Below are 141,566 nucleotides of genomic sequence, written 5' to 3'. Positions count from 1 at the left end.
TTTTTGAAATCTGGTGGCCCGACTTTCATTTTTGGTGGCCCCGGGCCACCGGGCCACCGTTAGTGTCGAGCCCTGGTATAAGTAAGCTGATATCATGGCGAACGACATGAACAGCAATGATATATATATATATATATATACTTGCCTCCTCCCTTTCTCCCCTTATAGATCGAATCAATAAATAAAGGAAGGAAAAAGTGAAAATTCGTGAAATTTTTCCGTCGAGATGTTTTCATTGCAACTGGTTGACTTGCCCTATATATCGACGTAAATAAGCTCTGAATTGATCAGTGTGTTAGTATAGTTGCCATGATAAGAAATTATGATCTCCAGACAGGCCGGCGTCATCTCCACTCCAGATATTAAAATTAAATGTCCAGAAATTCGTTGCATGTACATTAGTTGTTGAGGCCTTCAGCAAAATATATCCTCTCGAGCCGTCTTTCGCAAGGACATTACGTATACACTGATCATTGTTGCAGCGTTTCAAACATGCGAAGATAATACTCTCTTAATTTCTAGGACTTAAATTTTAAATCTTTCTTACGACTTAAAATATTTTAAGTCTTTAAGACTTATTTTAGGTGGCTTCGATTAAAAGTTGAGTGTCGAAGCTGTTCGCAATCTAAATCTAACAAGGACTTAAACTTTCAGCCAATCAGATGACTTGTAAATGACGTCATGCGCTATCTTGAACCGCCTAAAACCGGAATTGGCGCTGGCCGTCACTTTGCTTCATGCGCTGCGATGCTCATGCTAGATAGCGTAGTCATACACACACATTCAGTGCACAATATGCACATTGTACATGTACTATAGTACTTGTACCTACCATCGACCATTTGCAAACAAACGCTATTGACTCGAACAGTTGAGTTGGTTCTTGAAGGCAGAATTCATGCAGGCCGGAGTTTTTTGAGGGCATGATCTGACGGAAGCTTGACCAAGTTGCTTAAAGGTGAGCATATTACTTTATGAATGCTTAAGAATGTGTTTGATAACTCTGGGACTCAGTAACCAAAGATAAAAGATGTTAAGATGTGCACTAACCGCCCTACATTTTTTTTTTGGCGAGTTTGAGCCTTGCCACTGTATTATACAGCGCTGTCCATCCCTGAAGCGCCAGTGCTAACGTTAGCTGTTCATGGCTAAATGTGTCTATCCAAACATTGTAACAAGTTACATGACATTGTAGGCTAACGTTATACTAGTATTCCGTGGGGGCTCTATTTCGGTGAAACTGCAAGTACAAGTGTAATAATACAGGGACTCTTATAAAGCGCCCATTCTACCTAATGATTTACGATGTTGGTGTCTTGACTGAAAGGTAAAGCTATGGGCATAGGCTACTGTAGCGTAGGCCTAACTGTCGTCTAACACTGAGTAACAGTAACAAGTTAGTGTCAGTTCACCCCTTCCTACACTCTTGTAAGGTTTAATTTATCAATTTCTACGTAGAAAGGCACAGTTATAGGCCTTATCATGCCCCACTATGCTGTGATAAAATGTAGGGCATATGCTGTTAGATGGGTTTTATTTTTAACGTTGTGTTTAGGCCACCAATAGTACGTAGACCCTATGGGCGCTGCAATTGAATTGCGACCAGCCCAAACACGAAGCCCCCTGTGTGATGAGCACCCCAGGGTTTAGGGCGCCAATGTTGCAATGCCAGTGCAGTGGCGTCAAGCTCTGAACTGTAAAAACTTCTATCGCATGGGCCATATTGGCTGACATCACCAATTTCCATTGACTCCCATATTAAAATAGGGGGTCTACAATTAATAAACAGTTTCTGTTCCATTGCATGACTAGGTCTACTGAGTCTGATGTCACAATAAACAATTACCTTTGGCGTGTGCACTCAACACTCTTACTATCAAGCGTGCATCATGTCACTCATTTTACTGGAATAATCAACTTCAATGCTACTTGCACTCGGCTGCGTACATGTGTATGTAATGTGAATGTGCTACTGATTTGCATTCCATGAAAATACTTCTATTATTATTACTACCACTCAGTAGTAGGCCTGGACACCTAGGCCTTATGGTTGCCATTTCTGCACTGAATTCAAGACTCTTTCTTGAACTAGTAAGTCTGTTTATTAGTGTTATTGTTGAAGGCGTTGTATGAAACAAATAATGTATGGGATTAACTCGTGCAGTGGAACAAGATTTCGCACCTGGATAAAGGTATTCTACTCCAGTTTTTCTCTTTATAGCATAATCAATGTGGTGATCTGTGTTTGAGTAGAAGGATCTAGACTTAAAAATTCTACAGATCTACACTTCTGGCTGAGATGTATGCATTAAGCATCACATACACCAATGAGAGAATGTAGTGAAGTTTTACAATATATGAGGCCTTTTTTTATTTTTTACTTTTAATATTTTTTAAGATAAAGGGAATGCAAATTACCTGTTATTTGTATAATTTGTACTCCAAGGAGTACTCTGTCAAGACTATCCCTTCTTGGTGTTTAGCTATGCAAGACATCCCTGGTATTTCTAAAAATTGATTTTAACGATAACATCTGAAACAAAAATCAGAGACATCGGTCTCATTTTTTCCTCCAGCATGAAATACAACCCTCGAGACCAATAAGAAATAATTAATTACATAAAAATCTAGAAATGTGGCTATGGCGACCGTTTATACCCCCGAAGCATATTTGTTTTCTTCTTTTTTTTTTTGTCAAGCGTTTCTGTTTTTCATTTTCCACTTCCTTATCACTGATATTTCACAGTTTTTGTGTTTATTTTCAGATCAATGTGGACTTTGCCCAGTTGTACCGAGAAAAGTGCAGGAGATGGTGAACAGATGGGGGCCATTTTACGTCAATAGAATCTTGCACTTGCCAAGCGAAACCACCCTTAGTTGCAAGATATCGTAAGAAGATGTGAAGACATGGATGGAGACAGTAAGTCCTTCCCCCAATCCTCATAGATCTTGTGGCATTGATTATAATTACTGGAACAATTTCTGTCCAAAGTGTAAGAGTAAAACTTACTCATTTGTTTATGCTTCATTGCTACATGTATTACACTTTTCAGGAAAGTGAATGTGTACGAGTTTGCTCTTCATAGACTGATATTGATAATAAGTCGAAAACTGAATGTTAGGGATTGTCAGAGCTGATACAATACATCATATCTAATATGTTAAAGAGAATGGGTGAAATACGTAAAGTTGAAAAAAAAAATTGTATTGTGTTCCATTCTATAGGAATTTTGTGGAATGTCACTACTTGCAGCGATGCTTCACAGACCCAACATCCCCATGTAGAAGAAAGGGAGAGGACCTCTCATGCTCCCGAGGGATGCCCAGCAGTACCTGGTGCAGAATGACTATGTGCCTGTAAGTACAGTATATGCTTAATGTTTATAGACTTGAAATCAGTTTATGATCAAATCATTGAGCTTCCAATTTTGAGAATTATCAATACATATGCATGTTTCATTGGGCTTTTAAGTACCAGCTCATGTTTAGAGAAGAATATTTGAGCTTCGTATCTTACAAAGCAAGACTCGTGTAGAATCTGCATGTACTCAGTAACAGGTGGAATTTAAAAATCTGAATTTCTCATGTTGTCGTGAGAAATGCAAAGTTTTCTTCTCTGATATATCAGTGTTTTTGAAGCGATTCTTCTCAAACAAACTTTAGAACATTCAGCAATGAGTATTGTGTAGGGGTACTGTATCTACCGTGTTTTGACAGTTTTCTTTTAAATTCATTAAATTACGGATTAAAAATGCATGCTGACTTCTATTGATTTGTAATAATATGTACATCAAATATCTTATGAGTCTGGAACATGTAAATATCAAGTAGGCCCCACCCCGATGATGGCAAAAAGTAATCTGATTTCTGGGAATTTTTTTCAAGGCTTTGAGGTTTACCAGATGAGACAAAATGTTCTAAAATAATATGTTCCGAAATATATCAGAAATATTTACTTGTACATCACAAACTAATAGTTATGTGATGAATATGTTATTAGTACATTGTATTTAAGATCAATATGTAAAATTATAATTTTAATATTTTTTCCCTCCAGAGTGCCCTCTCACTGAGAACTTAACTTCCCTCTATGTGATGCAAAGTTTATTTGATAATAATTGTAGCCTTTGTCATTTGCTCAAACGATTCAAGTGAAATTTAGTTCGAAATATCAGTAGTGCTATACATGTTTAATCTCTTTTCAGGTAGGAACCAATGTTCATGGCATTGCTGATGCAGAGACTCCAACCCCAGCCCCAAGCATCTTCTGATCTGGAGATTCTCCCACCTGAAAGCCCTAGCAAACGGGAAACGCCAAGTTGATCCGCGCGAAACGTATACATCACGAGCGAGAAGCGCGAAGTTCAGTGATGCTAAAGATGCCACCTTCAGCCAGCCCTGCTTAGTCAGATAAGGGAGTGACTAGACGTACATCCAGTATTTTTTCATCCTGGACAAGACCATACTAAATCCAGGCTGGAGATGACCGGAAGCAAGAATTTGACAGACTCTTTAAAGCCCACTGTGTCTTCATCGTCAAATATGCTTGGGTGCTTGAAGCATTCTTTGATTTTGTGGCGGCATATTCATGTACTGCTACAATCCCAAGTGAGGGCTTCGTTCTGGGCATTAGCCACGAACTTCAAGAACACGTCAGTGTATGATGCTAGTAAGATTTTCCGACATTGTGCCACAAACCCATACACACAAGAAGCATATCTGACTTGCCCTGATGTGCAGCAAAGTTTTCTTAATTTTCGGTGAATTCTTAAATCAAAGTAACACGGGTAAAATGCTGCAATGTTTCCTTTGAAGATACTATCATGCATAATGTTTGACTCATGGATATTGAGTTATGTTATGTGTGCCTCACTTTTCCATTCATATTGAGCTACAAATCCATGCGCACAAGAAGCATGTCTGTCATGCCCTGGTTGTAGTAAAGTTTCCTTGTAATTTTTTTTTGTGTGCATTTTTAAATGAAAATAACACAATAAGGAAAGTTAATGGCGCAATGTTTCCTTTAGAGGTGCTATCATGTATGTGTGTGCCTCACTTTTGCATTTGCATTGCTACGTGAACATTTAAACAATATTTCAAGTTTTTATACATGTCCAGTTTCAATTTATTTATTGTTCATCTTTGGCTTGTTTTCTGTATATTATGTCTGGTTGATGATGAAAAAAAAAAAAAGTAATGCCAGATCCGCATTGATTTAAATTGAAAGAAGAAAGTTTAAGTTCCCCTGAACACTTTTGTAATTATTCAACGATTACCTAATTTTCATCACTCCCACAGTGTTGTTGAGCCATTGTCCATCACATTTATTGAGCGCTGATTTGTTGCTATTTTCATTATGACGTTGTGGCTAAACACTTTAATATGAAACTCTCTATTTATAAAGAAATAAACTTTGGTTTTCCAGCCAAAGTATGTGCTTGAACCCACGAGGAAGGATAGATTCAGCGCAGATGGGCACCTTAAACAAATTTAGAGCATTTGACTTGAAATTTGGCACACATGACCACTATGGTATATAGATATGGAAACAATGTGGTGAGCAATGCGTTGCCATGGTAACAGCTTTTTTTAAACCAAAAAACATACAAAAATATTGTGGATTCAGCTAACTTAGAATAGTCTTCGAGAATTTAGCTAGAAATTTGGCACAAAAGACCACTGTGGTATATAGATGTGTAAATGTATTCTTTCGTAAGTGTCGATCAATGTGTTGCCATGGTAACGGCATATTTTGAATGAAAATCATACAAAAATATTGTGGATTCAGTTAACTCCCTCACTCTTTGAGTAATTGGCTTGACATTTGGCACATGCAACAACTTTAGCATATAGATGTGCAAACTTAATCTTTCATCAATGGTGAACAATGCGTTGCCATGGTAACAGCATCTTTTCACTAAAATGCATACAAAGATATTGTGGATTCATGTAACAACCTCAGTCTTTGAGCATTTAGCTTGAAATTTGGCACACCTGACCACTATGGTATGTACATGTGCAAACTTAACCTTTCGTCATTGTTGATCATTGTGTTGCCATGGTAACAACATAGTTTGAATGAAAATCATACAAAAATATTTTGGATTCAGGTAACTCCCTCAGTCTTTGAGCATTTGGCTTGAAATTTGGCACATGCAACCATTGTAGTTCAGAAATATGCAAACTTCATATTTCATCATTGTTAAACAATGTGTTGCCATGGTAACGGTGCATTTTCAATGAAAATCATACAAACATTTCGATTATCCTGTCTCTGTTTAGAGCATTTTGGCTTCAAATTTGGCACATGTTACCTCTACATTACCTAGATGTGCAAAAAATCTTTTGTCACTGTGGAAAATGTGTTGCCATGGTAACAGTATATTTTGCATGAAAATGATACACTAATGTGAATTCAACTAAACCCCTCACCCTTTTAGCATTTAGCTTGAAATTTGGCACATATGACGGCTATGATATAGGGCCTATAGTTGTGCAAACTTCATTTTTTTCTTGATGTCCAACATTGTGTTACCATGGTTACACAATTTTTAGTAAAAACCATAGAAATCGTCAGTTTATTTATCTTGCTCACTCAGTTTTTGAGCACTTGATTTGAGAGGTGGAACAGTGCATTGCCATGGTAATTTTTTTCTTTATTAAAAAGTAAGAAAAAATAATCCTGGTTGAGCTAATTCCCTCAATTGTGGGTGGGGGTATATTAATCACAATGAGTGATAATTCTAGTTAAAAATTCAGATTGCATCACTTCAACATAGTGCTTTGTCACAAGATATGACATCAAAGTAATTAAGAAACTAGTGGTCCATCTCACTTGAACAGTCTCTTGAGATGGTTCCCTGTCATCAGTTGAGATGGATTCTTAAATATCAATAGATTAAGCAGGAATTTGTATATTCTTTTGTCAAACATTTTGTCTACCAAAATGCAGTATGGAAATGTACTTATGTAAATCCATTTCAGACAATCGATATTCAAGGAATTTTAGAAGTAAGTTTAGAATGTTAATTGTTATTTGAGCTTCTTAATGTTTTAAGGTGAATTTACTTCAGAGTTTACATAGATCTTGCTCCCTACTGTTGTATGTAATACAGTTTGGATTCAATTGTAAATTTTCCCTACGGAATAGTGGAAAAATTAGGGAAGTCTGGTAAGAAATAAGGAAATGTAACACGTTTTCAGAAAACATTTCTTGACTAGTCCGTATGAATATGCAAATACATGCAGGTGAAAAGTGTAAAAATATTTTGAAGGAATGACATCATCAATTCCCTCATTTGGACGTTCATAAAGACTGGACAAGATCAGTTTTCTGGAAATGTGTGAAATTGAAAAGAGGCATATCTTCCTTATTTTGTAGCTGATTTTCATAGTCTTTACACCATTCTGTGTAGGGAAATTTCTTCTCTTTTCTAATTTGATTACACTAATTTTGGCCTTTACTTCCCTCTTGATTAAATTTATACTATGCATCATTCCAAAAAATCAAATAATTCTTTAAATTGCATGCATGGGACGTACAAAGCGTGTAAATCTAAATGTCAACTTAATGGAGGCTGTATTGTTTATTACACAGCATCATTTCTAAAATTTAAGTTATTAGAATTCATATATAATCTTATATTTGTTCATAGTTTCCATCTTACGACTTAACGATGCTCACCAGGGAAAGAAATACATAAAATGAAAGTGAATCGAGTTGTATGGAGTCATCTTGCAAGATTTTTAAAAAAAGTGAAAAAAGTAATCTATTTGGCAATGAAGGTTCCAATCGTCTAGTAACTTGTTTACAGAACACAGTGAAAGAAGCATCAGTATACACATGAATGTGAAGATGTGACCATCTGAGACTATTGCAAAATATGCTCTGTTTTCATCATGTCGTATTTCATTTTTTCTGGAGCCTACATGTGTATGACAATCATCTGTATATTTTGTAACTTATCAATGTTTGTGAAAAATGCATCAGTTTGATTTTGTTAAAATAAATAGACCTTTACATGTGAAGAAAGTGCATCAATTGGCTGTCATTTTCAGTAGTCTGAGTTTAAATCCATGATGGATTTATTTGAAATAAATCCAAGGAAGGCTTAAAATAAGTCTTTCGTCGTTTAAATCCAAGCTGGATTTATTCTAAAAACAAGTCTAAGAAAGATTTAAATGTAATCTAATAAGACTTAAAAAATAAATCCTATAGACTTGAAATTTAAGTCGAACATAGACTTAAATTTTTAAATCCTAGCTAAGACTTACTTTTAAGTCCTAAGGTTTTGTCTGTATTTACAGTCCGCTAGGACTTAAAGCAATAAATCCTTAGGACTTAAAAATAAATCCTAGAAATTAAGAGAGTACAGGTCACGTGACAAAAGCGAAAGCATAAATGAGCCAATCTATATACCTACAGCTTCAGTGAGAGATGACGTGCATTATCGAAAACTCTTTTATTTCCACCCTATATAGTGAAGACTTTCATTGAGTTTTGTTTTCGTAAATATCAGATTTACCTTTTTGATATTTTGTGCATTTGTGTTTGGCAACTGCATACAAATTGCATAATACAAATTGCATGATAGCTATATGTAACAGTTTTTGTGGTTTTTTTGTTCTTTTTTATCCAGCAAAAGAGAAAAAGATAATAAATGTATTCAATTCTTTTATTGTTTATCATTGCATGCCTGCTTTGCCTCAAATATGCAATCACGTGGTTACACTACATTATCCATGGCGGCATGGGAATGCACAGTAGTATAGTTACGCTATTTATAGTCGCCGATATAGTTACTGTAAGTTGTTAGACTGACTTACATGAGTTCGTCGAGGGGGGGGGGGGGGGATATATACCCTATACTTTATGAACCAATCTTATGTCTACAAGTTCATCAAATCCTATAGGATAATGATAATTATCGTGTCGTCATCAAATGAATAAGCAACTCTGAATTTTCATCGTATATCCAATAGAAGGACTGGATGGATCAGCTAGGCCACCGCACACTGTACGACTTTTGGTCGCACAACTGACCAACTTTGGATCTGAAATAAACAAGTGTTTTCATTCCTTGGCCAATATGATTTATTTCGGATCCAAAGTCGGTCAGCCGTGCGACCGAAAGTCGTATATTGTGTGGTGGCCTGTAGTCTCACTGCAACTCACAAAATCTAACAGAAAACAACAAATATTTGGGAAATTTTTGCCAAGAGAAAAATATCAACTTTGAGCTTAGAAAATGTGTTGTCAATGTAAGAATCAATTGTAAATGTAGAGATTCACAGAATCCCTTCATAAAAAGTACAAGTGATACAAACAATATATCGCCAAACTGCAGAAAATATGGCATTAGACGTTATACAATGTTATAGGTCAATGTTAAAGGGACCGTACAGTTATGGTTGAGACCTAATTTCAGGTTTCTGACATTTTTGGTGAGTTAATGAGAACCCTCTTATCAAATAACAAGAAAGAGCATGTAATTATATGGGGAATTCAATGTTTATTTGATGAAAATTGGTATTGGCTGAGATATCAAAAAAAGAGCAATTCTAATAAAGTGTGGGACCCACACTTTACTACGAGCGCTTTGTTTTAGCTTTGTTTTTGAATATTTCAGTCATTCCAAACCCAATTTTCGTCAAATAAACTTTGAATTCCTCTTAAAATGGTATTTTCTCTACTATCATAAGTGTTTTCTTGGCATCTTGCAAAAAGTTAAAAGCCCAATTCTCATCTCCACCAAAACTGTACCATCCCTTTAATGTTGTTCGCCCAGATGACGCTGAAGGTGAGTTAATATCCTCATTTGGATGTGTATTTTTGTCTATTCGTCTTTAAATTTAATTAGATATATCCTTCGTTCTCGCTTTGGTAAAGTCCTCTATTACGTTTGCAATCCTTTTCATCAAGTTCCACAAACAATATTTCAGTGAGGCTGATGTTGTGCTCTTTATGACTCCGCCCGCAGGGTGCCGGAGGCATTATGTTTTCGTGTTGTCCGTCCGTCCGTCCGTTCGTCCCCATTAACGATCGCCCCGTCACAGTACAGGCATGCTAACCTGGAAACATTAAACTGCACATTACTTGAAACCATTCTGAAGCAAATAATTTTTACACAACAATGTACTCTTAAATGAATCCCACAAGGATTGGAACAATCATCCCCCAGCATTCCCACTGATTCCCACTGATCAGTTACTAGCCATCCCCTTTAAACTTGGCAATAATCGTATACTAGTACTGTAGTTGGATATGATCTTAATTTGTTCCAATGTGCATCATTCCCCCCCCCTCCCCTCAAGGAGTTTTAAAAAATCGTCTTCTCAAGAACCAGAGGTATAACAGAGCTATTAAAGTTAATGCTTATAACATGACAAAGTACACTGACGGATTTAGGGTGCCCTCTTAATTGGGGTGGGGGGGGGGGGGGGGGGGGAGGTCGAAAGAGGGGCCCAAATTTTACATTCTTATTTTCTTAAAAACTCACGGTCAAATTTTCACCAAACTTAGCAGGTATTTTTGTTGCAATGATATAAATGCAAGAGAATATCAAGTAGAGGGGTGAAAGTTGAGGTTTGAATTTTGTCTCACTCTAACAAATAAAGTAGGCCTATAGATCGCAACTGTTGAACTGTAATCTAACAAACATGTCGAAAAAAAGGAATCACGGGACTCGAATCTGTCATCTACTGCTTTCCGGGCAGCGACACTATACCACCAGGCTATCCCTGGTTTCCGGCAGTGACATGATGAACTTTGAACAAATTAATATACCCAAGTAAAGTTCCTGATCCTTTCTCAACTTAGCAAATGTTTGTAGGCCAATATTTCTTTCTGAAACGTGCAAGTCTCTTTAGCCAGTTCAATATAATAGCTTTTGCAACTGATTGACAAATTGCCCTACATCGACGTACATAAGCACTGATTGATCAATGTTTAGTAATAGCCATGATAAAAAATCATGGGCGTACGTACTCGAGCAGGATTCGAACTTACGACCTCCTGATCTCCGGACAGGCGTCATCTCCACTAGACCACCGAGCTTTCGCCCGACAGCAAACTTGGTTCTAATCCTTATAGCATGCAGCGGGTACTGCATGCGAAATTACGTTGATGTAAGGCAATTTGTCAATCAGTTGCAATTAAACCATCTCGACGAAAAAAAATTCATGAATTTGGATAGTAGTTTTTTTTGCTTTTTTCCTTCTCCCCCCCCCCCCCACCCCAAAGCAGTTAGATTTGGAAGTGCTAATTTAGTATGGCAAGATGATAACACCTGCATTGATGTACCAACTTCGTGACCTTAACGGGTAACGGGAAAACACCCCCCCCCCCCCCCCTCTTCACCCTTCTGGTTTCATTGTTCTTGGTGCCTCTCCTGCATGGGCAGCGGCCGTTTCACGGAAGATGACAACCCTGACAAGTTGTCAGTTTCTGACAATCACCGTGGTAACGATCAGACACCAAAGCTTCTTAGCCAATCAAAACTACAGATTTTACTGAAATTGTATACTGACAACTTGTCACGGCTGAACACTTTGGGAAACGGAGCCCTGGATCTATTATAACATAATTATATCGCAAACATGCACGCTTGCCGCTCATACTTTGATAATCACATCATTATTGTACTATTATTATAAAAAAAAAATGCCATTTCAAAATGATGCGGCTTTCCTCTGCCCCCTGTCATTTTGGAATGCACTCTGTCAGTATAAAACACTTTTTTTTGGGGGGGGGGCATAATACGTATAGATTAATACATCTCCACGTAACCACTTGGGCCCCCTCCCAATTTTTTTTTTTTTTTTTTTTTTTTTTTTTTTTTTTTTTACTCTGGAAGTGGCACAAGAGAAATGCGGTTAAGCCGGGTTTTTTTTTTTTTTGGTATTATTATTATTCCGGGAAGTGGTACCCGAAAAAATGCGATTAAGGCCTTTTTTTTTTGTCAGCTGATTAAACCCGGAAGTGGTACCCGAAAAAAATGCGCTTTAAGGTTTTTTTTTTTGTCAGCTGATTAAACCCGGAAGTGGCACCAGAAATATATACCAGCCTCCCCCCCCCCCAACCGTGAAAATGACAGGTTATTATGTATAATAAGCGGGTTGAAATAGACAATGACACTGACATCCCCCTCCATTAAACCAAAACGGCGAAGGGGGTATTTTTTCACTTCGACCCCGTGAGCAGTCTTGATCTAGCCCTATGATGACAGAGACTCGGCTTGTATCACTTGCATGATTATTTGCCACCTTGTTGCGTGGGTGTATAGCCCTAACAAGATGGAAAGAAAGCAGCCAAGAATGACATTCATGGGGGATTGGTTGCCACATGAAGTAGCAAATAAATCAGGTGAAGATTGGAAAGTATAGATACACAATGTATACACCACAGATCAGGCAAGATTATAGTCCAGTGTTGTACCGTATGTCCCAAAAAATTACAACGGGACCCTCCGCAATGATATCTTTAAAGATAGTGGCTCATTCTAAATACAAATTCAGCGTATATGAAACTATATAACTCATTGCCCACATCTTGCAGAAACCGCCATTCGATTTGCTTCAGTGGTCAACGAGAAATGAGGAATTTTGTAGAGGATGTCAGGAATCTCTTTCAAGTTCTGTCTGTTGTACTCACACACAAGAGTATCGAAGTGCTAAACTTGGAAGAATCAGACTCATGACATGCTTTATACAACAATCCACATTTCTCTGATGTGACCGCTTAATCAAATTGAATGGGGTTTTCTGCAAAATAGACCTAAGGTCTTATATTTTAAGGCCCTGAAGTTGCAGTTAGACAGTTTAATCATATTGGTGTTATCAATGCAAAAATCTGATTGTACAGTATTTTTTATTTTATTATTATTATTATTATTATTATTATCATTATTATTATTATTTTTTTTTTTTTTTTGGGGGGGGGGGACATTCTGTATAACGAATATACGGTTAGTGAAATGAAAAGAAAAGTGCAGTCCGGGTACTTGTACCTTTTGGCGTTCGTGTCCGTGGAGGTAATTACTGCTTGTGATCGCATCCGTGAATATCTTTCCTCATCGAATGTTTGACCAAGTGTTTTGTGTGTAGGCCTAACATTCAATTTCACGCAAAACCAGATTTTAAATCATGATTAGGCCTACTCAAAGCTCTAACCCTATAAAGCCCAAGCTATTTTGACCCTTCCCAGGCCCAAGGGGGGGGGGGGGGCACATTGTGCCCCCTCTATAACTTTGTTATTGTTTGATGTTTCATCGTCATATTTGGCACATGGGTAGAACTACTTATACTTTACATGACCGCACATTTGCCTTTTCTCAAGGTCACCCATAGAAGGAGCTATTTACCAAAATATAAAGAAATACATAGGAAATATCCTTTAAAAGGATGATGTTTCTGTATTACTTCTTTATCCCAGGTATAATTATGTTTGAATGTAGATCAATCATTTTCATATTTGCCACAAATCATGTGCAAAACGAAGCTCATTATTTGCTTTGGTTAGAATTTCTCAAGGTCACCACATGGGGATGCTATTCATTACAAAGAAATACATTATGAGACCTGTGATGTATTGTTTTGGATAGGTACATGCATTATAGTTATCACATTTCATATTTCCATAATATTGGAATTTTAAGTTTGCAAATTGATTATGTGATAAACAAAATACAGTTACAGCTTGGGTGAAGTATAAGCCTAATCAAAATGATACAAAATAGAACGGCAATCTTTGGAAAATACTTCCAATTATCTCCATTATATCTATTGTCTTATGCAGTTGTCACATAAAAACAAAGGAAATAATAGAATAGTTGTTACTTATATAGCGAACAGGTCCACCTTTCAGTGCTCACGGCGCTTCAAAAACGAAATAATAGATATATATATATATCATATAGTAAGTCTACTACTCATCGACCACCTATTTATAGATCGACCACCCTCGCGTAATGGCTTACTTTCTCCCGTATAAAATTGAAATCACGCGTGGGACGGGGCGCAATACGCTGGAACATTCGAACATGAATACACATCAAGAAAAATTAGGGGGATACAGGTAAATAACCTGAGGAAACAGGAGGAAAAAGAATTGAAGAAAATACTCATTGATAATACGCGCAATTATTGTTAACACGTATTTGCAATCACTGGATTAACGTGTTTTTCAATGGAAAAACGGGCGGTCGGTTTAAAAAAATGAGCTACCGCTACCGCTGGCGCACGGAAAAAAAACAACAAAACTCCCATGTGTTTATCGCCAAGATATACGTTCGTATGGTAGGGCCTACGGAGCGACAATCTGAGCATGGGGAAAGGATATACGGTATTTTCTCCCAAAGTGAGATGAAATTGAGGTAAATCTGTTGAATATTTTCGGTGAAATAGTGGTTACAAATAAAGGCGGTCGATGAGTAGTAGGTCCAACCTGACCATACATGTTCAAACATGACAACAGAGAAGAAAATGGCACAAACAAACACATCAAGGCCTACTATAAAATAACGAATACAATATTAATCCGGACATCATACTGTAGTCAGCAACAATACTACTCATGCTAGCGCTTTCATACGGTCATGTTTAAACATTTGGTGCAGAAAGAGGGAAAAAATGATAATCATCCATAGATTCATACTGTGTGTTTTTTTCTTTATTACATTTCTTTTTCTGTTTTTTTTTTTGTACATAACTCACCCTTGCTTGAGAAAAAGGGGGTCATTCTGTAACCTCTGAAGCTCTCAGTGACACGACCCACTTTATGATACTGAGTAAGGTAAAGTATGCCGCTGGCTGAGCAGCATTGCTGTCTGTATCCAAGGAAATGCCCTGCTCCATATAAGTGCGCGCATCTACCTTGGACACGACGCGCTCGCGCGACGCATGTTTTCACAACACGTGCGTGCGTGTGATGATCCCATTTACTTACTGAGTATTCTATGCATTTTAGCACCCGGTGCGGCCGTCTTCTTGATCTTCCTATCCTCACAACTGCCAAGTTTGACTGAGGGGGAAAGACGCGACCTAGAACTTCTGAGTGGAAGAATCATTTTGCGGTACCGACTACTAGTAGACTAGCCTCGAATTTCTCTTAAGATCACCGCGAAAGATGGCTAGAATTAGGAACATCGCTGTACCCTTCCTCCTCGTGACCGTCATCGCTTCGTTCTTCACCGGTGTGTACTCTTGCGCAAGAGGATGCAGGTGCATCGGCCGCAACAGGTTCAGGGCCGTCTGCAGCAAGTCGTACAGGTTCTCGCACGACCGTCCGGTTTTTGTAGAGGAGACAATCAATTCATTGTAAGTAAACCTAACTGCTAGGGGCCGGATCAGAGAGTAAAAACGTAGGCCCTATTATCATCAATGTTTTTCAGAATTCGACTCCTGTGGTGTGGGCATTTCATGAAGCGTTTTTGTCGGATATTTTTCTGACAAACTAACCCGTTGAGTGTTACTGTTACGTGGGAGATAGACTCTCGTCTCTACGATCTGGGCCCCGTTTCATAAAAGACGTTAGGATGTCAACTCTTGCTGGAATGACAACTTCCTACAGTAACAGCAAATCAGGAAGCGGGTAAATTACAGAATACCGGCAGCCAATCACGGAGAGCGCAAATCGCTCTGAAAAGAGCGTAATTACGCTTGCCGATAGCAACCATCTGAAATATTAATCCGATCTGCGATACGGTCCGTGATTCGGCTGTCGACGATTGCATTTGTTTACGTGTGTTTTCTTTGATCTGTGCGGTGAGAAGTGTGGTATCTTACGTTGTTCTCGGGGGTTTCGGGGGTGTCCCCCGAATAATGTAGTTCTAGATCCTGACGATGTAGTCTAGGGGAGACTAACCGTTAAAATTTAGCCGAATTTACGATGAATACTCACGTTTTTAGGAGTTGAGGATAGTCCGTATCCTAGAAATCGATAGCAATTTAGGTGAGACTAGAAAACAATCACTTATCTAATTGCTGGTGCTAGCTTACAGTAGAGCTTACGCACTGTGTGGGTGCTCTTGACAGCCCACCATGTTGACTCTATGCAGTCGTACAATTATACACACAACAGCTTATGATGCGTACGTGTGCAGTGGTAGCGCGTATTGAGTCTGCAGAACGCGCGCATGTTTACTAGTACAGTGTACAATACGTGTAGCAGTTGAGTGCGCACATGTCTCTTGACAATACGCGTATACGCGCTGCCTTGCCAAACTAGTGTGTAGTGTGATTGATCGTGAATGACTTGTGTCGAAAAGAGATGAAGGAAGGAGGATGTCAGCTGTGATGACGTCATCAAGTTTAAAGTAGTTCCGCCAAAATCGGCTCGATTTTCTTTATCGACGATTTACTCGAGTTATCTTGATTTAGAGCAGTTTTCCTCTGAAACCACTCAATTTTCATAAAAATTGTGTGGTCAACCTACTTTTTGACGGCCATTCCGTTCCCGGGCTTTTTGGGGGCCCCAGACGACGGGAAAGACGAATTTCAGCCCTTCGGGCTGAAATTCATCTCTAAGGGAGAGCCGCCGGAGGCGGGGCCGAAGGCCCCGCCTCCGGCGGCTCTTATACGCACCAATATGCTAATTTATATGACGCAAAACCGGTATTCTGTAATTTCCCCCAGGAAGCTGCATTCATGTCGTTACCATGACAATTGACATTCCAGCAAGAGTTGTTATCATATCAACTTTTTATGAAACGGGGCCCTGGGGGGCATTTCATGAAGCTTTTTGTCCGACAAAGTTTCAGACAAATTTGCTCTCAGCCAATCAGATGCAAGGATTTCCGTAGCTTGTAACAGTTTGTCAGAAAGATATCCGACCAAACTGCTTCATGAAATGCCCCCCTGATTGGCTGAGAGCAAATTTCCCGAAAACTTTGTCAGACAAAATGCCGCCCCTCTGCCACTGGGGTGGATAAGGATCTGTACGACTGTGTAAAGCCAAAAGGATCCCTCTTGCTCCTATTACGCGATTGGTAGGCCTCCATTCTGTAATTCAACGAGGAGGCCTCAGGAGGAGAAATAGGAAAATGACGTCAGAGTGTAGAAGTCTAACGTTAAAGTTCGTAGGGGCCTAGATAGAGATCCCCAGCTTAGGATGGGGGCATAAATCAAATCAGAAATCAAATGAGATCCTCCCCTAATATTAAGTGGTAGAATAGAATAGTGAGGTGCCCGCACCTTGTCAGAGGCCCGAATACCGTCACCCTATTCAAAATTGTTACGAGCGCACTAAACAATAATTTATGCCTGGGACTGTGTTCAGAATGCTTGAAACTTGGCAACCAAGCAAATTGTTGTGAAAACCGAAGAGTTTTTCGCGGAAATCTGACATTTATATTTGGAATAGACAGTCCTATAAAAGGGTTGTTGTTACATGTTTTATATACTAATGGATTCTAGATATAAGTACAATGTATCATTACGGTCACCCGCACACGCCTTTTACGTGCTTTGTCTATGCCTAATGGGAGCGCGCGCGGGTGATGAGTTGCGGGCCCCTTCCTTTACTTTAGCGCACAAAGTTCTACTTCCGCATCGTTCGCGTTTGACGACCATAGCTGCAAATTTCCGGTTTTGATCAGTGAACTTGTGATTCTATTGAGATCTTTAGCATTTTTCCTGTGTGCGAGTGATAGAATTCTAGTGACGAAATTTGATTCAAACATGCATCAATATTACTATTATTACTGTAACTGTGACGAGGTGCCGGTCACTCAACTCTAAATCTGAGGTAAAATGTGAATTTCTTCGTGTTTTTACCATTTTTACCAGCGCCATGAGCACTGAAAAGTGGACCTGTGCGCTATACAAGTAGCCACTATTATTATTATTATGTCGCGTTTTTTTTTTTGCGATTTCAGTTCGCACAACGTTCTGTGAGGCTTATCTACGAAGTCTCGCGCGTATTGAATGTCATTATTATGCAAAAATGTGCGTGTTCGGAATTACCATGCTGTCCGGTGATATCATAAAATTGTATATCGACAGTGTTGTAGGGTTGGACCTACTACTCATCGACCGCCTAATGTTTATTTGCTTGATAAGAATATTTAACACTGAAATTCACGTAAAAACTTGACCTACGTGATTGAGAAAATCCAGCTCTATCAAATGCCGTTGTTCCCTTTTCGATTCGAAGTTTCAGTGCAAAAATATCGCCGACGAACTTGCGTGGCCTCGTTTCAGCTCCCCGCGGTAAATCGCGTTATTAGGATCGACCGCTGTTTTTGCAGTGACAATGCACGCAAACCGAGTTGTATTGAACACCATGGGTAAATTACAGAATACCGGCAGCCAATCACGGAGAGCGCAAATCGCTCTGAAAAGAGCGTAATTACGCTTGCCGATAGCAACCATCTGAAATATTAATCCGATCTGCGATACGGTCCGTGATTCGGCTGTCGACGATTGCATTTGTTTACGTGTGTTTTCTTTGCTCTGTGCGATGAGAAGTGTGGTATCTTACGTTGTTCTCGGGGGTTTCGGGGGTGTCCCCCGAATAATGTAGTTCTAGATCCTGACGATGCTAGTCTAGACTAGCCGTTAAAATTTACCCGAATTTACGATGAATACTCACGTTTTTAGGAGTTGAGGATAGTCCGTATACTAGAAATCGATAGCAATTAAAGTGAGACTAGTTTCTAGAAAACAATCACTTATCTAATTGCTGGTGCTAGCTTACAGTAGAGCTTACGCACTGTGTGGGTGCTCTTGACAGCCCACCATGTTGACTCTATGCAGTCGTACAACAGTACCTACACACAACAGCTTATGATGCGTACGTGTGCAGTGATAGCGCGTATTGAGTCTGCAGAACGCGCGCATGTTTACTAGTACAGTGTACAATACGTATAGCAGTTGAGTGCGCACATGTCTCTTGACAATACGCGTATACGCGCTGTCTTGCCAAACTAGTGTGTAGTGTGATTGATCGTGAATGACTTGTGTCGAAAAGAGTAAAAGGAAGAAGAGCTGCCAGCTGTGATGACGTCATCACGTTTAAAATAGTTCCGTCAAAATCGGCTCAATTTTCTTTATCGACGATTTACTCGAAATATCTTGATTTAGAGCAGTTTTCCTCCGAAACCACTCAATTTTCATAAAAATTGTGTGGTCAACCTACTTTTTGACGGCCGTTCCGTTCCCGGGCTTTTTTGGGGCCCCAAACGACGGGAAAGACGAATTTCAGCCCTTCGGGCTGAAATTCATCTCTAAGGGAGAGCCGCCGGAGGCGGGGCCTTCGGCCCCGCCTCCGGCGGCTCTTATACGCACCAATATGCTAATTTATATGATGCAAAACCGGTATTCTGTAATTTCCCCAACACCATGTTGTACGAAGGTTTTTAGAAGCCTTTTAGAAACTTCCATAGACATATACATTGTGCTGTCATTACGATTCGGTGAAAATATTCATTCGAAATTTTGTCCTTGATTAAAACCATTAATAAAGCCCAAACAAAGTTCTGGTACGCCTGCAAAAGTTATCCAATTTCGCTCCCAAATGTGAACGTATGCTTAGAAAATGTGCAGGATAACGATGTTATTACAAGATATTCGATGGGTAACGACGAAAATACGAAATATTAACCAAAAAGGTTCAGTCTCAGAACTTACCCGAACGGGGTCAGACTAAACTCGGACTCGGGGATAACTCGGCTTCGCTTTGACGGCGGGGGATGAGTTGTAATGGTTGTCCCTCTGATTGTACAGTGTTGTCCAATGGGAGCGGCCTGTATAAACTAGCGCTTCGTGTTCTGGCTACTCGCAGTAATGGTCCGAGTTGTTACAACACGCGCATCAAAAACCTCTTTTGCGCGCATGCAAAATTAGTGTGCGCCTATCAAGCACCTCTAAAACAATCAAAGGCGCTTGATAAACAGCAACAAAAACTCCAAAGACCGCGCGTCTCAGCAACTGAGGACCGCGCGCTGTCATTTTTGTTTTGTTTTGTACAGGATTACGTTAGCACGCACTTTCCTGTCCATTCAGTTAGGCCTCATTTGGTATTATGCAGTGGTCAGTAGAATGTGGCGATCACTTACTGCGTGTGAATTGTCTGAAGTAGGGTCGAATTTTTCCCGAGACCGAGTTAGTCTGGAGCCTTCTGGAATAAAAGTCGGTTTTCCTACTATTATTATTTTTCTCAAAATACTCCAAACCGACTCATCATTCCGGCAAACCGCGTCAGCCAGGTAAGTTTCTTAGTGGACTCTTTCGATATATTGCAAGCAAAAATGAAATGGCGCTAGACGGGTTCTCAAGCACTTACCGAAACTTAGTTTTCACTTTAATGAACAGTGAATTATCGCGTTTTCCCACACCATCCTCGTCTACATTCATACATTTTTATGTGCTTTGCGCGCAGAGAAGTGCGTGTACTAAGTGTTCAGTGCGCGAATTATACGCGGTCGGTTTAAAAGAAGGTGGTCGATATGTAGTAGGGCTACCATACTATGGGAACGCTTCGCGTTTTGGCTGGTCGCAGTTATGGGCCGAGTTGATACAACGTCCTTATCAAAAGACGTCTTTCCTAGAGGGAGGCAAGCGCCTACAAAAGGAACGTGCGCCATGAATAGAATATGGCGATCACGAACTGCGTATAAATTGTCTGAAATAGGGCAGAGTTGTCCCTCAGGCCGAGTTAATCTGGATCCTTCTGGAATAAAAGTCGGTACACGTGTATCTCAAAATACTCCGAAACGACTCATCGTCCCGGCAAATCGCGTCAGCCAGGTATAAAGTTTCTTGGTAGACTCTTTCGATTTGTACATACTTTTGTACATTGGTAGGCCTAATGTACTCTTTCTCCCACATTGGACCAAAAGTTTGGAAGATATCCCTGTCACTGATCGCCAGTCATCCTCGATGCCAGGGACGATGGAATCATTTAAAATATTTGTTTAACATGTTGAAGGAAAAAAAAGTGAAGATGTCATGCTTTTCTTCTTCTTTCTATTCCTAACTTTAAAGACTTAAAGCGCCATGAACATCTTTTTGATTGATTGTTGCGCTATAGAAGTATTCACTATTATTACTACATGCATTATTAGTATTATTATCATTATTATCATTACTACTACTACTATACTACTACTACTATCATTATTATATTTCAACAAATACATGTATGAAATGGTGCAAGACGGGTTCTCAAACTCTCACTAGAACTATGTTTTTCACTTTAAACCTGGTTAAAACCATGGTGATAGTCAAACCAATATTTTACCATCCCGCTGGACCTCTCTCTCTCACTCTCTTTCTCCTATCATGTTTTTCTCTTGCAGGGAAACTCATCGGCTTATGTTCAGGGACGTTGAACCGTATTTTGATGCACTGGGGGATAGATTGACGGAGGTGATGTGAGTATTATATTCAGATTAGGTCGAATGCTTGGGTGCTTTACATACTTAATTTGAATACATGGTCAATTAGCTCTCTTTTCCTATAGAAATGGCTTTCAGTCTACTCTTGAAAAAAGCCACAGAAGATACAGATACAAACAGCTCAACTAGACTTGGAATTTGTCAACACTGACAAATTTGGTGATCCGACGTACTCAGAAATGACCTTTGACCCTAATTTACCTAGAAAAGACAGTGTCTGATGAAGTATATAGTTGTTTTATTATGAAAATATGTACTTGACATGGACTAAACATGTGCAAAATGTGGGGGTGAAAGGGCGTGTTTTTCTTGAGCTATTGCAAAGAAAGTCACTGAAGGAAAGACATAATATCTCCCGACATTGAAGCTAAGCCTCAATTTCAACCTGGTCTTTGGACGTAATCTCGACTTCCAAGAAGAATATGGATCACCTGAACAATAGCCCAAAGTTTCATCTACAATATACTAAAATCTGGGAGAAATTCACAGAAGGATAAATTAGCTAGTGCTCGATAAAGACAGTCATGTCATTTTTCATTTCCAGAAAAAATGTACTCCCACAGATTTGCACAGCCAAAATGGCGTCTGACCAAAGCGTCGTTATTTTACAAAATGATCCATCTATCGAGGTCCATGTGTGTGCAAACTATGACGGTGATTATACACTCATGAGATTACAGAATGAAGTATATTTGACCTTTTACCCCACTTTACACAGCAAAGATGGCATCTGAGCAAAAAGTTGTTATTTTGTGAAATGATTCTTGCAACATCTTCCTTCCGTGTGCAAAATTATGAAGGGTTTTCTAGGCGTTGACAAATTGTGTGACATTCCCACTGCTGCCGCCAAAGGAAACAAATCAGGGTCTCATTTCACAAAAAAAGTTGCTATGATAGCAACTCTTGCTAGAATAGTGATTTTATGGTAATGACGCGAATCCAGCTTCCTGATTAGCTGTTGCTACACTAAAAGTTGCTTTTCTAGCAAGAGATGTTAGCCCAACATCTGTTATGAACTCGGACCCGTTAATGTCACAATTTGTACCATTAAAAGAGCCCGTGCAATTATACTCGTAATCTACAGAGTCTTAGCAGATCACAAAATACTGAGGTACTCTGAGTAGGTCCAAAAGTGGTAATAATTAGACAAGCTTGAGTTTCTTTTTAGATAGAGCTTTACAAAGTGGAGCTTCATAGTAGGTCATCTGTGCTATAGTTGCGTATTGCAATTTCAATAGAAATCAGACTAAACGATATTTATTGTTTATTGCAAACCTTAAGAGCCATACCTGATTTTAAAAGTGTACCGTTGTGTTCAAATGAATATCTGGTGCCCTCTAAATATTTTGTAATCGTGGCAATTATCATAATTTTGTTGTTGTCGCCTTGTGCTTGTCGTGCAGAATCTTCCCTGGCCCTGCCCATAGACGGGAAGACAAAATGAGGGAACATCTCTTTCATGGTCTGGATCGCGTCGAGAAATTGTGAGTTCTGCAGCCCAGTGTGTCTTTTGACATGAAAAAAAAAAAAAACAAAACAAAACAAGTGACGGGGCATTAATCTGCATATTACTTGAATATGAGACCGTTCCGAAGCAAACAATTTTCACACGACAGTAGATAATGTACTCTTAAATGAATCCCAAAAGGATTGGAACAATCATCCCTCAGCATTCCCACTGATTCCCACTGATCGGTTACTAGCCATGCCCTTTAAGTAGAGGAAAGGCGTTTAGCTCCGAGACCATAGACAAAATTTGACATTGAGTTTTGTTTGTCTATACGTTACTTGACAAATTCAGCTTTGATAACTCTCGTCGAAATATCAACAGTTTTCGTCCGGAGTCAAATTGGATCAATTAAAGGACAAGTTCACTTTCATAGACATGTGGATTGAGTGAAGGCAACAATATTAGTAGAACACATCAGTGAAAGTTTGGGGAAAATCCGACAATCCGTTCAAAAGTTATGAATTTTTAAAATTATCTGTGCAATCACTACTGGAGGAGAAGACTACTACAGTGTATGATGTCACATGTGTGCAACGTTATAAAGAAAATAAAAAGAGAATTTCACAAAACTTGACTTTTTGAATAAAGTGCACATTTTTTCAACTTCTTACTGACTTATGTTAGGATTAATGTTATTCCCCCTGACTTCTGAAAGAGAGAAGTTGAGTGTTCTTTTGTTATGTGAAAAAAGTGAGAATATCTTGAATTTTCTTTACACTTTCCTTATATAGTTGTACTCATATGACATCACAAGCTATAGTAGTCTTCTCATCCAGCCGTGACTGAGCAGAAACTTCAAAAATTCATAACTTTTGAACGGATTGTCCGATTTTCCTCAAACTCTCATTGATGTGTTCTACTAATATTGCTGCATTCACTCAACCCACATGTCTAGAACTTGTCCTTTAAGGTCAAAATCAGAAAATTCCTTTGGTTGCTCAAAATGTGTATCAATCAAACAAGACTTTTTGTGATTCAAAGTAAAATTGTCCTGGCTGTTGTATCATTGGCCTTTCTTCAAGTCACCATGATCACATGATACATGTATGTCTGAATGTCACCCAATTTCTGCAAGTTTTTTTGTGTTTGTTTTATTAACGACTAAATAAAGAACAACAAACACAAACTCTCTTTCTCTTATTCATTTTTTTCTTTTTTCTTTTTTGCATGACAGCGACTTGTTGTTGGCTTAGTAGTCCAGGGCCCCGTTGCAAGAAAGTTGCAATCAATTGCAAATAATTACTAATTTTGAAACAACCATTCTGATTGGCTCAGGGTCTGCCCTATTAAGAAGACATGCATGCAACAATGATTTTGATTGGCCAGTGGCAATCAGTTGCAAGTTGCGTTTAAACGCAAAGTTTCTAGCAACGGGGCCCAGGGTGTTTATTTTGGGGTAGTAAAGTTTCAATAGTTCGTGTAATTCAGGTTTGTTATTCTGCTTTTTATGTATAATGGTAATTCTCATGCGTATAAGAAGATCGTATGTAATTTGGACTACCCTATCAAGTTGGAATGCACCGTTCAATTGTTGCCTTTTTGGTACTCCCTCCCATTTCCAGCATTTACATAATATACTAAAAAATAATGTTTTTTGCAAACTTTTAAATTTCGACTGCGGCTCATTGAAATTTTGATTTATGCACTTATTTTCAGAAAAAAAAAATTGTATTCGTATGTTTATGTAGGAAAACGAAGTGTCAATGTATGAGTGAACACGAATGAATGAATGAAGGAAGGAAGGAAGGAAGGAATGAATGATTGATTGAATGAATGAAGACTCTCAAGTCGATATACCTAATGGACGCTGTACATCTATATGTCATCAGATTTATCCGCCAAACCAGGGATCGACTGACGCCATTTGGCTTGGAGGAAGCGCTCGCGGATCTGCCAGCCTTGAAATCTATGTGAGTACCGACACAACGATAGCGATTATGAAGACCTGTGAAAAGTGATAGCAACAATGGCAATGACCTACATTAGCATGAATAGGGCGGTCGGTCCATTGCAAAATCTTGTGGCTCGAACTCCTCTCTCATTTTTTGAGCAATTATCCCAAATTTGGCATCTGTGACTGTTATCAAAGGTAGATGTGCAAGACACCATTTTTTGTGAGTATCACATAATGCGTTGCCATGGCAATGGCATATTTTCACAAAAAACTTATGGATCGAACTACTCTCTCATCTTTTGAGCAATTAACCCCAAATTGAGCATGTGTGACTGCTTTCAAAGGAAGATGTGCAAGACACCTTTTTCGTTAGTGTTGGGTTATAAGTTGCCATGGCAACGGCAAATTTTTTTTTAAAATCTTACAAAATGTTGTAGATCGAACTACTCTCTCATTATTTTTCGTAATCTCCGTTGTTCGTTAATATGAGATCCCACTCGTACGCATGCGCAGTCAATTCATTCGTAGCGTGTGTTTCTTAGCGGTCAAGTCGCCATTTTGAGCTCTAAATTTCGCCGATTTTCTTTCACTTTGCGATCTTTCGCGTTCTAGTTTTCGGGGTTTAATAGGTTATTTTACCTCCCCGATCGTTGGTAGTATTTTTGGAGAGTGATGGAAGCGAATTCGGGTTCTTCCACGAAGCCGAATTTCCCGCACGAGAAGCTGGTTCGCGATGCGGGTTCCACCAGCATCGCCAGCGGACCGCGAGCGGGATCGATTGACCAATTGACCCCACATTTGGCATGTGTGACCGCTATCAAAGATAGATGTGCAAGACGCCTTTTTCGTTAATGCGTTTCCATGACAACAGCAAATTTTCGTAAAAAATTATGGATCGAACTACTTTCTCATTTTTGAGCAACTAACTTCAAATTTGACATGTGTGACCACCATCACATCCAGATGAGCAAGACACCTTCTTCATGAGTATTTGACAATGCGTTGCCATGGGAACGGCAGATTTTCATAAAAAACTTCCAAATTGTTGTGGATTAAACTACTCCCTCAGTTTTGTAGCAATTCAGTTTGAATTTGGGATATGCGACCAATGTAATGTGTAGTTGTGCAAAACACCTTTGATATGTGCGTCGATAAATCTGTTGCCATGGCAACAGCAGGCATTTTTTACCAATCAAACAAAAATGTGTGGATTAATCTGACTCCTTCAGTTTTTAAGCATTCGACTCGAAAACTGGCACATGTGACCACGATAGAACGTAGATGTGCATACATTGTATTTACTTTTTCGTCATTGTTGATCAATGCGTTGCAATGGTAACGGCATATTTTGAATGAAAATCATACAAAAATATTGTGGATTCAGTTAACTGCCTCAATCTTAGAGCATTTGACTTGAGATTTGGCACACGTGACCACTGTAGTAAATGTGCAAACTTAATATTTCATCAGTGCTGGACAATGCTTTGCCGTGGTAACAGCTTTTTTTACTAAAAAGCATACAAAATATTGTGGATTCAGCTAACTCCCTTAGTCTTTGAGCATTTAGCTTGGAATTTGGCACTCATGACCACTGTGGTACGAAGATGAGTAAACATAATCTAAATACAGTGTATTCGAAACATTCCATGCGAAACTTTGCGCTCCATGGGTTTTATGCCTCCGCCACGTTGTGTCGCCGGAGGCATTATGTTTTCGGGTTGTCTGTCCGTCCGTCCTTCCGTCCGTAATCAATTTTGTGGACAGCGTATCTCAAAACCTGTTAGAGGTATCCTTATGAAACTTGTCGTGTATATGTATGTGGGCGAAGTTGTGCCTATCAATTTTTGGGCGCACACGCTCAAGGTCAAAGGTCAAAAGGTCAAGGTCAATACTCAAAATTTCACTATTTTTCCCTATATCTATGCAATGTCTGGAGTTATTTTCTTGAAACTTGGTGAATACATGAACTACCAAATAAATATTCTCCAGAGAGAGCTTTGGGTCACGAGGTCGAAGTTCAAGGGTCAAAGGTCAAGTGAAAATGTTAAATTTCACCTTTTTTTCTCCATATCTAACAAATACTTCAAGGTACAAATTTGTACATCTTCATGGAACTGCATTTACTGACTGGAGGTGATCATGAATTTAAGGGGTCATGGGTCAAAGGTCAAGGTCAACTCATCCAAATTTCATTATTTCTTTCTAATCTATTCAATGCCTGCAGGATTTTTTCTTGAAACTTAGTGTATGTCGTATGCCTGCATTACCAAATACAGATTCTCTTGGAAGTTTCTTGCCAAAAGGTCAAAGGTCAAGTGAAAGTGCTAAATTTCACTTCTTCTTTAAACTTATAAAGGGTCAAAAGTTGGGTGCAAATCCTCAAGTCCCCAAATACCTGTACTCTTAGACAGTATAGCCATTCATCCAAATAAACCTAGTTCAAGGAAAGTGAACACTCAATGCCTTTGTGACAAACCTACCATTTTAGTATTTTGCCAGTTATGTGAAACTGTCATCACACATTGTCAAGACATTGTGCTATAGACCTATTCGGAGAACCATGCATTGTGACGGAGGCATACCAGTCGCAATATCGACATTTCTAGTTGTCAATGGTTTAAAACATGGATTCATTTGTACCACCTTCGTGAATTTGGGTTGACTCCTTCATTTTAAGGAGGGGGTATCAAACATGTTGAGCGACGGGTAGATAGTTTGGGGGGGATTTCTTCTTTTATACTCGGAATCCCATTATAACGAAGTCCAGGATTGATCCTTGGGATCATCAGCTTTCTTTCGCTGTATCGAAATTTCGTTATAACCGAAGAAATAAAGTTTATGAAGATAGAATTAGATATTTCTTGGACCTGCATTTTTGTTTCGTTATAACGGGAATTTCGTTAGAAGCTTATTCGTTATAACGGGAGTTCTCTGTCAATGTGTCTGTAGCTCTATTTTCCCAGATTGTATGTGAAACAACAACAACAAAGACGTTCGATAATTCCCTTTTTGATTCCCGCCTAACTCTTCTGCAGAGAGCTACGGGGAAACTCCATGCCCTGTGACTGCACACTTCCCGACATCCTTGCGGAAAGGCGACTCTTTATCACGGAAAAGTCCGGGATTCTTCCCATAAAGGGCTGCGACTTAGATTATTTTTCGAGCAGCATGTTTTCTTTCGAAGACTTCCAGGACGAGTGCGGTAAGGCAGAGCCCCAGAAACGTGTATCAACCTTTGCATGCGGGAAGATTTCTTGTTATGTACTTGCTGCAGGAAGGAATGCATTCACTGGAGATTTTACTGTGAATTGAGATGAAATGATAAGAAGGTTACTACAGTGTAGGATCTATATAGGGGAAAAGGAACAATGTAAGATGAAGATATTCAATTCAATTCAAAACTACATCGTCTTTCCTAAATTGATCAAATACACTGATATCACTATATACGTAAATCCCCCAAATCAAAGAACGAAAGAAAGAAACAAAACAAACACGCCCTATTCATGAAAAATCAGTGTTGCAATTGCACGATATTTTCTACGACGTCATTCATACACTGTAGTAGGGAGCTTCAGATTTGCGACGCGGGCGTCTCATGGTGTAGACGATGATTCACATTGGCTGTTTTCCTCTCTCCATGCATGTCATGCGTAGTGTTGCAAAGTAGCTTTAGATTACGCGAAGACGCAACCAATGAAAAGTAAAATGGCGCCCCGTATGGTCAGTGCATCTAATACTCGTAGCTCTCTGCGTCGTGAATTGAGTGAATGCAAACATGGCCCAGAACGAGTAGTGAAAACTCAGACGTCGCGAGATCGATTTTGATCAGCGATTTTGCTCGTGCACAAAAACATTTTTTTTCTTCCAGTCTGAATGTCTGCGTCGCGAAAATCTAAAGCTCCATAGTGCCTATATCATGCATATCAGCACGGTAGAGCACAGTTTTCTCCATCGGCGTTTTCTTTTCAGCGTCATATAGTGTGGTTTTTTAATATTTTAGTCACATGACGCTTAATGGAGACCAATAGCCGAATTTTAACAGGATTCAATTAGTTAGGGGTGTAGATACAACAATGTAGATATTGATATCTAGATATACTGGTTGTGTAATACCAGGCCGGATTATATCAGTAAATCAGACAGATACTAACGTTGTACTTTTTCCTCCCCTGTCTTTTTCCCGAGCAGCAAGAAAAGGGGAATACACGCTTCCAGACTTCTCGGATACAGAGTTTGGGAATTATAAAGAAAAAGAAAAGTGGGGAACACGTGTAAAGACTGCAGAAGAACATGGTTATACTAAAGGGAAGATACCTGACAGTTACTACGAGGACAAGGAAAAGAAGGAACAAGAAATCGCGAAGAGACTCAATTCTGAGCCGAAATCGGTATCGCGTAAGAAGCAAAGGCAGAATTTTCGAGATCGTTATACGCATAAAAAGTGGAGAAAGCTTCGTAGAGGCCGTAGCGTAGGTGCAGACATCCCGGAAGAACTGGGCGTCGACGAACAGCCGGTAAACTCTGAAAGGAATGGACCCATCGCGGAGCAGGGCGGTAAGTTTTCGTTCAGGAATCTCGGAACAGGATGCTGATTCCGAGCACAATGTTCCGGTCGTAATAGAATCTTTAGTAGGAGGATAGTATGCAATATACGAACTGCCTTCATTATCATAACGAACATCCCAACGAGCTATGTCAAATTAGAATGTGTAGGACTTGTATTTTCTAGCATTGTCTTCATTGTTATACTTTTATCACCACCATCATCATCATCATCACTACTATCATCATCATTATCATCATCTTCTTGTCTCGTATCAATCGAATACCGTGATGATATACAATGAACCATAATGTTACGCATATTGCGATACGAAGCTTCCAAGGAAATCATTAATCCTATCATTCACCGAGCAGATTGCACGAGTTTTACAAACAACATAAAATTATACTACTTTTCTTGTGTGCATATGGTAATGTATGTGCGGCTTTGATATTACAATCTTCTCAATGTCACACATCTAGACACTCTCTTCACATTTGGTGTTGCGGTACCTTCAATTATAATGAAATCGCGCAGGTACGACCGACATTGAAGGGATGGTCCAGCCGCCTGTCGACCCACAATCGAATGCTGTACCAGAAGTGATCGACGCGCTGGATGTACCCGATGAGTTCCAAGATCTTGATCTCCCGGAGCGCTTCCTGGGGGATGACAACGTCCAGAATCTTGATGACGACCTCGTTCCTACTGACAACGGTCCAGAGAACAGCCGGCCGCATGGAGGGCATCACTCGGGCAACCGCGATCACACTCAAGGAGCTGGTAAAAAAACCCTCATTTTCCTTAATTTCGACAACAACGCTTTGACAATCTTTACCCCACCTATACATGGCTGTATCATTTCGTTGTATCTTTTTTTTTTTTGAGGGACTGCTGCGTTGACACACAAGAATTTACCACACTCATTTTTTTTTATACTTAACTGTTATCATGGTTATCATGATTTTGATGATGATGTACTAGAATCAATGAATATCACAACAGTGTAGTAAAATACACCGGTGATAAAATCAGAATGTGCATGTTTTGCGTTGATTAGCTTCGACTCATTTCCAAGGAAACGACAAGCTAGTAAACACACACACACACACACACACACACACGCAAACAAAACCACCTACCTTCATCGCAATTATTTCATTTCATTTTACCCTAAAGGTTTAGAATGAACATGTATACTTGGCAGTGTTTGGGATAATGATCCTGATAGGGCCTTTCGGAAGGGCATACATGGCATCCCCGAAGAGGTTATCCCTATGGTGATTAAACCATAGTAACAATGCTGGTGTCGTCATCACCATGATCATGATCATGATCATGATCAACACCACTACCACCATCAACATCACCACCACCACCACGATGCACCATCATCACCATCACGACTGCTAGCACCACCATCATAACCACCACCACCACCACCACTACCACCATCATCACCACCACTACCATCACCATCCCCACTGCCACCACTACCTTCATCACCACCAACAACACCGCCATCATCACCATCACCACACCACCACCGCCACCACCACCATCATCACCACCACCATGATCACCATCCTCATCACCACACCACCATCACCACCACCACCACCACCACCATCATTACCACCACCACCACCCCCAACACCACCATCACCACCACCATCATCACCATCACCACTGACACCACCACCATCATCCTTCTCTTTCTTATACCTACTCCTCCCTACAGGCCACGGTGCGGCTCAACTTGCGCTTCTGCAGCTGCCGGTGAACGACCTGACGATCAGGCTGAATCCGTATGACCCGTTCGAGGTCGATCTCTTCTTCAAATACGTCCTCCACAAAAACTACCCTGTGTAAATCCGTCCTACAGAACGATGTCGACGCATGGACAAGGTCGTGATGACCAATACGTAATCAAATGTTTGTTAAATATGGACTCACAATTCTACGGGACAAGCAAAGTTTAATGCTCATTTCTATCTTTTGTGTGTCCTTTAAAGACTCTTCAACCAACAACGATTCTGAGACTTGTAGGAAAATCTACATGATTGTGGACTCATGTCATAACAATCTTCTTCGTCAAAATAGACATGAAATTCTTCCAAAACCTGGTGCGCGATGATCCCACACCACAGAGAGCGAGTGACGACTCACAGCTACGGACAACTTCAAGATACAGGGTCGGATCAAAGTTCATGGAGTCTAGTGTTTGCGCAATAACGTGGGGAAACATCTCTACTTCGCAGTCTCTGCCTGACTGTATTATGGCAAGGTCTACGGCCAGTTTTATATTTAACGAATGTTAGTAATTGCAAGTTCATACCAGAGTAATTACATTTACGATAGAAACAAGCAAAATACCGGCAGGAAATCACCTAAAACTCGTATGCCACCTAGAATTGGTAAATGTAACTTGCAGCATGGACCTGCGTTGTAGGTCTATGCTTGCTGTAACGCACAACTCTTCGTGAACGTAGTAAAGTGGGTCCATGGTGCCGTTCAGAAGGTAAGACATAGGTTGAGTTGAAAACAACAACAAAAAGAGGGGGCAAAATAGGTGTTTGACTTCAAGACATTGTGAAAGTCCTTGAAAATGAAGTGAGAGCACAGAAAACAACTCTATCGAATACTCGGGGTCAAGAGTGCCATGGAGGAAGTATTGCTGTGATAGGATGTCACTGTTTTCGTTAATAAATTCTTCAGTAGAATTTTAATCATAATGATGTGAAATCGTCAGTCTTTGTGTGTCGATGATGTCCTATCGGCAGGTTGATGGGATCGTGATATTGGAAGATATACTTTGAAGGCATGCGGACCAGTCCACTTGTAAAGGACAAGTTCACCCTTCATAGACATGTGGGTTGAGTGAATGCAGCAATATTAGTTGAACACATCGGTGAGAGTTGGGGGGAAATCGGACAATCCGTTCAAAATTTATGAATTTTTTGAAGCTTCTGCTCAGTCACGGCTGGATGAGAAGACTACTATAGCTAATGATGTCACATGTGTACAACGATAATTATAAAGAAAATATAAAGAAAATTCAACATATTTTCACTTTTCCATCATAACAGAAGAACACTCGACTTCTCTCTTTCAGAAAGCAGGGCAAATAATGTCGCCCTTATACATCAGTAACAAGTTGAAGAAATGTGCACTTTTTTTTCCATTTTCTCTTTTTGTTTTCTTTATATCGTTGCACGCATGTAACATCATACACTGTAGTAGTCTTCTCATCCAGCAGTGACTGCGCAGATACTTTGAACATTCATAGCCTTGGAAAGGATTGACGGATTTTCCCTAAACTTTCACTGATGTGTTCTACTAGTGTTGTTGCATTTCACTCAATCCACATGTATATGAAGGTGGACTTGTCCTTTAAGTTTGTTGATATCTGAAGAATTTACCTGCAAGATACCTCTGATCTAAACAGAAGCATAATTGTATAAAAACAAAGCTCTTGATGAAATCCGATATCTGTACCAACTTTTTTTTTCTTTTTAAAATTCATTGAACTGAATTGCATATATTTTTCCCCCACATATTTCACACACACAAAAATACACTTTTCCAATACTATTCGAAACATAGAAACAAAGCAAATTGAAGAAACAAAAGAAAGAAAAGAAAGTAAACACTTTTCAAAATGCCATTCGAAACATAGAAACAAAGCAAGTAAATAACACATATTAAAGGGCCAGTTTCCCTTTGGGAGCAGTGATTTTAATAATGTTCAAGATATCACATTTGATGCATATGTGTAGGTCTGTTGTATCACAAAACATCCTACCATATAAAATTTAAGCAATAAAGCCTAAAATATAAAATATAAGGTGATATCAGTATTTTTCTCACTAAACCGTAACTGTAGACGGTTTAATCTGGAAGCATTCTTATTATAACCATTGTTCACATTTTGTGTATTTAACATATACTTAACATTGATTATACGGATTCAAATTTTTACAATGGTTGTTTCTATGCCTATCTCACATTTTAGAACTATTTTAAAGTACTAATGATGGGTTTTTGTCTCATCTGCAAATGGTAAATTATGCCTTTAAACGCGTACATTGAAATGTATGACAGAATCATGTTCAGTCCATGACGAATAAGAGTCCACTATGAGGGAACCGACTAAAAGCAATGCTTGTGAGTCCTTGTCGGTTCCTTCGATAGAATGCGTCCTTACATTATACAGTATGTCACCCCCCCCCCCCCCCCAAAAAAAAAAAAAATATATATATATATACAATCAGATACATTTATTTGCATTGATAACCCCCAATATGATTAAACTGTATAAATGCTTCTTCAGGGTCTTAAAATATAAAGTCTTAGCTCTATACAGAAAACCTTATTCAATTTGGTTAAGTGGTCACGGAGTAATGTGGATTATTGTCCAGCATGTCGTTGGTGTGATTCTTCCAAGTTCAGCACTTAGATACTCATTTATGTACACAGTGGACAGAACTTGGAGGGAGGGGACTCCTTTATGCTCTACAAAACTCCTCATTTCTCTTTGACCACTGAATAAAACAGGATGTGTGTGTGTGTGTGTTTTTTTTTTTTTGGTTGTTGTTGTTGTAAGATGTGGGCAATGAGTTAAACAATAGTTTCATACCCTGAAATTGTATTTGGATCGATTCACTATTTTCAAAGTTATCATTGCGGAGGGTCCCGTTGTATTTTTTTTTTTGACATAGTATTATGGTATAATAGAGAACAACATTCTTCAAACATGATATCCACAAGAATAATTTGAAGGCTTTTGTCATGATGATGATCATCAAAGAGTGTGCGTTGGCGTTAATGGAGTGCTGGTGAGAAAGATCGGTTGCGTGAGGAAAAGGGTGTGGTCAGTTGGTGCTTTTAAAGTGATTCAAACATCACATAAAAAATTATTAACCCATTTATGTACAGATATCTAGTGAATGCAGAAATATTAGAACACATCGGGGAAGTTTGAGAGAAATCGAACCTTTCGTTCAAAAGCTATGAATTTCAAAGGTTCATGTTTTGCCATCGTTAGACAAGAGGGCTACAATTCGTAGAGTCACAAACAAAATGATACAAGAATAATTACACCTATACATTTTCGTTATGAAATTGCATTGGGCTGTATAATCTCTAGAAGGCCGGGAAATGTTATTACCTCTGTTACATTGTGTCAGTAATAAACCAGGGCAGTGTGCACTTTTCATTAAGAATAAATAGAGGATAAGACGTTTCGTCACCCCTGAACATATTATTATAATCATCATTTTACTAATCACTGGTATCCAGCAGTAGTTTCTGGTTTTGACACGGCAAGTGAGTGATATTGCCCGCTATTTGGTTCTGGAAAACACACGCATATACACACGCACATTATATTTTTTAATGATATTTTTTATTTGATTTTGATTCAAATAGAATTTCCTTCAAATTAAAATTCGCACACACACACACACACACACACACAGACACACGCACGCACACACACGAACACATACGCACACAGAAACTTTGATTTTATCCACGCAAATTCTTTTCTTTTTTTCCTTGCTTTTTGGGGGACATTTCGCAGAAAAAAAAAGAAACTTTATAGTGTCTGTAGGTTAAATGGGAAATCCCGTCCAAACATAAGTTAGTCTGATAAGAAAAAGAGAAAAATCTTACGATTTCATCGGAAAAATTTGACTGAAATCGGATGAAAAATAAGAAAGTTATGACATTTTGAAGTTTTGCTCATTTCTGCAAAACAGTTCTTGTACAGTCGATTTATATGAATATGTAAATGAGTGAGCTAACCATGTCATACCTTCACAGATCCATTGATCGTGTACAAAAAAAAAAAAAATGACGAAAATTCAATGTTTCTGTCATTGAAGTCTGAAACATTTTATTCCTAGTTGAATAACTTCAGAATAGTGATCAGTTAGATATACGAGGATATGAGCCTTGGGCATAATTGCGTTTGAATGAAAAACTGGAAATTTCAAAATTTTATGTACAAACTATATGGTAAGTTGTGAGGGAATGACATACTCACTTTGCCATTTGCATATTCATATTGACTGTTCAAGAACTGTTTCCCCCAAAATAGCAAAACTTCAAAATGTCATAACTTCCTTATTTTTCATCCAATTTCGATCAAGAATATACCGTTGAACTCGTAATATTTTGCTCTTTCTTATCAGACTAACTTATGTTTGGATTTGACTTCCCCCTTTAACAAACCCAACGATTAACCTCATCGGAATCTCGTTGTATACAAACTATAACAGGATTCCCCTGTATGCTCTCAGAATATGAACATGCAAAGATAAACAAAAACCAAAAAGAAAGAAGCAGTACCATGATATACTTTGCAAACCCGAAGAAAGGAGAAAGAAAATAAGAATGAAGAAAAAAGAGGTTAAATTATGGCACTCCATTGTATCAATAAGAGCAGTTGGACAACTACCAATAGCAGTTAGCATTTTGTGGTTAATCCTAGTATAATGTATACAGAGTAGGACCAATGTATTAATTAACAAGGAGCAACTTGTTTTCTATCGGTTATGATAAAATTTCTTGAAAAAGGGAGAGAGAGAGAAAAAAAAAAGGGGGGGAGGGGGGGAGGGCGGGAGGATCCTCAGACGTTTTGCTCAAGGCCTATGAATAACGGACAGCATGCATCCTTCAAAGCAACATCAGTGTAAAAAATCGTGTAGACTACTCCATACAACAGTGCCATGGCCGGCGCAAGAAGGAAATAGATGGAGACCTTGAAGTGTGAGCTCGGTAAAGTTATGTTTTTGCGCTGAAGACCCCTCTTTTTTTTTTTTTGGCTTGTCAACTGAAGAAACCCGGAAGTGGAAGGAGAAAGATGTGCTGAAGACCTTTTCTTTTTGCTTGTCAGCTGAAGAAACACGGAAGTGGCACCAGAAGTTGCGCTGAAGACCTTTTTCTTTTTTTTTCTTTTCTTTTTTTGCTTGTTAGCTCATGAAACCCGGGAATGTCCCCCCCCCCCCCCCCACACACACACACACTTTTGAAAACGCTCCGCCGGCCCTGATTACAATGTCTAAAAAGCAAGGAATTATACAGAAATGCATTTAATGAGAGAAGATGCATTCCAATAATCATGAAATAAAAAATATGCTACCTCTCGTGCAATATATTACAACCTACCAGAAGTCAGAGAATGCTATAGTCTAAATTCAAGATTATAAATAACATTCGGATTAAATTATATTCTATCATTAAGTTATCATTAGTCACATTTATCATCGTTATCCCAGTGAAATATGACAAAATAACATGTTATATACATGTATTTGCCTGTCATGTATGCACACTCTCACACAAACACACACACACGCACACACACACACACACACACACACACACACACACTCACACACACAATCATTTCACTAACACCAGTCTGTATAAATAGGGACCTATAGTATCAGAATTAGATAGATAGTCTTTAATAACAATAACGAAATAATGATAATTCTTATTACATGTATAACGAAAACTACACTTTGTAAAGATCGATAAATCAGAATAGGGGCCTACTAGTAAAGTTATTTTAATGTTAGGAAAGGAAAAAAGAAAATGATTTGCACATTTCCCTGCAATATTGAACTAGTGCACTTTTCCTGCGTTTTTGCACATTTCCCCGGCTCCTCAAGGACCATTATATAGCATTACAAACGTAATACGTACCTGAATGTACGTACTACTGTGCATATGCGCTGTAATAGCGCGTCATAAGTTGCGTAGCAACAGTTCATCTACCTGTACGAGATGGCTGCGGACATCAGTGTTGAAGACGCAAAGACTGTAGCAAATTTGCAGGTGAGCGGAATAGGGGGAAAATATTTGATACATTGTGGCATTAATATATTTAGTTCTTATTACTGAACATGTTCCTTCTTTGACCAAGCTCAATCTAGTAGCAGACTTATAGATTCTAGTGCAAGACCGAACTACTTCCTTTCGGTGTCAGTCCCACATGTGCAATATAATGTCGGTTTGATCGAAACGCACTGAATTTCGTTTTAAAGCCCCTATTTATAAATATGAGACGACGGTATTATTTTAGAAACCTATTTCTCACCTAAATCTAGTCTGTTTCCTATATAGGCTCTAAAGTTACTTGCTGTGCAAATTCTACACTTTTTTAAAACATTTAATTTATCATGCATTTTCAACCACTGTTGCGTTGTCGTCAGTGGACATTGTTGCAAATGTTGGGAATATCATTGTTCTTCTCGTTCTAAGTTAAATCTGAATTCTAAGTAATAAGTCAGCTACTCAAAAACAATTTCAATTCGAAATCTATTTTCATGCACCAGTTTTTATTCCTAAGAAAACAACAACAACAACAGCAAAAATAAATGTTTATCTAGAAGTCTAGCTCTTTTATTAGACCTACATGTAGATTTGCTCTATACACAACAAATGTGATTTTTTTTTTCATTCATTAGGACCCTATTTTTTTTTTTAAGAATAGAAAATGTGTACAAACTGTATGTCTAGTTATGCAACTTTATTCCATAGGGATTCACACTTTGTTGAAGGCCATCTAGAGTTGTTGTAGATCTTCCCAGGCTATTCTCTGACAATGTTGGTATGGTGCGTTGACTGTTACAGAGAGCTGATGGACGGTCCAAGCTGGGAGAGCTCCTGGGCTGGGAGATGATTGGCTTTGATGAAGATGCCCAGATGAGGGAATCCATCTTGCTAGACTTCCTCTACGAGAGTCTGATGTATGGGGTGCAAAAGGGGTTTCCCTGGTCCCAGGTTTGCAGTGTGCTGAGGATGGCTGCGGAGTTCCATCAAGGAACGGTTGGTAAGTTAAACCTGACAAAATGTTCCAGTCAGCAATTTTACTAATCTTAGGGGGCGCTGTGGCATAGTGGATAAGACTCCCGACTCCCGATAGGAGGACCCGAGTTCGATTCCTGCCCAGTGCTTATGTCCTTGGACAAGATGTTTTTACCCACAATGTCCCTCTCGACCCAGGTGTAAATGGGTACCTGGCAACGCTGGGGTAATAATAATGGCAGGGCCCTCTGGTAGAGCATTGGCAATACTGAAGAGGCTACCCTTGATAAATAAGACAATATTGTTATTATTATATGTTATTATCATCATGATTTACAGGTGAATAAGACGCAAATGTATAGCGGATTGAGTGAATGCAGCAATATTATTAGAACATGCCAGTGAAAGTTTGAGAAAAATTGGGCAATCCATTCCAAAGTTATGAAATCTAAAAATTTTGGTGCGGCCATTGCTGGGTGAGAAGACTACTGTAGCACATGACATCACATAATGGAAAACAATATGAAGAAACTCCAAGGAAAAATCAACATGTTTTCACTTTTCTAGAACAATGAAAGAGCACCTGACTTGCCCCTCTTGGAAAGCGGAGGAAATAATATTGACCCTCATCATATTACTTCAAATGCAGAAATTTCCGTGGTACATTAATTTTCGCCCATTTTTCACTACTTCTGGCTAGCGCAATTTTCTAAAACCCGCAAAAATATCTTCACAATTTTCTTTGCACATTGTGAATGGGTCGAAAATTGAGCAGCACGAATTCAACAACCCATGAATATGTTTTTGAGCTGCTCAGTGCAAAAAAGAAATCATGCGAAAATATCAACATTTACAGTATGTTAGTAACAAGCGGAGGGATTGCACACGTTTCATAAAAAGTGAAATTCTGTTTTATTTTCTTTATAATTTTCTGTATATCGCTTTCCATCATGTGGCATCATGATCTGTAGTAGTCTTCTCATCCAGTGATGGTGGCACCAAAACTTTGAAGATTCTGAGCAGATTATCTGACTTCCTAAAACGTTCACCGATGTATTCTAATAATATTGCTGCATATATTTGGGTTTCATTCCCCCATGAATTTACAAATAATCATTTATTTTCAAGTTTGATGTTCATTTTCCTGTCTCAATATCTCTCCTTCCTATGCAGGGCAGCCACTGTCATCCGCAGTTAGGATTTACCGAGAACTTTCACAGAAGTTTCTCTCAGATGGGCAGATGAGTGAGAGCAACCTTAGACTCTTCACCAGCCACTTATTTGAGACATATCTAGCCCACTACCATTTGTACCAGGTTGTCTTTACCACGGAGCGGGAGCCCCTGACTGTACGCCAGCATCTTGTCGTGATGCAACCGCCAGTGCCCTTCCCGTTAGATGTGAGTTTTGTGTTTGCAGTGATTATATAACATGAGACCATAATAAGTTTTGGCTGTTGCTGCATCTATGGCTGCGTTTATCAACTTTCCCCTGTTTAAACGGCTTTCAAAAGCCGTTTCCAAAGCCCTTTCCAAAGCCATTTCCAAAGCCCTTTAGAATCGGCTTCCAAAATAGTTGCCTTTATCAACTCTTCGCGAACACGATAACTGGCCTGTCACTGCACAGCTGCATTGCGCAATTCGACCCAAGGAGAAGAGGTCATATAAGGCGTGCATTGTTCGTAACTGCAGTACAATACTTCAAAGCTGTTTCAAAACAGCTTTGCGTTTATCAACTTCAAAAGGCTTTTACAAACAGGTTTCTGAAAACCTGTTTAGGAAACCTCTTTGGAAAGCCACAAATATGCGGCTTTCGAAAAGGCTTTCCGAAAGGGCTTTCAAAACAGCTTTGCGTTTATCAACTCGTAAAAATTCCTAGAAAGCTGTTTGGAAAACCTGTTTCTGCCGAAAAAAAGAGTTGATAAACGCACCCTATGTTTCTTCGGAGTAGGGCAAGTCCAAGATAAGGTCCCCTCAGAAGGCAAAATTTCATCTTTGCTCAATATTGACATGTTTGGTATCATTTTAAAGCTTATGAGTTGAAGTTTTGATTTCCATGGAGGAAAAAATTATATTACGTAAATTTATGCAAATTTCAAGGGCTTCATTTGCATAAATGTGAAACACAGCGTTACGTATGGGACATTTATAAAAATTCATATTAATTCAAAGGAAAGCAAATGATATTTGATTAATATGTGGACATAAGAAGTTCATCAAATAGTTTAACTTGGTATGAAAATTTAGGGATTATGCAAATGATTATGCAAATTAGCTCGTGTCCTATCATGAGATGTCCCATACGTAACAAATTGAGGTCATTTTTTTAGGTTTTTTCTGAAATTGCTAAGGTTATATTAATGCCCTTTTGGAAAGTTCTAATTTATTGTTTAGAGAAATTAAATACCACAGAAAAAAGAAAAAACAGTAAAAGGAATACTTTTTATAAGGCATTGAAATAATGTTACGTATGGGACAAATGCGTTACGTATGGGACATCCTCATACATAATGCATGTGAATGCATGTAGCTAGCTGGGAAGGTCTCTCAGTACACAAATGGTCAATCATCCTGAAGAAAGCATCCCAACATTGTCGCTACTTTTTGAGTTATAGACACTTTAAACAATACATGTACTTGACTGAACAATTTTCAGAAAGGGGGAGGGGAAAATGGCAAAATACACAATGAAAAAACAGCATTAAAGGGATGGTATAGTTTTTTTGTAGAAATGGGGATTCAGTTTTCAACATTTAATGAGATGATTGGAAATCAATTATATGAATTACTAAAGAGCATACAATCCTAAGACTAGAGGAATTCAAAGTTTAGTGATGGAGATCCAATTTGAAATGGTTGTGATATAAATATTCAAAAAGAATATAAAGTAAAATGATTTCTTTTTATTGCAAGTGATACACAAATTGTCCTTATTCAGGTTTCAATAATAGCCACGACAAAATTCATGGGTATACATACTGAGGTGTGACTCGAATCAATGACCTGACTGCTAGACAGACATCATATATCTACTCGATCACTGGGGTTCCACGCAGCAGGTATTGCTTATTTATAAAAATTAATATTTCTTGTGTCAAGTTGTTTTTTATTGAAACGAAATGGCAAACTGCCCTTCATCAATGGAAGTAAACACTTTAAACTATTCAATTTTTCAGTAGTAACTATCCTGATAAAAATAGGGCATACCCCATACTCAGGTTGGTCATGAAAATATAGAATATGATTAAATGTGATTATGATGGTAAATATTTGGGGAATATTGTTCCCTTGTCAATCTGGATCAGTATTTGAGTAGTTTCAACTGATTCCATTTCAATAATTATGCAAAAATTTGTTTATGGGTATTTTACAAAATTATTTTGCAAAATACCCATAAATGTGTCTCTCCACACACTAAACGAATGGGGGACAAAGGGCATGCATACTCAGGTTGGTCATAAAAATATAAAAATATGATTGAATATGATTAGGATGGTGAATATTTCGGGAATATTGTTTCCTTGACAATCTGGATCAGTATTTGAGTAGTTTCAACTGATTTTACTTCAATAATTATGCAAAATACCCATAAACATGGTTCTTCACACACTAAATGAATGGGGGACAAACTGTCCCATACGTAACTGTCCCATACGTAACACGTCATGTCTGTCTTTAATTAGAACCTGTAATTAGAGCTTTTTACCTAATGACACGAAACTTACCTATGATAATCTTGAGTGTTGTGACTTTCATCACAGTGAGTTACAAGTTGTAGAATGAAATACTTTCAGAGAGTTTTGAGGTTGAAAAAAATGTTCAAAAAAACAAAATTTTTCTGGTCCCATACGTAACGGCACATATTTTCTCTTCTAGAATATAATTGTGAAGGTCATTTTTCTCCATTTTTTGCATGATTATACTTCTCCTAGATATCAATCACCATGATAAAGTTTGATATGATCAAAAGCCATTAACACTATTTTTCAGGTCATAAAAGTCTCTGAATGTCCCATACGTAACGCGCGTGTTATCTTGGACTTGCCCAGTACCACTATCAAGTCAATGATCATGTAGGGATGTGTGCAGATCATGCATGTAATGCAGAACATGTAAATTGAATAATGGTTACTGACGTGTCGAAAATGTGATTAGGCAAAAGTCCACATTGGACTGTCAAGATATATTCTCATTTGCAATTCTGCAGAAGTGGGGAGGAAGACCAGCTGAAAAAAAAAAAAAAACACCAAAAAAAAACCAAAACACCTTTCAGAATAGATCCAAACATCACCAGTAACTTCAGGGCTATCAAGACCAATTTGTGCACTCTGAACCTAGACCAGAATTAACTCTTGCTCATGATGTTTGGAAATTACATTTTAGAACTATTCAATTTGTTTCTTTGAAAAATTGATGTTTGTTTTGTTGTTGTTTTTTGAGGGGGGGGGATGGGGAAGGGGAGGGTTTGTTGGGTTGGTACCTTCTGTCTTTAAATACTCCAAACCAATATTTAGCCTAGACATTTTTATTTTTCTTCCACAGCCACTGTTGATTATTTATAACTATCCATGCTTGTTTCCATGGTAACAATTTTTGCCATCTGCAGGAGGGGAAGCCGTTCAACACCTGGGAGTACCAGCGCCGCCTGGAGGAGATTGAAGGGGAGGAGACGAGTAGAAAGGAGACCCTCAAGTCTCAGGAAGAAGGCATCCTCAAGGAGCTGGAGGGGGGCAGCTTGCCCTTCAGTGAGCTCAAGGAGCAGGCACTGCTTCTTAACAGGGAGGTAATAATAATAACAATAATAATAATATGAAATATTCATAATTATAACGCTTAAAGGTATTAGCCCACATTTGTAAACCTGCAGCAATTGGTCTCATAGTTAGCATGGAGTTTGGGTATGATTGCAGTAACACCTGTGCAAAATTTCGTTCCAATTAGTCTATTACTTTCATAAAAATAAATGAAAATGCACCATATGCATGTGTATAAAAACGCTCGCTAGCTCCGGTCCACGCACGTACTACATGCATGCGATACATGTGTAAGTTAATGTACGTAGCTAGCCCGCGCTCGTAATTCGATTTTGGGTCGGGTTGACCCGGTTTGAAAATTGATTTTAAAACGATGATTTTCTCTCTTTCATTGAATGGTATAGACAAAGAGCAACAGGTGAGGTATGTTACTGTTATAACTTGTACTTGTAGTCATATTGGACCTGTTTTATGCAGTTTTGATTTTTGTGGGTTTGCAAATGTGGGCTAGTACCTTTAATACAACATGTTTCAAAGCGCTTTACAATTATCAAAACAAACAAATAAACATATAAATCATCTTCGAATACAAATAATCAACTATACATAATCATCAGTTCTGTTCTAGAAATAAATAGGTTTTAAGTTTCTTTTTGAAAATGTCAATGGAGGGGGAGGACTGAATATGAGTAGGGAGGTTGTTCCAAGGAAGGGGGGCACAAACGGAGAAAGCGCGGTCACCATAACGGTTGTGGGTGCGAGGGTCAAGTTTGAGCTGAGTTGTAGATGATGATCTGAGGTCAATGCGTGTGGCCGGTCTGGGTTGTGATGAGATTAGGTCACTGACCTAATCTCATCACAACCCAGACCGGCTACACGCATTGTTAGATATAAGGGTGAATGGGTGTGGATGATGTAGGTAATGAGAAGGATCTCGAACCTATTTTGTTGTGGGATTAATGGCCAGTGTAGATTGCGGATGACAGGGGTGATGTGATCATATAATTATGTAATAAATAATGATATATAAGTATGCTGTCTCATTGCCATCTGGTTTTCTTAAGAACATGCCATGATTGTTATCAATTTCACATGAAAGTTCATATGAAAGCAGTGTGAAGAATGTTATTATGAACACACAATAAAAATCAGTTCATGACATCCAGCTCTCCATCATTCTGTAGGTTTGCCTCATTTGACCATTTTGCATAAAAATACGTGCAAATTTGTCTTGGACAAACTTTACATTAATACATTACATTGCAAACTTTTTTTCTACCAACTTCAAAGGTGGGGGATTATGTGTTTTGTCGCCATTGGTTTGTTTGTTATCTGTTTGTCTTTGGGCAAAATAACTAGTTGTGAATGGATTTGGATGGCATTTGCAGGAAAAGTTGATAATGACATGAGGAACAGATGATCAATTTTGTAGTGATCTGGGAATTTTTATGAGTTTTTGAAGATTTTTATTTGTTTCTTTTGGCAGATAGGGTCAATGAACTTTGGAGTTCAAACTGCGTGTATTTGAGCTTTGCATAGGCGCATTAAAGCGCATGCTCTGCTTGGGTGAGGCACCGTGCAGCTGGAAGCTGATGACTTAATAGATAAAAGTCTTCTTTATCTTGGGAAATTGGGCGATTTTCAGGATGTGTGTATGGGTGGAAATGAGCTGCTTGGCCGAGGTTTACCCTCTCCATGTGCTTTTCTAGTTTATATTTCATGTAATTCATAAGAAGATGCAAATATGAAGAAAGCATACAGTGTCAAATGCTCCACTCAACCTAACCTTAGAAGACCACCTCGCTATGCCAGTCTCGATATCACAATGTCAATAACTTTGTAAGTCCCTGTGTGACATCCCCCTGCAGCAAATTTCCCAGCTGATTGAGGATGCCAGCCGTAACCACGCCAACCAGACGGAGAAACTCCTTCAGACCAGGGTGGAGGAGCGTCACGAGGACCTGGCCTTCTACCTGGAGAAGACCGCCCTGCCCCGCCCGGAGCACCTGGGCCCCCCTCCCAGGACCAAGTCGCCCCCGAGGATGTCCGCCAAGAGCCGGGCCAGCGGCAAAGTGGGGTCTGATGCTAAGGGGGCATCCTCTGCCCGGTCAAAGAAGTCCAAGAAGTCGGCCAAAGGGGACTAGATTGGTCACTTTACACCGGATGTCCAGCAATTTGCGGTCCAGTTCAAAGATGTACAAAAAGCTACGTGTTTGCTTTATGTAAGCATGGTACTTTTGAGGGGCTTATTACTGCGTGATTCTATTAATGGTTAATGAATAAGAGAATATACTTGGCAGATATCCTCTATGCAAGAACATTTTTGTAGCAAACTGCTTGTCACGGAACACCTAATGTTTGGATTGCAATCAATTTTAGCAACTTCATATGTGTGCTTCTACAGATGTGTCACTGTCTGTAACATGAATGATGTTCATCAATGCCTATGCACCATACCTTGCTTGCTTTCACATAGCAAAGTAGTGTCTCACTGAAGCTGACAAGCAATAATCCAACCTCATACACATGAACTTATTTCATATTCTATTTTTGTCTTATGAGTTCGCATGTTTGACAAAAAAGTGTATTGTAGTAACATACTTGTACATGTACTATCATATATGGGAGAAAGAATGCGTGAAAGGGCATTTCAATGGACCTGGTATGAGACAAGTACTAGTATTACTTGAACTTGAACTTGAACTTTGTGTTTGTGAGCAAGAATTCAGAACTGTGCCTCACCCTTACATGTACACACACACACACACACACACACACACACACACACACACACACACACACATGTGCACAACAGTGATTACAAAGCTACACTATACATAAGATGACAGGATTGATGGTGTTATATTACAAAATATATATGGCACAGACCCATCTGACAAAGTATCATTTGAACTTTGAAGTATGATATTTTATTCTGAGCTTGTTGGTAAACTAACAATTATTTCTAAGATGTGCTAGAGTGTGCAATATTACATGGGATGTTTACTCTGGAAAAAAGGAATATGCACATTACAATTTTTTGAATGTACAGTACATATTTTTTATTATTTTGTTTATTCTGTGTAGCTATAGTCAAATGATCTCTTGATTTGTATGAAGGAGATGGCATGTACTTCCATGCATTAGTGTGAATTCACACATAGTTGTGTAATCTCTGCATATTACCTACCATTGATATGCTTCTGAGACTACGAAACAATTTGTATATATTCTGGAAGCCGCATTATTTGACAGTGGCATTTATTACAGGCAAGAATTGAAAGAGTCTTCTTCTAGAACTGTTATTTTGCAAAAGTTCCTCCTGGCTCTGTCATCTTACTGGAGATTATAAACCAAAGGACACTTTTGACAAGTGTCATACATGTAATACAGTGCACTCCCGTTACAACGAACACAGTTATAACGAAATTTCGTTATAACGAAGTAAAACTTCTGGTCCCAAACTTAACGCCATTATAAGTCTATGGTACAAAATTCGCCTATAACGAACACGGTTATAGCGAAATTTTCGTTATAACGAAGTCTTTTCTGAGCACCACTGACAAAGAAAAACAAAAGAAATGTGCTCCGTTATAACGAAATGCAAATTGCTTTCGAAAATACGTAGAGGAACAAGCATTTGTAGCGTCTCTGCATATGGGCGAACGCTTAACGTCACTGTGTGTTCGCCCCTTGTGTCATGCACAGTTTCTGAGGGGAACTTGCGTTTAATATTGTAAAGCAATAATCCCATCCCATTTCACATAGCTTTCCAGTGTATGATGAGTATTCAGCAAACAGAATATGATATATATCCGTGATTTCCTTGTTTACGTTATATATTGTATTTGTTCGGTTATAACGAAATTTCGTTATAACGAAAGAAAACTGCCGGTCCCGAGCATTTCGTTATAACGGGAGTGCATTGTATAAGCATCGTGTCCTCGCATTTGCATCACACTAAGCATGGTGATCACTCAAACAGTAATTATGTGTCCTGTTTTACACACACACACACACACACACACACACACACACACACACACACACACACACACACACACACACACACAAAGCAAGACAGAGTGTATGATTGAAGAGAGAGAGAGGGAGAGAGAAGCGTCTTGCATGAAAGATCTTCATATCTATAATCTGAAGATCTTCCGTCAAAGCGCTAACGTATAATTATATGAATATATATATGTCAATTAGTGAAAACTTTGAGCAAAGAAAATGTGTTTTCATCAGGATTATGTCAGGTTAATGTGTGTGTGTGTGTGTGTGTGGCACACATACACGCACTATAGACTCTGACCACACGAGCAAAGAGGATTAAGGGTTTGGGAAGAACACCAAACTAGGGCTTTCAATAGCTCAGTCGGTAGAGCACCGGTCTAGTAATCCGGAGGTCTTGGGTTTGAATCCTGATGAAAACCCATTTTCTTTGCTCAAAGTTTTCACTATTTATTATTTGTTTCTGGTCAGTTTTCCCTTTCTTTGTTTCAATATATATATATATATATATATATATATATATATATATATATATATATATATATATATTCATAGGTTACTATTTCACAAAGAAATTGAAAAAAAAGGGTTGTGCATTTTTGGCTAATAAATTATATGTTTATTTGACTCAAATTTCCAGCGTATCATAATTTATTCAGGAGTCCATTTGACAAAAACGGTATTGAAATGAAGCAAAAATTGAACATCTCAGGAACACTGAGAATTTTAGTTTATAAAAAAACAAACATTGGTCCAAATAACGATGCATTTTTTAATGATATATCATCAATTCATTAAATGACAGACATTTTGAGGCAGGTATTTTGGGATTAAAGGTGAGTGGGAGTAGGGTATTTATCTACTTACATACTTATTGGGAGTGTTTGTGTGCATATGAATTGTGTAGGTGTGTGTATGTGAATGTGTGTGTGTTTAATTGTGTGCTAATTATGCGAATAACTTGTTACTTCATAGAGAAGTACTTAGTTTAGATTACTGACCCTTTATTGAGTGAATGGAAATTAACAAAATAACATGAAAAAATTACATTGTTTGATTTGATCATGCTATTACAAATAATAAATAGATCTTACAATTGAGCATATAGGTCGTGAAATGTTCCATATAGCTTTTCTGTCATTAGGTTTCTACTTCGAATCTTGCTGAAACTTTCAATTCATAAATGTTAAATCAATCAATTCTCATGTTTGTCCGAAATAGTAATGGCTATATCTTTTATCTCCCTATCTCAATTAGTTTTTAACTTTATCCAAACTTAATTCATCTAATTTCATATACGTTATTTTCTGCATTCTTCACAGAGAAAACAATAATGTCGTATTCTTCATGCACTTGATTTGATTTGATTTGATTTGATTTATTTATTCTATGGATGGCATCATTTACAGTTTTTTAAAAAAATTAATATAATCACACATAATATATTATACAAATATGATACTCATAGCTATTTTCTACAATTTTCATTACACATACATCTGTGACATGATTACAGTACTTGTGTTATGAACCCGGGGTTATGAATTACCATACAGATTACAGAACGATCGCCAATTATAAGCTATAAGCTTGACCCTTTGGCAACCGATATACTTGTTGGAACGTATGAAATGACAAATAAATTCAATGTACCCACCATTTAATACATTCATTGTCGGGTTTAGAATTCATGAACAAGGAAACATATTTACCCAGAATATAAGGAAACGAGAAGAAAGAACTATAAGATCATACTTGTCACTGCTTGTATAACAGAGTCCCATTTTTTTTTTTTTTTTGGGGGGGGGGAGAGGAGGGGGTGGGGGGCTGCCAAAACAAAACAAGAAGTCTTTCTTCGAAAAGATGTTAGTGGGGGAAAAGACCCCATTTCAAAGAAAAAGAATTAAATACTGTTCTACTGCTGTAAAGTCAAAAACTCTCTACCCGTGAGTACACAAAAGCTGAGATCAAGGACTCGAATACTAGTAACTATTGTTGTAGACGGTTTAGACTGTAATGTTTTTGTCGTAGGTGGCGTTAATTCTTTACCCATCTCTTGCGCCCGACCCTCGGACTGTTTACGGTAACTGGGAAATAATTCGGGAGCAAATTATTATCAAAACTGCGAATTATGAATAACAGATTCATGGATTAAACCTTCCGATAATGGAGAATAATATCACCCATACATTATGGTAAAAGTGATAGTGATAGTACTTTTTAGTTACATATTAAAAACTATACAAGTAACCATGAGTTGGTTGTGTCTGTATCATCACACGAGACGAATTCATTCATTTCTCGCGAAATTCATGAGCATAAGCCTATCCACTCATAAGTTCGTCTTTACAGGTCTCAAAATTCAATTTTATGAAATGAAAGCTGGCTGGAATAACAAACTATTGTAGTCGGTCAAATACAGTATTTTTGTTATTATCTTTACTTGGTATTTATTTCGTCTCCTAAGCAGTTCTCTTTCTTTTGTCGTATTTACCTAGTTTGATTCAACTCGCGTTTTAATGCAATTCGATTTTCCCCTGCATTTTCTCCCTTGGAAAAAAAGGGCAAACAAACATAATATAATGAAACTCATCACCTATGTGAGAAGACAAGTAGCGTGTGCACTGCATATCACAATGTGATGCGTTCTAATTAAATCGACCATTGTTTACAGGTAATTTATGCGATGTATATGAAACTTACATAAGCTAAAAGCATCAGATTTATATAGGGTGATTGAGTAGTTAGTTTTAAATACATGGTCACTTTTAAATGTTCTAGAATTAGATTAAAAAAAAATATTCTATAATTCTATAACCGTGGAAACACGGTTGGACCATATATACTGCAACTTCCCATTCCTGACAAAAACACATCATTTTTTAGTTTTAGCAACGAGTTCGATAGTATTTTCGTTTTGGCCTATAACCAAACATTGGATAAGCCAGCTTGATTAATAGTGTGTCTTCAATCATTGGAATCATGAGGAGGTAAAGTCTAAATGCTCGTCATCATGAATGAGGATATGAATAAACAAACAAACAAACAAACAAAAAAACAGACAAATATACAAACAAACATGCATTATGAATATGGTTCGGTGTAATAATGTCAGAGGTAAAAACGTCAGAGGTAAAAATGTCAGAAGTAAAAATGTCAGAGGTAAAAATGTCAGAGGTAATAATGTCAGAGGTAAAAATGTGAGAGGTAAAAATGTCAGAAGTAAAAATGAGGTAAAAATGTCAGAGGTGAAACATTTTTATATACTTCTGACATTTTTACCTCTTATACATTTTTACCTCTGACATTTTTATTTCTGACATTTTTACCTCTGACATTTTTACCTCTGACATTTTACTTCTTACATTTTTATTTTGTCAGCCGAAAAACAAAATGGAAATGGAAAGGGAGAGATGAGCTGAGAACCATTTTTTTTTTTTTTTTTTTTTTTTTTTTTTTTTTTTTTTTTTTTTTGCTTGCCAGCTGAAGAAACCCGGAAATGGAAAGGGAGGGCCCCACACTTTTGAAAACGCTCCGCCGGCCCTGTGAAAGACAAATCAGAGGATGAAATTCGTCTCCTGATCAATGCAGCAGCCGGTAAACTTCTTGGACAAGACAGCTGATGTTGGGGAAATTTTCTAGTTTATATAATTATGTCGGTCTTCCTCGTTCTCCAATGGAATGTTCAGGGAATGAGTGGACACGGACAAGAATTGATACAATTTTTAAGCACAAATAAATTTGATATTGTACATTTGATATGTGTACAGGAGACATGGTTTAATAATGATAATGTTTTGCAGATTCCAAATTATACTTGTTTGTTTAAAAATAGAACAACACAAATTAGAGGAGGGTGTTGTTTCTATGTACATGACAGGGCCGGCGTACTGTTTTCAAAAGTGTGGGGGCCCACTTCCGGGTTTCATGAGCTAACAAGCAAAAAAAAAAAAAAAAAAAAAAAAAAAAAAAAAAAAAAAAGAGAGGTCCTCAGCTCATCTCTCCCCGTCCCCGTCCACTTCCGGGTTTCTTCAGCTGACAAGCAAAAACAAAAAACAAAAAACAAAAAACAACAACCTCCCATTGTAGTGCCTCTTACGTACTCCCGGGTTGAAAAAAGTGTGGGGGTCCAAAGTGATGACACCTTATGTATTCCTTTGTATGGTGCACACGGCCCCCACGGCTGCGCCGCCCTGCATGATTCTGTATATTACGATTATAAAGGCTGCGAGTCTGAATTTGAATTGCAAGTGATTGATATTTTTTGGGTAAGTTTTTCCTCACAGTAGTTAATTATTATAACCCTTGCAGAGAGATACGTTAAGCTAAAGATCCTGCAAAATTATTGATTGTAGGTGATTTTGATTCTCATAACCCCCTTTGGGGTAGTGATAAATTGGATAGAAATGGTAAATTGATTGAGGAATTTGTTTTACAAAATGATCTAGTCATATTAAATGACGGATCTGGCGCGAGACTTGACCCCCATTCAGGAAAAATATCTTGTTTGGATCTGTCTCTGATTTCATCTCAGTTAGCAAGTAAGTGCACTTGAAATGTTATAAGCCAGACAAACTAGGCAGTGATCATTTTCCTGTATGTATTGAGTTGTGTGTGGGAGGAAAGTCTTTCCTCCGAGAAATTAGTAATGGAAGCAATAGTTGGAATTTAAAAAATAAGGATTGGCAAAAATTTGCTCAATATTGTGTGAGAATGTTATGAATATAGATTATATCAGCGTGGATACTAAAATGTTTTATGAGATGTTTATGTTACACATTACAGAGGTACTTGAAGATACAGTTAGAGTTAAAAGAAGAAAAAATAGACACCAAAAGTCACAGCCTTGGTGGACAAAAGAATGTTCTTTGAAAATTAAAGAAAGGAATAGATTGAAAAATAGACTCTCTAGGTGTTGGTCTGAGGAAAACTTGTACAGGTACAAAAAGAAGAAAGTAGAAACGCAGCGAACGATACGGCAGGCAAGAACCAGATTTTGGCAAGCCTTTTGTCAAAAAGGCTTGCCAAAAAACATCTCATAAAACATTTTAGTATCCTTTTGTGCAAGTCTGAATCGATCCACCTTTGTTTCGGCGATGTGGAAATTTATTAGTATGAACGGTATTCCTCGGAATAAAACCCATAGCATGTCTGTGTTATATGTGGGTGAAAGTATTATTGTTGATGATAAAGACAAAGCAAATGAATTGCTAGATATTTGAATTATACAGGGAAAGGGAATACAGAAAGTAAAATCTATAAAGAGATAGAGGAAGAATTTGATGTGATCCAGGTCCAGGATAAGGAAGGCTTGCAACTGGCCTTAAAGACGAGCCTTTTGTGATGAGTGAATTGGAAAGAGTTCTGCAAGATAAAATGGCTTCAGCACCGGGAGAAGATAAGATATATTATATTGTATAACCAAATATGGGATACTGGAGATATTCCAAAATCATGCAAACATTCAATTTTGATTCCTCTACTCAAGCAGGGCAAGGACCCACACCATTAATATGTGCTCTTACCGTCCAATAGCGTTGACATCATGTTTCATGAAAATGGAAACGCTGGTGAAAAACAGATTGCAATATTTTATAGAAAAACACGATCTGCTCGCAAATTTTCAACATGGTTTTAGAAAAGGCCGTTGCACTCTTGTTAATATTGTACATTTGGAAAATGAAATAATGAAGAATTCAGAAACTGGTGTGAAGTCCCTAGCAGTGTTCATTGACCTGGAGAAGGCGTATGATACACTCTGGACAAAAGGACTCATAGTAAAACTCAGTCATTTGGGTTTAAGAGGAAATCTTTTACAGTTTATAAAGAACTTTCTATCATATCGTACTTGCCAGGTCAAAATAGGAAATGAGAAATCTGATATTTTTCATATGGAAAATGGTCTCCCGCAGGGCAGTATTTTGAGCCCAATATTGTTTAATCTATTGATTTGTGATGTACATAGGTCTACCTGTAAGCAGAACGAATAATGTTCATAATTTGTTATATATGCAGATATAGGACTACACATGTCAGAAACACTCAAAATTTCTGACCACTTGTTTCCTGGTGTCAAGGATCACGCCGGATGACTGGAGTCAAAAACGACGATCCGTGATAATCCATGATGCGATCCGTGAAAGTGACTGGGAGAGGGGCTTTATAGACGCAGGGGTTTGGGGGTTCCCCTGTATTGCGCAAAATTCACATCATAACTTTACAAAAGAATTTTCAAAATATTTTGCCCATTGTCTGCGACGAGCCGGTAAAAAGTTTCTCTGCTCTGAATGTTTATAAGTTGCCACATAACATAACTGTACATAACTATATCCCTCCGCCTATAGTCTTTTACTTACACGTCAGCTGTATCACTTAAATTTTCTCATAAATTGATGTCTATATTGAATAATACATATTATTCTAGTATTTTAGGATCTGTTGAGGTAAACATCCTGTTTAATAACGGCTAATGGAATGACTTATTTATTTCGGCGTATGCATGGAAAGACTGTGTGCTTAGGCCAATTACCAATAGCGTGTATTTTTAGTGAGAGGGAACACCCATTGTGCATGCCTTTGAATGTACGTATTTGCTTGTACGTAAGTCAACGTTGTCGCTAGCCGAGCCGAAACCATTCAATGATGTATTATGATGCTGTGAGTAATCGGGTGATCATGATAACTGGACAAATGGATACATCGACGTGATTTATTGCTGAAGTTTCCATGATATCTGGATTTTGAATTTTGGAATAGAGCAAACACCAAGATGGGAAATTGTCTCCGCGGATTAGGACTCGCAAAGAGCGAAAAACACTACACTCCATCGTCGACCGTGCCTGGTACTGGAGCGAACGATGTCGGAATGCAAGTCACTACGCCGGCCGTGGCTCCGGGGTCGCATATTGTGGTTGGTCCCACACACTCGTCGCACCAGCCGTACGTCGGCGGTGCATCTGCTATTGTTCCATCTTCTGGTTCGAGCCGAAATGAACCGACAAATTTTAAGAGATATGTTGCCCTATTTGACTATGAAGCGAGAACACAAGACGATTTAGGGTTTAAAAAGGGAGAGGAGCTAGAAGTTCAAAACGACTCGGGAGACTGGTGGCTAGCTCGTTCGCGTGTGACCGGCAGAGAAGGTTATATTCCGTGCAACTACGTGGCCAAAGTGCAATCTTTAGAATCGGAACCGTAAGTATTTTTGTGATCCTACGTGGTACATGTACCATTAGCAGTAGGATCCATTCTGTTAGTGTTACCCAATATTCTTGTCATAAACTCATAGACACACAAGACAGTCTAGATACTATATGTCCTGTAAGTTCCATGCGCAATAAATATGATGGATGTATCTCTTGAGTTAGATTTTGCATTGTCCAGTTTACGTTGGTTGTAAGTTTATTTGTAATCAATCAAAGGGGGGGGGGGATGTTTATGAAACATAGACAAGTATACATGAAAATCATCAAGATGACTATCTACTGACCTGAGAACACCTGGAATCACCGAACATTGATAAAACAAGCAAACACTTGAATGTGAACTGTTGTCGTTTTAATTTTAATTGGCGTATCATTCATGGGTGAATATTTTGTGAATATGTGAAACATATCGTTTCTATACTACACTGTGTATATCACATTTCTTTGGAAATATCTGTACATGTAGATCATCTATTTAGAGTTGAATATAGTTAATTGAAAGATCGGTCTGTATCTTTTCGTCGGGGATATGTTCCACTGAGACATGTCTGGCCTCACAGAATTTCCTGAGCTGAGGATAGTCGTGAAAGCCTAACGAGATTAAAAATAAACTTCTTATGGACAGATTTTTCTGGTCTATAGAGTGAATGAAGTTGATCTCCACGACAGTGCGCTTCATCACACTGAGTATGTTTCTACTGAAGAGGGATCTACTTTAATGGGAGAAGAAGAAGATTATGGTTCTTATACTGTCGCACATTGGGACTTTTCTTTGTATATGTTTTTGTTTCTTGGCATAAAAGACCTTGCCTTTCAAAATCTAATTCTGAAATTGGACTTTTGCAAAATCTGGAATATATTTCAACACTCAATGAGAGTAATTATGCCCTATAGGCTATAGCTCTATAACACTCTATAATATTTGACCTTCCTTCTACCATTCAAAGATTAATTCAACCCTGCAGTGCTATGTATATAGTTATATTACTAGACATTGGGATTCATGTATCAAGATTTAAGTACTAGGGTATCAAGTATTTTCTCCATTGATTAACCCTTTCCGTGCCAGTGACTTTGGACAGTGTGTACAATGGGAGTTTTTGTGCCAATCTGCACTCGTAGCATACAAAGGGTTAAGTGTTCTCTCAGTGGAAAACAAACACAGTTTACAACCAAACAATGCTTATTCATGCAGCTCCTGTCAGTCTGCTCGACAGTCAAGATGTCAGGAATTTAGGAATCGACATTGACCAAAAGATCCTTCTGCATCGTGTGATGGATATGTTCCTTGGGGGTGCGTCTTGCTTCACTTAATCCCCTCCTATACGTAGGAGAGCCATAAAAGTAAAAGAAAATATGATCAAAAACTCCTCCAAACAGACAGATTTTTCTGTCCAGAATCAACAGTGTCATGTACTGTTGCCAAACACTTGTCTTTCAACCAATGCGTGCAATTTAGTTTGTGCACTAACCTACGAATAGTGCAGCTTTGACACATTATAGTCCAAACAGCAGGATAGCCTTACATTGTATTTGCAGGACTTTTCTCTGTTTATTCATTTTTTTGGCAAATTTAGCCTGTTGAGGACGGACTGAATTTGCTGTAACCAGGCTGTAACACACATTTCCCATTGAATGTTATACACATGATTGTGAAGAAGTATTCATTCAGAATTACAACTGTAAGCATCGACAGTTGACCTTATCAAAACAACAGACCACCCAAGGTTGGAATCTGCACTGCCACAAGGACATTCCAACCCTGGACAGCTGTTTGACCAGGTTTGTGGACACCATCATGATCAGACCAGAGATTCCAGAGCACCAAAGTGGACAGTGTGATTCGGTCCCATGCATATCCGCCATTCAGCACATCAAGCATTTTTAGATTATGATAGGATAATCATTTATAATGGCCCACAAAGTACTGAAGAGCTACATGTAACCCAAAGTATTACAGCTTGAATAGGGTACCAGAAATAATCTTCAGTTATCTCTTTTATAAACTTAGGACTTGCTTTCAAGGAACTTTGCTGTTTGACAGTGCTCATTGGTGTATATTGTAGTATAGATTCAAGGTGATTCTCAAAGGAACTTGGCCAGGTGGTACCTGCATGATGACATACATTTTGTATAGGTACTGTACATGTGATATCTGAAATGATTGAGGTCGGAGAGTGCCTACAATGTAAGGAGTCATGAGGACATACCTCCTTTTGCTACGATTGTGTTATCAATACAGAATAATTCCATTGGAACAACTTTTCTATGGAAGAAGTTAAAGTACTGCACTACTGTATTACATACAATGTACATTAGACTTTCTATTACAGCCTGTACTTCTTGCAGCAAGTGCCACAGCAGCAAACTGCAACAACTACAAGTTGTACACGTTGTACTACTCCTACCACTACTGTTACTTCTAATACTTAATACTCTCATGACTATTGCCGACTCCTACCACTATATACTTTGTATTTACATCTGTTTCAAGTACTGCTATAAAGCAATTATGGCAAACTTGTTCTTCTACTGTATTTCTCTTACAGTATCTGTACTTTAAATTTATGATCATGTACATAATGTACATGTATCTATCATACTGTATAACTGCTTCACTATAAATAGCAGTCATCCTGTGATTATTGTGTTTTTCAATTCTATTGTGAGTATAAATCCTACACAACAACGTTTTCAATGACAAAAATAGAGAACTAGAAGGCATATTTGACAGACAAACAAGGAAATGGCATTGGGGTACTGTATTTATACCATTATATTTATTATTATCTTTATTATCGTTATAATTCATTATCTATTTATTTATTATTATTATCATTATTAATTATTATTATTATTATTTTTTTTTTTTTTTTTTGGGGGGGGGAAGAATGGTTACCTGGCAAGTCTTCATACAGTAAACAATGAGTAAGTTGTGGTTTATGATTGATTAAAGCTCCCTGTGTGCAAGCCATTTGGCATCAAAGGCTTTACATAGGATGATACCAATTGTTTAAAGGTACCGCAGGGAATCCCATTTGCACGCCTTAAATGAAGAGTTATATAAATACAGTGGTATGTTGAAGAGAATATCATTTTAGAAACTCCCATGAAGTATTGAAAGTGGAAGGTAACATTTAGTACATTTTTTTTGACGGTTAGATTTGGAATTGAATTGTTTTCGGGGCTCACCGTAAATTCCAGTACATTACTAGGCTACCTTCGCAGACCCATGTACTGCATGTGTGTCCATCATGTAGGGCCTATATTTTGTGAAGAAAGTTCGTCAACACTTACAAACATTTCTATAACATTCTTACCACACACTCTATATGTTATTACATCAACTCTAGTACTTTTAGATTTGTGTTTATAGATCACAAATACAGAAGAATGCAACAAAAAGGCTTAAGTGTGGCTGACACACAGAACTACTGAGTAGTTGAGTTTTGTGCATTATTCAAATTTTAGATAACGGTTGACTTCCAAATTTCTAAGCTGTGGCCTAAGCAAGTCCCCTGAGGTTCATATTTAATGTTTTGCTGCATTTTGGGAGGTCTGTAAAAGGTATCCCCTACCTTTAACTCCTGCTTCATGTTGCCACCTGGTTTTAGCCACACTGTGTTTGTTGTCATCTCCAACCAAGTCTCTCTTGTGGTCAGGATACGAACACAGATGTTCGCATGCTATAATCCGTAGGTTAGCATCAACATCATTCACAGCCATGGAGGCGGTTTAATGCCAGGATTATAGAGATTTAGACCACATAGGATGATAACATGATGGAGGCTTTGTTGAGTACTTTGTAACCTGCATAGAGAGTGAGATAGACAAGTAGACAGATTATACAGAGAGGAGAGAGAGGGGAGAGAGAGATAGGTAGAGGGAAAGATAGACAGAGAGATAGATAGATTCATAGATAAAAAGATAAACAGATCAGAGAGAGGGAGAGAGAGAGAGGTAGATACTACAATGGACTAGGTACATGTAGATAGGTACATTGTACTAGAGGAGAGAAATGGCTGTAGATTCATAAATAAAAATGTAGATCAACAGACAGAGAGGGTAGAGAAATATATGGATAGATAGATAGATAGGTAGATAGAGAGGAGAGAGAAAGCTAGGCAGATAGATAGACAATAGAAGACAGATAGCGAGAAGAGATGAAGAAAGAAGGGTGGGGAACATTACCCTCCCTTTAGAAAATGTGTGTGACTGTGTGCCCCTGTAAGCTGATTGGACATCCAAACTGCACACTAAATAGTAAGGTAGTATCCTGTATTATGGTTTATCAGTGGGCTAATAGATTATACATGGGCAATGACCTTTTCATGAAATAAACAAGCAAACAAACAGACAATAAACTAGACAGGATTCAAAAAATTTGGTTTACCCTCACGATTATCTTCCAGAGTGTTTTGGCACATCATAAGAAGAGATAGAATAAAAGACATAGATTAGTCAGAAAAATTTGTAAATTACATGGCTGGAATGATATTTATTATATCTTTTTCTTTCTTGCAAGACAGTAGGGCCTACTAGTAGGTCTACATATCCCCCCCCCCCCCAAAAAAAAAGAGAGAAAATACTAGGTGCTCAATGTATAACACCAACTGAGACAAAAGAAATTATTACTTCCATGGTTTGCATGCGTCTATGAAAACAGACTAGAGGTACAACGTACTGTTGTGTACATGATGACACCATGCATTGAAAAGGGGATAATCTGTGCGAGGCCCAGCGATTGTTTCGAAGGTAAACATATTATATGTTGTATTATGATGGATTACATTGTACATCTCAAGGAAAGAGCCGTCACTCGCTGATATGGATACCTCTTTGTCTCTGCCGCACTTGACTGATTATTTTCCCACTTAAGTTATCACTGAATGCAGTTCTACAAGATGCTATATTGATGAGATTTTCAGGTGTGTGTCATTTGGACAATCTCAGTCAGCTGTGCAGGAAATGTGTCACATTTGTCGTCATAGAGACATCATAGAAGTACATTGTACATAGTGGATTATGGCATGAACTCATCAAAATCATGATGAAAAAGTTTCCAAGTTCGAGACTGATAATGTACAAAATGTAAAGCCACAACTATACACACAGTATACTGTGTCATTATTTGGCTAGGTTAGAAAAGTTGACTGGGGTGAAAAAAAAAGTCATGAAACTGTGGAATTCAGTTCTGTTAAAGGAATCATATTCTTCGGTCCAAATGGTCCAAATCTTTTCAATCTTGCACACTCATTCCACGAACTGTACTTGAGACGTAATTGGCACTATTCATGGTTTATCTGACTGGTAGTGCCCTGTGTGGGTTGAAAGACTTAATGCAGCGTAGAGAGCTGAAGTTCATGTTTGAGTGAATCGATTGATCCCAAACTATTCAATTGTAACACTCCATTCCAGGAACTGTACAAGATACATACAGTTGTACTTGTATCGTCAGTATGCGGGTACAGTATATACAGTAAGTACGATAAGGTTCATTTGACTGGCAAATAGACTCAAGTGGGTTAAGAAGGTTCCTCCGACATTGTGAGCTGAAATTTACGTTTGAGTGAATCAATGCCATTAATGGCCGGCAATATACTGGTAAACTTGTACAAATTGTAGGATTGGGTTACCACAAACAAGGATTAGTCATCAAGGGGAGTAATACACAATAGAGCTTGCTTTGTGCCCTTATTGAATTGCGGTCAGTCGTACAGATGTAAATCTGATCAAATTAAATGGGGATGAAGCCAAATGAACAGATCTATGTCTTGTAATTCTTTTCCCTCATTCTTTCTTCAGGACACTGGCATTCATACATTTTAGTACCGGTATATAAAATGCAGAAAAAAGATTGATCTTTTGTACAAAAATTGTAAGTCAGCCATATCTAAACAGATAAAGTCTTGTTGAATAATTATATTCAGCTGTAAGCAGATAACATGCAGGGAGGAAGGGTGCACGCTTGGTGCTAGAAATTCTCTTTTGTGTATTAACATTTCTATAGCTCCCCATCACAAAGTTGTAATTCTATTTCCCCCAAATTTTGGAGAAAAGTCAAAATTATGACAAACATGCCCCTTTTTACGCCTCTCTCTTCTGAGAAAAAGCCACTTTTTACAAAGGTGGTATTACAGTGTTGACAAATATTATGAAGTGTGAAATCGCTTAGAGAACTCAATTGATACTGTAGGTGTAGCAAGTAGTGGAACAACATTAATAATTGTGTGATACCCAGAAAAGGGGTAAGATTCCAAACAATTTCATCAGCTTATAGATCAAAACCATAAAGGTGATGGAAGACGGAACATTTTTTTTTTCCCTTGAGGCTACAAGTGTAGGTACATGTATACAATGTATGTTTCTTTTTGTAATGTGCACATTTTGCTTTTCTGACAATGGTTGAAACTTAATTAAAAAAAAGAACAAACAAACAAACAATGAGAACCTGAATATGCCAAGTCATGGTACCAGTGGGGAATCTGCGAAATATAAAAAATCAGGGAGAAAGCTGTATCCTAGGTTTGCTCAGGAAGGTGTACCCCAAGTCAGGCAATTCTGATAAACTACTGTAGCACCCTCCCTCCCCCCCCCCCCCCCCAAGAAAAAGAGAAGGGAGGAAAAAAAAAATGATCATGACGTCGAGTCAAAATGGAGCCCACTGAACTTGCATTGTTGCTGCTTTGTGATCACTGCGTTTTTATTCAACAGCTCGGGGCAGAGCACTGTTTACACGAGGGCCCCACACTCGTGCTAAAACTCGTGCCAGACTCTGAACCGTATGTACAAGGTTGTATACATGCAGAGGGAGAGTTGTATGTAGGTTCAACATGTAAAAGGGGGGGAAAATCTCAGTCTCCAACTCTTCTTTGTTTACGTACACTTGTACCATTCATTGTATGTGTGTTTGTTACACTTGGAAAATGTAAATCAAACTACATTGTATCTCATGGCCCGGTAGACATGTGTAGTTTTTCTTTTTCGATATAATCTTATTCATTTTGTCTCACTATGAGATGAAGAGTTTGGCCACTCTATGACTTTAGGGAAGGGATATTTATTCTCACTAGCGTTCTACCGCAGGAGGACGCATGGAACGCTCGAGGACGATTTTACGCGTATATTGGCGCATCTGACATGATGTGCGCGCTGGTGATTTTTTTCTGTAAGAGAGAAATCGTCCTACCGCGGTAGGACGACTGGCGTCCCTCCGCGTTCTACCGCCACATACTAGTATTGGTCACGTCTCATGCTTTGTGCGTGTGTGTGGGAGCCCGGTTTGGTCGTACGCCGTGTGATCCCAATCAACAGAAGAGAGAATTCGAGCAGCACACGCAACCAACGAGAGCCAGAAGCTGGGTGTACATGTACTACGATGCGTATGGCGATTTTTATAACGTAAAGACTAGAATTACACGGCTTGAAATCGTTTGTGGCCGTGTGGATGCCAGTTTAATCACAAATGAGGTGGAAAAATATCGTCGAGCAACCTTCAAGCTGAGACACTATTCTATCGGGATCACTCAAAAAATAAAGTGTAGGCCCTAATTTACATTCAAGGATGAAGTGATTATGATTAAGTAGGTCTACTAGTAGTACCTGAATCCTGATTTAACGACAGTGAAATGAGCTATATAATGTGACATGACAATTCGCGAGTCTTGTGTTGATATAAATGAACGAAATCACTGAAAAAAAATATCTACACGTGACTCCTAGTATCCTTTGTCAGGCAATTGAATAGCGATCTCGAGTGCAACGTTTGACATGTTAAAATGCCAATGGGAAAAGTGAGCTTCAAATATCGAAGCTACTTTGTTAAGAAAAAAACAAACAAAAAAACCGACAAAACAAAACACAAGTCACAAAAAGGACATCGTGAAGCTGCATTTTGACAACTGTTATGATTATTTACATACGGCATGTGCCACGGTCACACACCTTGCTTAGACTCGCCTTTAGACGTAAATTTTGGTGGATGAATTTCACTTCTGATGAACGAATGTAATATGTCTTTCTTTTAGTTTGTAGATTGTATTTTGTACATTGTTATTACAGCTTGATCGTCACATTGACATTATTTTACCGACACGGCAGTTCTTTTCACTGTCGGGATACTGTTTTACGGAAATTAGTTCTTAATCTGGTATATAATGGTACATACACCTACAGAATATTTACCACGCCTCGACGGGCAACTCATTCCGTGTGTAAGTAAGGACGCCCAAGGTTGTATTAAACGATGTGCAATTTCGTTCCTGATCTCCCTATCATTACAGTACAGGAGTATTGGCTGGTGCTAAAATACCGTTGCAATCCCAAGAAAACCGCTGGATTTTCCGTTAAATTGGTTAGGCTTTTCGGGGAGATTGCCTGTACATACCACTTTGGAAGACAGGAAAGCAAATTCTTCTCAAATCAGTAGTAACCTGCGATATATTCCCAACAATTCCATTTCAAACACGCTGTTGTTTTCCCTGCAGGCTATTAACAGCATAATATAACAATATGAAGAGAAACGCGTACACTACACTAGTTGATGAGAACAACTGTAATCAAGTCAGTCTGCAAGAATCTGTGAACAGTCTATTGCAGAAGATGTCTACTCAGTATGTGTCCAATGCGAGGTGCGCAATAACCACGTGCTGTCATTCAACATGTGCGTGAGTGGTGCCTGGGGAAGAACGCAACTTTCATGTTCAGCTCCCACGGTGTCAGATGTTCTTTGAGTGGTGGGAGACCGACGTGCAATCAACACGTTACGACGCGAAATGTACAGTTGTTTTCTTCTCTATTTATTATTATTATTATTTTTTTTTTGAGAAGCACAGCGGTGTTTTCACACACACTATGTTAGGTTGGTTTTCGAGGGGTGGGGGTGGTGGAGGGGGAGGCGTAGTGCAAGACTTTGAGCAAGGAGATGCTACATCTTTCAGTTTTTTTTTTTTTCTCGGGATGCGCAGATTGCTGTAATTATAATTATGGGATATTACACGATGAGAGTTGAATTAAAACACGCAAGTAAACATATTATGCCCACATACACGCACTGGCATAAACACAAAAACACGATATAGTTTTGACGAAATGAAATATACTGGTGATCTGTAATTTTCTTAAAATTCAATGATAAAAAAAAAATCCTTCCATCTGCCACGTTTCCCTCTCTTCTACATCGCCATTAGGATCAAATTTCAGGATCAAATTTGATAATTTCTTTCACTGTTGTAATTGTCAAATACTAGTACGTATTGCTCTTTATGATAAACTAACTTACAACTTGGATGGAATTGCCGAATAACCAACCGTTTGACCTTTTTTATTTTCGGTTGAATTACGAATGCTATTACCAGCAAAGAATAAGGGGAAAAACATTGACAGTAAAATAAAAGCGAAGAGCTGATTGTGCGTATGCAGTCTCTTCGGATAGAAGAAACTTGACACCCCCCCCCCCCCCCAAAAAAACACACACACACACACACACACACACACACTTGTGGACATTTCCACAAAAACAGTTGCCAGACTCCAGGTGCTAGACGAAAGAATGCGCGCACTTCTGGTAATAAACAGCGTATTACATAGCCTGGAAATATCGATCGAACAACGATCAGCTTATGAGTAGCTTAGTCATAGTAAATGAATTTTAAACCAATTTGGTCTCGTTGTTATATCCCTCTACTTCTGAATCGAGACCAACCGCTATACAAAGAAGAGCACTGTCTTCTGTATATTCACAGGTGTTCTGTTGTAAACGCGGTGCGCTTAGTCTTTATTCAAGGCAGCGAAGGGAATATCCAAGGGTTATGATGTCCACGGCGCTTAGTCTAATATTCAAGACGGCGAAGGGAATATCCAAAGCTTATAATACAGTGTATATCCCTTTATCTATAAAAACAACAACAACAACAAAGCAATTTCTCGTGAATTTTAGCGTATTTTTCAATTATTTATCATTTTCCGCTGAAAACGCTACGGTGAAAACGCTAATACCATGCCAATGTCGCTTTATTTCCATTCAACAATGAAAGATTATGCAAAAACAATGTACCGGTACACTACAATACATTATAATTAATAATGCTGTAAATGAACAGAGTGATTTTTGTTTATAACTGTAATTGGCAAAGATCATGATTCTAACACATCATGATTGTGTATAGCCTTTCTTTTGGCCCATACTAGACAACATCGAACAGTCGATTATATATACTTGAATACCAGTATTTTTAATGCTCACTGAACTATAAAAGGGATTGATTAATCACTCAATCAAAAATGGAATTACAGAAATATTACTAGTATGAAGGGTCTCGTATGCCGAGACAAATTCACTACGAGAATGTTATGCAGCCGCATGCTTATTGAGAGCTACATGTACCCGATTAGACAGCAAAATCATGACAATTTCATGCCCCTCAAAACTGCGTATCCTTATTCAAAGTTCGAAGGAACTTCACCTGTGAAAAAAATATATATATACAATTATATATATATAGTGTATACTGTAAATGTCCACTAAATTTTACTTAGATATTTTGGCTAGCAACTTTCGTTCGGGGTTTTCCTTTTCTTCATTCTTATTTCTATTTCTTTGCTCGTAAAAGACTTCTTGATTTCTTCAACTAAGTCATGAGGGGCATTCGATCCATCGAACTTGCAATAACCTCATTCCTTTGAATTGAGTGAAACCACGTGTTTCGTACGGGTACTGTTCGTTATTCCGAAGGTTCGTTATTCCGAAGGTTCGTTAATCCGAAACACGCAAATTCCCTATACCTAGAGGCTCGTTAATCTGAAAATGAAAAAGGGTTCGTTAATCCGAACATTTTGTGGCGTTATTCCGAAGATTCGTTAATCCGAAAATGAAATTCGGAGCAACGAACCTTCGGAATAACGAATCTTCGGACTAAAGAGCTTTCGGAATAACGAACCTTCGGAATAACGAGCTGTAACCGTTTCGTACTTCTGCATATCCACGCAAAGCGTGGCGTTTAGCGATCATGCATGTGGCAGACTTTCAGATTATAGTTAGGGGAAAAGAAACTGGAATAATATACTTCGGAAATGGTGATGTTTAAAGTTAAAGCTTGACACGCATGTCTATGTTTTATAGTAAACGATAATTAAAAATACCCAACAAAGTTTTGCATTCGCTCTCACAAAAGCTCGCTTGAGAAAATCAAAGTATCCCCCTCCCCTGAAAGGCAGTTGGAGTTTCCGCACCTCCCCCCCCCCCCCCCCCCCCTTCCGAAGCTTTTGGAGATCAGTATATTGCGTCCTTGGTATAACATAAAGCAATCAATGAACGCTGAACATAGGAATCTTTATTCTTTAGGGCAAAATACGAATTTTGGAGCTGCTGAGTACGTCCCTACTAATTTCTGCTTACGAGCACATAATTCTGTGAGGAATTCAAAGTTGTATTTGATGAAAATTTGTTTTGAATTACGAACCTTCGGAATAACGAACATCATCCCATTTTGACTGGAAGGGACTGGCATTTGTTTTTACCGTTTGGAATTGCAGATCGGTCTGTAAAAAAAGAGTAAAATATGGCCACCACGTACTAGTATTTTGCGGAATTCTATCCGGACTCTTTGTGGAGTTTTCCGACAGTTCATTATTCCACAGGGAAAGGTTCGATAAAGGGATGGTACAGTTTTGTTTGAGATGGGACTAGATGTTTTTTTTTTTTCTTTTAGATGAGACATCTCTAATGAAATAATAGAGAACATATAATTCTATGAGGAATTCAAAGTTTATTGATGAAAATTGTTTTCTAAATGGCTGAGATATCAGGGAGGTGGAATAAAGCAGTTCAATAAAAGTTAGACCCACTTTGACGATCGTTTGTTTTACACTGTTTTTATATCAGCCATTTCAAAACAGATTTTTCTCACATGAATGTTCAATTCCTCTTACTCTCTAAAAAAAAATCGAGTGAAAATATTCACTCCTAAAAGAGTGAATACAAAAAAGAGTGAATTTAGAGTGAAAATGTTCATTTTCACTCGTTTTAGAGTGACGTCAGGGATCACTCCAAAATCTTCGAGTGATCCCTGAGGTCACTCCAAAATGAGTGAAAATGAACATTTTCATTCAAAATTCACTCTTTTTTTTATTCACTCTTTTAGGAGTGAATATTTTCACTCTATTTTTTTTTAGAGAGTAGAATTGTATTATGTTCTTCAACATTTCATAAAGGTTGTTTGTGAGTATATTGCTATGAAAAAAAAATCACCCAATATATTACACCACTCATTTAATCAAATTAAAATAAACTTATACAGCAGTGAATAACCTGCGGCGAAGACGGGGAGGGGGGGGGGGGGGGGGGGGGGGGTCATCGTTATATGATGATGAGAAGGGGCTGATATGACAAGGGGAACACGCAGCCCATTATTTCAAAGAGGATGATCAGGATCAGCAGGCCTGTAGCGGGGGTGGAAGTAGGGTGCGTATACATTATACGCCACCCCCAAAAAATAAATACGTTGTAAATAAATAAATACATAAATATGAAATAAAAGTCTGGAAGGTCCACTTTTTCAAAAAATACCGTAAGACATATTTATAAGCCTCATCTGTATGCACTACTCCAATGTCCAATGTCTCGTTGGATGACCCCGACACTTGACCACTCGGTACCCCTCACCTTACCTTCGCACCCAAGTGTGGAATAATAAAGTAACCTATATACAAGAAGCAGAAAAAATGAAAATAATGATAAAATCAATTCCACATATTCAGATTACGATTATATTCCAGTTCGTCTCTTGGTGTATATTGTGTATTCGTGTGTGAATTTACGCCTGCCGACTGTAGTTCGTTATTCCGAAGGTTCGTTATTCCGAAGGTTCTTTAGTCCGAAGGTTCGTTATTCCGAAGGTTCGATAATCCGAAAAAGTGATAAGGTTTGTTATTCCGAAGGTTCATTAATCCGAAAATGAAATAAGGTTCGTTAATCAGAAAATAAAACAAAGCTCGTTATCCCGAAGGAATTTCATTTTCGGATAAACGGACATTCAGAACAACGAACCCTATTTCATTTTCGGATTAACGAACCTTCGGAATAACGAACCTTCGTAATACCGCCACAAATGTTCGGATTAACGAACCCTTTTTCATTTTCATCAATTCCACAAATAGAGATTACGATTGTATTCCAGTTTGTGAATCGTGTGTTCTTGTGTTTGTAATTATGTGTTTACATGCGCCTCAACATAACACCATTTTTTCAACATAAAGATTATGGTTACAATTCGTTTTCCGAAGGTTCTTTAGTCCGAAGATTCGTTGTTCCGAAGATTCGTTATTCCAAAGGTTCGTTCTTCCGAAGGTTCATTAATCCGAAAATGAAATAAGGTTCGTTAATCCGAAAATGAAATAAAAGCTCGTTATTCCGAAGGTTCGTTACGGACCCTATTTCATTTTCGGATCAACGGACCTTCGGAATAACGAACCCTATTTCATTTTTGGATTACCGAACCTTCGAAATAACGCCACAAATGTTCGAATTAACGAACCTTCGGAATAACGAACAGTACCCTTATATATATATATATATATATATATATATATATATATTATTATGAACTACCAAACGAACCATCAGAAAATCGAACCTTCATTTCGGATTGACAAACCTTCGGAGAATTTAATAGGCCATATCATTCATCATTTTCGGATTCACGAACCTTTGGAATAAAGCACTTTCAGAGCAACACGCTCTAAAACAACTCTTTTTATTCGGGCATTGGGAGAAAGTTCAGAAAAGAATAATCTTTGAAGTATAAGAAATCAGTTTCATTCTTAATCGACACTATCGATGATTTCTAGGCGTGGTGTTCATTTTCCGACAAAAAAAAAAGAAGAAGAAGAAGGAGGTTCGTTATGCCGATGGTTCGTTATTGCAAATCCGATACACGCAGATTCCCACTGCCGACTATAGAAGTTTGTCAATCCGAAAATAATCAGCAAGGTTCGTTTATCCGACTAGTGGCATTATTCCGAAGTTTCGTTTCTCTGGAAATGAAATAAGATTTGTTGATCAGAGAATGAATCACGTCGTACGAAACTTTTTCTGATAAACGAACTTGCAGTAAAGGCGAATCAATTTTCGTTATCAAATGAACGAACCTTCGATCCTTTCTTCCTCTCATTTTTTAATATATTTATTTCTTTTTTTATTATCATATTTTATTTTCTGATGTTTCGTTATTTCGGGTGCATGTACGTCACGATACCGACACCCATGCACGAGTCATATTTACATAATATACAGTCCATTACAGGAGTCATACACCTCACGAGTCATACAGCCCTGAGTTCGACATAGATGATGTCCACTGGCGGGGGAGGGAAAATACCGAATGTTCCATCCGAAGGGTTTGAAATGCCATTGAGGGAGGTTATAAGTGCCGAGACGAAGTCGAGGAACTTACAGCAAAAAAGGCCTACGAGACCGACACATTAAATCCCGTGTTGTATATCCATCGAACTCGTGGGCTGTTTTTATTTATGTCGAACTCGTGAGCCGTTTTTACCGAGTGTCGAACTCATGAACTTCATTTGCCTAGCGTCGAACTCGTGGGCTCTATGACTCGTGACCTGTATGACTCATAGACCTGTTTTCAATGTCGAACTCGTGGGCTGTATGAGTCGTGGGTGTCGGTCTCGTAGGATGACCCCGTTATTTCGAATCTGAAACACGCAAAATCTCCAGATGTTTGTTAAAGAACGTGTAAGGATTCGTTAATACGAATATTAATGTGACATTATCCCCAGGGTTTGTAAATCTGAGAAAAAGTTTGTTAATCTTAGAACGAACTCTCATGTATATAGGTCTGCGTGGTACGAAACTTATGGCCTATTAGTTTCGGGAATGCGGAATCTTCAGAATTACACATTGTGTTTCGCTTTCGAATCAACAAACCTTCAAAATTACTTAACTTTTCTTCTTCTTTTTTCATATTTGGTAAAGCGAACCTTCGGATACCGAAACTTTTTTTCTCTCTTTCATTTTTTTCTTTATAATAAAACAAAACAAAAACAAAACAAAAAACTTCGGATTGTGAACTGTGAGAAACGAACAGTTACTGTTGTTTTCCCCCGATCAGTGGTGATAATTCAGGTAAGATATACAAGTAATTTAGTAGAAAAGAAAATAAGGCACACAAAAAAACAAGTTATTTGAATCCTGACATCAATTACTGTTTTTCTTTTTACCGATAAATGAAAGATCATACAGATAAGAAATGACAGGAAAAAGAAAAAAATACTAGTAGCCTGTGATAACGAATCGTATTAAATGTTTGACATCCTTGGTCTTCGCCCTCGGTCTTCGACTTGCTTTCCTTACCTGTCCATCCCGGGTCCCCCAGGCTCCAGACTGTTTATAACCTCCAGGAATGCACCAGTGCGCGCGGTTTCCTTTGTTGAATGCTCTCTATTCTACCGCCCCACCCTTCCCCAAGTCTGGCACCTTGCCATCGTGGGATTTTTCATGTTTTCCTTCTCGGTCAAGTTGGTGTTCACAACTTTGTCTACGTGACTGCGTTCTGTTTTGTTTCTCCGACTTCGCTGCGTGCTCTACAGACACGTGGTGCACAAACAGTTACTGTATGGCTGTTTACGAGGGGGGTCACCTATACTCACCTGCAAACAACTTACGGCGAGCAGAAAACGCCAGTCCTCTGCTGGTGGTTACTTTTACTGCCAAAATATTGGGCTTTGTCACTACGGAATACTATTCACAAACAAATTACAATGGAATATTCAAGTACATTGTATAACTACTCGTACTTCCGATCATAGCGTTCTCTCGAGTGTTCGTGTTTCATCGAAAAGTAAGTGTTAGAAAGTTGTTGAAACTGCGTAGCAGCGCTAGACAGTCGTTAGTTTAGGGCTTCCGTATGCTCGATTTTTATAGGTTTATTGATATTGGAGCTCAGGGAAAATGTGGGGGAAAAGGATGACCTCAAAATAATTTGCTTGCCCGATTCGGTCAAGCATTTTTTTTCCTTGTTCCAAAACGCTTGCCCAACTTTACTACTAGTATGAGAAAGTGTGTGATAGATTGCTTCACATGTCATGATCGTACCGTACAAACTCAAAGAAAAAAGATTTACTCGCAATTTTCCTGAAAGTGAGATCGAACAAAAACTTAAAAAAGATAAAATTAGACAAAAAAACGTCATGATCGTGCTGGAGAGAGCCCAAAGAATTTGCTAGATTGTATATTTGTAGACATATCACACGCAGTTTTGCTGAGCATGATTTCGAAAGAATTTGACAAAAATTTGTCATGATCGTGCTGTGACAGAGCTCAAAGAATTCGTAAAGTGCAAACAAGTCAAACGCAGTTTTGCTGATGTTGAGATCGAAAGAAAGTGTATAATGTTTATTAATACGATCGTGAGAACTCAAAAATTGAAACGCACCGTTACTAACCCCGCGTGAAACACACGAGCCGCCCAAATACAGTACAACATGATACATGTAACGAGTGTATCGTGCATGCATCAAACGTTAGAAAGGTTGTGCCACAGAGATATGATCCGATCGACGGGGAAAGGATGTGCGTGCACCACTTCAGTATCTGCCCGTAGTTGCGTGCACACGAAGAATGAATCATGCCCGTCCTACCGCGGCAGGACGATCAGCGTCCTACCGCGTTCCTCCGCACGATTTTTTTCCCCTGCCGCTGCGCGTAGAAAAAAACGTTCAGCGCGTATTACGCGTTCGGCAAATCGTCCTACCGCAAATTTGCGGGATCCCGCGGTAGAACGCTAGTGAGAATAAATATCCCTTCCCTTATACATTATACAGAACTGATACTGCAATTATAAACAATTAATTGAACACTCTTTTAAAATGGAAAAGCCTGATTGAGTGTTTATGTGAAAATAATTCTAGTTTTAAAATACTAGTAATGTTAGTTGTCGTTTTCCACGCATCATCATGATAAAATATGTTGTGGAAGGAAACCTCGTAATATGTGAAAGGTCAAAGGCATACTGAAACACAAGGTTCAGGGAGATGTTGAGGTTTGTGTTGATTTTTAGTCAACTAGTCAATGAACCACCATAACTTTAGCCTTTTCAGATAGTTTGTTGTTCTGACTCAAATGTTGAACGCTTCTAAAATATTAAAGTTTTATTAAGATTTCTTGATGCGGTGGTATTAATGCTTGTATTGTAAATATAACCGCTTCTCCCCCCCCCCCCCCCCCCAAAAAAAAAAAAACAAAAACAAAAACCCAAACAAACAAACAAACAAACAACAACAACAACAGGAGAAAATACTACACACAAAAAAGAAAAGAAAAGAAGAGAGAGAGCCAATTGTCAATCCTCTCGCCTCATTTGGGATCTCATCATGTACAGTAGTGCTTGTGTCATGATTACTCAGATAACCTTGGTACAGTGTAGGCCTACTCAAAGGTGGAAGAAACAAGAGGGGAAATCCTACATGTATGAAGTTGCTGTGGCCTTGGTCTAGTAGTAGTACTTCACAAGCCAGGGTTACAGAGATGTGTAGCTCAGTAGCTAAAGGGAAGGTCATCCCATACTCAAGTTGAATTCACAAGGATTTTGCTCTACTAAACAGAACAGTGAAAGTTCAGCTGCACTCAGTTTCCCCTTCCCCAGAAAAACTAGATCTCTCCAGGTTTTCTGTTTTTCCACAAAACACTGCTTTTTCATCATGTAAAACATTGCAGGATCTAGGCCTACATACAATTATGTACGTATGTGTACTACCACATGATATTGAAGGCTATGATGTTTTCACCTCGCATATCTCGCTTTTTTGTGTGTGTGTGTGTGTGTAGTTATCTTGAAACAGTCATTCCAGCAATAAGGTTTTGTCAATTAATCATGACATACAAATTGTAGGCTCTACATTGTATGTGACAAACCCCCATCACTAGGAAAATCATTGCACCTGTACAGAATGTGATGTGAAGAATCATACTGCCGTATGTTTTCTTGCTAAATTCACTGTAAGAAGGATTACAGCTATTAAAAGTGGAGAGTTATGAGTAGGCCCTCTATAGTTCAAGCAATATGGAGAATTGTGAGCTAATGGCGTCACTGCACATCTAATTTTCTTGGTGTGGTATTATGTCAGGTATTGTGTATCTCCATGTAAGCGTACAAAGGTAATTAATGATTCCACGTTGTCATATTTCAGTGAAACTTATTGTTTTATATGTAAGTAATAAGCAATGGCACAAGTGTTCAAATGGCATATTGCATTGAATTAGGATTTTTTTTTTTTTTTTAATTAGTCGGAATTCAGTGAATCTTTTCTTGGAATGCCATATTCCCTCAGGAGTTGAAGTGTTTGTATAATGGCGTTGAGTGTCTAGTACAAAGTGTAGGTGTAAATGGAATCATACATGGTTTGTGTAATGCCTGCCTGTGCCTGCTGATGTGAGTGCTTTCTTGGAATGATATGAAAAGCCTATCTTCATATTCTTTCATCTATTTTCTGATATGGTTGAAATGTGACTCACTGATCTTTGTTGAGTTACAGTACTCTGTAAATATCCCCACTGTATACAATGGTACCAGCACTACACATAGTACAATGGGATGACCTTGGTGATGATTGAAGATAAAAATAACAAGAGAGCTTGAGAAGGAGAGGGAGACAGAAAGGGGTAGCAAGATATAAAATAAAGAGGGACCTACAATGTACGTGTAGTTGTGCTAAAAAGGCGGGTGAGAGGGAAAGAGAAAAAGTGAGGGTTCGAAAGCATAGAGTCACAAGTCATATTATACAGTCATCCTTGCCTACAAATTCAATGTTAATAGTTGAAAATGGCTTTAGAATGTAAGTTGAAGAAAAATTTAACCCAATCAATTTTGAATATTTTTTTTTTTGAAATTATAAACCTTAACTGTGGTCATGAATGAATTGATCTGAGCTAGAATTAGTTTAATTGAATCTGAAAATTTTTTTATGTGCATTGTATGTTTAGTATAAGTATGCCCCAGTATGCAAGATTGAATCTTTTCAAAAATGTTCATTTTCAACATTTAACTTTCATGATAACTTGATGCAGCTCCTTTTGTTGAAAAAAAAATGTATTTTATTTTTCACAAAATAAAAACTTGTAGAGACATGGTTGTTGCCTTTTGGGTACATTGTACCTCAAGCTTGTTACAAAGGATAGATTTTTTTATTTTTTTTTATGTACGGATGGAGGAGAAGGTGAATAAACCACTCACGTTCCTTGAATTGAGACTCCCATGAATGACTCTCTAGAATAATGCTTGTCACGCACTGTCAGATACGCGCTTTCAAAATTAATCTTCATGCATTCCAGTATATGAGCAAGACGACTGTCTAGTGTATACGTACTTTCACAACTTCTATTGTCTTTGGTCTGCTTCCTTCCTCAGAAACATTTTTCATTTTTTTCTTAAACCTCAAATCTACATTTAGTGGGGGGGGGGGGGGGGTGGTGGTGTTACTGTATGATATCCTCAGTTGTTGAGAGCATTTTTCTGTCATCCTTTTCTGCACTTTATTCGCTTGTACACTTGTAGGCATAAGATACTTGTACATTACATTGTACATTGTATCAGTCTACTTTCATTCTCAGCCCTTCAGCATGGGCGTTCCTGATACTGCCAGTGAACCAGGATCATTTTATCTCTCTTATCGCTCAGAATCACCATGGTGATCGTTAGGGACCGTTGTTGCGCCCGAGTGGGTCGTCTGACTTGGCGTGAAAGTCAAATTTTGAGAGGAGTAATATTCCACGCCAATGGAACAGACCGGCAACTTCAATAAAACTTGTTGCCGTTTAATCTGTTGAGGACGGGCTGATTTTGCTACAACACACATTTTCCATAGACACTTGCCTGAGTAAACTCTGGACTTGCCCTCAATGGCTTAATATCACATAAAGGATTACAGCGTATGTTCTTCAAGAATATTTTGTGGCAGGGATGTGTCTGGACATAACAAAATTGAATTTGAATTGAAATAAAATTGTGCTGAATAAGTACCAGCATGTATCCAATGTATGTTTGAAAGAATATAATCACAGTCATCTAGGGTTACTGTGATTTTTTTCTTTTTTTTTTTAAGGAAAAAAATTATGTTAGTAATTTTTTCCTTTTTCAAAATTTGATCTCGAGGCAAATTGTCTTAACTTGTTTGCATAACTTACATTGTTTATGATAAATGTCTGCATTCCTTTTATAATTAAATAAGAAAAGTGAGTTATCTTCTTGTTTTTTTATTTTTTTTTGCATATTTCCACACTCGACACAGTTTATCTTTAGACTTGTTTTGAATCACGCATTTAGATTGGAATACCGTGTGAAAACATGGCATGACCTCCAGAGCCTGTGCTGTGCCATGCAAGACTCTACATGGGGTACTGTCAAACCAACAATTTTCATGAGCATGAAACTGTGTGAATTTGGCAAAGACCTAAGATTTGCGGACGTAAAATGCACACAAAATGTTTTGTCTACACAATGCATTGAACACAAGTGCTGATTCGCAAAAGTTTCATGCTGCGGAAAAGGCCATTGACTCCAATTTGAAAACATTTCATGTACAGTGAATGTTTCTGGTTTTTATATAGTAAAAGATGAGGAGCTCTTGTGGTTCCGTGGATAGGACCACTGACTCTCAATCAAGGGGTCATCAGTTCAAGTCCTCAGTCAGTGATGATTTTGTCCCAAGGCAAGGCACGCCATCCTCATTGCCTCGTCCTATGAAGGGGACATAAAAGCCATCGATATCGTGTCTGCTTGATCAATAGCATTTCATGTTCCTCCTGTACTTTGATATGACAAATGAGCGCTGACTTTTATCGTTTGCTAATGATTAATTTTTTTCATAATTCTTGAAAAGAGATATTGCCATTTGTTTGCTGATTACCTTGTACACTAACGATAGCCTTTGAACCTGACATCTAGACTGTGTGTACACAGCTTTCTTTGACTATTATCTCTTGTAAGGACATGCCACTGTGTGCTCTTAAAATGGATGATAAAATGTACAGTGTGGCAGTTTACGGACTGTAACCTCATTGAGCATTTGAAGCATAAGGGAATTTCCTGACAAGTTTCCATTGAGACAATTTACACAATAGCATTCTATTGTAAAGATAATTTTCTTATCTACAATTAAAAAAAAAAAAAAAAAAAAAAGGGTGATACAGATAGCCATGCTTGCTATTGTGCGGGATTACCCTGTATCATGTGACAAAGTTTGAGACATAATCAACCCAACGGCAGTAGATTATTTTGAGGGTGACTTTGTATTGTATGAACAGAGAAAGGAGAGTAATGCCAGAGCAAGTGCTGTGTATAGCACAAGCTATTTAAAGTACAGGTTCTACAAAAGAGATGTTGTTACATTCGATTCAGCTTCTATACTGCACAACCTAATCGGGTTGAAGTTCAAACCCGTTAAAAAAAACCAAAATGTCAGCAGCCATCCTTGTAAAAAAGGCCATAAATAGAGCCATTACTAAAGGCAAAGGCAGAAGACATTGCGCATTGTCTGCCAGCTGCCACTGCTGTATTAAAGACAGAGATGATGGGAAGAGTGCCTAGTGTACTAGCATCTCTCTTCGGCTGGAATAAGTGATGTTGGCTAGCTTGCGGGCGGGCGGGCTGACTCAGAGACTATATATATGAAGTGGAACACGATCCAACCTTCGGATTACACAAGAGACCGATCAAGGAGAGGTAGAGGCAGAATCAACTAATTTTGAAGATGAGTCAGGGAGAGAGAAAGAAAGATGGACAGAAAGAAAGAAAACAGAACAGAAGATAGAGAGAGAGAGAGAACGTAAGGTTAATTGAAACATGAAATCAATATTTTTGTGCATGTAGAATCAACACATGCACACACACACGCATGCAAATCTTCGAGGAGAATGTACATCAGAGAGCAAATTTTGTCTAACAAAATGATTGCAAACATATGAAAAACCTCCAACAGATCATTGTGCCATATTCATTCAGAAAATTAGAGCTAGTCCAATATTTGATAAAGAAAGTTATTACTATTAGAAACAAAGATATTTTGTGATTGATCTGGCAGTTCACTCTCACCTCAAACTGACAATCTTGATCATATCATTATGGCAGCATTTACATGATAATCCTCAAATGTATTGAGCATAAGAAGATTTTACTTGTGCAGATCCTTTCAGCAGTGTTTATATGTTCTGTACCTAATTTAGCTTTAATTATGGGACATGCGATAGATGATAATTTGATATTTAAGAAGTGGTTTCTTCATGACTATCATAAAAATAGGAAAGAAATATAAAGCATATCTTGTTCCGTTACCACATCACAGGATATGAATTCCACTCATGCACAGAAAAAAGATTTTGATATGTTTCATCAATATTTGCTTATTAAAATTGTTTTTTTTTGGTGATATTAATTGATTTTCTCTAATCTATGTAGGATGTGCCACTGAATGTAACTTTCCCAAAGTATACCATGTTTCATTTGATTGCAAAGACACAACAGTGAATCTATAGGAGATGCATGTTGGGGTCAAACAAATATTTAAAGATATGTATTCTTCAGAAATAAAAAAAAAAGATAATAGAATCAGTGCATGCTGTTAGTACTGGTCACTGTCAAAAATCCTGTTCTTAATTTGTAGTTTCATTCTTTTTTTTTTTTTTTTTTTTTTTTTAAAGAATAGCCCAGAGATATTGATTGAAATGTACGCTGCACACACTTTTGCCACAGGTTAGCCAGGGGTTATGAGATGTGTTATGTAACTGGATAAGCGTAGATTAGTGGAGTCTTTATCGTAGTCTGTCTAGGCAATCGATTGCCAATTAGATGTCAAGAGAGCAATAAAACGCTGGCATTGTTCGTACAATTGGCAGACCGTATTCTTCCAGGGTGTAAATATCTCTGGTTTACTACACTGTGTGTATTTACCCGGGATTTCTTGCATTGCTCTGCTGTGTGATGTGCTCTGATTGAACGAGCACTGATTGTGATTGAAAGCTTTTGGATCTTTATTGCCATTGATGAGGGCACTCTTACGATCAGCCCCCCCCCCCCCCCCCCCCCCCCAAAAAAAAAAAAAAAAAAAAAAAGAAGACACTACAACACTCTGGACAATTTATGACGTAAAGGGAAAGTACAGATTGTCTACCCTGAAAATTACTTTGTGTGAATAGAAGCAGTAAAGTTTAAGGTACAGGACAGTGAAAGTTTGAGCAAATTCTGATCAAAATTAGAAAATTATTGGTATTTTTTTAAAAGTCATGATCAATGAAAAACAAATTGGCATTTCCATAACATCACACCTGAGCTCACCCCTGACCCCCAGTACTACTGTACTCTAATTTTCTGTTGCAGTTGTACCCTTATCACAATTGTAAATATTGTCCTATAAAACCCTGCAAGATATTCCTTCTTCAAAAACGAATAAAGACCTACATTGTATTCAACAAGTTTAATCTAGGGTGGATTTCCCGTTTAACGATGAGTATTACTTGTCATCAAAAAATGCACAAAAATCTTCTGAAAACATTGTCAGAAGATTTGTTCACCAGACGGTGGTTCGCACTTGACTTACTCACACTTCATACTGTGAAATACTGTGATTATGTAAAATGCGTTAACATTTTGTAATGTGAATGTGAACACAAATACCCCTGCAGCCTACCAACAACAACAACAACAACAACAACAACAACAACAACAACAACAACAACAGGAAAAAAGAAAGTAATTTTGTTCTTGTTTTCATTCCACTATTATAGGTTGCCAATCCAATTTTTTTTTTTCCTGAGTAATATCCCACAGTTTATATGCCTTAACAATGTGGTAACATTGCATTTTGTTAAAGCAATGTGAGTGAAACATACACTGTATCAAAACAGTTTAATATTGTACAGTGCATGCTCATGACAGGTAATAGTGTGTGATGTATGACACATGAACATCTATGAAACTTTCATATTAGGCGAAAGTTTTAAAACTAGTCTCTTTCCAGAGCCCCAGAGCCCCGTTCTAAAAGAAAAAAAAAATGTATGCAAAATTTGTTATCATATTGACTATTTTCCAGCCTTCTTCCTGCACAGAACATGATCTATATAAAACTGTTTTGCAAATAAGGACTGCCACCAGCCTTGGAATACTCCAGGATTAGTAATAGTAGCAGGGTCATTTTGGTAAATATAGGGAAGGCAGACATTTAAAACTGGAATGAAGGTTCCAGTTGAACCTTGCAGTACCAGCCTTCATCCATGACAAGTCTTGAAGGATAGAGTGACTCCTGTTCAGTATTTACTGTACCATTCAAATGTCACCTCACCACACCCAACACTCCAAACCCAGTGCCCTTGTACTATGGAATCCCAACAAGACTGGTCTCAGTTCCAGTCACACTCCATATATTTTTAGTCATTTCACTTCAGTTCAAGTGCAATGTAAATTTGTCTGGCATGCATGCATTCATTACCTAGCTAACCTTTGCATTTTGTGGTGTAATGTCAATGTTGCCATTCTAATGGGGAAAGAATGTTTGCAAAATGACTGGAATGAAGATTGATAAATCAGCACTTGACGAAGGAATTCAATATTAATGCAATTCTGCGTGTTGACTTGTGTTGATTCATGATACCCTCAAGATATAGCTATGTTAAAGGGTACACTTATAAATGTGACCTAATGAATATAATTATGTGTCATGATAATCATAAATTTTTCAACTATTTTTCTTCAGATTCCATGGTACTATAATTGTGATTATCGCAAGGAAATACACAAGTTATGCTCAATTAAGTAGCAGGTACATTCCAATATCTTTTGTTGAATAGTATGAAGAGAACCTTTGCAACGATTGATATAATATTTGTACGATGTCACTGGCAGATTCTTGTTTGGAAGCTTTTCTGTTAGCATATCTGAAGAAAAATAAAAAATATTAAATATTACAAAATATATAGTTCACATTAAAGATGATCATTTGGCCACATAAGTGATGATCTGGGTACTATGAAATCAGTACACATGCATTTTAATGGCATAGTTCCTTTAAACCCGCTGAGGACGGACTGATTTTGCTACAACACGCATTTTCCCATAGACACTTGCCGAGTATACTCGTGACTTGTCCTTTAATAACGGGTTAAAGTTGACAGGGGTGGAAAAAAAAATGAAGGGAGACTGAAGACAAGGCTAGCAGTGGTAAAGTGCCTGAACTGTGACACCATCTTCATTTTGAAGTTCCAACAGGAAAACTAGTTGAGTGTCATTACCAAACATACAGTATGTACACTGTATGTACCTCATGGGGACACATTTAATTGGAGGGGGGGAGAGACCTGGATGCTTGGAATGTGTTGAGACGCCTAAGCCAGAGTTGATGAAAATGACAAAAATTACCAAATTCGCGAGAATAGGGAGCTTCCTGCATGTTTATCCACTCAAGAGACAATGTCTGCTTCTTTCTTTGCATATTTACCTGTTTGAGTGAAGTGTGTGTATACTGTGTGTGTGTATGTGTATACTGTGTGTGTGTATGTATGTGCTTGAATTTGAATGCAGTTTGTATGTGGAGATCTCACGTCTGAGAGAAAAAAAAAACAAAAAAAACGAAACAAAACTATGTTTGGAATGTATGTAAACTATTATATGAGGTACACGTCCGGATGATTAGTAATTGGAGCAAAATTGATGAATGTGGAAAATATGATTGTTTGCTATATCAGTGTAGTCATCATAGGACATGGTAACATGCATCTCATTGGCCAGTACGTGATAGCCAGCCCTCTTGGCCCCACAACCTTGCATTCTGTAGCTTTTTCTCCCTGAAAGGCCTTTAAGCGTTTAATTTCTTAAAGGCGATAAAAATGTAAACAAAGTTTTGAATACAGATTCATGGGCATTACAAACTGAATTTGTGTATTACTGTAAATGAAGCAACATCACAAGAAGAAGAAAAAAAAAAGAAAAGAAAAATGGGCATTTCCACTGTAAAAGGGTATAAAAAGATTATTTCAGGGATGTTGCTGTATTTTCTGTTTCCAATGTGCATTACCCCCAATACAATACAATATTTTCGAACAGTTTTAATGAGAGATAACTTTGCCCCAAAATTGCTTCACAGAAGCAATGTACATGTATACACTAGAATTTTTGCCAAAATAAAAAATTACGGGTAAACGTACAATCTGTATGTAACGTTGGACAGAAAGCTGCACATTTGTACTATCATGATATGAAGCTCAAATAATCAATCCTCATTGAAAATTTGTCGTTTTTCAACTGAATGACCTGATATTGATTAGAAAAAATAACAGCACTCAGTTCTGTTGAACACTTTGTTTTATACCATTTCTAGACTTCGTGGTGGACAGATGTACAATGTAACATGGACAGACAAAGATGCGACATTATTGTTCTAAAAGATTATTAATTATTGTAATGGGGGTGATGAACATTGGAAACAGAAAATAAAGCGAAATCCCTGAAATGTACCCTTTTACTGTGGAAATGCCCAAATCTGTAGTGTATGTTTGTACTTACCCCTGCAGGCATGCAAGCGTATGCACACAAGCATACATTATACACACAAGCACAGACATGCAACTGGGAACATACAGAACTTTGTACAATACATGTCACCAATGTCTGTATTTTAAAATTTCATGATGTTTATTCCTGATTGTACCTGTATGGCATCCTGTGTCAGTGAGTAAAATACCATCAACCTGGAATAGCAAATATAAATAATGGATCAGGCATACAGAATATTAGAAGCTTTCCTAAAAGGTTGATTCGTAGGATTATAAATTTTACATATATTTTTTCTCAAAACAACATAAAAAAAAATAGAAGCATCACAACTTCTGCAATCATGGGCAGCTAATACCAGTGTTTAAATGGCCTTGCCGTATATCTGGTAACACTTTCAATAGTTAAAAAACATCAGCAGAGTTCATTAAAAATTATCTCTTTTTTTGTAAACAAATCATGCAAGAGGCTGAGCCTTTTTTTTTGTTATTGAAAACAAACAATGATAGTCTGGACACTACTATTAAAAGAAGTAATGTCCTTGACAAAACCTCTGCTATAATTTGACATGAAAGCTTGCTGCTGACACGTCCTGCTATGGGAAGTAGCAAATGCTTATGGAATTCATCCTCTCAGAGTACAAATGTACATTGTACAAAGTGTACTTCAAATGTTTTGTCAGAGCCACACACTTGCCATAATCTGAAATATTGGTGGGGTACTCCAATAGTGGGAATTTTCACGTTTGAAAGGTTCTTGCATTTCGCAAACCGGGAAACTCGTGCAAAAGTGAATGCAGTTATATTGTATGTGAATGCGTTTGCTTGTTTGTCGCTCTCTATAAATGCATTGGTTCCACAGAATTAAAAACATGTGAAATTCATCTTACCCTACTGATTGGGAAAAATTAAGCACACAGAAATGTTCACGTACGTATACCGGAATAACAAGCATATCAAACAAGGAAGAAAATGTTTGAAGGGATTAGTTTATGACTTGTTGAATATTTTAGTCAGGGGAGAGATATGATACTCGTTACAAGAAGGAAAAACAAGAGAATACAATATTGTGATGTGTGTAGTGAAAATTAGCAACCTTGAATTTGCTGCATTAATGCAGGTAGTATTAAAATGATCATTAGAAGTTTATCCTTTATGGTTTTATTTATTGACATTATTTCAGCTTGTTAGTAGCAAGGATAGTTAACTTTATATCTTTTATTATCTCTGTTTCCGTAGTTTCTTTCCAATCCTTTTTGTTGTTGTCATTGTTGTTCAGATCAGTTTAGATTTTTCCCACTGGAGTTCCTCTGGATTTTGATGGAATAAATGATTAACCAGTTTCACCCTCCACTTTCAGTGAATGTTGAATTTAAGTGATGGTCGTAATTAGTGGCCTACAGCTTCAGATTATTTATTCCAACAACACAGAGGAATTCTAATAAGCCGCCCTGACTCCAAGGCGACTGATGTAATCTTTCAGCCGTCACATTCACCATGTTGTCTGAACTGAGTTATAAGGAGAACCATGTTTAAAGGGGAACTCCCGTCCATATTGAAGTTGACTTCAAGATGAGTGTAATAATCCTTTGTGTGCTAAAAGTGCTAATGCACACAAAAAACCCCATAGCGTTGTATGCACTGTCCAAAGTCGATGGCACAGAAAGGGTTAAAGCCAAACATTATATACCTACTTTATAGCCAGGATAGGACAGTGAAAGTTTAATTAGCATCAGATACTAGTAGGTAGTAAGTAGGTATGAATTTGTAAGTTTCATTAGTTCTCATGTTTATGATAAGTTTTGCAATTATTAATCAACATCAGATGAGCCAGTAATATGCGACAATGAAAGGTACACTGTATTGGAAATTAACTTCATGGAGTGAATGTTAGTCAAAGAAATGAAGTCACATAGTAAATTTCAACATATTTTTTTTTTTAATGTTATATCATGGTTATAGAAATACGCACGGGTCAAAATCATAGGTCCTGCAATTTGTGTGTGTGTGTGTGTGTGTTTTCTATCAGTGAATATTAACCCAATCAAAGTCAGAACTAAACTGAAATTGAATTTGATGGTACAGCTACATTATATGTACGTCTGCTACATTTTCTCTTGCATGGTAAGCCTCATCTTAAAGGGTGTGTACAGTTCTGGTCGAGGTGAGGATTTAGCTTTTAACATTGTGTGAGATATTCAGAAACCACTCTATAAGATGTCAAAGAGCATGCAATTCTAAAGGGTATCAAAAGTTTATTTGATGAAAATCGGTTTTGAAATGGCTGAGACATCCAAAAACAAGGTGAAACAAAGAGATCCTAATAAAGTTGTGGCATGTCACTTTTATTATTATGACTTTTTTGGATATCTCAGCCATTGAAAACCAATTTTCATCAAATAAATGTTGAATCCTTCTTAAAATTACATGCTCTTTCATATTTCATAAGAGGTTTCTCATTATCTCACTTAGGAATGTAAAAAACATGAATCCCCACCTCAACCAGTACTGTACTGCCCTTTTAAACCTGTTTTTTTTTCATAATTACTGATCTATATAGCTTCCAGGTGGAAGTATTCCAGGAAATGTTGGTTTCCACAGCAGTTTTGAGGGGAAGTTATTATCCCCCCACCCCCCCCCCCCCAAAAAAAAAGGAAACCCCACATACACACAAAAACCTCCACCACACAATCTGACAGAATGTTTGTGACAACTGGTATATTTTTATCTCCTGAATCCCAACACATTTTTTTTCCAATCCAGCACTACTATGGGGCAGTGCCTTTTTTACTGCCATTTTTCAGTGTGACCGTTTCATGAAACTTTTTGTCAGTGATTTACACTGACAACTGTTAAAAGCTACTGAAATCCTTGCGTCTGATTGGCTGATAGCAAATTTGTCGGTGAAAACCTCCGACGAACTCGTTGATGAAACGCCCCCCCCCCCCCCAGCAGGTTAGAATTCCTTAGATTATTTGCTTGTCTATGCATCTTTTTTTATCTATTTATTGTTATTGTGATTATTATTATTATTATTATTTCTTTTTTTTTTGGGGGGGGGGGAGGGGGGTTGCTAAGCATGTTAAGAAAATCCTACAAAATGTATTCCTTTAAAGCTACTCTTGAAATGAAAAGCACATATTCCCTCAACTTGTTACTGATGTGTTCAGGGTGATATTATTCCCCTCACCATCCAAGGGGGTTGATAGTCAATTTATGCTTCTTGATCATCCTAGAAATTAAAAATTAAAAGATCATATGTGAAATTTGGCAGTTGTGACATCATTACTTACTGTAGCCTTCTTCTTCAGTGATGATGGCAAATGGACTGAACCAAACCTGTTATGTATTCATCACTATTGAATGGATTGTCAAATTTTTCTCAAATTTCATTGATGTGTTCCATGCATATTTCTGCATTCACAGAATCCACATTTCTATTCTAAAAAATATATTCCTCTATTTAAAATGTTGATCATGTTGCATGTAAGTGTATTTTTGTCCTTACAACATCTGTAATTGCATTATCTATTTCAAGTATGTAAAGATATGAACTAAGTGTGCACCAAGGGTATTGAGGTACACTGTATGTTGTGAATGGTGACCGGTATATACAATGTATGTGAGATCGATTAGTGTTCGTCAGCTTAAATGTTTCCTTTCTTCTGTTCCAGATGGTTCTTTGGCAGCATAAAACGTATGGATGCTGAGAAAAAGCTGCTATTACCTCAAAATGAACACGGATCATTCCTTATACGAGAGAGTGAGAGCAGGGTCGGCGATTACTCCCTCTCAGGTAAATATTTACGAAATTCCAGTAAGGTCATCTTAGTTTACACATTTGTTTGTTTGTTCGTTTGTTTGTTTTGTTGTTGACATCACTTGAATGTGCATCAAACTTTGTTTGGGTGGGTTCGTGTCTTGACGCACAATACTCATTATTACGCATCTCGGCAATGACGCTGATCTGTTACGCACGTTTCGACAAGAAGGCGATGCACAACAGGAAACCGTATTTGAAATTCATGCGCCATGTTCGGCATAACGGCCGTGTTAGTACACGGTGGATGTTATTAAAAATTAATGCAGCCGCGGTGGACTCTTAATAAATCAACTCATTAATCTAGTAATGCTTCTGACTACCAGAAAGGCCTGATGGCAATAATACAGCCGGCTTTGTCATTTCTCATTGTGGCATGCTGGGAAACTTTGGGCTGAAATTTTCCTGGTCAAGTGATTAGCCTTTTCTCAGCCCTCGCTGGAAAAGCGATTTATCCCATGGTTTCCCCTCGCCCCCTTAAACCTCTTCAATTTACAAGAATTGACAGAGCAGGGTCGGCGTGTGTGTGAGAGAGGGCGATGAAAGAGGAGAGGTACATGTAGAAGAAATGGAGATAGAGGGTTGAAAAGAAGAAAAGTTCAACTTAAAGGACAAGTCCACCTTCATATACATAAGGATTGAGAGAATGCAGCAATTTTAGTAGAACACATCAGTGAAAGTTGAAGGAAAATTGGACTATCCGTTCAATAGTTATGAATTTTTGAAGTTTCTGCTCTCTCAGGGCTGGATGAGAAGACTACTCTAGCTTGTGATGTCACATGAGTACAACGATATAAAGAGAGAATAAAGAAAATTCAACATATTTTCACTTTTCTCGCATAACAAAAGAACAATTGACTTCTCTCTTTCAGAAGGCAGGGGAAATAATATTACCCTTAACATATGTCAATAACAAGTTGAAGAAATGTGCACTTTATTCAAAAAGTAAAGTTTTGTGAAATTCTCTTTTTATTTTCTTTATATGGTTGTACGCATATGACATCATATACTGTAGTAGTCTTCTCATCCAGCAGTGACTACGCATATACTTTAAAAATTCATAACTTTTGAACGGATTGTTCGATTTTCCCCAAACTTTCACTGATGTGTTCTACTAATATTGCTGCATTCACTCAATCCACATGTATATAAAGGTGGACTTGTCCTTTAAGATCAGATCTATGCTAACAAAGTGAAGTGGAGTGCAAAGAAATGGATTATTAGCTCACCTGAGCCAAAGGCTCAAGTGAGCTATTGCGATCGCCCTTCGTCCGGCGTCCGTCGTGCGTCGTGCGTCGTGCGTCGTGCGTCGTCCGTCGTCCGTCGTCCGTCGTGCGTCGTCCGTCGTGCGTCGTGCGTAAACTTTTTACATTTTCATCTTCTTCTTGAAAACCCCATGACCGATTTTCATCAAACTTGGCAGGTAGCATCCCTAGGGGGTTAGGAACTCAATTTGTTAAAATGGGCACCATGCCCCACCCAGGGGGCCCCCAGGGGGGCCCAAACCCCCCAAAATTAAGGAATCTGTAAAAATCTTCTTCTCTAGAACCAGAAGTGATAGAGCGAAGTTAATACTATGAGTTAGTACATTGATGACTGTAGTTTCAAGTTTGTTCATGGCAGAATCAGGGGTGCCCCCCTTGGGACCCAGGGGAGGGGGGTGGGGAAGGGTTCTAATGGGGCCTAAATTGTACATTTTCATCTTCTTCTTGAGAACTCCATGACCCATTTTCACCAAACTTGGCAGGTAGCATCCCTAGGGGGTTAGGAACTCCATTTGTTAAAATGGGCACCATGACCCACCCAGGGGGCCCCCAGGGGGCCCAAACCCCCCAAAATTAAGGAATCCGCAAAAACCTTCTTCTCTAGAACCAGAAGTGATAGAGCTAGGTTAATACTATGAGTTAGCACATTGATGACTGTAGTTTCAAGTTTGTTCATGGCAGAATCAGGGGTGCCCCCCTTGGGACCCAGGGGGGGGGGGGGGGGGTGGGGGTGAGGAGGGGTCCTAATGGGGCCTAAATTGTACATTTTTATCTTCTTCTTGAGAACCCCATGACCCATTTTCACCAAACTTGGCAGGTAGCATTCCTAGGGGGTTAGGATCTCAATTTGTTAAAATGGGCACCATGCCCCGCCCAGGGGGCCCCCAGGGGGCCCAAACCCCCCAAATGAAGGAATCTTTAAAAATCTTCTCTAGAATCAGAAGTTATAGAGCTGAGATAATACTATGAGTGAGTACATTAATGACTGTAGTTTCAAGTTTGTTCATAGGAGATCCAGGGGTGCCCCTCTTGGGGGTAGGGGGGAGGGGGGTGGTTGGAAGGGTCCAAATGGGGGCCTGAATTGTACATTTTCATCTTCTTCCTGAAAACCTCATGATGGATTTTTGTCAAACTTGGCAGGTAGCATCCCTAGGTGGTCAGGATCTCAATTTATCAAACTGGGCACCATGCCCCACCCAGAGGGCCCCAGGGGGCCCCAATTCCCCCAAATTAAGGAATCTTGAAAAAATTGGGCCCTTATTGTACATTTTCATCTTCCACTTGAGAATGCCTCGTCAAATTTTGGTAGAGCTGTGAATAATTTAGATTAGTGACTGCGTGAAAGGTGAACTTGCGATACTCAGGTGAGCGCTAGACCCGCGGGTCTCTTGTTAATGAAACAATTATTAGCACACCATGTGAGAAATGTTTGGCCCATCTCCATTGCTTTCAAGAAATCACAAAGGTGTATTTGTAGTCTTCCCATTAGTACTTATTTTTTTGGAAAACTCAGTTAATTTGGAATATTCAATGTTTTCTTACCCAGTTTTCCTTTTTCTATCAAAATTTTGAAGCAAACGTTTAAGCATAAACAGCATTTAGATATTCGTAGCATTTTCTGCAGATCCATCATGTATGTGCTTGAGCATGTTTGTCTGTTTACTATCCATGAGATTTTTACATTTTTCTTATTTAATCCCTTCAAATTTTGATATGTACTATGAAGTTTCAGACTTAAAAAAAATCTTTTTCTCGTTCCACAAACAACAAAGGAATAGAATATACCTTGAACTTCAAAGCTGCCTTTCTCAACATCATTAATTCCTACATTCTTGATATTCCATTATCTATTTTGGTGAGTTTGAAGCATCCAATTGGGACTAGATATAATTCTTTTGAAAAGTAAGAATCTCCTCTGATCAGAACTTAGCCTTGACTCAAAAGTCATATCTCAGGGCAGTGTGTTAGTTTTGTGCAGCTACATAGCAGGTCCCAAACAAGAATGCGAATAGAGGTAATGATAGTGATGAAATAAACCATCTGAATGTTGGAGAAATGTGTACTCAAATATACATGTAGCTAGCTGTGGAGTTGGAGACAGTGGTGATAGAGCTTGAGGAATTACAACCATTGAGGTGGACGTGATGTCTGACCAGTATTAAAGGACAAGTTCACCTTCATAAACATAAGGATTGAGAAAATGCAACAATATTAGTAGAACACATCAGTGAAAGTTTGAGGAAAATTGGACAATCGATGCAAAAGTTATGAATTTTTTAAATTTTTGTGTTGGATCCGCTGGATGAGGAGACTACTACAGCTTGTGAGTCATATGCGTACAACAGTATAAAGAAAATGTAAAAGAAAATTCAACATATTTTCACTTTTTTCGCATAATAAAAGAGCACTTGACTTGCCTCTTTCTAAAGGCAGGGGGAATAATATTACCCATAACATTTGTCGGTAACGAGTCAGGGGAATGTGTACTTTTTTCAAAAGATGGAATTTTGTGAAATTCTCTTTATATTTTCCTTATATTGTTGTACGCATGTGACATCTAAGTTATTCATACACTGCAGTAGTCTTCTCATCCAGCGGGTACTGCACAAAAACTTCAAAAATTCATAACTTTTGAACGGATTGTCTGATTTTCCTCAAACTTTCAATGATGTGTTCTACTAATATTGCTACATTCTCTCAATCCTTATGTTTATGAAGGTGAACTTGTCCTTTAAGAGAGTGAAATGTGCCAGAAGTTTGAACACAGTCACCTCTGCAGCAGCTGGGTTGAGATTAGGGAATGAAGCAAGGGTAGATGTTACATATTGAATGAAACAATAACAAATGTTGGACTAGTATGAACATAGCCATCACAGTGAGTTGAATGCACTGCCATGAGATTATATGAGAAGATGAAATTCTACATTTTGTGTTGTCATGAAACAGGAAATATGCAAGAGAAGTGTAAACAAAGCCAGCTATGGAAATGACTACACTCCATGCAAGAGATTACTTAAAGGGGACAATCATGCAAGAAACTGTAAAAAGTGGAATTTTGGAGAAATATGAACCAAGGCAGCTGTGGCATTAAAGGACAAGTTCACCTTCATAAACATAAGGATTGAGAGAATGTAGCAATATTAGTAGAACACATCATTGAAAGTTTGAAGAAAATCAGACAATCCGTTCAAAAGTTATGAATTTTTGAAGTTTTTGTGTAGTACCCGCTGCATGAGAAGACTACTGCAGTGTATGAATAACTTAGATGTCACATGCGTACAACAATATAAGGAAAATATAAAGAGAATTTCACAAAATTCCATCTTTTGAAAAAAGTACAAATTCCCCTGACTCGTTACCGATAAATGTTATGGGTAATATTATTCCCCCTGCCTTTAGAAAGAGGCAAGTCAATTGCTCTTTTATTATGCGAAAAAAGTGAAAATATGTTGAATTTTCTTTTATATTTTCTTTATACTGTTGTACGCATATGACTCACAAGCTGTAGTAGTCTCCTCATCCAGCGGTTCCAACACAAAAATGTAAAAAAATTCATAACTTTTGCATTGATTGTCCAATTTTCCTCAAACTTTCACTGATGTGTTCTACTAATATTGTTGCATTTTCTCAATCCTTATGTTTATGAAGGTGAACTTGTCCTTTAAAGACACTGGCGAAGGATTAGGGAAGATGGCTGATAGGGTACTGATGACATGCAGAGACACATGTTTGGAATAGACAGCTAGTCTGCAAAAACAGACCCTTTGTTTCCCCGGATGTGTGATGTGTGTGTGCACCCATGATCTGGAATTTATTAAAAGTTGCATAGCTAGTATTTGTGCCAATTTAATCTCCTCATCTAAAACTGTGACCTTCAAACAAAGTTGGAAAACCCAGTCATGCAAGGGAAAAACAATGTTTTCAGTGAGTGCTAATGCAGGGCTCGACACTAACGGTGGCCCGGTAGCCCGCGGCCACCAAAAACGCACGTCGGGCCACCAAAATTTCAGAAATGAAGAATTTGGTGGCCTGATCGGGCCACCAAAAAAGGTTGGATGTTTGCCTTTGGGCCACCAAAAATAGAAGTTAGCGTGGAGCCCTGGCTAATGTGATATAATATGGATTAGGGTATTCACATAAATCCCTTTTCATGGCTGGTATATGTCCAGACACTCTGTACTTTACAAGTGAAAGAGGAAAGCAAGCCGCTACATTCGCTATGAGGCAAATAAAGCATACTATTAAAGTATTTCTTCCACATAATATGTGTGCCATTACAAATATTTGTGTCATTACAACTTTTAGGCGTAATAGTTGATACATGTATGATACAGTAGGTAGTGATAATAGTCATGTTTACCAAATATGAAAACAATGGTTTATGAAAACTAAATGTCAACTAATACTGAGCAGCAAAGAAAATTACATTTAATATGAATAATTGAATTCATCACGTTAATTTTAAAACCCTATCTACTGAAAAGTGTGAAACAGAAGAAACACTGAAGAAATATGTACTTATACATGTACATTTTGAGAAGAAGTAAAGGGTGTTGTAAATGAAATATTTGATGACTACTTTTGATGAAAACATATATAGTAAGGAGGCATTCAAGTGAGAAGTATTACTTACAGTTATCTGGCTTGTTCAGTGTAAAATATAAATGGATATATCCATTGATAGTGAGGATCAGATGACCACAGTGTGTGTAGACATTACCATCTACTGTAGATATCTGATCAGAAGTTTGATGCACATCTCTTCTCTGAGTCCATTACACCCATCCATGATGTCATCTGTCCTTTGCCCATCAAAATATACAGCGAGCCAAGAATGTGCAGATGTATTCGTGTCTGCAGGATCAGTATACAAACACAGCGTATGCATTTTCCAGTCTCAGATGTATTACAAATGAGGAAAGGAAAGGAAATGAAATGTTTTGTGACATTAACCATGTGAAATGAAGAGGGCAACAATATTGGTCTGTAGGTGTAGACTAAGGTCTGAGAGATAGAGAAGGAGGTACATGGATGTGTTGACGGGAGATAGATAGATAGATAGATGGATAGATAGATAGGCAGACAGACATGCAGAAAGAAAGAATGAGAGGGTGTGCACATGGATGTGTTAACTGGAGAGAGATCTAAAAAGAGACAAACAGATAGATAAAGAGAAAAGAAAGTATGCATATGGATGTGTTCACAATGATAGAGATAGATAGAGAGAGGAAGATCGATAGAAAGAGATAGAGATAAATACTGTAAAGCAAGAAATGTCTGCTGCTCGAAATTTTCTTGAATTGCCACTGGCATTCAATGCATGCAATATGTGTACAGCTGTAGACAAGAACTTTGGCATGTGCACATTTAATTTTGTGAATCTTGGCTCTGGCGAACTTTTGCAAAATTGAAATGCACATGAACATTTCTGGTTTCACAGTAGATAAATAGAAAGAGAGAGAGAGAGAGAGAGAGAGAGAGAGAGAGGGAGAGAGAGAGAGAGAGAGGATATGTTGACAGGAGAGAGATAGATAGGTAGATAGAGATAGATAGGTAGATAGATAGATAGATAGATAGATAGATAGATAGGTAGATAGATAGATATAGAAATATATAGAAAGAGAGAGAGAGAGGATAAAATGGATATCTTGACCAGAGAGAGATAGATAGGTATAGAGATATATATGTAGATAGACAGATAGATAGAAAGAGATAAAAGTGATAGAGAAGAGAGAGAGAGGATAAAATTGGCATGCTGACAGAAGAGAGAGAGGGAGGTACAAGATAGATAGATAGAGAGGTAGATTTATATGTAGAGAGAGATATTTAGAAAGAGAGAGAGAGAGAGAGAGAAGAGAGAGAGTAGATAAAATGGATATGTTGACAGGAAAGAGAGATAGATAGGTAGAGAGAGATATATATAGAGATAGAGAGAGATAGAAAGAGAGAGGAGAGAGGGGAAAACATGGATGTGTTGATTGGAAGGAATCCAATCTGGAGATGGCTGGAAGACACTGCAGGGGACAGTTTGCTTGGCTTTAGGGTGAATCTCCTGACCATGGGGGGAGCTTGTCGGGGAAGCTGGCTATATGAGCTGGCAATAATTATTACCCGCCAGGAGTCTGTTTGTGTCTCTACTATTCCCCTCTCTCTTTCAAAACAATATGGGGCTCTCCTTTCTTCAACATCCCTCGTCCTATGTCTTTTCTCCATCATTTGATCCTCTTTGCGCCTTTCATCTCTAAATAGTTGTGATTCCGTCTGTTACTTTCTGCCCTATAAAATGAAGACTTTGACTGTATAAAATATGGTAATAGCTATCATTTTTGCAAAAGAGGTGTTCATTGCAGACATTTTTGCGAGATGTTGTTTTTCACGATGTGACACCATTGCTATCATAAGTACACTAATACAATCTGTCCATTCACGATATTTTCATGTGCTGTTAAATTCGCAGCCCAACAGCAATTCGTAGAATTCACAAAAACTAAACCCTCATGAAAATAACAGCTTTGACCTAAATAGAAAAGATTACAGTGGGCATGTTGAACAGTGATGACTTTGCTCAAAACTTCCATATCATGTGCACTTCACACACTCTGTATGGTTGCACAAGAATTTCTCATTTTGGAGAAGCAGAACCCCCCACCTCCAAAAGAGGATGTATTATATCTTGTACCAATATTGGACCAGAACCCAACTGTGTGTTGTATTTTTAATTATAAAGGATTATACTTGAGTTTTACTGGACAGTACTTACACAGGTAAAACGGATTCAACTTTAGACAGGGAATGAGTGTCTCAACTTGTGTGAAGGTTCTTGCTGAAATTTTAAACCTGATTTTGTCATGTAGTGAAGAAAATGCACAATCTCTCTTTTCAGGGCCTTTGTTTGCAGTAATATAGTGAATTCCCTTGCTTTCTTGTTTTTGGTTGGGGGGGGGGGGGGGGGAGAGAGGACAGGGAGATACAACATGTAAGGTAAGCCATTTTTTACTTGTGGTCAGGCCATGTTTGCCAGAGCTATTGAAACCTGTTCTGTATGAAATATTTTTGTTGAGATCCTAGTTTATAGCACAGGTACAGAGTCCATGTTTAATGTTATGTTATGATTCAAAGGGGTAGTCCATTTATTTAGAGGTAGGTGGGGTTTATGTTTGATGGAGGGTCTTGAGGTCTATGTTGGGGCTTGGGAAGGGGTCTAAATATTGTGTAGACCTATATTAGGGTGTGTTGATGTCCCTGATTGTGAATCCCTTTGGGCAGGTTCTGTCGTCTCTGCCCAAAGTGCTCTCGCTGTAGTGTCCGTGCTGAAACCGTTTGACCCTCTAAACACCCGTTGTGCTCACAGCTACCCCTCTCAAAAATCTGCGAACCCTGCTACTGCCCCCCCCCCTCCACCGCACATGTGTATGGGCACGTGCCTGCTTGTGTCTGAGTGTGTTGTTGCATACACGTGTATTTGGGGTGTGCGAAATGTGTGCTTGGCTCAAACATTCGTCAGTGCTTTGTCAAAGTTTAAATCACGCCTCGTCTGCATTTCAGTTGCACTCATAGCACAAAATGTATTGATTCCTTTGTTGATAAAGGTTTATTTTTATAAATACAAAAAAGGAAAGCACTGCAGTGTTACTCTGTAGCAAGATATGTCATGTTTTTTTAGACCATAAGATGAGCTGGTGCGCGAGTGTGAGTGTGTACACAGGGCTCCACACTAACTTTTTTCATCAATTTCAAATTTTTGGTAGCCCAAGAAAAAAATTTGGTGGCCCGAAAAAAAACATTCAAAGTCCTGTTTTTTTTTTTTTTTTAATGAGTCACACACTCACTGCATGCATTTATGCATTTCCGGCGCAAAAAGTTACGAATCTATCGATATACTTTTCAAAAAAATTTGGTGGCCCAAGGCGGGCCACCAAATTTGCCCTTTTTTTGAAATTTGGTGGCCCGACTTTCATTTTTGGTGGCCCCGGGCCACCGGGCCACCGTTAGTGTCGAGCCCTGGTGTACATATACATGGGCACATAAATTATTGTATGTGTGCCACATGCGTGAAAGCGTGACTCTGTCTTTGCACTTTGCATGATATGTACCCATGTGTTAGATTTGTATGATATCAAGAATTCCAGGCAGAAAGAGTAAAATGTTATAATTTCAGCAGTAAAAATTTGATCAAAATCAGATTCAGAAGTAAGTTATGGAATCTTAAATAATAACTAATTTTTGGAAAACATTTCTAGAACAGTTGATATGGATATAAAATGCAAATGAATAAACTTACGATATTAATACTTCAGCTTTGCGGTGTTAAAAAAAACAAAACATTTTTTGTGCCATAAAAAACGAAAAATAGTATTACAAATGTTTAATATTCCTTGAGGAATAACTTTTAGATAATAATCCGTCAGGTACATACAGTAGGTTTATGGGTCATGGCTGAAAACTTACTCACATGCAGTGTAAAACCTGAAACACTTGCAGCATGAAACCTTCTTGTGATGCCTTGTGGAGACTGATAATTTTCATGCATTTTACTTTTGTAAATCTTGGCCCCCTTGCAGAATTTGTGAAACTTGAATGCACCCCAAAATTCTGGTTTTACAGTACATGTCAGTGCCACAACATTAACTCTACGATTCATGCCATATATCAATTACAGTATAATTTCTCTCTTTACCCCCCCCCCCCTCTCCTCCCCAGTGCGAGATGGAGACACCATCAAACACTACCGGATCCGTCAGTTGGACGAGGGGGGCTACTTCATCGCCAGGAGGTGCACGTTTAGCGCCCTGGTGGAGCTGGTCCAACACTACCAGCAGGATGCGGATGGCCTGTGCGTCAACCTGAGGAGACCCTGCGTGCTGGTGAGTTTGGCAAGACATCCCAAACCTACCCCCTTTACCCCCTCCCCTACATTCCCACTTTCCCATCCCTTCATCCCTATCCCAATTCGGGACCCCCCCCCCCCCCACCAACAAAACAAAACAAAACAAAAAATACATGAAAATGACTAAGAAAGTAAATATTGAAAATGTTTTTCAATTGAGGTAATGTGTGATGCTTAGAAGCCGAGTTTTTTTAAGCAGTTCATTGTACTTTTTGTGACGTTTTGAATTAAAAATCTGACAAAAATATTAACATATCAATTGTGTACTTTAACCTATCTTGTGGGTACCCTCTATTTCGTATAATTCATACAAGTCCAAACAATGCAGGATAAACATGAACCAGCCCTGAATAAATGAAACACCAGCAAGTAGTTTCTTGTTGCTGTTATTATAAATTATGTACCAGAAATTTAATATGCCATCCGCTACCATGTACTGTGTGAGGATATACTTCCACCATACACTCTACAGGCAGGGATGAGCCACACAGTAGTTGTTATAACTGACTGAGGAAATGACACGAGAAGAGACTGAAGACCCTCCGACCGAAAGGGATGCATTGTATTCATATCAAGAGCTGTTTGTTAGAAGCATATATCGACGGGGTAGGGTTTCACTGGATTGAAATCCGAGAATGAACGGCAAATGTGTGCTGCTGCGCATGAAGCGAAAACAAAAAAAAAATTAAGAAAACCCTTCTCCCTATTTCGCCCGTCCTGTTGGCGAGAAGCAGTCTCGTAAACAAAGAGCCAGCCCCATCTTGTATCTGCATCAAATATTTGTCGGGTGACTCGGACAGGAAGTGAGCAGAGTGCAAAGCATAATGGGATATGAGCTTTACGTGGCTTTTTTCTCAATTGAAAAGCACCGCTTTTGTGACAAAAATACTTCAAAAGCTATGATGACATGTAAAATGAAGTTGATGAAGCTGAGAAGATTTAATTTTCATGTTAACCAGATGAGATGTCCTCAATGGAGCTTGTTCACACTGAGGAATCAAGCTGTACTGTATCTGACCATGTGTTGTATGCCTCTCTCTTGTCTGACTTGTTTGTTTTTATTATTCTGTTCTGAATGTATGTTTGAATATAATGTCTGTCTCTGAATGTTTATCCATGAGTCCTGTCTCTTCCTGTCTCAAGCCGTCTCTACCTGTCTCAAATTGTCTCGATCTCACTTCAGTGTCTGAACATGCCAACACTCTTAAACATTGCAACTGATTGGCAAATTGCCCCACATCGACGTAAATACAATGTAAGCACTGAATTGATCAGTGTTTTGGTAGTAGCCATGATAAAAAATCATGAGCGTACATACTTGAGCAGGATTCGAACCTACGACCTCCTGATCTCTGGACAGGCGTCATCTCCACTAGACCACCGCGCTTCTGCCCGACAGCAAGTGTTGGTTCTAATCCTTACACATTTATGTAGCATGCAGCTGGTACTGCGTAATTATTCAAATTCATGAAATTCTTCTGTCGAGATGTTTTCATTGCAACTGATTGACAAATTGCCCTACATCGACGTAAATAAGCACTGAATTGATCAGTGTTTTGGTAGTACCAAATTCGAACCTACGACCTCCTCTTCAACATTGTTTCAGGACCACAATTACAAACAAGTTCATGAGTAGTTATGAAATCCCTCCTTGTTTCTAAAAGGCTAGTATCATCCTTTGGTGTTTTTGCACTAAATCTCATCTTTGTCTGTATTTTGTATTTATGTGTCTATCTGTCCGTCTGTTCTGCAGGTCGAAAAGCCGCAGACCCGTGGCCTGTCCTACAACACAGTTGACCAGTGGGAGATCCCCAGGACGTCCCTGCAGCTCAAGAGACTGCTGGGCACTGGTCAGTTCGGTGAGGTCTGGGAGGGGCTGTGGAACAACACCACACCTGTGGCCATCAAGACCTTGAAGAATGGTAAGAGCTGTGTCCAGGTTTTGTCCCTCCCCTTCCCTAACATCTCGTTGCATTCATTAGCGGGATTGTTTACTGTAACCCCTTATCAGCTCCTCAAGTGTTTAAAATTGTCCCCAAGTACAGTTTACAGAGCATTGGTGGATCCAGGGTGGCGAAAAAAAAATGGATAAAATTGAAAAAAAGGGGAAATAATAGGGGAGGGGGTTGTGACCTCCCCTTTAATTTTGTAAAGGCGCCCCCTCTTTACGGAATTCCTGGATCCGTCCCTTTAGATTGCCGTTGTGTTGGGTCAGAGTACAAACTTCACCCTCACAGTAGGTGTAGATAAATAGAAAAATGGATAGATAGATAGATGCATGCATACATACATACATTCAGAGTTTGACACACATATGTGTACATACGATACATACATGTATTCATATACGTGTACATGCATACATATACTTTGTATATATATAGACAGACAGACAAACAGATGAAAATATCGATGAATAGATAGATGAGAACATGCTTTTCGCTTGAGTCATTCTCATTTTTCAGCTTCGCATTGATGTTCAGGGAATTGGGACATCTCGACTTCATTATTTCAGGAATGATCAGATTCTACTCACATAACAGGGGAAGAGTAACCATCAGGAAATAGGGTTAGACTTTCCCAATCATGAATAAGATATTCTTGCTAGAATCAAAATCTTTGCCAGGAGGGATTTTGGTGCAGAAGAAGTCCGTGGATTGATGATATGGGGGATTTGAGAATTCTGAACAAGGTTCTCGGTTGATTGATGCGTCGTCATGGTAGCCAAGTGCCTTCCCAAGGGACAATGAATCAAAGCTCCCCCGCCTCGATCTCTAATCAAAGTACTCACGATAAGAATGCCTAATTCACCAGCTTTCAGCTCACAAAAGTTGAAGGGGGGTTGGGTCAAGCCGATAATTTGTGTGAAAGCTGTGAAATAAAAACGAATAAAAGTTAGATTCTGAGCAAAATCAGGGATAGATTGAGAACGTGACGGTGGAAAAATTACTATCACAGTGACATGCCAACTCACATTAAAGTTAACATGGCCGTCATCAAGAAAACCCTTAAAAAACTGATATATGTGAAACATGATATGTTTAGCTTCTTATTTCAACTACTTTTTGACGGTCGAAGTGTAGTAGTAGCAGTTTGAATTGTGAACCTTAGATTTTGGGTCCTCAACTACAAGATCAACTTGCTGTCAGGAAATTGTGTGCAAACTTCGCAAAACTGAAATATTCCTAGTACTTAGTCTATTCCTCTGATAACCAGTTGAGGATGGGCTTATTTTGCTACAACAGGCATTTCCCATAGATACTTGCCCGAGTATACTCGGGACTAGTCCTCAACGGGTTAAAGACCCTTAAGGTGCAGTGCAAGTGTGTTGTCTAATGATCGAAACACGAGTACATTTTGTACGTCAGTAAAGCTGAAAAGCTTGCCAGTTTCCAAGAATCTGTAAAGGGCCACATACTTGGCATAATTTAGCAAAGTCTGCTTCGAAATGTGATATTTAAGGACACCTCACTCGGAGCAACAAGAGGATATTAAGATCGAGAATTTTCTTTTTCCCGTAAGATTAAGATTTCCTGTGAGAAATACCAGCCTGAACCACATGCACTGGTAATATGCACTTTGTATTATGAGTCACCATTTCATTATGAAACTGCATAATCTGCTCTCGCTGTCTATGAGAGTCTACCAAACAGAGCACATAGGCCCACTTCTTAAATGAGGCTTGTAATATTGAGTTTGACATGAGCAAATTTGTTAATGTTTTTTTTTTTGAGTGTGTTTGTGTGTGTGTGGATACCCATTGTTAAATATAGGGATCGTGTAAAAGTGATTTTTTTTTTTTTTTTTTGGGGGGGGGGATACTGTAGATACGGTGTGGAGTATTTGACATTCATACAAAACATGTATTCGATAAATTGTAGATTATGTCATAATCACATAATTCAGTGATCTACATGTACATATCGTACTAAAAATGTGTTGTCTTTTTTTTTGGGGGGGGGGGGAGGAGGAGGAGGGAGGGAGGGATGGGGAGAGAACATTGATTTTGCCTGACCCCAAGTTTGTGTGACAACTTTCTCAGAATTCAACGCTTATCAGCTGCTATTTGCTGAGTTGTTTGTCTTTCAGTAATGCACAATAAATCTGCCTTTATTATGCGTAGACGGCGGTATGGATGATTATAAATATGTGTATGTCTTGAATGTACTGCACCCTAGACAGCTAAGAGCAGTACACGCAGTGCAGTGTTACATTTGATACTCTTTCAGTCGCCTGTATTCCTGGTGAACGCAGGGTGACCCGGAGCTAACAAAGGGGGTGACTAAACATTAAATACAGCCAAAATTTGCATTGTGTGGAATTGGAAGCCCTGAATGTGCGACTGCTACATGTATCAGAGATGGCTAGCCAGCCAAAATGAGAGCCGTATCCTGTGATATTTTGACTGTACACAGGGTGTTTAAAATGAAAGTTATGTACTACCCGTATCCTTCCCGATAGCCTCAAAAGGGTTTAAAGCCCCCTCATAGATCAATGTCAGAGGATATTCAACCCCTCTCTGGCCTCTGAATGCACTCCCTTTCAACTTGAACCCCCTCACCCACCCCTCCCTCAACCCTCCAGTTGTGAGAGAAGCCTGCGTTAAACCAGACCAATTCACAAAGGCATAAGATTTCCGCCAGGATACAGTGAGCCAAAGCTGAAAGCATATTATACATTATCATTTGACTGCCCACTACTCTTACAAAGTGTACAAAGCCGGGTATGTTTTTGTGAGGCTTGTATTACACTTGACTGTCCTTGTATGCTGATCTGTATTTTAATAGATAGATCTTTTACCCTCCATTCTCTGTCTGTATCCCCTTTCTTTACTTTTCTGGTTCACTGACAATTCAAGGTACTCAAACTAATTCAAGAAAATTCAAGATAATTCTTGAAAGCAGTTGAAGCAAAGTAAGAGTAGAAGAAAATGCATTACTGTATTGGCTGTTACCGTATAAGCTGTCAATTTCGCGAATTTCGCGAATCACAGTTGGATCGCGAATGTAGCAACACGCGAAAATGCCTCCATGCGCTTTCCTGATAGAGCATTAAGTGATGGCGACACTTAGCAGAAATGTCTATGACCTCGTCATTCACAAAAATATCTGTACATGAAAATAACAGCGTATACAGTATTTTTGCGTAGAGATATTTTCGTGAATGAGCATGAAACAGACATTTTCACGAGATGTTGTTTTCGCGAATTGACATTGAAGCTATTGTAAATGCACTAGTAGCCTAGCGCGTGGCAACATTTTTGCATGTTGTTAAATTCGCAGTCCAGCAGTGATTCGCGAAATTCCTGAAAATTAAACCCTCATGAAAATAACAGCTTTATATACAGTATATTTGTCATGTCTTGTCTCTAGTTTAAGATACAAGTATTTTCCCATAGTCCTGTCAATAGAAAAGTCAAGGGTTTGAAAACAGTGAAGCATATTACAAGTCCAGATCTGCAGACAAGTCTTAAAAAGCTGAACAAGTATTGAGAGAAAACTGGCATAGAAATGACTTACTGTACCCATTTTTGGTTTTGTTTGTTTGTATGTTTGTCTGGAAAGTCAGTCAGTTGGATGAAGGAGATGTACCAACAAAGGAGGGTTTTTTTTTTTCATCAATGGGTGTTTTGAAACCGCCTTGTGTACATTGATGTGTGAATGCTTTTGTGTAGGATTTTACCGTAAAGTAGATAATAGTGAGAGCAAATATTGTTCATGTATTGAAACCAAATATTCTTTATGATACAGTTAGCTTGGGGTACAAATAATGCACAGCAGATATATTCATCCTTTGTTAAATATTTCCTTTGTATTGCACTGTTATAGTCACAACTGAAGGAGGGTGGTAGACCGCAAGTTGAGTTCTGTTGGGTAAACATGAAGTTATATCAGTTGAGGTTTGAACCACCTAGGAATTGATCATTAATCACTTATTTATTCCGAAATGGACCAGACACAGCAATACGTCATTTCTACCGCAGTATGCAGGTAAATGACACTTGTATGGTATCTTGAAAACATGCTCTGAATAGAAAGAACACAAATTTCCAAGATTTTCCCCTACATACGTACATGGTACGTAATGTTGTATTCAGTGTTATTCATGCGTGCAGTTGCTGGAATTCCTACCCTTATATGTACATGAACTTGAATAACATTTTGCTTGAGTGTGTATACTATGCGAAGCAGGTTCAAAGTCCTTGAAAATTCGCCCCGCCTTGTTTGACGATACAGTCACCCTCAGATCAAAATCCAGAGTGTTTAAATAATCTTGCATGGATATGTTTTTTAATGAAGGCTATTTGTTCTGCCATTGAAAATCTGTGTCATATAAAAGAAACAAACTTGCAAACCAAAAGCCATGACCTTTGCCACCCAAAACATTGCCAGAAAAATTGCAGAATGGGGTGCGATTTTTCTAACTGCACTTGAAGTGTGTATGACATTTGGCAAAGAAAATCTCACCACAGAAAACTTTAATATCACAATACTAGTCATTTGATTTCATCGTGGCTACATGCAAACTATGCATCAATAAAGTCAGACTTAAACAAAATCTTATAACTTTCATCAAAACCAGATGAAAAATTGGAAGAAATTCATGATATTTTTAAAGGTTCTATTAAAGTGTTTTTACAAAATAGTGATAATCCTGGTAATCATGAAAATACACCTCATGTACATGTAATTGCCATTAGTGGTTGGTCATTTTTTTTGGGGTGAAAATTTATGATTTCACAACTGTCTTTCTTCGCCAAAATTTGATAAAACCTCTACTGTTCTTGAAGTGTCTGTTTTACTCTGTTTTATGAAGTGAATAATCAAGGCATGGAATTGCGCTTAACCCATCCCCGTCAGCTCCCACAAAAAACGTGGTTTTTATTATTTATGACCAAAAGAGGGCGTCCTAGGACCTCAGGCTTGGCCAGGAGCTGTAGAATAATTTTAGCCAATCACAGAGATCCTTACTGGGACTCAGAAAAATAATTTATGCAAAGAAACATATTTTAGAATGTCTCTTATTGGCCAAAACACCTGCCAGGGGTTCGAGCCTGCTGAGAAACTAATCAATATTCATGTTTACAGCGCGCATGTATCTTTGTTGCCCCAGCAACTGCAGTGATTTCTTACGCGCGGTATCGTGATATCGATCTCCTCATAGAGTGCTTGACGATATCTCCTTGTGTGTGTACGTGTACTGCTATGCTATGCTTATGCTGGGGCGGGCACGGGGGTGTGTGTGTCGAATTCCATTTACGTTAGTGAGTGTGGGTAACTTCTCTAGGTTTCCCGTCCATTTCTCTCTCTCTTTTCTCTCTTTTGCTTTCGTATCATTCTATATCTTTCATTCTCAGAGAACAATCGTACTTCTGAGAGTGTTTTGTTCATTTTTTCTAAGTGATTATCTCGTTTGCAACAATTTAGAGGTGAGTTTTTGTCCTAGTGTTTGTTGAGTTTTTTGATTGAACACGATGTAGCTTATCTACGTATGTGCGCATAACATCGTAGCTTGTGTGGTACCCACTCGTTTGTTTTCTGTGTAAGCATTTTTGCCGTAGTGTCTTCATCGTTCGTCTTCCAAGCATCGTGTTTTCACCCTAGTTTTTCTCATCGTAGTTTTTTACCTCGATTTTTTTTTTGAGTGCAAGATGTTCTGTGTATTTGTTTCTACGGTAATATGCCATCGTTGATGATCTTCGTGTATTCATTACTAGTTTTTCACCTCCGTTTCATTTTTGTGTACAACTAATGTCTGACGTGGCGTAGTTACAACTATGTTTAGAGCTAGTAGTTAGCTAGGTCTGCGATGTCTGTATCGTTTGCTGATATGTTTTGTGAGCTGAGAGTGACTATGATGGGAGTGATATTCAGGGTTTTGCTGTGGTTGAGGTGATGGCAAGATGTAATTTATTTTGTGTAACCATGTATGACATTGATGATGGCGAGTAAAACTACGACACGAGTAACCTAGCCTAGGCCAATGCAAATGACGAGAGCTAGAGTGACACTGAAGAAACGGGGGCTGATGCTCGCTCGTGCACGGGAGTGGTCTAGAGACCTGCATTACAGTTGTGTATTTATTTTTTTTTTCCTTTTTCTTATTCACTCGGGTATTGTGCTACCAAAATTCGTGTCTCTGAAGAAACTCAACCAAAAGCTTGACAACAAGTTTGCATCAGGTCTATTCTGTAGTACTAGCACTAGGTTCTAGATCTAAATCATAATGGCGATGCTAATTTAGTTTTCATTTAGCACTCGATGAAATCCATTTTCTTTGCTCATTTTTCAACTGATAAATTATTTAGAACTGTACTTAAATTCTGATGTACTGCATTCACCATTGTAATAAAAAAGAGCCTGCTGATCAGGTGTTTCATTGTATCCTTTTCATTTCCTCCCTATCCTTTTGGTTTCCTTCCTGTCACTTTCTTCTTTGACCCTGGATGGAAAAAAAAAATCCCATCTTGCCATGTAAAGACAGAATACATAACCATCATGAAATATCATGACATTGAAGTAATAATAAGAAATATTCAAGTGACCAAAATACTTGTTTGTGAAAATAAATAACAAATGAAAGGTGATTTCTTATGGAGCAGTTCTTTCAAATGTCAAACAGCTTCGATAATGAAGCAAGTGAAATCTGAAAACTATCCTGGCAACAAGTTGAAATTGATAGGGAATTCTGACAAAAACTGTCACACCATTTGATGTTTGAATTTGTCTTTTTATTGGATGAGGTTATAAAACTAAGTGCCGCCGATAAAATAACAATCCTCTCAATTTGAACAAGAGCAGTAGGGTGGTACACTAAGTAGTACGACTCAGTAAACAGCTGATTATTTATGCATCGTATCCATGGGCAACTGCGGGGTAACTGCAAGAAGGCGCAGGAAATTAGACTTGAGTCAAGAACGACTATTTATTATTATTTTTTTATTCAAACTATTTTTTTTCTTGGACTAAAAAAAAAACCCCAAAATATTTCATATTACGCTTCTAAAATATAAAATGAATATATGAAGTCTTTTTATCGTGATTTTATGAAGAATTAGAATTATTAAAAAAATATAGATACTAGACGGGCTGAACAAGGAAGTCTAATTTCACCCCAAGAATTTGCAACACACCGCATCTCGGGTGCATTCCTAGCGTTCTTGCCGCACTCGACCTAGCTAGGCCATGTGCACAAGCCAGTCACATGTTCACAGTACACACGTTGTTAGCCAGTTCACCGATCTCATTCCTGATCTCGTGCGTGTAGAAAATTCTCTCAAAACTAAGCCAGACATGATTTTGGAACATACATTACAATGTCAAGACCTTTTCAGTGGACTTTGAATTCGCTATTTGTCTGTTTTAGCTCTTGAATGTACGACTTCGAACGTCCGATTTGTTTTTCACTACACCACGTGGAGTCCCGGGTTTTCTCAGCCCCATGCTTCTCCACACATGCACGTCACACTAGCACTGTGTACCTGTGTACACAACCACACAAGCCATCGCGATCGAAGTTTGAGCGATAGCGATAACATGTGCGGAGCAGACATGCGGATTTCAGCACAGGGTAAATGAGTAGTTGAACGTATCACGATTGTAAAACAAATCTTTTTGTATGTCTCTGCAAATTTGAATTAGGCTATCTCAGCATAGATAGATTATGATACATTACAAAATAGATTAGCCATAGCAAGAACTTGCTTACATGAGAGTTATTAGATAACGTTGCAAAATAAAAACCCTGTCATTGAATGGAATGTTCCAGAGCTATCTCGGGGGCGGGGGGTGGGGCTCGAGGACATTATGGACACGTCGATTCGCAAGTGGGTAAGATGTGATTACAGATGGCTTGAAATGAAGAGGATTTATCAATGAAATACACAGAAACAATATTTTTTCATAATTCCTGCACAACTTATTATTTCTTTTCATAAAATTCACATAAACTAGTGCTGTATTGAGTCAACTAAGTGCATATTAGCACGAGTGTACACGCATCATCCCTCCTGCCTAGTGGGAATGACACAGGCAGTTTTTTCCATGACGTATGAATGCTCTTCGCGTGTAGATCGCGCCGTAGGGAAGATCGCGCCCAAGTTCATGGCCAACTTACTAGGCAGGCACGATATTACAGATTACACAGAGGCCCGTACGTGGATGGGTTAAATATGAAATCTGTCTGACGGAGTTTGATATACAAAATAGCTTGCCAATATTGACCTTACTATTTTGACTTAGATAAGATAGATGCAAATTGACCCATGTGTACGATCTTTTCATCGCACATGGCGATCTCTATTACAGTCCCACATATACAGATTCATGTAAGTTCTCCACACAAGAAGCCTATGGCAAAACTGTACACAATACAGTGCAATCTGAATGCAAAGTATACACTGTATAAATCTTGGTAGAGTACGCATCCGTGTTGGAAACAGATGACGTACTGATCAAGCGAGGCTATGCGAGAAGCTAGCTAGATCTCTCCCTTGTACATCCGATATCCCCAGAGCCGTTTCCACTTCCGGGTTTTTGCGATCAAGATCGCAACCAACAAGATACTTGATATCGATAGCAAAAAAAAAATAAAAAATAAAAAAACATAGGGACGGGCGGGATACGCCAATGCAACAATTTTTTTTTTTTGGCGTTATGGGTAATGGAAAGATTTTAAAGGACAAGTTTACCTTCATAAACATAAGGATTGAGAGAATGTAGCAATATTAGTAGAACACATCAGTGAAAGTTTGAGGAAAATCAGACAATCCGTTCAAAAGTTATGAATTTTTGAAGTTTTTGTGCAGTAACCGCTGGATGAGAAGACTACTCCAGTGTATGAATAACTTAGATGTCACATGCGTACAACAATATAAGGAAAATATAAAGAGAATTTCACAAAATGCCATCTTTTGAAAAAAGTACACATTCCCCTGACTCGTTACCGACAAATGTTATGGGTAATATTATTCCCCCTGCCTTTAGAAAGAGGCAAGTCAAGAGCTCTTTTATTATGCGAAAAAAGTGAAAATATGTTGAATTTTCTTTTACATTTTCTTTATACTGTTGTACGCATATGACTCACAAGCTGTAGTAGTCTCCTCATCCAGCGGTTCCAACACAAAAATTTAAAAAATTCATAACTTTTGCATCGATTGTCCAATTTTCCTCAAACTTTCACTGATGTGTTCTACTAATATTGTTGCATTCTCTCAATCCTTATGTTTATGAAGGTGAACTTGTCCTTTAAAGGGGAACTCGAAACCAATCAAAAGTTAGGGTGAAAAGGAAAAAATGAACTTTACAAGAACACGATGAAAATTTTATCAATATTTGATGAAATTTAGGAAGTTATGATATTGTGAAGTTTGGCTTGTTTTCACATAACAGTACTTGAACAGTCAATATGGTATGCAAATCAGTGAGGTGATGATGTCATCAGCTCACAACTTGCCATATTGTTTGCACATTAAATCTTGAAAGTTCTATTTATTTTAAGGTTCAAATTAATCCATTCATGCAGTCTCAAATTCTAGTATATCTGACTGACCATTGTTTTAAAGTTAGTCAGCCAGGAATACCATAAGGCTCTAATGAAAAAAAGATTCCCCTATATCTTGGTTTGAGGTTTGAAGGATACACAATTGAAGCAAAATATAAGAAAGTACAATTTTTCAAGTGTTTTCAATTGGATGTTTCTTCATAGAGCTTGTTCATAGCAATCACCAAGCAAAACCTGTAGGTGGCTTCAGCTTTGACTGACTTAGCAACAGTCAGTGCATAAATAATGCATCTGATGATCTGAATTGAAAAAGAAAGTCATGAATTTGCTGCATTGCTAGGCAATATGGGCAAGAAAGAAATTATCAGTGAATTAGAATGCCTAATGAAACTGACATAGCATGCTGGGCGTATCATATGTACATGGGAGAGGAGGAGTTGTTCAGCAGGCAGCATGTCCTGAATGAATGCATGGTTAGCTGCATGAGTGTGTGCATAATACAGTCATTCTCTGGGGATAGGGTTGGCATAATATGCAGACTTCTGCCACTTTGCTCTCAGATTTCCGCCTCTTTGCGGCCAAGATGCCCGCATAGTCAAAATCTGGGTTTACAAAATATATACGGCACTCAGTCCGCTGCCAAATAATAATAGCAACGATAATGAATAAAAGGTTTATGGCAATGTGCTGAGGTGCTGCGAACTTGTACCTGCCATTTTTCCTGTTCTCAGATTTTACGACACTATGCTCCTATACATAGAGTTTCAACTGGTACGGAGTGTTACATGTATGTTTATAAGTTCATATGACCAAGCACTGGCATGTAGCTTAACTTGCCAAACTTTTTTTTTTCTGAGCATTTAGTTATTCATCTAAACTTGAAATTGTTGGAGATTAGCAAGCCCACTCAGGTGTAGCAATGTTTGTTAATCCAGCTGGATGGCCAGGAGACATGATGGGGATTAGGGGATCAGATAATCTCTCTCTGTTGACCGTTAAATTTCCAGACATCTGTTCCAATTGGCAAAGAAAGCATGACAGCCATGCTGTGCCAAATTTTGTACATTTTTATCGTAGCTTCATTTGTACTATAAAAGTCACTCAGTTCATGCAGACATATAGGGTAAAGTATTATCTTTAGCATACAGTGGAAATATTGAGAGCAAATATGAAAACTCATTCATATCAGCAAATATAAGAACAGTCATTTGAAAAAGCCACTGAAACTCCTAGTCTAGTGTACTGTATTTTGCAACATTGTCAGTGGTAACAGAAACCATCAAATGTTTTCCTTTGATTTGGTAATGTCAAATACAAAATCCCGAGTAAAACATGTGTAATATTCAGCAGTTGTCGATGCCAGCCAAAACTGTCAAATGTTTTCTTTTGATTTGGTAATCGCAATTACGGAATCCCCAATACAACGTTGGTAATTTTTTAGAATAATAAAACTGCAGTAATGCACAGAAAGCGACAAAGTGACAATTGTGAGATATTGTAGAGAGCTGAGGGAATTTTCATTTGCCACATGCCTATTTTGGGTTGTCTCACTACTCAGATGGCACGGCAACCACCAAATTTGTTCGAAGGGTGATGACATCGCACGCAGTTCTTTGGTGTGATGGGAGCTCCAAATGAAATTGTGTATCTCCATGCGAATTTCTCCATTTCCGGATTCTTAATGCATACTAGCATGCCACAGACTGGGGCATAATATACACAAAGATTGTAATATTACAATACCGGTCACTAACAATATGGTAGTGTAGTCTTTCACTATTCAGCCCCCCAATCTTCCCACCAGTGAGCTACAATAAAAAAAAATGGAGGCCTCCGTCTTTGCAGATGACATTTCATTACAAATTAAAACACTTTTGACATATTATCACCCATGCATTTCTAGTCTGCCTCAGGCTATACAGGGCACAGAATTTGTATCGATAATGCAGAGATAATTTGAAAGCTTCATGCCCAATTTTAAGAAATGGGAAGATGTCTTGTGAGGTATCGAGTCTGGCAATGTAAGACTATAGGGTAGTCGCCAGAGTCGCCTGAATACATCTAGTAATGATGTCAACTTATTACTGTGCACAGTAAATAAAGGGGTAAGTGAGAAGCCAGATTTATGGTTTTAGGTCCCCTCAAGCTAAACTTCCCTTGTAGTCTGAAATTTCAGACTCAACAAACAATACTTGCCCAATATTTCCAGTGATTGCAGAAAACAAAGGGACAAGATAGAATGACAAACAGTTGTGTGTGTGTATGTGTGTGTGTATGTGTGTGTGTGTGCATGTGTGTCAGTGTGTGGCTTTGTTTGACTGAATGTTATGTTGTATGTAACAAGTGAAGTGAAATGAAAAACACCTCTGAGGCATAACAAGTCAGAAACACAACAATAGATGCCTGTCTGCTGTCCATTGTTAGAGGGCTCTTCAGAAAAAAAAGAAGGAATAACTTTGACGCCTGACTTCATGTGGCCGTGAAGCTCTGTGAGTTCTCAGTAAGGCTATTATCATGTTCCAGGACAAACCATTTGATTTATTTTTTTCTTCTTTCTTAGAGTTGAATATTAGGCCCTATACAGTATCCTACATCAGTCACTCCAACAGTAGGCACCTATCTGTTTTTCTATTGTTTGTCCCCGAATATTTGAGCATAACCGTGAAAGCAGCTATCATGACTGCTGATTTTATAAGTTCTCAATCCTCCCATATGATTCATTATGCAAAGGACAGCATGACTTCTGTGAAATTTCTCAGCAGGTCTGCATTTATAGACTAGGCAGTAGTAATGATCCAGTTATTCAATGAGTACTGGCACCAGCCTTGTATCAACAGTGTATGCAAAAACATTTATTTGCTATTGTTTAAAGGTTCATTCTGAATTAAAGGATCCTGTGTATATTTTATGACGGTACCTTTGTTTATATAATAGGATGACTTTCCATGTGTAATAACTTCAGTCAATAGACAGAATATAGCATTTTGATTAAGAACAGATGTTGAACTAAAAAGTTTTAACAAATGCTGATGTTTAAAGGTGTTTGGGAAATGGTAATATGACAGTCACAATACATGATATTGCCAATGTAGATATATGTATTTTAGGCACATGTCATTGCCTAAATAACTCAATTCCAAAACCTTGCTTTGTAAGCATACAATGTAGGCTCATTCTAGTTTCAATATCATAATGCACACACATATTGTATATATGTAGGCCTACAGTAATTGCCTTTCAATATCAACAGTATTAAAACCTTAGTTTGTACTCATAGGCTTATTCTTTGTGTCAATATATAATAAATGTCTACATAAAACGTTATAGCCTCATAATAACTGTATTATAACCTTGGTGTGTGCACAAACACCAGTTTCATTCTTTGAGTCAATATCAAAACTACCATATTTGTGTAACCTCCTTTCATGCACCACACACACTCTCCATTGCTACAATCATTATAGCTGTGGAATACTTAAATGCAAAGGTTACTGTAAAAGTCTAAATCTCTGCGTTGTGGAATTTGACCAGAAACTGGCATGTATACAAAATATACTGTATTGTATATGGTATGTTTTGTATTATATAGGCCTATTCCATTATATGCTATTGTATGTAATATATTGTATGCAAATATTTTTGCCTGCTACGTTTACCAGTAGGCTTATCCAATGTCTTAATTCTGCTGAATTAAAAACATGCAAAATTTATCTTATTCGGCAGAACAACAACAACAACAGCAAAACATGACTTGTGCGAAAATACTGTATCCACTTTTACAGTACCGTACCCTCTGAAGTTCTTCATAAATTTAAGGGAAAAATAAGCTCACTGACAATCTGTGTGCAAGTCAATGAGATGCTTGTGATGTCTTGACGTCATCATCTCATATAATTTACATAATTTCATCTTCTTCAATTGCTGACCATATAGACACCAAATATGTAATAACGAAAGGAATATTACTTGAAGATTGTATTTTTTCATGCATTTGTCGTTTTTTTTGTCTTTTTTTGTGGGTAGAGAATTACTTGGGATGAAATCATTCCAAAGCAACAGATTATCAGAAAGTGTGTGTGTGTACACACGTGTGTGTATGTGTGTGTGTGCGCAAATGGAGCATTTCTGAAAAGACGACTGTTCAATAGCTGAATCTCGGAAACGATTATTTGTTTTCTTTTTTTTTATAGCAAAGAAATAAGATCCCCCCCCCCCGAAAAAACAAATAAATGAGTAAATTTGTTTTACCGCTAGTGCAATTTTGCATCAAATATCTTCCTGTACTGATATGAAAGTCTTGTATGACAGAAATTTTCAAGATGCTTGTCTATGGACTGTGTCATGATTCAAGGTTCATTATGTAAAAAAAAACAACTACACCGCTCTACCATTACACTATAACTATAGATTTCTAGGAATCCTAGTAATTTCTTTATCTTTATTATTCATTTTGCAACCCCTAGTCATCTGAAATTGATCATGTTGTAGTATGGATGAAATTGTTGATCATAATATGATAGTCGCCAGGATCTGTGCGGAATCATTACTTATGCATTTTTATCGTGTAAGATAAAAATTTCATACATACCTGATGTACTGTGCATGGAAAAACATGTGCAGGAATACATTTTGCTCACAGCCCCACTGTGTAGCAGAGCAAAAAATTTCGCAATCCATTAGCATTTAGCCGTTTGAATTATTACGATCGCCCCACTTAATAGAATGGGGCAGTGTTCAAGGGAGCTGATCAATAATCGGAGTGAAGTGGTGCGTAGGAATCGTTACCACGCACTATTTGGGATGCTGCATTTATGAATGTAACAAACCATATTACTTCATTCCTCCCTCTTGGACATCTGGGGCATGATGATGAAATTAGCAAGCGCTGACTGAGAAGTAAAGATTCGGGCAGAGAATGTACACCAAAGAAAGAGAGACATCAACATAGTGTAGCTTTAAATGCCCAATATTACTTGTAGATATTGCTTATCTCAGACCATAGTAGTTTTATTTTCTGTTTTTTATGCAATTTTTTGTAGGTCCATCTTGAAAGGAATGGTATCGTCTTGGGTGAGTTTGGGCTTCAGGTTTCTAGCTCTTTTGTGAGAAAAAGAGAAACCTCTTTGATATGAAATATGAAAGAATATACAATTATCAGAGCAATTCAAAGTTTATTTGATAAAGATTGGTTTTGAAATGGCTGAGATATCTAGAACAAAAGAGGTTCTAGTAAAAGGTGGGATCCACCTTTTATTAGGACCACTTCCTTGTTTTGCTTCGTTTTTGGATATCTCAGCCATATCAAAACCGATTTTCATCAAATAAACTCTAAATACTCTGTACATCTGTACCTCTTAGAATATAGTTTATGTATTACTCTTCTTGGAAGGCCCTGCCATTATTATTGTTCACAGCATGGCTAGAACTTGTACATATTTAATTTATACACCTGGGTCACAAGGGACACTGTGGGTGAAAACGTCTTTCAGAAGATGGGCATCGTTCGGGATTTGAACCCTGGACTGCCTGTTTTAAAGCCTGCAGGGCAACTTCTTCCTTGGTAGATGATAAGATTGATACAAGAGACTTAGAGGACTTTAAATAGAAGTCAAACGATGGGTCATCATCCCAAATTAAAAGTCATCGTGTTTCGTAAAAAAAATGGCAGTCACATCATATGCCACCTGGACAGATTGTGCTGCCTACTACAAAGGTGATTATAGCGTAATGAACGAGTGGTATTCTATCATGAGTGCCGTGACCTTTTAATGGTCTCGAGTATTCACAGAAATCAAATTGCGCACTCATCATTGTGATACTCATCGTGCAGTTCCCACGTCAGACGTAGATGGGAGTTGTCACCCTTTGTGGCCGAGGGACGCTTGGTCGCGCCGAACCGGCCTGAGTCATGAGGCCGACCGATTCAACGCCACGTCGCGCATCGCCGCATCTGCTGCTGCTTCTTCCCCTTGGCCTATTCATTACTCCGGCGAAGCATGCATCGGCTGGACGGCTGGACGTCTGATGATGAATAGACGCTGTGCAAGTCACGTTCAGTTTTTGACGTCCTTCCCCCCCAGAAGAAAGCAGCCGTAAAAGTGTCATATGACCTTCTTTGTGTGACAAGTGTTTCAAACCAGAGATGTCAGAGAGCCAATGGCTTCTTTGTTTTGTTTTGTTTTTGTTTTTACTCTTTTCTGGTGATGTGGAATGTGTGGATTAAATTGATAATAGAATGAGATGTAATTAATGTACGAATGCAAAAGCCTGTGAGTACAAATGTAGCTCCTCTTTGTGCATGAGCAGAAAAGGGTCATATTTTTACTTTGAGGGATGTTAGATTTTGAATTCACTGAGTTCAAACATCTATGATGAATGATTATTCTTGTAATTCTTGTTAAATGGTACTTTACAGCTCATCCACCTGACAGCAACAAATTGGTCATCAAACCTAGTGTATGGTTTAAATCGATGAAGTTCATTTATCATGCATTCAATGCAAAGCAAAGAAGTGGGTACTTCCCAAAATGTTTAACAACAGGCCATTCTGGTTCTCCCGTCTACGCAACTTCATTCTGTCTTTGAACATGGATTCCATTAATTGTTATGTCAGACAGGCTCATGCATTATGTCACCTTGTAATTAGAAATCAAGTGCCCACAAGAAAGAGAGAAAAATATGGGAAGGTCAATTTTACAAAAGTGCACATAATACTGATTGCAAACTGGTTTTGATTAGCATTGACATGCCATACCATAAGGCATCAAAATGCATTTCCCCATATGCGTGGGACTACCAGAGCTTGCTGATGGACCCTTGCCCAGTTTGACCAACACTCTTTCTTTTTTAGTCTCCACAGTATCTACAAAATAATGACCCAGTGATCAAAACAAAAGCAGAGCTTCAATATCAAATCAATTGCTGTGGTTAGAAAAAATCATAAGTTCTTGTAAGATCATGATCCATAGCAAGCAGTAAATGAATTAATAATGATGTTGGTATATAGTTCCCTGTTTGGGGGCAAGGAATGTTCTGTTGTAAATATGGGCAAACATATTCTTGAATATTAGACATTTGTACTCTTTTCATCAGGCAGGTTAGAGTTGAAGGGGTTTTGCTGGATGCACTGTGCTGATTGTTAGATAAAAAAAAGGAAGTGGAAGTCTTGAAAGTAGACTAGGCATGTCATTTGTCTCCCATCCGCGGATCAATGAAAGAGCTGGAGCGAAATTGCACTCATTACACGGGTATCGGGCACTTGGCCGTCGCGTGATCGCGAGCGCATCAGAATCGGCAAGGTCGCGCTCAAATTGGACGGACCCCAGCGGTGGCAGTACAGTATGTGGTCCATGGAATAACATTGGGACCCATGTGTCTGTTTGTGTCTGTTTGATATGCAGTGGTGGACACGTCTATTCCATCATCAGTGGAAACTCATTAACATGTGAACGTCTCCTAGCTGCTGAATTTATAATGTTCTGAGATGTGGGTACACGGTGTGAAGTACACACACTCTGTCATGCTTCAAAGATCATATATCCTGTTGTAATGTTTGCACTAGCCATTCCTGACGGTGCTGTAATCTGGTATAATAATGGTCGCATACTTGACTTGAGTGAGAAAAATTTTACCTCATGATTCATTTAATTGGCATGTAATGACAAAAAAAAACAAACACCACACCACAAATGTTACTAAAAATTAGATACACACTGCCTCCATTTATGAGCATATGAGCATACATACACATATTTGCGGTAACTCTGTGATATAAAGTTAGCATACAATTGTAATATCCATTGTACATTGTACTTTACTTGGGAGCACTATGGTATGTGGTCTTTCCAATAAGAGAATGATTTTGTATTATGAATAGTTTAGCATAGGTTGCATTTGCTATCTTTTTCAAATGTGTTTTTATTCTAGTTGCATTGGCTTCATGTACAGATGTAGAATGGAAATTGAATTTAAATGGAATGGAATTGAATAGATTGATTGATAAAGCTCATTAAACTTGAACCCTTTGCATAACATGCCAAGCATTTTCACCAGCGTTCAGTAATCTATCCAAACTTGACCTTATTGTAACGTTCAGACGACAAGCCTTAACCTCGAGGTTAGAGCTTGTAGTTAGGGACCGTGAAGATGCACTGGTAGTTAGCTAACCTCGAGATTAGCTCGATGTTAAGAGCCACGAGAAATCTTATGGTTAGCGCTCTAACCACGAGCCACGGGGGGGGGGGGGGGGGGGGGGTCCCACTGGTAGTTAAGCACTGTGTGGACACAGAAATCAACGCGCTCAAAGGGGCAGGAATTTAACCTCAAGGTTTCGTAACCTTGAGGTTAAGATTCGTCATGTGGACGCACATAGTTAGGGGGCAAGAGCTTAACCTCGAGGTTTCCTAACCTCGAGGTTAGGGCGTGTCGTCTGAACGTAACTATTGTAAAGTTAGCAAGCCCACTCAGGTGTAGCAATGTACCTCAGTCTAACAGGATGGCCATGATGACACAATAAGGATGAGATAATATCTATTCATTGACAATTAGCTTCCGGACACCTGTGTCAGTCAGTAAACAATGCCCTCCAGGAAGCCTGCCATCTTTGGAACAAAGCACTGTGAAGGGTTAATAATTAGATATCCCAGGTTTAAATCCCGCCCTATGCATTCATCCTTGGACAGAACTCCTTAACCACTGAGTCACTCATGATCCCAAGTCTATAAATTCTATCAATGCCAAGGGTAATTATTTGCAAAAGGAGAAGACCTTCTGAACAGAATAGATCTGCCCTTCGGCTTGCTTACCACATACAACCGTGTCACTGTGATATCATTGTATACAAAATTGAGAGATAATCGGTTCCGATTTGCCAACTTGTTTCAAGCTTTGATAAAGCAGGGCCTGTAGAGGATGGATGAGATTTCATTCCAGATGTCCAATTGACATTAACCCGTTGAGGACAGACTGATTTTGCTACAACACACATTTCCCCAAAACACCTGCCCCGGCTGCCCAAGTACGCTCGGGACTTGTCCTCAACGGGTTAATGGCACATGACACTAAAAAGGTGAAAATCAGCCTTAGAATGGTTGAAGAAATCATGAGTGTAGTAGTGTGTGTTCTTTTGTTTTAGTTCTTTCACTTTCATCACACCACAAAAAAAGGAAATAAGATAAAGGTCATTATGGCCTCTGTATTACCAGTTATGGCTACAGACATCCTACATGTCTGTGATCCACCACCCTTTCATAAATCCTGAATGACCTGAAGTGACCCAATGTGTCTGCATTGTCTGAACTTGGGGAGATCCCCTCATTTGGTCGGGGTGTGGCACCTGTCATCAAGGTGATAATCACTGGTTAAAGAGCTTAAACTGTCTTTAATGGAGCCAGTGTTTCCCCCCTTTCCCTCTCCCTACCTTTTTCAGGAAGTACCCTATGTTGAGTACATAAAGGGCGGATCCAGGAATTCCGTAAAGAGGGGGTGCCTTTACAAAATTAAAGGGGGGCGCATGCTCTCTTGTCCATTTTTTTCTTATTTCTTTTGTTTAAACAAAAAAGGGGGGTGCACCCAGTGCGCTCCCCCCCCCCCCCCCCCCCCCCCGATCCAATAATTGACAAGGAGGGCAGTGTGGCAATATGCTGCATGGTTTCGTCGGTATTGTTTGTGTTCACTTTTAGAATGCATTACAGTACAACACAATTACTCTCTGTGGATGTGATGGAGATGCGCTGATTTGTTACCGACTGTTGACGAAATTTGCAATTTCCAGTTCCGGGTACCAGCTGGCTGCTGATTGAATCAATTTCGGAGAGCAGACAAAGAGAGAAAAAGGAGAAGATGAAGAAGAGGAGGAGGAGGTGTTTTCCAACAGGATGGTCATCAATAAATTTGTTTGTGACCTCAACGAAGTACACATTACAAGTACAACCGAGCCATTGTTCATCGAACTGGTTTCTGAGAATTTGTTATGTGTGCCCAGGTGGCTCTCAGCCATGTAGTTGGGGAGAGGTGGAGGGATGGGAGGTTGGGAGGGGGACAATGTGTGTTTTTTTTTTTGTTTTTTTTTCTCTCTCTTTCTCTCTTTCAATTTCTTTTTTCCCCCACTCTCAGGTCCTTCTGCTACTGCATATATTTTGAATAATGATGCATGATTAGTAATACCGTACCCCAATACAAACCAAGACAATGAACGTGCAATGATTCATTTCATGTGTGTGGTTACCGTTTTTATGTTTCTACATCAAAGTTGAGGTTCAATCCATATTGTAATATTCATATGAAAACATGATAAGTCATTGTCACAGTCATCTGAAGTCAGAAGTACAGATGTACCTTGAAGTCTCTTTTTCTTCCTTTTCAAATAGTAACAGTAATGTGAGAATGATATAGAATAATTTTGAAGGTCTGACACTAGAGAATTTTACTTTCTCTCTATTTGTGATTCTGTAATGCATCTTTGAAGTCTTGATGTCTTCATCGTAGAAGCCATTTTACCCTTTGTTTAATACAATGCCGGTAGAAATAGTAATGATACTGCTGATGAAACGAATACTAGTAATGATAATACATTCAACAGTATCTGAGAGATTATAGATGATGATTAAGAATACCGATGATGATGACAGTGTTTAAGAGATTATGATAACTTCTACAATTATGAAAGATACATACACAGAAAGATACATGTGACATGTACATCACACAATATGAGGAGTCTTTGCTTTATCAGAAGATTTGAATGCTTTTTTTCCACTCTGAATACAAAAAAGTAAATACCTTAACCCATTCCACACTGAATTCTGAAATGCCTACAGACTTAAAGGACAAGTCCACCTTCATATACATAAGGATTGAAATAATGCAGCAATATTAGTAGAACACATCAGTGAAAGTTTGAGGAAAATTGGACAATCCGTTCAAAAGTAACAAATATTTTAAGTATCTGTGCAGTCACTGCTGGAAGAGAAGACTACTACAGTGTATGATGTCACATACGTACAACTATATAAGGAAATTGAAAAGAGAATTTCACAAAACTTTACTTTTTGAATAAAGTGCACAGTTCTTTGACTTGCTACTGACGTACGTTAAAGGTAATATTATTCCCCCTGCCTTCTGAAAGAGAGAAGTCAAGTGTTCTTTTGTTATGCGAGAAAAATGGAAATATGTTGAATTTTCTTTATTCTTTCTTTATATTGTTGTACTCATGTGACATCACAAGCTATAGTAGTCTTTTCATCCAGCCGTGACTGAGCAGTTACTTCAAAAATTCATAACTTTTTAACGGATTTTCCGATTTTGCTCAAACTCTCACTGATGTGATCTGCTAATATTGCTGCATTCACTCAACTCACATGTCTATGAAGGTGAACTTGTCCTTTAATACGCAGGCTTCCAGGTTCCTGCACCGAAATGGTTTACAAATAATGATTCTAACTGTCTTTCTCTCTCTCTCTCTCTCATCATCTCCTTCCTCTCCCATGTAGATACCATGAACACGGATGATTTCCTCAAGGAGGCACAGATCATGAAGAAGCTGCGACATCCCAAGCTGATCCAGCTCTACGCCGTCTGCACCCGCGACCAGCCCATCTACATCGTGACGGAACTCATGGTCAACGGCTCTCTCCTGGAATTCCTGCAGAGTCGTAAGTGTTGTTGAGGGGCAGGAACTATAGTCTTGGTTCCAGGCATAATGGCCAATTTACTTGGTCAGGTGGAAATTGATATTTAGAAAGAAAAAAAAGTACATTGCTTCCATTGCACACAACAAAGGACCCAGCCCTATCCTGTCCAGATTCAGATGATTGAAACCCCTTTAATTTTTTTATTTTATTTTTTAGAAACCACATGAAATATTATATATATATATAAATAGCAAAGAAAATGTCACGTTTTATTGGTGTTTCTGCATACTGCTACCTCCTGAGTATATTCACTGTGGAGATGATCAATGGGTCTCATCAAATATTGATCCCAGAAAGAGACAACATGCCCTCCTCTTTTTCCTTCTCTACCATTCAAGTGGAAAGAAGACTTTTAACCCATTAGCACTCACTCACACACATTATACATACACTGTACTTATCTTGAGGACATATAAATCCATGTCAAGCTGTCAATCCCTCCCCCATCAAAAAACAAAACAACCCCCCCCCAAAAAAAAAACAACAACAAACAACAACAACAACAACAACAACAACAACAACAACAACAACAACAACAACAACAACAACAACAACAACAACAACAACAACAACCACAAATGAAAAACAAGACATGGAAAAGAAAAAGAAAAAAGACAACATTTTCATTGCTTACGGTTTTACTGCCATTTTCTTGAAAGCTAGTTATTAATATCGTCTGAGCATAACATTATGCTAGGTGCATGGTAGTTTCATACTATTATACAAATTGTAAATGAACACCCCGTCACATTTATCCACCACATGGGCGGAAACTCAGACTGTCAATATTACGTAAAGTTAGTGTTACTTAATTCCAAAGAAATCCATGATTTCCTTGTCTGTCCCATATGGCGATTGCTTTCCTCACTTTTGGAAAGCTGTTCTTCCCGATCCCATTGCCATTACTCGACACATGCTATACAATTGTCTGGCTTCAATTATGAGTACTGCCCAGATCTTCTGATGTAATACTGTATAACTTTGATTTCAAAAAATGTGGAAGAAAATAAACAATGTACTAGTATAGTGCTACAATAAGAATGAGAGTGTATTCACAACAATGCTCAATTTCATAAGTCTTTTGAAGGCCTGGCATATATTCCGTTGGGGTCCCCCAAACTGCATTTGAACATGTTATATCAAAGCCTCTCAATCTTGCCAAAAGTCTGTTTTCCCCCTATTTTAAAGTAAAATCATTGAAGGTTGATTTATGAATTCCAGACTAAGTACTGAGCAATAATAATGCATGCTGTCCATGCTAATTTATCAGCGTTACGTGAAACTGATGTGGAGCACAAGTGTGGAGAGTTTTCGCACTTGGTGAAAAACTTGTTTGCAAACATATCCAAAACATGTTTCACGCTTCTCGAGTCATTCTTGAACTCAAGACCGAGCCTTGAGCAGAAATGATGTTTCCTGTCCGTCGTCATTTATCAGCATTACATGAAGAATTTGGTGTGACGCAGAGTTTTGGGAGTTTTCACACTTGGTGAAAAACTTGTTTGTGAACATAATAAAAATACGACTTCTATCACACTTCTTGAGTTATTCTTGAACTCAGGACTGAGCCTAAAGCAGAAATGAAGTACCATGACCATCTTCATTTTAACACCAACGCTACTAAGAGTTAGACAATGTAGATTTTGGTGTGGAGCGTAAGTTTGGAGAGATTTCACACATGGTGCAGAATTCATTGGTAGATATGTGTAAAAACATGTTTCACACTTCTCGAATTAATCTTGAACTCAAAACGGAGCCATACATGTAAGTAGAAATGATGTACCCATCCATCTTCATTTGTACGCAATATACGGTGTACTTGAAGAACTTTGTGTGGAGCAGAGTTTGGAGAGTTATCACACATGGTGAAGAACTCATTTGTAAACATCATATATAGAAACATGTGTATTCTTCGTGAGTTACAAAATTGTACTTTTATGTAAAAGCTTACTCAAATGTTGTTCGTCAGATCACTTTTGTCTGCGCATCATCCGGAGATGCCTTCTGGTCAAATTTGGCTCAATTCTTGATGGGCATTTGCAGTTTTGATAGATACAGGCCTCTGAGCTACAATGGACGAGTTGTATCATAGCTTGACTTTGAGTTCATTTCCGCCAGTGGTGCGTGTGTTCACGTACATGCTCTTGCATGTAAAGGTAATGAAGAGAGTTGCATGTGTGATGAACAGACCACGGAGTTGGCGATACAGCTGTTTCGTTGAAAGTCTCTTTAATACTGTGAGCAGACTGCAAGAAGACACGTTTCATTGAGCATCTGAAGACTTTGTCATTCTCAGCGTGTCTGGAGCATATGGTTTGTACACGTTTCCCAAACATGATTATAACCTACAGTAGTTCTATTTTAATTTGCAGTCTGAAACCTCTCTTTGACTCAGGAGCCTTGAAAGCAAGTGAAGCGGGACCTCTGTATTTTGTGATGAGGCATAACATTTGTTTGAAAATGCTTCAAGTGCATGCACATACTGCTATTTGTGATATTGGCTCTTTTCCAGTGCTAGTGCTGTATTTGTTCATTGCATGGAGAATAATCGTTACACTTGTGTGATTCAGTCTAAAACCCCCCACCCCGACAGGACAAACGAAAAAGTAAAATGTGTTTGATCACTTTGGTGATTCTTAGCCAAATACGGCTCTGGGAATTACCGGTATCCTGTCTGTAATTACCTCACTGAAGTTCGAGTTTGTTCGTGTTGGATCAGTGTAGTGACAGGACAGGGTTACGTGGGAGAAAACGTACGTGTGACGACGGTGGGTGTAGGGGGTTGCATTTGGGGGTTAGAAGTTCAGTGTGAGATGGAGTGAGCAGCAGACGGTGGTAGAGTTGATGGCTTTTACAGAACATCTTCTGGTGAGGAACCGCCTCACTTTATACCCAGTATTATATCCAGAGTTTAGCTACAAACATACATGGTATGATGAGCACTCCTTTGGAGTAAACTTGAACAGCAAAACACTTCAATACCTACACATTTGTACATTCTTTTTCACTAAGTCACGATACTCTGTGATGTGTGTCCCTTCTGATACGTTGTACATGTACACATTGTCTTTTTTATTTCTCTGCAATTTAAGCAGAGTGCATACACAGATATGCATTGGTAGGACTATGAGTAAAGGGTATTGCAAGATATAATATGTCATCATGTTCACCTCCAATAGTAATCAGGATTCCTTTTTGCACAAATCGAGGCAGTGGAGGCAGCGAAATCTCCTCCAGCGAGATATGCCTTTCATCAGGGCCGCAGATGTTTTTGTGTAACCACTACTAGACACTAGAAAGTTATAAGGTGGTGCAAGTGTGAATAATTTACGCATTGATGTAGAAGGAGGAGGAGTGGTTTTATGCAGCTTACTGTGTGTAGATTTCAGACTTATGACGCAGACAGCTTGGCTTCATAGCACTGTATATATGGCATATCCATCGTCAGGAAACTGCAGTCCCTTTAATAAAGAAAAGACTTTTGATCTCGTGTTGGGTTCATATCTTTTTGGGTTCAGTGACTTGCATGAAAACAGAGCGGCACTTCCAACGTATAAGAAAACATGCAGAGGGTGTACCAGCAAGTCAGATTTCGAGACAAAAATAACACACTTTCCAGAGTCCCCAACCCCCCCCCCCAAAAAAAAACAAACAAAAAAAACAAAACAAAACAAAACCACACAAAAAACAACAACACACACAAAAAAAACCCCCAGCAACAGCAACAACAACCCACAAACACACAAACAGATAAACAATGATTATGCAAGTAATGATGAGTCAGACTTGTTGGGAATATTTTGTGTCTGGTGGACATGGAAGCATTATGTATTTTGAAAGGTTTGTATAGGTAGTATATTAAAGCGTGAATATGAAAGTGTTGGATGATTTGCAATTTGTGATTCTTCTTATTTCAGTGCTGCCCAAGACAGAAGACACACTTTGTACGATGATACAGGTGTATAAAAGTTTTGAAAAATGTTGCAGAAATGTAGCAGAAACTAAGCTGGATGAAGCAATTCTTATTTGCAACAATATTTTGTAAATCATATCAAATTTATTTTTTTCTTTCAATTTCAATAGCCAAATATGATAGAAATCATTTAAGGAATTCAATTAATTGGGAATGAAGAATCTTGTTGCAATTGTCTTTCAGATGTTTTGTCATATCAAATCTCTTCAACTAGCATATCTACTCTACTTGCAAATTTCAACAAGTACAGTGTATGTTTGAATAGATGAAGAGTTTTATATTACTGTAAATGTAAGAGCAAATACACTATATCTATTTCTATCAATTTGAGATTGAACCTGCTGAAAAACAAAGACAGTAATTAAAATATATGTTAAGACCATCTCCAAAAGTATTTCTTGTTTCTCTGACTTTGCATTCATACTCTGGATATATTCAGAGACATAATGATTGTTTTGAAGTCATTAAATGATTATTTTGCATTATTTGACATTTGACCCCTCCAGCCAAGGGTCACTCGCTGCAGCTGAGGATTCTGATCGACATGGCGGCCCAGGTGGCGGCCGGCATGGCCTACCTTGAGTCACAGAACTACATCCACCGGGACCTGGCGGCCAGGAACGTCCTGGTTGGCGAGAACAACATCTGCAAGGTGGCCGACTTTGGCCTGGCCCGGGTCATCAAGGTTAGTTTCTGAGTCTGTCCCCGGTCAGTTGCGGGGGTTTAAACCCAAATCAAACATCACGTCCTGAATTTCACAAAGGCAGTTTAAAATCGAATCTAGGGCTTAAATTTGGTAGGTGGCGTGAAACAAGCACTGAATTTGGGCTCCTTGCAGTCAACATTTGCAAGTCCTATGAACTAGATTTAAATTGCCTTTGTAAATTTTCATGCAATTAATGTACCGAGGAATCATGTTTGTTTGTTTGTTTGTTTTTTTTTTTTCGCTGAGCAGAGTAAGGTTGATGGCTTAAAAGGTGGGGGGGGGGGGGGGGTGGGAGGTCTCCATACATGTGTCTTTCACAATGTCTACAGGTCCATTCCCTAGCATACATGGGGAGTGACACACCCTAGGTTCATGCTTCTCAACCTTTTTAACCTGAGGCCCACTTTGGCTTATATTTTTTTAATAGTTTTTTTAGTTTTTTGTTTTTTTTGAGGCCCTGGCAGATTGAATACAAATCTTTTTATTACTATTTTTGGAAGACATCGCAGCCCACCTGCGAGAGTTTTGCAGCCCACTGGTTGAAAAGCATGGCTCTAGATGGTTTATGTGTATTTATAGGTGTGACTGTCCCCTTTAAGGAGGGAACGTGGCTCCTCTTAGAAGGCAGCACACCATAGGAAGTGAACAACACTCCATTCACAGGAGTATGTCATTAGGAGGGAACTTCATAATGCACCAGGATGTCGGAATATTCAAAGGGAGACATTTGGATGTCGTGATATTCGAGGGAGACGTTTGGATGTTGAAACATTGAAGGGAAACGTTCTTTCTTGAAATCAATATAGAGACACAATTCATAGCATGAGACATCACTATCTTCTGATTTTCACAGTTAATAATTATGCAGTACCTGCTGCAAACTATTAAAGGGGATGGCTAGTAACTGATCAGTGGGAATCAGTGGGAATGCTGGAGGATGATTGTTCCAATCCTTGTGGGATTCATTTAAGAGTACACTATATATCTATTCTTGTGTGAAAATTATTTGCTTCAGAATGGTCTCATATTCAAGTAATGTGCAGTTTAATGTTTCCAGGTAAGCGTCCCTGGTCAGTGACAGGGCATTAATCTGCACATTACTTGAATATGAGACCGTTCTGAAGCAAATAATTTTCACACAACAGTAGATATATGATGTACCCTTAAATAAATCCCACAAGGATTGGAACAATCATCCCTCAGCATTCCCACTGATTCCCACTGATCGGTTACTAGCCATCCGCTTTAAGGATTAGAACCAGCACTAGCTGTCAGGTGGAATCTCGGTGGTCTAGTGGATAAGATGCCTGTCTGGAGATCAGGAGATCGTACAGGTTTGAATCCTGATTGAGTATGTACATTGTACAATGTATGCCCATTATTTCTTTCATTATGGCTTCTACTAAAACACTGATCAATTCAGTGCTTATTTACATACATGTACGTCGATGCAGGGGAATGTGTTAATCATTTGTAATAAAAACAACTGGACAGAAGAATTTCATGAATTTGAATAATCACTGGATTTTTTCCCCAATAGGGGGGCACATAGACTAAGGGGGTTCCTAAAAGAAGGGGTTCCCAGATCAAAGGGGTCTAGATCTGATGTGACATGAGGGCATGTTGTAGAGTAATGGCATCAAAGCAGTCGAGAGAAAAACAGTATTTTTTGCTGCACGAGGAAAAGCTTCCTGTTTGTGCAAAATGATACTTCAGTGATATGACAACTTAGAGCAGGGATGGGTCTCGCGTGTCAGTGAGAATTAGGGGCATTGGAGAGTAATGTACCCTAAATTACAGTATCGTTGATATGTTTCGTGCCTGTAGATGGGGTATGATTCATTGTTTAGTCTCTTCTTCCCTCCCTTTAATGACTCTCATAGAGTGAGTGTGTGAATAGCTAAATGCTCATACACATGCACTCTTGAACACTGGACGAACAAAAATTTTGAATAAAAACAAAAAAATTGCTGCAGGAGTGTGTATGCTGAAGGCCACCAACATTAGATTGACTGTAGGAATTACATTGTACATGAAAATATCGTCTATAGTATTTCCGAATACTTGCATGTTTGTTTGTACATCTGTAAAATTCTTCATATTTTTTACTGCTGGATCATCCAATGTTCACACTAAAAGTATTTTACATTTGTATAGTGGTGCAACGTTACCCACATTCATACTGTGTTTAAACATATTCTGCATACGTCGAGGACTCATTGTGGAATACACATGGCTAGGAGTGTAGTAGAGTGCTTGGCATCAGCTTTTGTAAATGGCTTTATATTTACTGAGAAGTGTATATTGTGACTCGGAACACAATTTCGTGTGACAGGGCTGTCAACCTTGAGTGAGAGTTTGGCGTGAGACACTGCGAGGGAGCGGAGCGACCTCCTGGCTAGCGCCTGGCGGCCTGCTGTGCGGCCGTACGTACGTACATACTACGTACACAGTCAGTGTATGTAAAGTGATGTAAAGCACACGTCATAGCCATACATGTACTGTAATTTGCCAAAAGTACAAGCTACGCTCACGTGGTATAGGTAGAAACCAATCGTAATCCAATAGCTCGTCTTTGCGTGCGAACCGAAAACGATTATTTTTGGTTAAGCTTTACACCCATGCGGGAAAATCTCGAAATTTTGGGCTTGGGCATATCGATATTCGGAATATCAGATAATTTAGGGATATATTTATTTTTGTAGTCATACTTTCCATTTTGGGGGTTTAGCGTGAGATTTCGTTTATCAGAGTGAGACAGTCAAAACTGGTTGAATTGCATGAGTCTCACGCTCAATGCGTGAGAGTTGGCAGCCCTGATGTGATAATGGTACATGAATGTTGGCATTTATGCTATATGGGGCAGTTCAAATGTGTGTTAGCATGTTGTTAAGTTCACAAATGTCAGTCGATTGGCAAGATCCCTAGATACACAACCATCACAAAATATATGGCGTGGACAATGTCTATGTACTGCTCTATCAAGGCAGGTCTCTGTCTGACGTTGAAAGTTGTGCAAAGTTTGAATCAGTGTGATTAACGCTTATCCTCAATGGGTTAATAGAAAGTAGAATACACACTCCCATCAGATCATGAGTATGCAGCAGGCTTACAGTTTAGATTGAGATAAGATGGCATAATGTTATTCAAAATTAATGATGTTAATAAGAATTTAACAGAAAGTTCCATCCTGACATTATGTTGCTTTGTATCAAACCAAAAATTCAGAGAATTAAATAAATGAAAAACGAAACGAAAACAAAACAGACTTACTGAAAAAAATTATGAACTGTTAGATTTTAGAGAGTAAGACGAATTGGCAACTCTGTATGGTCTAAGTGTTGAGAGGCTCTCTATTCAGTTTGTACACAAAAAGGTCTCCTCAATGCCAAATTCATACATCGATGCAGTTGAAATTCAGAAGTGCCAATTTGATGATGAGAGGTGAAGGTTTCTGCATTCTTCAATCTGCCACAAATTTCAGAGAATTAATGTTCACGTTTTTCTAAAGGAAAAAAAATGATGAAAATTGTATCTTTTGTAATATGAAAGTGCAGATTTGATGATTTTTACCAGTTCCGACTAATCTTTCATCGATGCAGTTGAAATCCAGAAGTGCCAATTTGATGATGAGAGGTGATGGTTTCTGCATTTCAAAAAAAAAAAAAAAAAAAAAGGGGTCCTCATGGGATGTGATGAATTGAATGATTATTTTTGTGTTGGGGGAGGGAGAAGCCAGTACTCAGAAAGTGGCACACGATGTTAGCAAAGAGAGGATATGATGAAAATGAAAGGATTTGGGAAGGAGGGGGAGAAGAATTACGTTTCAAGGTTGTCATGTCGAATTCTCGATTGGATCACGCACGATCCGAGTTCCGACATTTAACGCCGCTTCCGCCCTGGCAGTTGTTCAGATCATCAGGCAGTCGTGGGCATCCTACACTGTAGATGTGTAAGGGGGTCTTTGTTGCTGTGGGAAACTGGGGGTAGAAGTGACAGGAAATTTTTGGAGAAGTTGGTTTACCGTCACGACAGCAGATGCTGCAGGTTATAGAGTGTGTTTTAGAGAATTGTGCTTATTTCATCTTCCATCTGTGATCTTTTAAAGACAGGCATTTCGTCTGTATTTTTAAAAAAGTATGCTAAAATATTGTTGGAAACACATAAGCCATTCTGTGATGGTACACACAGTTCCTTAGCCTCTGAATTAAAGAATGGTCATTATCATTGTAAATGAATGGTCACAGTGGCAAAGTGAAGTTCAAAATTTTGTACTAATGCTGACTTCACTATTCAAAACTGGTCCAAGTATCAATATAACCAAGTTTTGTTTAAATTGTTTTTGTTTTGCTTAGATAGGAAGCTTTAAAAGTTTTTACCTACCGCAGTTCGTTTGTATTGGCAGTTACAAGGACCGTACAACAGTACTTCATGACCTGAGATAATCTTAAAAATGCTTGGTACAATTGTATGAAAGGGCTTATGCTATCATTGGACCTACAGTACAACCACTCATTCAAAGCACACATTTTGCTTTCCAAATTTCAGGATATGAGGACTTGTAGTCTGTCTGCTTTATAAATCTATGATGACCTGATTTCTTTGTGTTTTTCCATTTGCATGCAGTTCCTTTGTATGATCGTTTTGTCAACCCCTATTGTTGATTATGATCTCACTCACTTGGACAGGCTCTAGGATGCCAAACTGATTTTACGTCAATCCATTTGACACCCTCTTTTTGTTTTTCAAGGTGAATTTCCTATTCAAAAGTGCTATAACAGCCTATCACCGGTTTGCAGTCATTGCCAAGAAGTTCTTTATAGTCTTCTTTACTTTACAGATTATGACGTTATGGGGCATATTTGGTTTACTTTGGCACTTTGAATTGCATTATTACAAAGGATCATCAACGTCTCTCAAAATACACTTTCTTTCCTGGAAGTTAGCCACAACAGTATTCTCCTTCAGGCTGATAGTCACTACGCAATGCAATATGTAGTCATCAGCTCTACGGTGATGACGTAAAAATAGAAACTTCCACCTAATAGAATGACCCCATAGTATTTCCGTTCTGCATCTGATGCCAACAAACTGCTGAATGAATCGCTGATATATTATGTCACCTGACGGTCAAATCTCAAAAAGTGTGCACTAGTAAACGTCAATGCAGCATGACTTGCAAAGGTTATTACAATATACCTCTTTTGATGAATCCTCAATTCTGATTGGTCAAAAGTGCAGTCACTAGTTTTTGTTATACTGCCTGGCAGTTAGCATAAATATCTTAAATTGTTAAAATGGGATAGTGTATATAAAACAGATATTGACTGCTTCTTTTTGGGTCATGGTTAAAACCATTTGCCCTTGGTGATTTCTCAACAGTAGTGTGCCCCTTGACTCACCTCTGGGCAATGTTGTAGTTTTTAGTGCCCCTCAGAGCAGTTGATATTTGCACATTGGCACATAGGGGGAAAAAAAAAATCAAAATTTAGTCTCTACATTGATTCTACTTGTCAGGCTGTTGTTTTGTATTTTTGTCTAGGTATAAGATTTGATTTAATTTGATTTGGTTTTTGTGACTGCTGAAGAAGCAATGAATGCTTGTCAGTAAGCATCAATGAGACAAATGACTGTAAGTCCCCTCCCAGATACAAGGCAGGGAGAAAATAGTGCCTCGTCTAGGGGCACAAGTGCAGCTGCCAGGGAGCTTGAACCATAGACTTTGTGATCAAAAGTCTGTTGTATTCTCCACTGAATCTCAACAGCTTCTTGTTTTAAGCACTTGTCATAATGTTTGTGTGATGAATACAAAGTCCTGGCTTGCCAGACATGAGTAGTATGTGTCTGTGGTTAGTTTATAGAGGACATTGGGATTAGCACCCATCAAAATTCCCCTGCCAAGTGCTGACAGATGACGAATCCAACAAAAGTTGTCAGTGACTCGGTTTGGAGGCACATATCAAAGTAATGATGAGTTTGGGGTTTCATAGTGGCCATTATCTTCATTGCAGCTGTTTGTATCTGCAATATGCGGTAACACAAGTGATACATGTAGTTGTCAAGGGTTCTCTGATTGTTCGTAGAGTCTTCACATTTCATTTGTACTATTTAACAATATTATTGTGTTATTCAACAGTCAGCACATTCTATTCTTGAAATGTTAATGATTAATTGTAAAATGCAGAATATGGAATGGTAAAAAAAAAAAAAATGAATAAGAGAATGTAACCCTGCACCACAAAACCAACGAAAAGTCGCCAGACACTGAAATTTAGTTGAGGGCAGATTCAAAAGGAGCAGACGTATCTATAAAATGATGTATAACTCAGTTCAAATGGACTCTCCTAATCAGCCAAAATATTGTAAAGAAAGCACACACTCTGAAAAAATGTATACCAAGAAAAGAGGCTCTGAAGTGTAGTGTCTGTTCAGGCGCTTAATCCTTCCAAGCCATGCTCTGTGCATTAAATGGGACAAAAAACAGGATGTAAAACTCCTTAGCAACAACAATAAAGAGATTAACAGATTAGGCTGAAATTGAGCTTGCTCTATTGACACATTCTACCCATGACTAATACCAACTTTCAAAGCAGTAGCATCATCCTTTCAGATGTTATTGTAGGTGATAGTGAAGAGTGTGTAAAGGATTTTGAAGAGATGAAAAGGGGAATGTACACTGTACACCTGTAAGACATACCTAATCACACTATTCTACAGAAAAGTGGTCTAGAAAAACTGCTTAAAACACAATTTCTCATTTGTTTTATGATCCCAAACTTTAGAATAATGTAGAATATCATCACCATCATTTGTATCAACATCATCAACATAATCATAATCATTATCATCATCACATCAGTGTCATCATCATTCACATGATCATTGATAGAATCATCATCATCATCATCATCATCATCATCATCATCATCATCATCATCATCATCATCAACATCATTGTTACATCAACATCATCATCAACATCATCACCATCATCATCTGGTGGTAATTGAATTCTCCTTTTTTGTCTCCTTGCCCTCTCCAGGATGAAATCTACGAGTCCCACGTGGGAGCCAAGTTCCCCATCAAGTGGACAGCGCCGGAGGCAGCCAACTACCACGCCTTTACCATCAAGTCCGACGTCTGGTCCTTTGGCATCCTCCTGACAGAGATCATCACCTATGGCCGGATACCCTACCCAGGTGGGTGCAACCTTTCACCTTTAACCCTTTAGGCCCAAATTCATGTGAATTTGGGCCTTTATGTGCCAAGGCACTCTGTGTAACTTGCCAAGCCTCTTCATCAACATTCAGTTTAGCAGGCCTTCAAACGTGATCTAGTTGCAGATTAGTGAGCCCGATCAAGTGTAGCAATGTGTCTTAGTTCAATGGGAAGACCATGCTCAGATGGTAGGGATTAATGGGATTAGGTGATCTCTATTCATTAACAATTAGTTTCCAGACCTTCAACCCTATATGTGCCGAGGCACTCGGGGTAGCTTGCTATTAACCTACTGAGGATGGACTGATCTTGCTATAACGCGCATTTTCTTTGGGCAACTGCCCGAGTTAATACTCGGGACTCGTCCTGCATCAGCATCCGACATTCCATCCAAACTTGACTGAGTTAAAGATTAACTAATTCACTCAGGTGTTCCAATGTGCCTCGTTCCATTAGGAAGGCCATGGTGATAGAATAGGGATTTAAGGGGGATTAGTTAATCTCTATACATTAACAATAAGTTTCCAGAAATCTGAGCCATTTGGGAGCAAAGCGCTCTAAGGGTTAAATGATTAAGGGTGTGGGTTGAATCACCTGCCCCTTCATGCCAGCAACAGATTCCTCAAGTGTCCGACTTATTTGCTGTAAAAGGGCATTTTACAGCAGGCAGGTTAATTTGGAAAACCCACATTTACCTACAGACCTGTGACAATCTCTCAAGTTTGATCTCCTGTGTCCATCTTGTTCAAAGCAGGGAAAGCTGTTAAAAACTAATGAAGAGGTACATTGTAGTTGGATAGATTTATTCTTGGTGTACATAGAAAGATCATTAACAAAATGAACAGACATTATAGAGAGGTATAGATACATGTCCTGTAGATAGACAGGTAGATAGATAGATAGATAGATAGATAGATAGATAGATAGATAGATAGATAGATAGATAGATAGATAGACACTGGTAGATAGATAGATAGATGCCAGTAGATAGATAGATAGATAGATAGATAGATAGATAGATAGATAGATTGATAAATAGATGGATAGATGGATAGTTAGATAGATACAAAATAGATAGCCTGATGAATAGGAACTACTAATGCTAGGATAACATCATACTGAGGTTATGAGAAAGGAGTGTTAAAAAAGATGAGACAGGAAATTGGGGACCCATTTCATAAAAAGTCAGTATGACAGCAACTCTTGCTGGAATGGCAATTGTCATGGTAACGATAAGAATCCAGCTTCCTGATTGGCTGTTGCTATTGGAAGTTGCCATTCCAGCAAGAGTTGCCACCCCAACATCTTTTATGAAACGGGGCCCTTGTGTTTGCTCAGTGTTTTGAAATGCTGACTGATGTACACTTGATATTAAAAAGCTAGAGACTTTGATGAATTCACCAACAGCACTTCTTGCATTTAATGGTCATCCTGATGTGGTTGTTACCCGCTTTCTCTCTCTCTCTGTCCCTCTGCCCCCAGGCATGACCAACAAGGAGGTACTGGACAACGTTGACCGTGGCTACCGGATGCCCTGCCCGCCCGGCTGCCCGCCGGAGCTCTACGAGATTATGCTGGAGTGCTGGAAGTCCAAGGCTATGGACCGGCCAACCTTCGAGACCCTGCAGTGGAAGCTGGAGGAATTCTTCGTCATGGAGGGCGAGCAGTACCGCGAGGCGTCGTCCATCCGCTGATTGGTCAAGCCACATGTGCAGCCCTTGCAGGTCCCGGCCCGTACAGTGTGTGTGAGATGCGATCGGGGAGGTCACATTCACCGGGACTGGGCACATGTCATGGAACGCGTCTGCGACGCCATGGAACGCAATATTGCCTGAGATTCTCCATGTATCCCTCATGTCTACTTGGACTTCTTCGGAGGTGTTCATCCTTTTATTCTTTTTGCTTGCATCGTATCCAAAGAATCTTCTCGGCAATGACTCCTTCTCGGGCAATAGAGTGTTCTTGTGCCATGACTTTAAAAAATGTGAAGAGAAAAACTCTGTAAGATATTATGTGCAACTTCCTCCGTAGGAGCGCAATTTGACTGATTTTATTTCAACTGCCAAGTTCTTCGGTGGTGTATGATACTGAGGTTATATGTTCAAACAGCAAGACTTGTACCATTACACCAAGACAAAGCTGGCCGCTTTTCTACCCCATTTTAAGCTTTATTCTTGCTGTGCTGATGTCTGATGTACGTGTAAATGAACCCATGGAGCATCAATGATTATAAGTGACCATGTGTCCATCTACTGTGATTTTGTAATGTATAGTGAGGATATGTTTGCAAACGTGGTGTCTAAAAAATGATCAAATATTATTATAGCAGAAGTGGATTTTCTGTTTTACATAAACATGCACTCCTCTCGCAAAATCATATGTAATTCATAGATTTACTTTGAGAGACAAAAACAGATTCTTCATGACATTACTGGAAAGATTAGAGTATTTGATATTTTACAAGTAGTCACTCAGTGTTTGAATTTTCAAACTGAGGATAACTGAATAGAAGTATTTATACTTCACGAATAAACATAAATTAGGAGTGAGGTTAAGGAGAGAGGGGGTTGTGAAATTGACTTTACAGTACTGTTTTTGTAATAATGCTAAATTAAGCTTTTAAACAAGAATAAATTCAAAGAAGACTTGATCATACTGTAGGATGGTGTGTGTCAAAGAATCATCGGGAACCAAGTTTGCTTGCAGAATATTCAGAAGAGACAACTTTGTAGTGATTGCAGCAACTGGAGCAACATGCCTTGGCTACAACCAACCAGCTTTCGAGGAATATTTTCTTCGCTGTGAAATATGCAGTCAGGGTCACTAATACAATCACCATTAGTTGCATGAGGAAATGGTTCTGGGGATTGCCAATTATCCTCTACCATGTGATCTATATGAAGGGATAGTGAACGCAGTTATGTGGACATTCAGAGCAAATCAAGTTTGAATCTTGTCATGATTACTTCGCAGGCTTTACAATCATGTGTATGTATGCTCTACAGTGAGCAAGCCGGAGAGATGTTACGTATGCCACTCTATAGTGTAATGCAGTATGGATCAGCGATCACACCAGTATAAAATCTGTACCTTTGATCCACTCTTGCAAGTCTCAAAGCCAATGCGCAAGTATCTCTTTTTTCTCTCCAAGCGAAAACTTGGCAGACACTGTAGTCGTTTCCTGAGTAAGGTTTAAAATGCTGCATACTTTATAGATACGAGAACTGCTTTTGTCACGCAGGCTAGTCCTGAGGGCAATATTAAGAAAATAGGTCCAGAAAAGGCACTATTATATAATTCATGTGAAACTGACAGAGAACACACAAACACTTAAACAAAGAACAACCAATATAATCATGATGTTGCATGCATTGATTATGCCCTTGTGTTAACACAAGACACAAGCAGAAGAAGAAGACATTCTTCTTTATTTGGCTCTGTTGTCACATGCAAAAGAGCCTCCCAAATTTTGATCATGTTTGTGTAGGATAGAAGTACTCAATCTGTGTGGGATCAACACTACACAGGGTTTAGACAATTACTGTACATTCATGGTTGACCTTGTCTGTGACAGGTCCATGAAATTACGTGGAATAATGAGGTAGACCCATTTAGAAGCGTTAGGATTTTTTCTCTTGAAATATGTAAAGTTTCATTCTAACTCAAAAAGAAACATGGGTCTTACATGGGAATAATCAAGAACTTTATCAATTTAATATGTGTAACTGCGACCGCAATTGCAAAATGCAACATCAGTAGCAGTTTTGCAATGGAATTCGTTATAGAAGAAAGAATGACGGTAGATATTGATACTCTGTTAGAGTGAAAGATTTAATCTATCTACGTGTACCTGTACATTTATCGTTGTTTCCTGTAACTGAGGTTGTAGGTCATATTGTTTAAGCACTGTATATGTATCCAATCCTGTGTTAAAAGGCGCACAACATTGTAATGATTTTGACCAACTTTTGTCATACTTGAGACACCTCACCATATTTGGAATGATGAACAGCTATTCAGATATTTTGTAACTGCACATACGTGTACCATCTACATTTTATAGCGGCATGCACATGATTTTTTTTTAATACCTTGTATGACCAAACGCTAAAAGCTACAAGAACCTGGTCTTTTAATTGTCATGTCACTTTTGTTGTTGCAGTATGTAACAATGAATACTTGTTATAAAGGTCAGGTGATTATCAACTGTTCAATGTGTGTACATCATCTGTTAACACTCTCTTGTGCAAATTGGACTGTCATTGGACCACTCAGCAAGAGTTCAGTCTAAGCTTTATAAGTGTGTGCACAGGAGAAAATATGTGATGATTTTAAAGACCAAGGTCCTTAATGTTGTCAGTGGAAGTGCCATGGAGTCCTAGGTAGCCTTGTAACTTTTAAGCGATTCTTACTCAGACCTGCACAAGTATGGAAGTGTGCATAGCATCCAGGAGAATCTTACATTCTTTCCATCTATTGCTTTGTAACAATATGGTATTAAGTGTTATTTGTGAGATATACCTATTTATCATGTATACGAGAGGAAAAAATGGAAAAGTCTCCATGAATTACGATTCTGCTTGAAGGCCAAAAGTTTGTCTTCAAATGTTGATGTGGAAAAAAGAAATGAAATTATTCTGAATGTGTCTTCAATAAATTACAGGATTTTGATTTATTTTATTTTTGGTGAACCCATGAAACTTCGTAGTGCAGCCATATACAGCTGTATGTGAGCGTATTGACTCTAACTGTATACAGTACCTTCTCCTATGGTGGCTGAAAATTTCTTCTGTTCATCCCAGTTATCTGCGTGAATCGCACTTCTTCGGACTCGGGGGAAGTGGGCCAAAGCGTAAGCGCTAAAGAGGAGTCGATAGCGTAGGTCTCTATAGGAAACTTGCACCGTGCGCCCGCGTACGCATTTGACTAAAACACCGGGACTATGCACCTTTAAATCTTGTGATAGTCTCAGGCCTGTATGTTCCTCTGTTCTATATATGGAACTACAGCTGTTTTGTTCTTTAATAATGAATTGTCAAATGCTGGCAGTTCTCAGAAATATTTCCACACACCATGTGCCACTCACCCAATAGAAAATGGATGATGTCGTAAGAAATATGGCATATACATGTATTTTTGATTTGCCATTTGATGAGAATAGCTATGTGTTTGTAGCATAAATAGGGAAATCACCACCAATTGATGTCGAAAAGAATTTGTCAAAGTCCGGGGGTGGGGGGGGGGGGGGGGGGGGTAGGGGAATATGTGGGATATTTGTTGATAAGAAGGTCTTTGCAAAGGTTAAAATAATAATACTACAATGATTTTGATCTCCATGTAGAATAGAGTCCATATTAAGTTTTGTCATGAAAACAAGTGTTGATTCTTTGTCATTTTATTTGCAATAATGAGTAGTCTGTATAAAAAAAAGAAAAAATGCTCTATCTTAGCCTAGCTGTTTTAAATTTGTAAACAAGTGTACATTAACCTTTTTTTTTCAGTCATTGTTAAAATTATCAGAAACCAGAAGCACTTTCACAGCGCACACAAAGTGTCTTTAGCTTTCACCTATTTTGTTTTGTTTTTACTGAGCACTTTCATGAATATTGTAGACTATGTAAAATATGTACAGATGCCACTTTCTCGTTGTTTTTATGTTATTTTGAAATGGATGACAATGCACTTATGGAGTTGAAACATGGAATCTTAAACGCAGTGGCTGGAAGGCGTAGTTTATGACTACTCAGCAAATTAGCTACCTGTCGATATATTGTCAATTTTTGTTGTTGTTGCATCCATAGGATATACATGTAGAGCATGGGGCTTTCTGTATCGATGTATTCTATCAAAACTCATCAGCTTTTACATCAATATTCGAGACCTAAAGGTGTTTTGTTTTTTGTTTGTTTTTGTTTTTAATTACTCAGAGATAGATTTGGACTTCGTGTGGATGCATACTGCCAAAGTAGTCAATTAGTTGTTGACCATCATACACCTGCCTTCACTGTACCAAAATACAATGTTTTAAACCCAAGCCATTGTCTAACTATGCATATCGCACTCAAATTTAGAATCAGACTCTAATATTACCGGTTTAGCTCAACACTAGCCATGGTACTCGACTTTCTAAGCAGGGAGATTTTGTACAGGGTGGCACAAGTGATGTGGAATAAAAAAAGAAAGAAAGAAAGAAAGAAGAAAAAAGAATACCACTTGCAAATCAAATCCACTTGCTGATGGGGCCCAGGTGTGTTATGTGGCATAATCTGTTGAGGACGAGGATTTTGCAATTAACACACATTTCCCATAGACACCTGCCTAAGTATCCTCGGGACTAATCTTCAACTGGATCAAAGTCTACAGTATGTGAAAGTGGCATGTCTTGGTGATGCAGGGTTATACCAGATCGCTTCATTTTGTTCGGGGTGTAAAGATTCTGTTGTCGACAAACATCGTAGGATAACACATTCGATGACATAGCAACAATAGAAAAGAAATCAAGCGCTTACCACAGTTACATGTATAGTCTCTCTTCAAGGCATGCTGTGATTTTTCTTTTAAATATCTGACCTTCAGGGGTACTGCCAGTGAAGTAAAGAAGATTGGCGGGGTTCTGTGGATTTCCATGGTTGCGGACTGTATACGGTTTACCTGTATTCAATGGATATTAAAGTCTCTGTTATTTGTCTTGTAGTCATTGTACAGTAAGTTATTTCATCATTCAGATCTCTATGTATTCTATCCCCTTTTGCTTATTGGTTGTTGTTGGTGATTTTCTTTTCAATTAGTATCAAAATATCTCTATTTGTGTCATTCTGAAAGCTATTTTCCTGCCCTGAATGACAAAATGCATCTAGGAGATGGATTGCTTTTGATCATGTCTGAAAAATATAGTTACTACAAATTTTATATACCCTCAGTCTGTCATGCTTTATCATGTTACTATCCTGCCATTCACCAATGTCTGTGTAACCTTTCCTGTCTCTGTATTCACTAGAATGGGTAAAACAATGTTTCTGGGCCCCGTCTTATAAAGACTTGTGATTTTACGATTGAATGTAAATCCATCTTTGATAAAAAAAGTTACGATTGAAATTAAGACGGAGAACTGCATTCAATCAATCACAGGTTGCGGTTAATTGCAGCTTTCAAGAGATTTGTGATTGATTGATTTCTATCACAAGTTTTATAAGACAGGGCCCTGGACTCATTTGCTAAAAATATTGCCTGGAAAGGTAACTTTAGAAATCAACTGCAAGTCCCTTGAACCAGTATCACAACTTTGCACTTACACAATAGTGCTTTCTGAGAGGACTTGCGGTTGATTTCAGGTGCTTACAATATCAGATGTACATTTTTTTAGTGGTGTCTCAAGGGAGATGGACTACAATGCATCGTTTGGATGTTGATTCATATATTTTATTTCCTGCCAAATCTGCTCAAAAGCAGTTATGAGTGTTTCTCGTTACTGCGCGTAAAATTATTGTGATTGAATTCTACTCTGCCATGAAGCTGCTTTATTTGTCTCTGCCTGCCTGTATTCCTACTCATACTGTATATCAACCCAAGATTGAACCAACACTGCTCTGTATCTCTGTAACTGTTTGTGTCTATTATCCTGCCATTAGAAATATATCATTGCAATATTTGTGGTCTGAAGCCGTTGAGATTGGAGAGTAATTGGCCTTGAATTCATCCTTTGACATGGTGAGAGTGTGAAACAAAGATACTGTAAAAGTGGATATTTTCGCGCATCTAATTTTTCGCGTTTGGCCGGGTGAGAAGAGTTTCGCGTGTTTTTAATCGGGGAATCAAGACATCATGCACAGGAACATATGGCAAGCAAAAATATTCGCGTGCTTTTATTTTCGCGTTGATTGCGCGAAAATTTCAACACCGCGAAAATTTCCACTTTTACAGTATACTGTACTTCAGCCGTAATCTCCTGATAAAAATGTTTTCATTTGATTCATCATGCTCTTTCTTTCATACATATTTCAGCCCCCTCTTTTTTACCGAAGTTCATCAGCAGTTGATATTGGATTTGTACAGTTAACAGAAAGCTGATGTAACGAGTCCCTATGTAATGCCATCTGAATTACATACACCTGTATTAATGCAGTTTCCTGGTACCTGCCACATTCAATATTTTTTTTCTCTCTCAGTGTTATATTACTTTTTAGTGTCACAAGGAAAAAAAGACTAAAGTGAGTAAAGCATTGTAAAGAAGAGTGCACCAAATTACACCAAACTCCATTGTGACATACTTTTGTAAAATGAAATTTTGTTGTATACAATGTAGCATTGTTTGAAAGACAGTTTCAAAGAAACATTGGAATTTTTGGGGATTCCTTTTTTTTTTTAATAGTGAGAGTCTGTTGCATCAGAACTCTATCAGGGAGAGTGAAATGCATTGGTTTCTGTGTAGCTGATATAACTAGAGTCCGCCTTTACATTTGTAAATCATGTTATTCAAAATGATGTCGTACCATGTAGTTGCCACACAATCACATTTGGCCGAGGATGGACGAAAATTGGTGTTAACTCTCTCTGGAAAACGGAAACTGAAAATAGCTGTGTGGGAAGTAACCTGTATATCAAAGGGTACAGTACACTTGTGGTTGCACCTGCTTGACGGACAAGTACAATTTGTACAATGTACAGGTAGTATACCTCTTTAATGATAATGTACTGTATCTTATTTTCTTTTCCCTGTTGGTAGTCAACTGTTGTTTGGGAGTTTTGGGTTCAATGCAAAGGTACATGGGGTTTTTGTTCCAACTACAGTTGAACCTCTATTATCCGGCCTCCCTTTATCCGGATCTCTCTATTATCCGGACGCAATCTCGCCGTGATTTTTTTTTTATAATTACGGGAAGAAAGGGGGATTCCCAACTCCTTGAGAACTCCTACCCAAACACATATGAATTACATATTACTTCCAATATGATTAACATACATTGCATCAAATTTCCTTCCGAATTGCTTACCTTCAGACATTTCAACATCCCGAAACATCCCCAAATGTAACAATGAAAAGGTTGCAGTATACACATAACTACATGTGGTACTACAATGGGCTACATCAGTACATGTGTATGTATATGTACATGTATAAAGCATTGAGTCTCCCGTATCCGGCCAAATCCCTTATCCGGATGAGCCCCGGTCTCGACTTGTCCGGATACGAGAGGTTCAACTGTACATGTATGTTCCTGCATGTTGAGTACATAATCAAGAGCATTTAGAAAGGCAGGACTGCGATGTAGGCCAGGACAGATCAAGACCCATCTTGACCTATCTTGTCTTATCTTGTCTCAATGTTTTGTTTTGTTCTGCCTGTGGATGTTCGCTTTGTAACAATATCTGCTTTTTTAGACTTATATGTTACAACACTGTAATGCCTATTCACATAGAGGGCTCACTCTATGGAATAAATTCTCTCCACACTTCATGACAAACAACCAGTGTCATATCCATTCTGTTTAGTGCAATGTCAGACCCTCATAGAGTAGGATAAAGGCTTTTTACATGCTTCACTCGTTTTATGCTGGATACCGACGAACTAGCGCAAAATGCATTTCACGTCATTGCTCCTACACCCATTCAGATGTTAGTCAAGTAGTGTTAATGTTGTTGATTGTCATTTTACACAAGTAGACGATGTTAAAGTTAATACAGTATACTAAAAGTAGACTGGTGCGAGACTACAGAATAATTTTGCTGGCACTGTTTAAAACAACAGCTGAGGTAATGATGTGACATTACCAGTGCCCCGACAAAGTGATGAAATGTTTTCCAAAATAGGAATTTCTCATTGCTTCCCCGTTAGAAGGTGTACACGTTCTCTACGTAAAATGTATCGTTTCCATGTAACCAAGACATGTATTAACTAGCTGAGGTTTATTTTTTGTTCTAACTTAAAGGTACAGATCAAAGTTTGTTGTTAATTGAGATGAGGGAAGCATCACTTGAGATTGTGATGCTTAAAAATCTTTTTTGAAGAAGAGTAGCATTCGTTGCATTTCATCTCACAATATTTGTCCCGATAGTTTTTACAAAAGTCTTGTAATTATGTGATGTATGATGAGAAAATAAATGTACAAAAGAAACTGTAAGGATATTGAATTGTGCCATTGACTTTTTGTGCAATATTCTTTTCTCGTCTAATGTTTGTTTTCATTTGTGTTTGTTTGTGTGTGTGTATTAATAGTGATATTCATGATCACACGAAAAGTCTAGCAACTTAACAAGATTATTGAGCAAAGCAGTCCCGAAGTTCAACATACATGTATGTACATTGTATCTTTACAATCACAAAAAATGAAACCATTGGACTCTATTTGTATCTCCATTTTGCACCTGTAGTACAATATTTACTTTCTAAATAAAAAAAAGACATTAATACCACAGTGGATATGTAATATTAATCCACATTTAAAGTCTTGCTGTTGTCAAATAATACAGTTTTGTGCCATTTCAGTGAGCAATGCAACTGCTTGAATAGCATGGCATGTCTTGAAGTGTTACAGTAGTCCCAAACAATGTAGGCCTAATATAAAGCTGGCCATAATGAGCAGAGCGACATCAGATGAATGGAATGGTTCAGTTTTCATCAAATGACAACTAGAAGTTGTAGAATTTTAAACTTTCCCACGTTTCCAAATAATGTACTACAACTTGTTCTAGGGGAACCTCGTTATAATGAGGACCGACATTGTACAATCTGTGGCGGTACCCTTTATACAGCTGTATCACATTTCTCACTGTATTGGCACATGAATACACAGAAATACAAAGTACATACACCGTATTGTATAAACACTTCAGACCTGCAAAATCACCTTGTTATTAGTGGGTTTTGTTACCGGTACATCCGACCTCTTTATAACAAGGTTCTGCTGTACATGTATATTACTGAAGTCGAACTCACATACAGGAGAATCCTGTTACAATGAGCTGCTTGGGGTAACTGAAATTTCCCTGTTGTATTGGGTGTCTTGTTACCCAATATCAGGGATTTAAAAAAAAAACCAACCCAACAACAACAACAACAACAAAAACAAAGAAGGCCAGGTGTGAGTTTCTTCAATTTGACTCCCTATACAAATTAAATTTGTTAAGATCGCAACTGCCGATCTGTAAATTAACAAACATGTCGGAAAAAGGGAACCAGTGGGACTCGAACCTGTCATCTACTGCTTTTCGGGCAGCAACACTACACCACCAGGCTGTCCCTGGTTGCCGGCAGTGACACGATGAACATGGAACAAATACCAAAGCTCCGAAATTGTAGAGGGAGACATATTGAAGAAACTCACACCTGGCCTGAAGCTTCACCCCTCTGAATAATATCTTTCTTTTAACAACAAAATAATGTAAATTTTGTAGGTCTAATTCCTTTTATATTCTTTTGTTATACAGCTGTACATGTATCCATGAAATAATGAGATATCCCATATAACTGTCTCCAGATAATTAAAGTGGCCTCAAACAGCTTGTTAAAATGAGGTTTCCCTGCATTTAATGGAAATACATGGTATGTGAACAGTGATACTTCAAAATTCTTTGACTTTTCTTTCACTATGACCAATTTTAATGAAACTTCTACCACTTTTTACCTCCCCCTTATACTCTACTAAAAGTGACTTGAACATTGGTATAAATAGACCTACAGACTTGTACACTGAGATGAAACTGATCATAACGTTGAGGCTCTGGTGCAGCTTTCCGTTAGAAAGATTAGCAGATTCAATAGTAAAGTAATAAGAAAAGAAGTAACAATTAAGAAAAAAAAATCCCTATTTGCTTAATATTTTCTTT

At 38.4% G+C, this 141,566-nt stretch overlaps 2 protein-coding genes across 2 annotated transcripts; both read left to right on the top strand.

Moving 5' to 3' along the window:
- Positions 1–37,142: 37,142 nt before the first annotated feature.
- LOC139716092 (uncharacterized protein C8orf74 homolog) lies at positions 37,143–45,062 on the top strand. Its single transcript, XM_071627649.1, has 5 exons — positions 37,143–37,193; positions 37,992–38,190; positions 39,339–39,565; positions 42,771–42,947; positions 44,787–45,062. The coding sequence occupies exons 1-5, from the start codon at positions 37,143–37,145 to the stop codon at positions 45,060–45,062; spliced, it is 930 nt and encodes a 309-aa protein (XP_071483750.1).
- Positions 45,063–53,588: 8,526 nt separating this feature from the next.
- LOC139716142 (tyrosine-protein kinase Src42A-like) lies at positions 53,589–131,437 on the top strand. Its single transcript, XM_071627704.1, has 8 exons — positions 53,589–54,126; positions 84,357–84,478; positions 94,468–94,631; positions 96,408–96,576; positions 117,646–117,807; positions 122,326–122,504; positions 129,568–129,724; positions 131,226–131,437. Exons 1-8 carry the CDS (start codon positions 53,702–53,704, stop codon positions 131,435–131,437), a joined length of 1,590 nt encoding a protein of 529 aa, XP_071483805.1. The 5' UTR covers positions 53,589–53,701.
- Positions 131,438–141,566: the final 10,129 nt, after the last annotated feature.

The sequence above is a fragment of the Diadema antillarum genome, unplaced genomic scaffold (assembly GCF_040938485.1).
Source record: "Diadema antillarum isolate AM-2024a unplaced genomic scaffold, OU_Dant_1.0 scf00000061, whole genome shotgun sequence".
In the NCBI taxonomy this organism is placed as follows: Eukaryota; Metazoa; Echinodermata; class Echinoidea; order Diadematoida; family Diadematidae; genus Diadema; species Diadema antillarum.
Note: the sequence above shows the minus strand (reverse complement) of the source record. Positions and strands in the feature narration are given on the sequence as shown.

Excerpts from the sequence above, each read along its gene's own strand:
- LOC139716092 (XM_071627649.1), top strand. The coding sequence starts at position 37,143 with ATGGCTGCGGACATCAGTGTTGAAGACGCAAAGACTGTAGCAAATTTG. Across the intron at positions 37,194-37,991 it reads AGACTGTAGCAAATTTGCAG|AGAGCTGATGGACGGTCCAA; the intron begins GTGAGCGGAATA and ends TGACTGTTACAG. Across the intron at positions 42,948-44,786 it reads CACTGCTTCTTAACAGGGAG|CAAATTTCCCAGCTGATTGA; the intron begins GTAATAATAATA and ends ATCCCCCTGCAG.
- LOC139716142 (XM_071627704.1), top strand. The coding sequence starts at position 53,702 with ATGGGAAATTGTCTCCGCGGATTAGGACTCGCAAAGAGCGAAAAACAC. Across the intron at positions 84,479-94,467 it reads CGGCGATTACTCCCTCTCAG|TGCGAGATGGAGACACCATC; the intron begins GTAAATATTTAC and ends TCTCCTCCCCAG. Across the intron at positions 117,808-122,325 it reads CCTGGAATTCCTGCAGAGTC|CCAAGGGTCACTCGCTGCAG; the intron begins GTAAGTGTTGTT and ends TGACCCCTCCAG.